The 142,859-nt window shown below is 48.3% G+C and overlaps 2 protein-coding genes, 1 long non-coding RNA gene and 3 pseudogenes across 3 annotated transcripts; 5 read left to right on the forward strand and 1 right to left on the reverse strand.

The window, feature by feature from the left end:
• Positions 1-4,694: 4,694 nt before the first annotated feature.
• On the forward strand, positions 4,695-6,597 carry LOC129651734 (2-hydroxyacyl-CoA lyase 2-like; annotated as a pseudogene).
• Positions 6,598-10,128: 3,531 nt separating this feature from the next.
• Positions 10,129-49,756, forward strand: LOC129651033 (liprin-alpha-1-like). The gene is given in 21 exon segments (XM_055579762.1): positions 10,129-10,144; positions 18,230-18,324; positions 20,770-20,871; positions 21,343-21,511; positions 22,163-22,254; positions 22,605-22,706; positions 22,926-23,147; positions 25,057-25,203; positions 29,647-29,781; positions 30,589-30,663; positions 31,006-31,089; positions 32,824-33,047; positions 34,876-35,107; positions 37,362-37,391; positions 39,274-39,425; positions 40,276-40,469; positions 44,940-44,958; positions 49,275-49,312; positions 49,315-49,355; positions 49,467-49,503; positions 49,506-49,756. Coding segments are annotated over 21 exon segments (2,457 nt in total).
• A 15,175-nt stretch (positions 49,757-64,931) lies between these two features.
• On the reverse strand, positions 64,932-78,535 carry LOC129651735 (rho-related BTB domain-containing protein 2-like; annotated as a pseudogene).
• Positions 78,536-90,527: 11,992 nt separating this feature from the next.
• LOC129651034 (tumor necrosis factor receptor superfamily member 10B-like) lies at positions 90,528-110,942 on the forward strand. Its single transcript, XM_055579763.1, has 6 exons — positions 90,528-90,743; positions 107,286-107,385; positions 109,128-109,239; positions 110,063-110,136; positions 110,224-110,304; positions 110,752-110,942. The coding sequence occupies exons 1-6, from the start codon at positions 90,573-90,575 to the stop codon at positions 110,940-110,942; spliced, it is 729 nt and encodes a 242-aa protein (XP_055435738.1). The 5' UTR covers positions 90,528-90,572.
• Positions 110,943-111,160: 218 nt separating this feature from the next.
• Positions 111,161-115,081, forward strand: LOC129651736 (uncharacterized). The gene is made up of 3 exons (XR_008714289.1): positions 111,161-111,396; positions 112,573-112,639; positions 114,512-115,081. It is a non-coding gene; the product is annotated as an uncharacterized LOC129651736 (long non-coding RNA).
• A 24,648-nt stretch (positions 115,082-139,729) lies between these two features.
• On the forward strand, positions 139,730-141,804 carry LOC129651737 (2-hydroxyacyl-CoA lyase 2-like; annotated as a pseudogene).
• Positions 141,805-142,859: the final 1,055 nt, after the last annotated feature.

Genomic DNA, 142,859 nt, shown 5'->3' on the forward strand with positions numbered 1-142,859 from the left:
ACCTGGATATCATGAGCATATTTGCCAAAAGGGCTTTGTTTTGCAGAAGGCATCTTGAAAGTACCTACACTGTCCTTTCAGATACCCAAAGGCTGTTTGAAATGAAATAAAAAACAAGAATTCTCAAGTTTAGTCTTACAATATGTGGTGAGTTGGAAAAATCCCCTGGAGAAGGGAAACACTACCCACTCCAGTATTATGGCCTAGAGAATTCCCTGGAGTGTATAGTCCATGGGGTGGCAAAGAATCAGACAAAATCGGATGACTGAACACCAACAGCCATGAAGTTTCACCATTTGTGCAACAGAGATACCAACAGTATTTGCTCGACAGTGTGCATTTCAGTTGCTCATTCGTGTCCAACTCTTTGCAGCCCTGTGGACTGTAGCACCAAGGTCCTCTATCCTCTATGGAATTTTTCAGGCAAGAATACTGAAATGGGTTGCCATTTCCTCCTCCAGGGGATCTTGCCCACCCAGGGATTGAACCCAGGTCTCCTGCACTTCCTACATTGGCTGGTGGGTTCTTTTCTGCTGAACCACCTGGGAAACAAGTCAGTACATCACGGGGTATCCTAAAGGACTTAACTTAGAGTCTGGCACTCAGGACATTCTCACTGGTGATGTGAATATTCAGTCATATGTCATTATTGCTCATATGATAATGGAATGGCCATGCTCACAAAGGAGAAAGAATAGCCTTTCCAAGTCCAATTAAATCCTTCACCACACATATCTTCTTTAAAACTTCTGACTTTGAAATAAACATCAAGCTTAAAGACATTGGTTATGGCCACCAGGAAAGATCGAGTTGTACTAATCAGTGACGAGGCTTCTTCCAGTTCCAACACGCATGCGTTGTTTCCCCAGCACCACCCAGCACTTCTGTGACAGCAGCTGGGGGTCCTGCAACTTAACTCAGTGTGGACACTGCCTATCTGGGGGTAGTTCCAGACCGCACAGGTTAAAGGCCCAGCCCTACAAGACCCTCCCCCGACTCCAGCCATCATTTGCAAGCCCAGATTGTCACCTGCGCTCTGACCCAGTGGCTACCTGTTCAGAGATTCTAATGACTTTGGGTTCTATTAATTTGTCGAATGGTCATGGAACTCAGAGAAACATGTTGCCTGGTAGATCACAGCCTTATTGTAAAACGTAATAAACTCAGGAACAGCAGATGGAGGGGGATACACAGGACAAGGTGTGTGTGGGGGAGGCACGGAACTTCACGCTCTCTGAGCCTCACTTTCCCCAAATTTGCATGTGTTCATCAACCCAGAAGCTATCCAGACTCTGGGGGTTTTTATGGAGGAGTCATCACACAAGCACAATTGATTAAATCACTGGCTGTTGGTGATTGCTTCAAGCAGAAGCCCTTCTGGCTTTCCCAGACATAGTGGGCGGGGGCAGGGGAGGGACCGAAAGTTTCAGTCGTCTAACCATGTGCTTAGTTACCCTGGCAAGCAGTGCCCCTCTTTGGAAAGGAGGCACTCTTCGCAAAGTCACCTCATTCACCTAACAAGAGACACCTTGACTGTTCTCCCCACTTAGATAATTCCCAGAGTTTTAGGAGCCCTGTGCCAGGACCGGGGGACAAAGGCCAAAAATGTATTTCTTATTATTAATACAAATCACAAGCTCCCAGTGACCCCAAATGTCAGTGATGATTTGGTTCTGTAGCCTTAAAAGTTTTTCAGCAGTTGATTGGACCTTTTTTAAAAAAAACTTTGGGGCCACATCTCAAGGCATGCGGTGATCTTAGTTCCCCAACCAGGGATTGTACCCACACTCCCTGCATTGGAAGGCAGAGTGTTAACCGCTGGACCACCAGGGAAGTCCCTGATTGGGCCCTTTTTAGGTGAAACTGTTATCGTGGCATAAACTAAATTGTTCAAGATTTTGAAAAGCTGGAGCTGAGCATGAGCCATCTTCTTGTGGTGTCTTCAGATCATTACCGATTTTTCCATGGCCCCTGCAACCCCGAGCTTTCCCCTGAGATGAGTCAGGCCCCAGGAAGCCTGTTGCCTGCCCCTGCTCGAGACCAGAGTCTATTCAGGGGCCGCTGGGCACAGGCAGCGTGCGGGGTGTGTGCAGGTCCACACCAGCCCGATTAGCGGAGAGATGTCCGGGATGACTCGTTCCCAGGTGTGCTCTGATTCCAAGAAGTGAGAGGGTTTGGGGAACAAGATAGCCTCGGAGAGAGCCCAGCCACACGACCTTGCCCACTGTGAAACAAACTTGGGGCTTATGCGTGCTTCCCCAGGGAGAAAGAAATCCATGGGCTCCATTGGATCCTCAAACAATGACCCCCAAAAGATGAAGAGTCTTAAAGTGGGATTTCTCAGCCTTGGCGTTGTTGGCATTTAATATCTTGCAGCATTCATAAATGCAACTGAAAATGTCCCCAGATGTCACCAGTGTCCCCCGGACCCAAACATGAGGGCCGGCTCGACAGGCTGGACCAGGAGCAGGGATGAATGAAACGAAAGTTGCTCAGTCGTGTCTAACTCTTGGTGACCCAAAGGGCTACACAGTCAATGAAATTCTCCAGGCCAGAATACTGGAGTAGGTAGCCTTTCACTTCACCAGGGGATCTTCGCAACGCAGGGATCGAACCCAGGTCTCCTGCATTGCAGGCAGATTCTTTACCCGCTGAGCCCCAAGGGAGGCCCAAGGGAAGCCCAGGAGCAGGGGTAGGGGGATGCAAAAGGACAGTGAAGCAAGAGGAATGGGGGCAGATAAGCAAGTCTGCCCTCCTGAAATGTCTGCTGGCCCGGTCGTCTGCAGTTATGACTGGGCAGGGTGTGGAGGTCACAGGGGCTCAGAGGTGTGTAACCCCCTTTGCTCCCTCTGGGCCAGCAGGTGTGTGAGGCTGAGCCGCTCCGAGGCAACATGGGCTTCGAGCCCCACACAGATGGGGCCCCTGTGTGCAGCGTGAGCCTTTCTCCCGAGTCAGGAGATTTATTGTTGAGAAGACACCCCACGATGACCGGGGGAAGACTGGCCTGGATGAGGTAGCGGTCGATTGGTGGATCTTAGGGACACAGAACATTGAGTGTCCCAGGTGGGGCTTCTGATACCAACGACCACAAACTGGGGTGGCGGGAAGGCTTAAAACAATACTAATTGATTCTCTCCCAGTTCTGGGGGCCAGAAGTCTAAAGTCAAGGGTCAGCAGGACCGGGCCCCCCGACCTGGGCTCTGGAGGAGCATCACTCCCAACTCTTCCAGTTTCTGGGGCTCCAGGTGTTCCTGGGTTTGTGGCCACATCCCCCAACCTCTGCTTCCTCCTCACACGGCCTCCTTGTCTCTGTGTGCCTCTCCTCTTCTTATAAAGACACCCATCATCCTGCATAAGGCCCACCTAATCCACTGTAACCTTATCTAACTTGATTTCATCTGCAAAGACCCCATTTCCAAAAAAAGGCCCCCTGGCAAATATGGGGAGTTGGGATGTGGGTGTCTCTTTTGGAGGGCACCATTCACCCTGCCACAAAGCTGAGCCCTTACACACGAGCGGTTATCCCAGGAGTAGGGGGAGCTCACACGGGACCCCTCAAGTACAGCCATGGGTGGGGGAGACATGGTGCGTGGTTGGAGGGCTGAGCAGGGTAGGTGGTCTGTCGGGGACCAAGCCTTGGCCTGGCTGCCTCAGTGCAGGGTCCCCGGCTGTGCATGGAAGCCCCTGAGGTCATCAAGATGCAGGTTCTGACTTTTAGCAGGTCTAGGAGTGCCCCACAGTGCGCTTCTCACCTGCTCCCAGGGTGTATAAACTGATGACCCTGGTCCATGCTTAGAGGTGCAAGGAGCGTGCAGGCCTGTTTGCCAGGAGCTGTCGGAAACTTCCCCAAGGAAGCCCCCCCCACACTGTCCACGCAAGTCCCCAATCCCCTGTCCAGTGCCCCAGAGGTACCCCAGACAGAGACCTGTACACAACACTGGGTGCCCGGGCCAGGAACCCAGTGGAGGGGGAAGTGGTGGGTCTGGAAGAAATGTGCTCATAACTTTGCGTATAGGACAGATGGAGGCTGAGCCTGGCTGACTGGCTGTGACCACAGGTGATCCACTTGCCCCCCCCCCCACCCTCTGCCAGGCACTGTGGGCCCAGAGGAACTCAGCTTAAAAATTGCTTCCCCACCCACCCACAAGAGGGGCCCTCATTGTCAAATTAGGATCTGACACCTTGATCCAGAAGATGGCCCCGAAGTCAGTTTCATGCATGAAGGTCCAGGAGGGGTGTCATACCAGAGACCCCTGGGGGGCAGACAGGATGGAAATGGTGGGGAAAGGTCCTGGAGGCAGGCGGCCCAGGCCTGCGTTCTGCAGAAGCGCCTCTTCCGCCCATCCCCCACTGCTCTGTCCCTCCGATGGCGGTGGGGTTAGTGGCCAGGGTTCCCAGGAAACGGACAAGAGCAGCTTGTGGGGAATTCCTCTGGAGCCAGCGCCATTTCCTATGGATGAAGGGTAAAGTGCCACGGGGGTAGGAGGAGCATCCTGAAACGATCTGACCTTGACTCAGGGCCTGGGGTCCGGAGTCAGATTGAAGTCCAGGAACTCGCTGCAGCGGGGGGTTCGGCTTCAGGAGAAGGGGCACGCTGACTTGGGGGTGTAGTCGTGGGGTGGTCTCACCACTAGGACGAAGATTCGGGTCCTTGATATCAAAGAGAGGCGGGGCTTCCCGCCGACCCATTGAGAAGCAGGTGTCAGCTCATGGAGACCGCGGCAGCTGCCGCCCCAACTTGGGGCTGCTTCTCCTCTTTCCTGCTCCTGGCCTTTGGGACGCTAGTGGCCGCCTTGCTGGGCGCCGCTCACCGCCTGGGGCTCTTCTATCAGTTGATGCACAAGGTGGACACGGCAAGCATCCGGCATGGTGGGGAGAATGTGGCAGTCGTGCTGAAGGCCCACGGTGTGTGCTTCCTTTTCACGCTGGTCGGCGGGCACATTTCGCCACTGCTGGTGGCCTGTGAGAAGTTGGGCATCCGCGTGGCGGACACCCGCCACGAAGTCACAGCTGTCTTTGCCGCTGATGCTGTAGCCCACCTGACCGGGACGGTGGGCGTGGCAGCAGTGACGGCCGGCCCCGGCCTCACCAACGCAGCGACTGCGGTGAAGAATGCTCGGTAGCCCAGTCCCCAGTCCTGCTCCTGGGTGGTGGGGCCAGCACCCTGCTGCCGAATCAGGGTGCACTCCAGGCAGTTGATCAGATAGCCCTGTTCAGGCCGCTCTGCAAGTTTTGTGCTTCTGTGTGGAGAGTGCGGGATATCATCCCCACTCTGAGCACCGCGATGGCCGCTGCACAGTCGGGCACCGCCGACCCGGTGTTTGTGGAACTGTCTCTGGATGTGCTGTACCCCTACTTCCTCGTTCAGAAGGAGATGGTGCCAGGTAAGCCGCCCAAGGGCCTCATGAGTCGAGCGGTCCACTGGTACTTAGTGAATTCCCTGGCCAACCTCTTTGCAGGAGCTTGGGAGCCTCAGCCTGAGGGGCCTCTGCCCCTGGACATTCCCCAGGCCTCCCCCCAGCAGGTTCAGCAATATGTGGAGATCTTGAGTCGGGCCAAAAGGCCCCTCATGCTAATTGGGAGCCAGGCCCTGCTGCCTTCGACATCCTCAGACAAACTTCGGGTTGCCGTGGAGACCCTGGGCATCCCTTGCTTCCTGGCGGGGATGGCACAGGGACTGCTGGGCCGCAGCCACCCCCTCCACTTCCGGCAGAACCACAGGGCCGCCCTGAAGGCAGACGTGGTTGTCCTGGCAGGAGCAGTGTGTGACTTCCGCCTGTTGTGGGCGTGTCCTCAGCTGCAGCAGCAAACTCATTGTTGTCAACCGTGACCGGAAGGAGATGCTGATCAACTCAGACATTTTCTGGAAGCCCCAAGAGGCTGTGCAGGGAGATGTGGGCTCCTCGTGGTGAAGCTGGTGGAGGGCCTCCAGGGTCGGATGTGGGCCTCAGACTGGGCAGAGGAGCTTCGGCAAACTGACCAACAGAAGGAGCAGAACTTTCGGGAGAAGGCAGTGATGCCCGTAGCCCAGCATCTTAACCCAGTGCGGGTCCTGCAGCTGGTGGAGGACACTCCGCCTGACAACTCCATCCTGGTGGTCGATGGCGGGGACTTTGTGGGCACAGCTGCCTACCTGGTGCAGCCCCGTGGGCCCTTGTGTTGGCTTGATCCTGGGGCCTTTGGGACTCTGGGGGTTGGTGCCGGATTTGCGCTTGGGGCCAAACTGTGTCGGCCGGATGCTGAGGTCTGGTGCCTGTTTGGGGATGGAGCGTTTGGCTATAGCCTAATCAAATTTGACACCTTCGTTGGACACAAGATCCCAGTGATGGCCTTGATAGGAAATGATGCTGGCTGGACCCAGATTTCCAGGGAGCAGGTGCCCTCTCTGGGCAGCAGTGTGGCCTGTAGCCTGGCTTACACTGATTATCACAAGGCAGCCCAGGGACTGGGGGCCCAGGGCTTGCTGCTCTCACGCAAGAGTGAGGATCAGGTGGTCAGGGTGCGTGACGCCCAGCAGCGGTGCCAAGAGAGCCCCCCGGCTGTGGTCAGCATCCTCGTCGGGAGCACGGACTCCGGGATGGCTCCATTGCCATGTAGGGCCTCGTGGGTCAGTGCTCTTGGCTCTCTTCCCACCCCTGGACTGTGCCTAGCTGGCTTGGAGTTTCATCCTTTCCTGCCCTGGGCCTAAGCCATGAGGCCCAGTGACCCTGCAGTCTTCCCTGAGGACAGGGAGGGGCTGGAAGGAGTCAGAGCTAAGAGAGGCTCTGACAGCCCTGGGGAGTCCTTGGGCCTATTTGTGAGCTCACCTGTGTCCTTTCTCCCCTCCTCACTTGTTCAGTCGCTACGTCGTGTCCATCTCTTCGTGACTTCATGGACTGCAGCACGCCAGGCTCCTCCATCCCTCCACTAACTCCCATAGTTTGCTCAAATTCATGTCCATTAAGTCGGTGATGCTATCTAACCACCTCATCCTCTGCTGCCTTCTTCTCCTTTTGCCTTCCGTCTTTCCCAGCAACAGGGTCTTTTCCAATGAATTGGCTCTTTTGCATCAGGTGGCCAAAGTATTGCAGCTTCCTTTCTCACACACTGAATCAACCACGTCTGGTCCATGGGGGCCCAAGTACTCAAAAAAAAAAAAAAAAAAAAAAAAGGAGCAGCTTGTGGGCCAACATGTTTCCTTGTAACTGAAACCCATCAGCATTTTTCAAGTGCAAACTCAAAGCCAGGGCATTTTTATGTCCACTGGTAATTGCCGAAAAGGCCACACAGGAAACTCCCAGCTGTGTACTGGGGCTGTGTACTGGGGGTGACCGAGGTCCACACCTCCCTGATGTTGAACTTGACTCCAGATTTGGCAGAATTGTTAAGGCCGCAGACACGTGAACCCTACATGGTCAGTTTACTTTCAAGCTGCAGTTCAGGGCTCGCCACGGCGCCCCAGGGCTGGCACGCTGTAGTTTCTCCTCATTCCTCCCCGGAGCTGGTGTGGGCCGTGGCGGTATCTGTTTCCCGTCTTCGTGGATCTTGTTTTTTGAAAAGCAAGCGAGCAACTACCTGCTGGAGGATGGGAGCCGCCTCCACACCAGACTCCAGGATGGCTGGTCAGGCGGTGAGGGTACCTGAGCTCCCAGGGAGGCTCAGACCGCGCACAGCCCCTCTGAGGCCACGTGTGTGGGTCCAGACCCAGCCTGGCCACTTCCTGGGGGCTGAGCAGCCTCAGGCAAGTGGCTTCCCCACTTGGGACCTTGGTTTTTCCATCTTAGAATGGAGGGGCTTTCATCTGCTGGGGGTGGGAAGGGTTGCCATGGACATGGAACAAGGTAGAGGGGGATGTTTCTTGCAGTTTCCAGCTGAGGCCTAGTGGGCATGAGCTGGTGTCCGAGACAGTTCCCAGACTTGGCTAAGTGTGGTGATAAGCATGGAGTTGGGGGGCAGGGGTCCCTCCTCATAGCCTGGACATTGGGGTGGGGGTTCTCGACTTGGAGGCACCTCAAGTCTAATTTCAACAACTCCGTATGTAAGGATAATGCAGCAACAGATGTTCTCAGGGACTTGTCAGCCTGGATGCAAAGCCACATCCCCACCCCACCTCTGTGGGCATCCTGACCTGGCCTGTGGTACAGGGGTCAGATCCCTTTACCGAGGGAAGGCACTGAGGCTCTGAGAGGTGGGGCAAGGAGATCAAGGCCACTGGGCCCGACAGGGGCAGAGCCAGCACTTGAACCTGGGTGCTGGGTCCTCGTGTCAAGACTCTTTTCCCTGAACTGTGAGAACTGGACTACAGAGAGGGCTGAGCACCAAATAATTGATGCTTTTGAGCTCTGTTGTTGGAGAAGACTCTTGAGAGTCCCTTGGACTGCAAGGACATCAAACCAGTCAACCCTAAAGGAAATCAACCCTGAATATTCATTGGAAGGACTGATGCTGAACCTGAAGCTCCAATACTTTGGCCCACTGGTGTGAAGAGCTGACTCATTGGAAGGCCTTGATGCTGGGAAAGATCGAGGGCAGGAGGAAAAGGGGGTTTCAGAGGATGAGATGGTTGGATGGCATCACTGAGTCCATGGACATGAGTTTGAGTGAGCTCTGGGAGGTGGTGAAGGACAGGGAAGCCTGGTGTGTTGCAGTCCATGGGGTCTCAAAAGTTGGATGTGACTTAGTGACTGAAAAACAACAAAATGTAGTCTTCAGCCCCCATCTCACTCCTACCCCCAGGCTTAGTGCCTATGCCATGAGCCTCTCCTACAGTGAGGTTTCAGGGGCCATTGTCTAGTCCCGAAGCTATTCATATCTCTATTCATAATTCCACCATTACACATTCATTTCTTTGGCCATAACGTTTTTATGTCTCTTGAGTCTTAAGTGCTGAGGCTTTTATACACCCCACCTGGCTTCCTTTGGGCCTCTCTTGGTTTTGTGGAAGCGTACTTGTTATAAACTGGAGAAGGAAATGGCAAAGTTATAAAGTGAATTCTGGACATGTTTTAAGAGTCTTGTCTTTAAAGTTCCTAAGGATGGCTCTTCCGGGTCCCAGGTAGTCAGGCTGAAATCTGTGCCCCTCTGGTTGTGGTTCTGACGTCCTCCCATGTCTCTAGGTCATTGTGTGCCAGAGTCAGCTCTTTCTGGCTCATGGGGAATTCTGCCAGCTGGGTGTTAACCCTTTGGTACATGAAACAGGCCACGGCAGGAGTATTTACACCACGGAAATTGGCAAATGATGCAGCTACAGATCAGGGTTGGTTTTTCTTCCTGGAGAGCAAGGGGTTGGGCAGGGGGCTGCATACGTTATCAGAATGCCCCTGCTGTGTGGCCACGTGTCTCCTTTTCCTGAAGAGGTCAAGTGTCTTCAAACGTGTCTGTTGTATTTTCGCTCCTCGTTGTGACACTTCTTTATTTCTGCGCATTCTGTTTGGTTCTCTTCCAAGTTGGCTGTGTGATTTTCTTTAATGGTTTCCTGTCCTGTGCAGGACCTTTCTATCTTGAGGTTTATTTCTCTAAATGAGGTGAGCTTAGCTGATTGATTAGATTTATTATCCATCAAATCCTCTCAGAATCCCAAAGCTGAGGGGTCACTTCTGCTGGTTCTCCTCCAGCTGTCTTTCATCCTGGTGTGCCTGATGCTCTTCCACAATGGCCACCACCCTTCCATAACCCGTGGGGCAGTTCCCAAGCCTGGGAAGAAGGTGTCTCTATCCAGAAAGACTTGGCACTTGCATTCTCCACTCATCTGAGGGTGTTATGGATAGGATCACCTTGAACCAAGGTGACATGCCTGAACCCCCTGGGGTCCTCACCTGCTCCTTCTCCTGCTCAGCACCAGAACCACCTTCCTTGTAATTCCCGCGGCTGGAGGAGGGAGGTGGTTTCTGGGTCACCTGAAAGTGTCGTCTCCTGGGAGTCCAGCTCCATGGGGAGGGAGGGGTCTTCTGTTAGACTCTTCCTCTTGGCAGTTGCCCCTCTGGGTCTTCTCAGGTCTTCAGCAACTTAAAGGCGTGACACTTTTTGTTGTTGTTGTTTTCCATGAGAGGGTGGATCTGAGTAACCTACCCACCAATCATCAAAGCAGAACTGTGAACGAATACATGTCTTTTATTCCTTCAACAAGCCAGGCCTTGAGAGCCAGACCCTATGCCGAAGCTGAGGGGTAAGTCCGCCCTAGCCAGTCCTGCAGCCCCAGCTCCCTCAGAGACCGCGTTCTGGGTCCTGGTTTACTGGAGACAGTCGAGGGTACCATGTCCAGGATGTGTAGAAGGCATGCTTATGCCAGCACCCCATGTGACCGCTCCTCCCGGGGGGTGCAGACGTGGTCAGCAGGAACCACGGTGCAGAAATGCCTCCCTGCAGACCCTTGCCCAGGGACTGAGCACTTTGCTGTCGCCTTCGGGAGCTGTCCAGGTGGAGGGCAGGCGTGAGCAAGTCAGGGTCAGCCGCCAGTGGCAGTCCCAGCCTGCCCCCTCTTCCATGAGTATTAAAATGAACTCGAGGATGCTGCCACAGGTTGGGGAAGGACCGCAGGAACATCCTTGGCCAGCACACAGTAGGAGCTCAGCAGGACTGTCCCCCCGGCCCCATGGATCACTCAGCAAATATCATCAATCAAGGCTCCCGTGAGATGACACGTTCAGGTGACCCAGAAAGGGCCCCTGTCTTCCAACTCCGGGAACTGGAAGGAGGGTGGTCCTGGCGCCGATCAGGAGAAGGAGGGGGTGAAGCCCACCCCGTGCCAGACACTCTCCCTCTTGGGGGGCCCGTCGGTCACCTAAGCAGACAGACCCAGCCTGGAACCAGCATTCCAGCTCACACCCATGTGGGACCCCAGTGCCAACAGGAAGAGCAGGCAGGACCCAGGGCTACCAAGAATGCACCCGGTCATTAGGGACTGACCAGGCATCACGTGCCTTGAACACGTCTGGGGAGAACAGAGGAGCCCTGGCATCAGAGGCCCTCCGAGTGGTGGTATTATCATTGGAGCTGAGGAAGCCGAGGGCACAGGGGGGAAGTTGACCAGGCCCCTGTGGTGGTCAGAAGTCCGGCCCAGGCCTCCCACTGGGGCTCCGTGGCTTTCTGGCCCGGCGGTGCTCGGGAGCCGTCCTGTGTGTACCTGCCGTGCACACACGCTCCCCGCAGCTCCTGCTGGACCATGAGCCAGGGACGGGTGTACACACAGGATGCCATGGAGGCTCCCACACCACCCTCGGGCCTGAGATTTGGCACCCATAGTTCCCTGATGGCAGTGACAGGGCCCTCTGTGGTGGGCGGCAGCTGTGGGGTCAGGGTGGGCTGGAGAGGTGTGCTGCCCAGGAGCCCTCTGGGGGCAGCTAGGGACCCCAGGCTCGGCCTCACTGAGGCCAACCTTCCAACAACCTAGGTGGCTGCCCTTCAGCAGAAACGGGTGACCGTGACACACAACACGCCGGCTCAGGCAGCCGTGGGGACGAAGAGGGAGCCTTGGCATCCTCGGCCACCAGGAATCCCCCTCGGGCAAGTTTTTGCTTGTCCTGTGATTCCCTTCATCCTTCTAAAAGGAAAGTGCTGGGAATGACTGTGGTGAGGTCGCTGTTCCGGTGAGTTGAGCTGGGAGCAGAGGTTGAACCCCATCCAGTCTGCCATGGGCAAGCCTTCCCCCTCCCCTCCCCCACCTCGGATGGCACAGTCCTGGTCACTCTTCTGGGCCTTCTTGGCTCTTTAGGAACTTTAAGGTGTGGGGTTTGTTATTTCTTGTCTTTGTCCAGCATTTGGTGGCGGTCCATTGCAAGGGCCCTGACCCTGTCCCCTCCCCGAGCCTCTTGGCTCTCCCCATGCCCACGCCAAGGCTCGAGGCCCCTGCAGTTCTGTGGCCTCCAGACTCCCCACCCAGACTCCCCACCAGGAGTGTGCATCTCAGTAGGGGCGAGGCTGGCACTGAGTGAATCTTCAGTGAGGTTTTTTCCTTAAAAACCATCCTAAGTGACTTTGGCTCCATTGCTTTTTGCCAGAAACCTACAATGATCCCAAGAACTTTGTACACTCCAAGGGTGGTGGTGACTGGATGTGGAGCCCAGCACAGACCCAAGTCAGTCCTGCCCTGAGTCCCACGGCCCGGCCACACCATCCCCCTTCCATGGCCTGGCTTTCTTCTGCCAGGACCTTCAGAATGGTGGAAAGGCAAGTGTGGCCTCAAGCTGGGGGGCCCAGCGTGGGCTCCTAGCCCCTGGGGGTCCCCTTGGGACATCTGGTGGACCATAGTCCCCACTGCCATTGGGCAGCTCTGTCTCGGGAAATGTTGTGTTTCTTTGCTTTTTTGTGTGATGCAGCACCCCAGTTACTCTCGGGGCGATTGGGAAGTCTGCTGGTGTTACAGGCTCCTGCCTTAGATGGGGAACATTATTGCTGCATTGACGCTGCTCACTCCATACTGGGAATCTGTTAAATACAAATGGCAAGGGGAACAAAGAAAAACAGAAAAAGAAAAATGGAGAGTAGCTTGGTTGCTTCAGGTCTCACCTGTGATTAAGAGTGTGTACAGCCTGCACATGAACCCGAGTTCCCACACCTGCCAGCTATAAGGTGCCAGGCCCTGATTTTAGAACCCTAGCTTCACTAAGGAGTCACTGACAGATACAGTTTTTGTGTATTTCAGGTCTACATTGTGATGACTTGATGCCCATAGACATCATGGAATGATTGCCCAACATATGCATCGCCTCACACAGTTAACTCTGTGTGTTTGTGTATGTTTAAAGTTCTTATAATCCATGGAGAAGGCAATGGCACCCCACTCCAGTACTCTTGCCTGGAAAATCTCATGGACGGAGGAGCCTGGTAGGCTGCAGTCCATGGGATCGCTAAGAGTCCGACAGGACTGATCGACTTCACTTTCACTTTTCACTTTCCTGCATTGGAGATGGAAATGGCAACCCACTCCAGTGTTCTTGCCTGGAGAATCCCAGGGACGGGGGAGCCTGGTGGGCTGCCGTCTATGTGGTCACACAGAGTCGGACACGACTGAAGTGACTTAGCAGCAGTAGCAGTATGCTAGTCTTATAAAACAAGGTGGAGAGTGTTCCTTGTTTACCCTGAGAGTTCCTGTGAGCTTGCTGTTTTTGTCCCTAGATTTTTGGAAGAATTGATTGGCAAAACCAGTTGGTTTCATTGTGGGGAGGCTTTTAATTTCAGATTTATTTTTTTTTCATGCAAATAAAATGTTCTGATTTTGTATGTCTTCTTGGGTATATTTAGGTAAAGCATTTCCCCTTTGCTAGGCAGCAGACTCTCCTATTAGTAAGTGAACTGTGGTTCATGATATCTTTCTTATCTGCAAGATGTGTTGTCTCCCCTTTTAAAAATCCTTGATACTGGTGATTTGTGCTTTGTCGCTTTTTCTTAATCAGTCTGTCTAGGGGCTTATCAGTTTTATCAGTCCTTTCAAAGAGCCAACTTTTGGCTTTGTTTTTTAAAAAATTTCATATTTGCTTTATGTTTCCTTATTTTCTACTCCTTTTTCTTCCATCTGCCTTGTGTTTCGTTGGCTATGCTTTTTTTTCTGGTTTCTTGAGGGAGAGGCTCAATTGATTTTAGCCTTCCTTCTTTTCCAGTATATGTGTTTAAGGCTTTAAGTTACCATCTAAACACAGTTCGCTGGGTCCCACAAGCTTGAATAAGCCAAATTTTCATTATCTTTTATGTAAAAGTATTTTCTAATTTACATTGTGTTTTTAAAGATTATTCATGAAATTCTACAAGAAGTATGTCATTTATGTTCCCAATGTTTGGGGAGGTTTTTCTAGTGACCCTTTTTTGATCTCTATGAATTCCATGAAGAGCCCCGTCTTAGTCTTTTGGGGCTACGGTTATAAATACCATAGACTAGCTGATAAACAGAAAGTTGTTTCTTATAGTCCTGGAGGCTGCAGAGTCCCAAGATCACCAGCAGGTGCCACGTCTGGTGAGGCCTGTTTCCTGGTTCCTAGACTGCCTGCTGCTTCTCCCTGTCCTCGCAGCACGGGACCCCATTCCCTCCTGACCTGACCCCTCCCAGAGTCCCTGCCTCCTAGGATCATCACCACGTGCAGGGTGAAATTTGAGGGCACATAAACCATCAGCCCATTGCAATCCGTAAGTATACCCTGCATTCGTTCAGTGCTTTGAAATAATTCGAGCTTTCCTAAGGACCCAATACATATTCATTTTGTTATATGTCCTTGGGCTCTTGAAAATAATATGTATCAGTAGGAATGCAGTGTTACGTGCCTATCAGTTAGATCAGGTTTCTCAATCGTAATTCAGATTTCAGTAGCCATGTTGAATAAAGCAGAAGTAGGCGAAATTACCTGTAATATATTTTATTTTTACACTCTCAACATATGATTATTTCACTGTGTAATCAACATAATAAAACCTAATGAAATATTTTACATTCATTTTTTCATGCTAAGCCTTTCAAATCCAGTGTGTGTTTCATGCTTGCAGCACATCTCATTGTCGAGCCAGTCGCATTTCAGGTACTTCGTGGCTGCAGGTGACTACGTACCGGGGAGCCCAGCTGCATGGGATATGTGCCTTTAATGTCTCCCACTGCAATTATGAACTTGGCTGTCACTCCTTTTCTATTTCTGTCAGTTTTTATGTATTGATATTTTGAGGTTATGTTATTAGGTACATTCAAATTTAGAATCCTCATCTTCTTGGTAGACTGAACTTGTATTAGTATGAGATGCTCCTCTCTATCACTAGTAATGCCTCTTACTTTAGACACTATTTGACGGTGATATTGCCACGTCAGTTTTCTGTCCTTGTTGGCCTGGGTATCTTTTACTTTCACCTGTCTGTGGTCTTCCATCTTAACATGTACCTCTGTGAATAGTGTATAGTTTTCATTTTCCTCAGTTTGACACTTTTTATCCTTTAATGAGAATATTTGCTCTATTTATAGTGTTGATATTTCAGTCTGTAGATGCCATGTGACTGTGTGTCTTCTGTTCGCCCCACCTAGTCTGTGCTCCTTTCTCTTGCCGTCCTTTAGAAGTGTGAGGTGTTTCTCTGGTTCTGTGCTCCTCTGTCAGGTTGTTGGGGGCACATTCGCACACACAGCGCGTGTTTTACATTGAAGTCTAACTTAGCACTTTTACTGCCTCCCTGACACGACTGTTTCCTCCTTGTCACTGCTATCCTTTAAAATTTTAGATATATTTTTGGCGTTATCATCATTGTAGAGTTAATATTTACCCTCACAGTTCCCTCATTGTTGGTCTTTCCTTGTTTTTTATATTTCAGTCAGAGACTACTTTTCTTTCTCCCAAAGCACTGCCTTGATATTTTTTTAGTTCATGCCTGTGGGTGATGAGTTGTCTCATTTCCATTTGCCCTAAAAGTCTTCATTTTGCTTTCACTTTCGAAGAGTGTTTTTGTTGAGTATAGAATTCCAGGTTGGTGGGTATTTCTTATTCAGCATTTTACAGATGCCAGTCCATCATCTTCTGACTTCCTTTGACTTGAAAAGTCAGCTTTCAGTGTTGCTGTGCCATTAAAAGCCACTCCTTTTTTCCTCTGAGCGCTTGAACATTTTCTTCTTCCCTTAGACACCCACAGAGCTGCTGAAACCAATGTGTAGTTTTCATTTTTGAGTCAATGCTCTGATTCTTGAACCAACTCTTGCCACTGTCCCTGTCAGTCAGTTCAGTCGCTCGGTGTCTGACCCACTGCAACCCCACAGACTGCAGCACACCAGGCTTCTCTGTCCATCACCAATACCTGGAGCTTGCTCAAACTCATATCCATCGAGTTGGTGATGCCATCCAACCATCTCATCCTCTGTCGTCCCCTTCTCCTCCTGCCTTCGGTCTTCCCCAACATCAGGATCTTTTCCAATGAGTCGGTTCTTCGCGTCAGGTGGCCAAAGTATTGGAGCTTCATCATCAGTCTTTCCAATGAATATTCAGGACTGATTTGTTTTAGAATTGGCTGGTTGGATCTCCTTGCAGTCCACGGGGCTCTCAAGAGTTTTCTCCAACACCACAGTTCAGAAGCATCGATTCTTTGGCCTTCAGCCTTCTTCATGGGCCAACTCTCACATCCATACATGACTACTGGAAAAACCATAGGTTTGACTAAATGAACCTTTGTCAGCAAAGTAATGTCTCTGCTTTCTAATATGCTGTCTAGGTTTGTGATAGCTTTCCTTCCAAGAAGCAAGCGTCTTTTAATTTCACCATCTGCAGTAATTTTGGAGCCCAAGAAAATAAAGACTGTCACTGTTTCCATTGTTTCCCCATTTATTTGCCAGGAAGTGATGGATCTAGGAGAAAACAATGGCACCCCACTCCAGTACTCTTGCCTGGAAAATCCCATGGATGGAGGAGCCTGGTGGGCTACAGTCCATGGGGTCGCTAAGAGTCGGACACGACTGAACGACTTCACTCTCACTTTTCACTTTCATGCACTGGAGGAGGAAATGGCAACCCACTCCAGTGTTCTTGCCTGGAGAGTCCCAGAGATGGGGAGCCTGGTGGGCTGCCATCTATGGGTCGCACAGAGTCGGGCACGACTGAAGCCACTTGCAGCAGCAGTGGATGGGGCTGGATGCCTGATCTTCATTTTTTGAGTGTTGAGTTTTATGCCAGCTTTTTCACTCTCCTCTTTCACTTTCATTAAGAGGCTCTTTAGTTTCAGCCCCTGGAGGCATTTCTTATTCCCCTTTCTGTCTTTTCTCTACCATGAGGGGCCACATTTTAACAGTGTGGTTTAACAACAGGCTCCTTCGCTATATTCTATACTTTTTTCCCTCATATATATATATATATTTTAACCTATCTGTTCTTCAGTTCACTGATCCTCTCTTCAGCTACGTCCAATTTGATGTTAAGCCCAGAGACTGGGTTCTTAAATTCAGTCACTATTATTTGAAAGTTCTAGAATCGGGTTTGATTCTCAGAAATTTTTCCTTTTGTCAAGTATATTTTTGAACTGGTGAAGTTTGCATCTGATACCTCTAGCATACCTCTGATATGCTGATACACATCTGATACCTCTGGATCGGTTTCAGTTCTTTTTCTCTTGGTCCTGTTTGTTGTTACACCCTTTTTGCTTGTTTTGGTTGCATGTTGGACATTATCTATGGAAAACCCTAGAGTTTCTGGTGATGCTGTCTTCTCCAGAGGTTCCTCTGAGGCAGACCTCTAGTGGGGACAGAGACGTCTGTTCACTCAGGGCCTGAGTGACTTGAGGCTGGGATGTCCTTGTAAGCTGAGTCTCAGCAGCCTTCACCCACCTTCCCCCCGACCGCAGGGAGGAGCCCTCCAGCATGTCCATCTGGAAGCCTGGGATGCCTCCCATGGCCTCTTCTCGGCCAGTCCTGAGGCCCACCATCTGTCTCCCGAGCATCACGAGGTGATTGATACTCAGTGCTCAGCCGGTTTGGGCAGAGTGTTGGGTACGTTTTCTGTGCCTCCCTTTTCTTGGGGAGCTTAGTCTCTAACATCCGGACTGACTTGTCAGGCCTGAGCTCGAATTTTTGTCTTCCCAGCCCAAGGAACCATCCAGAGCTGTGTTAGCCAGTACCCTCTGCTTGACTTTTCCCCTGCCTTTTCTTCCAAGAGTCAGCTTTGTTCAGATGCCGCGAGGGAAGGAGTGGCCCTCTCAGTGTCCAGCTCCCTCACTGGGCTTTTGTTTGAAATCTTGGATTGTGGCTGCCTAAGGACCTCTTTTTAAAGTGTATTTAGCTTCTCTAGCTCTTGGTAGGCTGACCCACAAGCTGCCTGTGTCTGTAACTGGAAGTGGGGAAGCCCTGGGTGTCTTCTCTCATCTGAAGCCACATGTAAAATGCACAGTAATTATATTGATCATCTTTGATACCGGGGAAAACAAGAACCAGAGGTCCATGCTTAGTACCCACGGTTGTGTTTTTGATCAGAATCCCCAGCTTCCCTGGGCTGTGTCAGTGCCACTTCAACTTGGGAAGAAGGTGGAGCAAGCGGCCCATGCGGCCTGGGGACAGAGGAGCCGGTCTGCCCTCTTCCCCTGCCCCTGACGGCCCAGGGCAGGCCTTGTGATGACGGGCTGCTTGTGGTCCAGGAGAAGGCTGAGGAGGCAAGGGTTGCGTGAACTGTATTCTGTGACGTGGTCACATGCGTGTTTCCTTTTTCAGTTTGAAAAAATGACTGCTTTTAGTCTTCCCTCCAGTTTGACTTTAAGGTTGAAAATGAAGATTTTAAAGTTGAGCACAGTGATTTTACAGTCTTTTTGAAAGCAACAGTTGAGGTTTTAAAAAGACATCTCCGAGAACTCCAGCAGATAAAGCGAAAAAAAAGAGAATGTGTTCAGGGTGAACTGCGGGCGGGACCCCAAACTGTACTCTGTCCCTCCCAGAGTCTGTAATTGCTGAGATGGGTGGATAGAGGGTCCCAAGCACCCTGGGGACCGAGGTCCTCAACTGAGAGCTGAGGTCCCAGCTGAGCCAGGAGCAGTGTGGCCTGTGCCCTGGTGAGTGGAGAGCCGCGAGGCTGGGAGTGGGGCCAGGAGAGGGGGTGGGAGACTCGGGCGCGGAGGTAGGGGCAGCACCTGGCTGGGTCTGGGAGGCGCGGGCTGTCACGGCTCGAGGCAGGGACACCCCTGAACCTCCACCGTGCAGCCGCCACGGGGCAGAGTTGTCTGGCATCCCAGGGTCGAAGTTAAGAGGGCGAGTTCACAGCAGATTGACGGAACTCCTGTATCCACTGTGGGTTCATTTTAAGTGCCTGGAGCGAGGTTGGTCAAGCCCTTGCTGAGCTCGAGGGAGGGAGTCAGTCAGGGAGGACCGAGCTCAGGGTGAGAGTGAGGGGCAGCTAGCGCGGTGAGTCCTCCTCACCTGAGTGGGTTCTGGGGGCACCCTTGAGTTCAGGGGTGCCCTTTCAGTAGCCTCACTGGAGACTTGTTTGGGGGGTGAAGGAGGCAGAAGCCCACTTAGAAGACATGCTCATTCCTAGTGCTGGTGGTTTCTGAAGCAGTTTATACTATTTGGTTCGACTGTGAACCAGTATCCTTGCAGGGTTATGTTTGACGGTGGGCCTGAGCTGTGGGCATGGCTTTCCTTCTCCCACACACCACACTCCCCTGACGTCTTTTTGGCAGCCCCTCCCCCCTCTGTGCAGCCCTGATGATGGGCCTGAGCCCAGCCCCCCTGTTGCCATGGAGCCCCTTGTGACTGAGTGGGTTTCAGGTTCTGGGCTCCTGGGAGACATGCTGGAGGCAGAGCCTTCGTGCCATTTCTTCTAGAGACAGCAGTGCTGATGGTCATAGTGTGAGAGCAGTGTGTGTGAGAGTGGTGTGTGAGAGCAGTGTGTGAGAGCGGTGTGTGAGAGCGGTGTGTGTGAGAGTGGTGTGTGAGAGTGATGTGTGAGAGCGGTGTGTGAGAGCGGTGTGTGTGAGAGTGGTGTGTGAGAGTGGTGTCTGAGAGTGGTGAGTGTGAGAGCAGTGGTTGTAGTGTGAATAGCGGTGGCCGTAGTGTGAGATCGGTGGTGATAGCTCCGGTGCTGAGCTATCTAACCGTGAAACAGCAGTTGCCCCCGAGTGGGGGACTGCCCCCATACGCGAGGATGGGTCGCAGAAGGGCCCGCCTATGGGCACTTTTCCAGCGCTGCAACCCCAAGGCAAAAGCCAAGACAAGGAAGACCTCGGCCTCGGCCCAAGTTCTGGAAGCGGAGTGGACTGACGTGAGAACAGCTGGGGGCTGGGCCCGTGGGATTGTCCCTTACCCAGTGAAGCATTGGGGCTGTGTTTCATTTTGTTAGCATGGTTGTGGGCCCTGCCGGGGGTCCCTGCCAGCCAGGGCGTTTTGGTCTTCTGGGCAAGATCGACCCCAGCAGGTTGACCTTGTAAGTGGTTGTGCAGGTGCTGCGTGGAGGATGGCCGGGGGCCCCACCTTCTGAAGGGAAACGCTGGCTGGAGGAGTCACTGGGGCACGTGGATTGAGCTATAGAGTCAGTCCTTGAAGCAGAAAGGCTAAGCCCCTTATCGTCTCCCATCTTACAAAGCACAGAACAGTGTGTCCAGTATTTTAATGATGGCTACCTACTGCTTACATGTATAACATACACCCTCATAGTTCACATGTCTACTACATGCCTCTTACAAGTGTTGGGCAGTGTTCTAGGTGCTGAATGCTCAGTGTGTAGTAGGGGATATGCAGCCCAGGATTTTTTTATGTGTGTGAAGAAAAATAGAAGAATGAAAGATGCCGTGTGGTTCAGTTTGAGCAAGTTCACCACGTAGATGGCACCGTGTGCACGAAAATTGTGATAAAATACATAAAACATGAATTTAACCCTTTAACCAGTTTATTGAATGACTGTGTGACTTCAGTGGGGTCAGGCTAACAGATGGCTGTGGGGTGCCATCAGCCTTTTTCCCAGAGGAACACTCCAAAGCCTGGTGGCCTTGTAGATCTTCCCTTTCTTCTGCCCTGTCCCCAGTGGTTCTAGGTCACTGGTCTGTGTGTCGTTTAAGAACCTCTTTGTCCAGTTTGTTGTTAGGTTTATGTTTAGGAAAGTTTCTCAGACTTCCCTGGGTCTTGAGAAGGCAGGCTTGGATTCCAGGTTCTCCCCTGCCGCGTGCCTGCCAGGTCGAGGTGGAGGCTAAAGGCTGGTCTGAGTTGTGGTGGTCTGTGTGGTCTTGGGGTCAGCGGACCCCTCTTCTCTGGAGGGGCAGGGAGACCCTCTGTGTGGAGGCTGGAGAGACTTGACAGGGTCAGTCTTCAGTCTCGCTCTCTTTTTAATTTGTGTTTGCATTTAGTTACTTACTCATTTAACTGTTTTCTAGGAGTTGGCATCACCTACGGAAGAAGTCAGTGCATGCCAAGAGCAGCTTCTAGCAAGAGGAAAAGAGATTGCCGAGATGAGAGCTGAAAGGAACAACACCAGGGTCAGTAGGGGGATTCTCACGTGTGGACAGTTGCCCCACGGGGGTCACCACTGGGTTCTGTGTTGCTGTCTTTAAACTCTGTCTGGTTTTCAAGTCATTTTTCACATCTTCCCACTGAGCAGACCGGGGTGGATCAGATCGGGGTTCTCATACTTTGCTTCAAATTGATGATGAGAGCTAATATAATTTTAGTACATTTGAGGGGGGAGTTCTCTTAACTTACATTTTTGTCCATGCTACAGTGTGTGTGAGGTCTTAGTTCCCCGACCAGGGATTAAAACTCAGGACCCCTGCAGAAGTGTGGAGTCTTAACTACTAGGCCACTGGGGAAGTCCACTCTAACTTTCGACTGAACTGGCGGGATTGCGACTTGCCTTAGCATGGTTTCGGTGTTAGCATGAGGCTGAGAGGAGTTATCGGCCCTGAATTCAAGTATGAGGTTGAAGGTGTTCCTTTGGCCCCGCCCTGCAGCTGCTGCTGGAGCACCTGGAATGCCTGGTTTCACACTATGTGCCGTCCCTCCGGAGGAAGATGGGCAAGCAGCAGGCGCAGTCCCCGGCCGGCATGAGAAGCGAGGTGGAGGTGCTCACGGCCCTGAAATCACTGTTTGAGTACCACAAGGCCCTGGACGAGAAGGTACCCGCCACCCGGCCGTCCTGGATTTGGACACTTGCTGCCTTGTTAGGTGGATGATGCATGTATTTATGTAACTGGTTGACTTTTGAGCTTCTTGAATTCTTGTAAATACATTTTTTCTGTAAGAAGTCAGAATGTTATATGGTTAAAAAGTGTTGCCTGTGTACATGCTCAGTCATGTCCAAGTCTTTGCGACCCTGTGGACTGTAGCCCACCATGCTCCTCTCTCCCTGGGACTTCCCAGGCAAGAATACTGGAGTGGGTGGCCATCTTCTACTCCAGGGGATCTTCCCGACCCAAGGATAGAACCTGCCCTCTTGCATTGGCAGGCGGATTCTTTACCACTGATCCACCTGGGAAGCCCCAGGTAAAAAGTATTAGTTGGCATAAATGTCTCAAGATTTATTGTATTCTGTATATCAATTTGCAATTAAAAACTAGGTAATAGGATTATTTTAGGAACTTTTTTTTCCCTCTCTAACGTAGAATTTAAAGCTGTTAATAAGCAGATTTTCTTGACGTTAAGATCAATGAGATGTATTAAATGTCTTCTGTTACAGTAGCCGTGTTAAATTAGGGTGAGTGTACACTAAGACGTGCACTAACATATATACACACTTCAACACACAGTGACTCGGCCCCTTTTATTTCAGTTGAGAGCGATTACGAGGAGCACTTGAAAGGTGTAGTTTGTTAGAAGAAGAATTAGGTGCCACACATAAAGAGATAAGTTTGATCAGTCATCGTGTAATTTCCGTGAAGGGTTTGTCATTTGTATCCTTTCATTTAAAAGAAGTATGAAGGCTGTAGTGGACATCAGATGTTATTTATCTTTCTGATTGAGGACCCTCCCACTTGGGTTATTTTAATGACTAGTAACCTAGACTTGTGGCTCAGAGCTGCAGGATCTCTTAAGTACCCCCTTTGTCCAGTAGAAGACAAAATTCTGACTCTAATCACCTGGTTCTCTTTGGGATGGATAGCATCACCATGTATTTTCTTTTTATGCTGTATTTCAGTTTTGAGTTGAGTTTCTCCAAATGGAGTTTTGCTGTCTTGACTTATTTCTTTATTCTGATTCAAACTTTTGGTTTTAGCTGATGATTCTTAAAGAGAAGAAAAACCCGGAAAAGATACTGATGGACGGGGTGCTTGATGTAAATCCCAAGCAAGAAAACATGCCAAGCGCCGATGGAAAGGCAAGTCCCCGGTCCCACTCGATCTGGTTCTCGTCTTACCATCCAGTCTGTGCAGGGCTGTTGGGACCTCTCACCAAAGCACCATGTAGTTCTGTGAGACTGTGGCAGTCGTGTGAGCTCCAGAGCACAGAAGGCAGTTTTGACCTCACCGGTTGCCCGGAAGTGCTGTGTTCCCTGCCTCCCAAAACAAGGCTGTCTAAGGCTTCCTTTCCCCCTTAGAGAACCCGCGACGGCTCTCTGGCTCGGGTGATCCAGCTCCAGGAAATCATAAACAACCAATTGCGGGAGAGCCAGATGAAGGAGCTCCTGAGCCAGATGAAGGAGCTTCTGGCAGCCCTCTCTGCCCAGGTGACAGAGATGGAGGAGGACCTGGACACGGCCAGGAAGGACCTCCTCAAGTCCGAGGAAGTAAACGTGAAACTAGAGCGGGACCTCCGCGAAGTGAGTGACGGTGGACGTGTCTGTTGTCCTGAGGTGGAATGTGGGTCCCTCGTTCTCCCGGTGGTCTCAGCCTGGGGATGGCTGCGTGAGCAAGAGCAGAGCTCTGGCGAGACCGCAACTGGCTGCCTCCCCACCTCTGCGTCGAGGTCTCGGGGTAGAAGAGGCCTGGTCCAGGCGGTCCGTTGGCAGTGGACCAACATAAGGGTAGCCCTAGCGCTGTGCTGCACCCTGGGTGTGGGCTGCTCATTTCTACAAGTTCTAGGGGGCCTAGTGTGTTCCTTTTTAAAAAGTTCATTCATCCATTCATTCATTGATTTGAGTATAGTTGCTTTACACTGCTGTGTCAATTTCTGCTGTACAGCAAAGTGAATCAATCATAAATATACACATATATATACACACACACACACATCTCCTTTTTTAGATTTCCTACCCATTAACTTCACCACAGAGCACTGAGTAGAGTTCCCTGTGCTGTACAGTAGGTCCTTACTCATTGTTGACTTTATGCATAGTATCAGTAGTGTATATGTGTCAACCCCAGTCTCCCAGTTCATCCCCCTACCTGCCTGTTGAATGTATTCCCGATGATGCTGAAATTTCCTTCTGATTCACTCAGGCGAGCCTGGTGACGTCTGTGGAGCCCGTTCTCTCGGAGAGATGGGAGCATGCTGTGTGGGCTCTGCTGAGGCAGCTTGCCTGGCCATCTTCTCTAGTTTCTGAGGTTCCGCTCCTTGAAGGGATGTGTGACAGTGACACGGCGGTCAGACAAGACGAGTGGCATTTGCTCACCCTCAGATCCTCAGGCCCGTGCTGTGTAACCATGTAGAATCATGATGCTTCTGGTGGTCATGTCTGCGGGTATCATGATTTATGAGAAACTACCTAACAGTGATTGTGAAAACAGAAGAGTGTTGGGGGCTCAGGCCTCCTCCTCAGCTTTCCTTTGTACACAGGCAGACAGCCCACCCTGCCCCACCCCTCCACCGTGAGACCGTCTCAGAGAGAACCCCTCCAACATGTTTTCCAGCAGGTGGACTTGTTTAGTAGCTTGGTGTGAGTAATTCTGTGTGAGAACTCAAAACAGAAATATTTGCACATCTTTGTATAACCTGTTCACATTACTCTTTGGCAATAGGAGGAGATTAGGTGGCAGAGTTTAATATGTAGAGAATTCTGGAAAAAGCGTTTTTAGAACCTTTCACTTTTAATGTCAGGACTACATTGGTTACTTAGTGACTACGGAGGGACCTGAAATGGAGTTTGAGCTGGCGGACAGGAGCTGCACCGGCAGCAAGTTCTGGTCCTGGTGTGAGCGTTTCACACATGTGGTGTAACTCTGCTTTAGAAGAACTAGGCTTGAGAAGGCTGCTTCCAGTTGTGTTACACTTTGACTTGTGTTTCCACTCATTGATATTCTTACTTTAATTTTGAGGAAATTGCATGAGATTTTTCCAACTTTACCTGAGGAAATGAACCTCAGAGCTCCCTGTTGGATCTGTTGAAGGTCCCTCCCTGTTCTGGGTCAAGCACGCCTGTATGGTGTAGGAGACAGAGGTCCTCGTTTCATGCCAGATCCCTTCCCTCCTGGAATTCTTGCAATGACAGGGTAGTTTAGTGTACTTTTTGTTTGCTGTTTGGGTTTATTATGTAGAAAAGAAGCTTGGTAAATCGAGTGGCCAGACAGACATTAAGACAGATGGGTGCCATTGTGGCAAATGTGACATCTGAGGTACGCGCGATTTTGCTCACGTCTAAGAAAACTGCCATGTCTAGGAGTTTACTTTTGAGGATGCTAATTTTGTGTTTGATTTGAAACTTAGGATTTAGTCCAGCTTTTTTACTCTTAAGTGTGCTGGAGTATTCCATGATAATGACTTACTTTTCTCCTCTGTAATGCCCGGTGTAGGCCATGGCCCAGAAGGAGGACATGGAGAAGAGAATCACTACACTTGAGAAACGCTACCTCGCCGCACAGCGCAAAGCCTCCTCTGTGCATGACCTTGATGATAAACCTGAAAATGAAATCACAAATAAGGATTCTCTGCATCGACAGGTAATGGCCTTTACTGACCTGTGTCTGACTTTTATAGTAGTGAATACTGAGGAAGGAAGGTAAAGACCTTTTCATGTGACTCCCATGTTGGAAATCAAGTCCCAGTGTAAAGTTCTTATGACCCGAAAATACTGTGCTCGAAAGTGTGGATGTACATCATGATAAATCAACTGTACTGAAAAGAAATACAATGTTTAAAAACTGAGGGTGACTGCAACTTACAGGTTTGAATGGTTTGGGATTTGGTTTAACCATTTTGTGGAATTCCACTCCTGACTCTTTTGTTTTACTTGACTTGAATCTGTTGGCTTGTTAGCATTTTTCCTGAAAGAGCAGAGAGCAGCAGGGAACTTCAGGGCAGCTGGCTGCCTGTTGGGAACTGGGGTCTCTGTGACAAAAGGCAGGGTTAGAGCTCCAGTCTGATTAGGGTGTGTACTTCCTATGGTTTGGTGAGCTTTACTCGCTCCTGTTCCCGTGTGGTCTCAGATAATCAGGACTTACCCAGGAAAACCAAATCTGGCTTCTCCAAAACAAAGTGAGTCAGTCTGGTGTGTGGCAAAGTGTATCATTGGCCCCACCACAAAAATAAAATCCTAGAAAGCCATTGAAATTTATGATGCGAAATGCTAATTAAGAGCATTACGATATACAAAATAATGGCTGTAAAAGGCAGATAAGAAAATACTATGTACCATATGCTGTTGTTTTCTGAGGGTTTTAAAGCATATCATATTGTTTATGTGTGTACATAGAGTAATACCCACACAGAAAGCATAAGAAAACTGCTTAGAAGCAAATGCTAACCTCTCAGGAACCCGAGCGTATAGATAACTTAATTTTTTTTCTTTTTCAAACAAGAATCTAAATGTTCTACATTGAAAGTTTTTCAGAGTAAGAAGATCTGTTAAAAGAATAATCGTGCATTTACAAATATTAGTTGACTGGCATTTCACCAGGCACACTCTGATCAGGTCTGTATTTCAGAGAAGATGAAAGCCGTGTTGTGGCTTACAAGCCCGTGGCCATCTGCGGTCGGTAGGGTTCCCTTCAAATGATGATTCTGGTGATGTTTTAAGAAGGGTCAGTACTGAACCCTTATTCCCTTAACTTGTCAATAAGAATGAATATGCTTGTACAGAAAACTGATCTTCTTTAATATATAAGAACTTTTTTTTTTTAAAGACTTCTTTGTGGACGTTTCAGATCAGATCAGATCAGATCAGTGCTCAGTCGTGTCCAACTCTTTGCGACCCCATGAATCGCAGCACGCCAGGCCTCCCTGTCCATCACCAACTCCCAGAGTTCACTCAGACTCATGTCCATCGAGTCAGTGATGCCATCCAGCCATCTCATCCTCTGTCGTCCCCTTCTCCTCTTGCCCCCAGTCCCTCCCAGCATCAGAGTCTTTTCCAATGAGTCAGCTCTCCGCGTGAGGTGGCCAAAGTACTGGAATTTCAGCTTTAGCATCATTCCTTCCAAAGAAGTCCCAGGGCTAATCTCCTTTAGAATGGACTGGTTGGATCTCCTTGCAGTCCAAGGGACTCTCAAGAGTCTTCTCCAACACCACAGTTCAAAAGCATCAATTCTTTGGCGCTCAGCTTTCTTCACAGTCCAAGTCACATCCATACATGACCACAGGAAAAACCATAGCCTTGACTAGACGGACCTTTGTTGGCAAAGTAATGTCTCTGCTTTTGAATATGCTATCTAGGTTGGTCATAACTTTCCTTCCAAGGAGTAAGCGTCTTTTAATTTCATGGCTGCAGTCACCATCTGCAGTGATTTTGGAGCCCAGAAAAATAAAGTCTGACACTGTTTCCACTGTTTCCCCATCTATCTGCCATGAAGTGATGGGACCAGATGCCATGATCTTCATTTTCTGAATGTTGAGCTTTAAGCCAACTTTTTCACTCTCCACTTTCACCTTCATCAAGAGGCTTTTTAGTTCCTCTTCACTTTCTGCCATAAGGGTGGTGTCATCTGCATATCTGAGGTTATTGATATTTCTCCCGGCAATCTTGATTCCAGCTTGTGTTTCTTCCAGTCCAGCGTTTCTCATGATGTACTCTGCATATAAGTTAAATAAACAGGGTGACAGTATACAGCCTTGATGTACTCCTTTTCCTATTTGGAACCAGTCTGTTGTTCCATGTCCAGTTCTAACTGTTGCTTCCTGACCTGCATACAAATTTCTGAAGAGGCAGATCAGGTGGTCTGGTATTCCCATCTCTTTCAGAATTTTCCACAGTTTATTGTGATCCACACAGTCAAAGCCTTTGGCATAGTTAAAAGAGCAGAAATAGATGTTTTTCTGGAACTCTCTTGCCTTTTCCATGATCCATCGGATGTTGACAATTTGATCTCTGGTTCCTCTGCCTTTTCTAAAACCAGCTTGAACATCAGGAAGTTCACGGTTCACATATTGCTGAAGCCTGGCTTAGGGAATTTTAAGCATTACTTTACTAGCATGTGAGATGAGTGCAATTGTGCGGTAGTTTGAGCTTTCTTTGGCATTGCCTTTCTTTGGGATTGGAATGAAAACTGACCTTTTCCAGTTCTGTGGCCACTGCTGAGTTTTCCAAATTTGCTGGCATATTGAGTGCAGCACTTTCACAGCATCATCTTTCAGGATTTGGAATAGCTCAACTGGAATTCCAGCACCTCCACTAGCTTTGTTCGTAGTGATGCTTTCTCAGGCCCACTTGACTTCACATTCCAGGATGTCTAGCTCTAGGTCAGTGATCACACCATCGTGATTATCTGGGTCATGAAGATCGTTTTTGTACAGTTCTGTGTATTCTTGTCATCTCTTCTTAATATCTTCTGCTTCTGTTAGGTCCATACCATTTCTGTCCTTTATCGAGCCCATCTTTGCATGCAGTGTTCCTTTGGTATCTCTGATTTTCTTGAAGAGATCTCTAGTCTTTCCCATTCTGTTGTTTTCCTCTATTTCTTTGCATTGATCGCTGAAGAAGGCTTTCTTATCTCTTCTTGCTATTCTTTGGAACTCTGCATTCAGATGTTTATATCTTTCCTTTTCTCCTTTGCTTTTCGCTTCTCTCCTTTTCACAGCTATTTGTAAGGCCTCCCCAGACAGCCATTTTGCTTTTTTGCATTTCTTTTCCATGGAGATGGTCTTGATCCCTGTCTCCTGTACAATGTCACGAACCTCATTCCATAGCTCATCAGGCACTTTGTCTATCAGATCTAGGCCCTTAAATCTATTTCTCACTTCCACTGTATAATCATAAGGGATTTGATTTAGGTCATACCTGAATGGTCTAGTGGTTTTCCCTACTTTCTTCAATTTAAGTCTGAATTTGGCAATAAGGAGTTCATGGTCTGAGCCACAGTCAGCTCCTGGTCTTGTTTTTGCTGACTGTATAGAGCTTCTTCATCTTTGGCTGCAAAGAATATAATCAGTCTGATTTTGGTGTTGACCATCTGGTGATGTCCATGTGTAGAGTCTTCTCCTGTGTTGTTGGAAGAGGGTGTTTGTTATGACCAGTGCATTTTCTTGGCAAAACTCTATTAGTCTTTGCCCTGCTTCATTCCGTATTCCAAGGCCAAATTTGCCTGTTACTCCAGGTGTTTCTTGACTTCCTACTTTTGCATTCCAGTCCCCTGTAATGAAAAGGACATCTTTTTTGGGTGTTAGTTCTAAAAGGTCTTGTAGGTTTTCATAGAACCGTTCAACTTCATCTTCTTCAGCGTTACTGGTTGGGGCATAGACTTGGATTACTGTGATACTGAATGGTTTGCCTTGGAAACGAACAGAAATCATTCTGTCGTTTTTGAGATTGCATCCAAGTACTGCATTTCGGACTCTTTTGTTGACCATGATGGCCACTCCATTTCTTCTGAGGGATTCTTGCCCGCAGTAGTAGATATAATGGTCATCTGAGTTAAATTCACCCATTCCAGTCCTTTTCAGTTCGCTGATTCCTAGAATGTCGACATTCACTCTTGCCATCTCTTGTTTGACCACTTCCAATTTGCCTTGATTCATGGACCTGACATTCCAGGTTCCTATGCAATATTGCTCTTTACAGCATCGGAACTTGCTTCTATCACCAGTCCCATCCACAGCTGGATATTCTTTTGGCTTTGGCTCCACCCCTTCATTCTTTCTGGAGTTATTTCTCCACTGATCTCTAGTAGCATATTGGGCACCTTCTGACCTGGGGAGTTTCTCTTTCAGTATCCTATCATTTTGCCTTTTCATACTATTCATGGGGACGTTTAGGAAAAGCAAATACTCTGGCAGGAGGTGTTCTGCCCACTGAGACCAAGCCCAGGAACAGAGAGAAAAATTCCCGTGACGCAGCTTCCGAAACAGAACTAATCCAGTAGACACGTGCATTTAGGTTTTGTCTCAGCTTACTAAAAACGGCAGCGGCTACACCACTTGGCCTGTTTGGATGCTCTGCTCTCCCTTTGTAGGAGGAGGATAAAAACCGACCTTTGCAGGAGCACCTGGAGCTGGAGGAGCAGAAGCTGCAGCAGACGCTGCCCAGGGCGGAGACGCTGCCAGAAGTGGAGGCTGAGCTGGCTCAGCGGGTGGCCGCGCTCTCCAAGGTGCTGCTCTGGGTCCTTGCGGGGCTGGCGCGGGGAGGGCCTGTTCCATGCTGTCCCACCGTGCCCCTCCCCGTGCTGCTCAGTCCACAAAGGAGCGCAGCCACGGGGAGCGTGCTGCCCGGCTGAGATGGGAGCACGCCCTGAGTGTCAGACAGTCCCGGCTCCCGTGTCATCCCTCCGTTAATTTCCCTCCAGTTTTGTCCTGTGTTCTGAGTGTCCCCAGGACGCTTCAGCTCCAAGTCACTGCTGCTCAGAGTTCAGTCAGCACCTCAAAGCCTAGCAGGATAGAGAGCTAGAAAAATCCCATTCTCGTTTAAGAGATGGCCAAAATAGCTCTGTAATGAACAGAGTTTTAAGTCTTGATTCATACATTGTTGAGTAAGTCACAGCGGGGCACGGTGCAGACCCGGGGCCCCACTCCCAGCTTGCAGTCCCCGGGAGCCCACGGGTGAGAGGCCGCGTCCCGGACCCGTGGCGCTGCTGGGGGCATGTTCCCCACAGCCCGCCAGCCACCCCGTCCTTCTGGTGGGAAAGGTGTTGCCCCACACTGCTGGTGGGTACTGGCTGGGCATGGAGAGGTGGGCCTGTGCTGGTGCGGCTGTCCGGAGCGTTGCCCAGAGCTCAGTGAGCGGCTGAGGGGCCTGCCATTCGCGGGAGGCCGGTGGTGCCGGGTGCTCCCAAACCCTCCCAGAGCAGGGTCACTAACAGCCGCCAAGGGGGCACCCTTCTGCCTGTGATCTTCCTCTCAAGGGTTGGTTTCTTCTCTCCCCTGACATCTCTGCTGTCTGTCCCCGGTCGGCCTTGTAGTCTGAACTTTGGTCTTCCGGAAGCTCTGTCACTAAGGAGGCTAAACTGTTGGAACTGACCTCCCAGCTTAGGAAGGTAGAATGTGTGCTCTTGTGCGTCCCGTGCTTGCCACTGCCCTGCCCGCGCTGGCTCGCCACAGGCAGTCTGAGGAGGCTGTGCAGCGGCCGCGGGTGCGGGGCCCGGGGCGGGGGCGAGCACGTCTCCTCTCACGAGCCGGTCACCAGCACCCTCCGTCAGCCACGTGTCACACGCGAAGCTGCGCTGGCTGCGTGAGCAGGCGAGCGGGCGTGCCCCCCGCGAACCCGGAGCCAGTGGTCTGCACAGAGCATAGCCCGCTTGCCACCCCTGCGGTCACAGCCCGCGTGTCATCAGGACAGGGTCGTTGCGAGCGGAGCTGACGCTGTTCTTGGCCGACAGGTGGAAGAGAGACACCGTAACATCAAGGAGAGGCTGCGCCAGATGGAGGCCCAACTGGAGGAGAACAAGAAGGAGCTGCTGTGGGTGCGTGTGCTGATGGGGAGGCCGTGTCTGGGCCAGAGACGTGGCTTGGGCGGGGGCCAGTTCTGCTGTCTCTGCCGCTCAGGTCTCTGCCGTCGAGTGTGTGTGTATAGCCCTGTCTGCTGGTCCAGGCACCCAACCTTGGGAGCAGGGCCAGATGTGGTCACCCGTAGGTGGTGGGCAGGGGCCAGGGGGTCCCCACGTTCAAAGAGGCTGCTTGTTGCTCTGACCAGCCAGGCCAGGGAGCTGCTCGGGATACAGTTGGACCTTACTAGTGCCCCTCAGACAAACCTAAGGGTGACAGCCTGAGGCCTATGGTGCCCAGCTGTGGAGGTGCTTGCCTCGGACATGGCGCTGGAGTCCCACATGCCCAACTGCTGGTCCAGACATGGTGTGTGTGTGTAGGATGGCTGCTCCTAGGCAGGAGGAGAACCATAGTTCTGCTGTGACAGAAGGCCTGTCAGGAAAGGGCGATGGTGGGGGCTCGCATCAGAGAGTCCTGAGAGAGGTTTCCCAGAAGGGTTGGCCACACGGTGATGCAGACCATTCAGGAAATGGAGTGGGGATCCCAGGTCCAGCCTCAAGTGTCAGTACTGTCCCCACCATACCTGTGTTCTTGGGCCTGACTGCAGAGCCTCACACGCGGGCTCCCGGGGGGCTGTGGTTCTGACTCCCATCATGAGACCTGCAGTGAGGCTCCCTCCCTGCTTAGGCAGAGAGGACAAGGTCTCCTGATCGGGGGTGCACTTCCTTACTTTCAGAACTGCTATTCAGAGGCTGTTGCGATTGGGATGCTGTTTATGACTAAGCCAATTCAAAGTCAATTTTTGTTTTGCTTTAAAAATATTTGAATGCCGATGCCTTATTGGGGAAGCCGTGACAGGTTTTATTTCCATGGGCTCAAAAAGGGGTGGCCCAGCCCTGGGGAGGGGTCGTGACAAAGACAGCGGGTGCGGGTACTGGCCACGGGGGACAGGGAGCCGGCAAGCCAGCACCTCGAGGCTGCCCCTTGGTTGCTTTGAGGTCATATCTGGGAAATCAAGGCAGGACGTGGGTGAGAGTGGGGCAGTGGGGGGAGACTTGTGGAGAGAAGGGTGTGAGGTTTGAGAGCGAGAGGGCGGCACGGGGCCCAGCAGGCACTCTCCCGTGCATCTCAGATGACAGAGCCACCCTTGCGGTGTGAGGGGCCATCCCCAGAACAGCCCAAGGGCCTGTGCCCCGAGAGGAGAGCCGCGGGGGGCTGGCCCTCCCATCCCCTGGCTGCCCCTGCTCGCTCCTGTCTGTGCGTGTTCAGACCAGCCTGGGAAATGGAGGGCTGGGAACCCGCGAGGACGGCACTCCCCGGTGAACTAGGACCAGTGATGACCGCTGAGGGGGACCCAGCGGCTGCAGAGCTGAAGGATTTTTTTCTAATTTTCCTTCAGCCTGGCTGACGGAAGCATGAATGTATTTTTTTAATTTTCGGTTTTTGTCTCTGACTCCATCAGCCCACCCTTGTGAATAACCTCATAGGATTGCCTTCTGTCCACACTAAGACCTGAGTGTCACCAGGCCATCTAGGAACTGGATTCTCCTCCTGCCCGTTTCTTCAGTACTGCTCGCTTAAGAGATGGCAGTGTCTCATAAGCATGGCCCATTTGCCCAAAGTCGGGGCTTCCATGTAAAATTGTGTTCAGTTCCTGATAGACTTGAGCTGCCCAGAATGTCGCTGACGAGACGTGGTCCTGTCGTGCCCAGGTGCAGCCCCTGAAGGATCAGGACCGGGAGCACGGGCAGCAAGCCAGCATGCTAGCCAACGTGGCCCAGGCATTCGAGAGTGACGAGGGAGTGTATGACGGCGAGGGTGACGGGGTCACCCTCTTCAGCTCGGCCTCTCTGCTGTCGCCCAGCGGGCAGGCCGATGCCGAGACTCTGGCCGTGTTGATTCAGGAGCAGCTGGACAAGATCAACGAAGAGATCCGGTGGGTGTGCCTGAGCCCAACTCCCCAGAAACTCGGTTCCTCTGAGGAGCTGTCTTCTGCTTAGAGAAGTCTGAGTGTTCCTTAGTAAGAAAACGGACTTCAGGTCTGCTTCCAGAAGTTTCAGTTCTGAGCTTGCCCTTGATTATAGAGCTCAGTCAGCCAGGGCATTCTGTCCACAGTGTGGTGTCGGCACTCTGCGGGGGCGGGTGTTGTGGGGTGTCCCCCTCTCGGCTCTGGGCCCCAAGGTGGGTGAGGTGCCGAGGCGGTGTCTCCTGCGGCCCGTGCATCCTCCGGCACTGAGGGTTCGCCCTCGTGTGTCCCTCGGAGCCTCCCACGTTCTGGTGAAAAGCAACCTGGAACAGAAAAGCTGGGGTTCTGGGGTTGGCAAATTCCCACTCAGATCTGCATTTCCTTTTTAACTTAATACAGTGTGAAGATTGGCTTGTTGTAAGATAGTGATATGTTACTGTATGTTACTCTCAGGACATGTGTTTGAGTTTTTCTCATCTCATCAATATATTTAAAATGTTTTCTTTAGACACAGTCTTGGCAGTTCTAACAGTTACAAAACAGGATAGAACCCAAAGGCCCGCCTTGTGGTGAGCAGGGGGCCTTGGGGTCTGGGTGCAGCCGTGTGGCTGGGGGCCCTGAGGCCTGCCTGGTGCCACACCCACGCACCTGTGCCTCCCGTCCCGAGTCCACGTTCAGAGTGGCCGCAGGCCGGTGACCCTGCACAGGACCTGGCAGAGCTGCTGCTCAGATTGTTCTTGTCCCGTCAGCCCTGGCCGAGGTGCCTGTTTCTGCCGGTCGAGTGCGGGGGGCTCGGGCAAAAGGCAGGGGTGAACGGCACAGCCAGCAAACGCAGATAGTGCCGCCTGCACTTTTGATGCCGAGACAGACTGCCTTATGGGCCGTGTTTGAGCCACAGACAAGCTCAGAAAGACTGTCTTTCCCCATCCCCATAGGAAATTTGGAACGGTTATGTATTAATATTTTTGTTTTTACAGCAAGTGGTCAGGTAAAAGTGATTTTTTCTTATGCAACAAGTTGACTTGATGTAAAAGGTAAATTCTGTCTATCAGCTTGTCAACAGTGAAAAACTTTCAAGATGTATAAGTAGAAGTGAAACTGAAGAGTTTACTACCTGTAAGGATCTTGTATTTTAATTTGAAAACCATTTTATTTGCATAATCATGTATTTAACCTGTATATAAAATCATCCACGACACATTAGGGGAGAAGAGCAGTAACTGTGAATTCTAGGTTAATGCAGCACATTGACATGAATCCAGAAACTCACACAAAGCTGATGGAGAACTTCATCAAGTGATGCGTTTGTACATATACAACCTTAAAAAAAAATTAAAAGATCAACTCAGCCCTTCATCTGGTCTGGAGACTCGTGATTAGAAACTCCAGCTTACTCGTGAATCGCTGTTTTGGTTATACAGAGTTCCCGATTCCCAATGGAAAAGACCTGAAGCACTGACGTGCATCTCTGCCCTGAGAGCAGGGAAGGTAAAGGTTGTCAATTCAGGTGTCTTCTGACACAGAGAGAGTCACCACCCAGACCCCATCAGAATGTTAGATAGAGTAAATAAGTCAAATCAAACGTGAATGATCGGGGGCCACTTTGTAAGACTCAATGATAAGTTATTCTAAGTTTGAGAATATTCCAAAGAGGGAGAGTTGAACCTTTTTGCTGAGATGTTAATTGAGCAACTGTTCCTGGAATTTGCTAATCGTGACACAGAATGCAAGCCCAAATTTGTTGTCCAGACACATTCCTCTGCTGACAAAGGCAGGTAATGCTTTTATTCTATTTTAGGTTGATCCAAGAAAAGAAGGAGAACACAGAGCAGCGGGCCAAGGGGATTGAGAGCAGGGTGGGCAAGGGGAGCTCAAGCAACCTTCGTCGTTTGAAATCCTTGAATTCCCTCAACCTGAATCCCGCCTCCTCGCATGCCGGCTCCTGCACGCGCATCAGAGGGCGCTCCAAGCCCCGAAGGAGGCGGCACAGCCCTGCACGGAAGGTAGACAAGCAGGGCATCATGACTCTGGTATGTGTCGGCCTCCTCCATGCCGCGTCCCTCCCCGAGCACACTATTTTTCTTTTCTTTGTTTGTTTTTTCTCTTTTTACCCAGAAGAAAATCAGGTACATTTGCTACGCTCAGAGGTCTAAGATTTTTAAAACTGCCTAGTCTTTCATCGGGCTTCCCTAGTGGCTCAGACGGTAAAGCATCTGTCTGCAATGCAGGAGACCCGGGTATGATCCCTGGGTTGGGAAGATCCCCTGGAGAAGGAAATGGCAGCCCACTCCAGTATCCTTGCCTGGAAAATCCCATGGACCACGGAGCCTGGTAGGCCACTGTCCATGGGGTCGCCAAGAGTTGGACACAACTGAGCAAGATCATTCCATAATCGCACAGCGACAAATTAGTCTTGATATTTGGACCACCGGCTTAGCACGTCATCATGAACTCAGCCAGAGCCTGCCTCTGTAACGCTGGGCCTGGCCTGTGCTGGGCACAGCAGCTGCAGGAAGTTGCTGTTCTCAGGGAGCAGACCGCTTCGTGAGAGTAACCGTAGGCAGCTCTCACGGCGTGTGGAAACCGGGCAGCACATTTCCCACTGGGGATGCCTGGCTGCAGGGTGCAGGGCGTGCGGCGGGAACCAAACCAGGAATCTAAACTGGTCTGCTTGCTGATGGGCCTGGCCGTGCGCTCAGGCCAGCTCTGCGTGTGAAACCAGGTTAAAAGCCCGGTGCCCCAGGGCCCCAGGGAAGAGGTCGGGCTTCTTCACTCTTCCGAGTCTGAAAACGGGATGACGACCTAGGGCTTTTGGTGACAGAGTGTGCAGCTCTGAAGCACGTGTCCCAGCTTTCTTCCCTGCTTGCTTAGGTTTTGTGAGTGCATCGCTGTTTACCCATGAAATCAGGTTCACAACACTCTGCTTTGTCACTGCACTTGTATTGTCCCTTTTTTGGTGTTCCACCCACTTCATGTTAGCTGCATTGTTAGTCAGCATATCATTAAATTAAGTGTGAATCATTGTAGCGGCATGTGAAGTGGTAACTAGTCCATTGTGTGGTCTTTGGAGACACTGTTTTTCTAATTTGCATCATTGGCTAATTCGTTGATATTTAAAATTCTTTGACGATTTCTCTGTGGTTTCATGCTTGATTTCCTTCCGAGTATTTGTAAAAGAACAGTTGTGTATATTTTGTCCTGTTGTTGGAGTTCTCTGACGGTGCGTCTGCTTTCATCATTGGTTTTGATTTCCTGGCTCATCCTGTTGTCTGCTTAGTGGTTGTCAATTCAGAGCGCAGCTTCCCACCACTGCCCCCCCTCGCCCCCGAGGCTGTAGTTCACCCATCCATCTCCCCTTCCCCGTCCTCCCACCTGTTCAGGTCATAGCAGTGCTGTGGGTGCACTTAGTCGGGTTTGTGCTTTGTCTTCATGTCTCATTAAATGGTGTTTTTCCCCCAGAGCAGTAAGTTTGAATTAGCCTATCACTATGTACTTAGAAGCGTAATGTAGATGGATCCTCAACTACATATCATGTGTAATTCATAAATGAGATTATCCTTACCTATAGAAATGATCTTCTTAAGTGTAGAATTAATGGACTTTTGACACAATATCCTTTCTATGTTGGTGCTTGTATTTAAGACTATAAATCTCATCAGCTTTTGCACAGTTAATGTCTCTACTAGACTCTTTAAAAAACTATCTTCTATGGTGAATAAAATGTAAAGACTGCACCTGCTATTATGCTAGCTTCCATTCTTACATATTTTCACAGGGAACCTGCTTTAATACATTTATTTTGAGAAATTTTAAATCAAATTCTAGGTAAGCATTTTACATTAATATCCAATAGGTGGTTAGATTTGTTCAGTGTTAAAATAGGTATTATGGTAACTTCCTCATCAGTTAAATCACTATTTTAAAGTATAACATCTTTTTTATTAAGAGAAACTAACATATAGAGAAGTTTGGCTGAGAAGAGACAACTGTTAAGGCCCTTTATTGTAGAGAATGCTGTGCTTTAATAAATCATGATGTTGTAATAGAATTGTATCTTCCTGAGTAATAATTTATAGTGTTTAGTAAATCTTGAATAGCTTATTTAATTTCTGTGGTCAAAAAAAATGTTCTGTTTCCAGTTACACGTTCTCTAAATCGTCATCTCACTTCTATGTTTGCCATCATTTTTGCTATACTGTGTTTGTCTATGCTGATTCTTGAAGTTTTAGCTTCAAAGTCACAATAAATCTGGTTTCTCTTCCTTTCTTTGCATGCATCTATCAGCCTAGTGATTTAAGGAAGCATTGTTGAAAGGTAAACTATTTAGTAATTTAGCATGCCTTTGTTTTTCTGTGAAGTATTAGAGAGTCCTTATCATTTTATGTGAATGAACACTGTGTGGTTATGTACTGGTGAAAAATTGACATTTTAATGGAAGTAATGAAACTCACCCACCACTTAAAATATGTTGATGGTTCTGTTGGAAATAGGTCATTCGTTGGGACGATTGTAACAGTTTGCCTATATCCCACTTGTTTGCCTTCTAATCATCTCATGCTTATTTATAGTAGATATAGTATTATTTATTACTTTTAAAATTTTCTTTACTTATTTTTTTAGCTATGCTGCACAGCTTATGGGATCTTAGTTCCCCAACCAGGGATCAGACCGGTGTCCCGGCAGTGAAAATGCCAAGTCCTAATGTCTGGACTACCATGGAATCTCCGCTTAGAGTTTTTTTTTAAAACAAATGACTGACTCAGAGCCATAGATGTTAGATTTGGAGGAAGCCAATTTAATGATGGTGGGTAGCAGTGTGCAGGAGACTCTGTGCGCCAGGCACCGTGTCAAATGCTTTCCGAGTCTGTCATGTAATCCCGCAGACACCCAGGTGAGGTCCAGGCTGCTGTTATCCCCATTCAGCAGACATGGACACTGAGGCTTCGAGAGGCCGGGCACCGTGCCCAGGCTCGCACACCCAGTAGCAACTGTATAAGTGAGACCTGTCTGGACCCCGAAGGGGTTAATCTGTTCCCCACACTGTTGCCACCACTGTCTTTCCTGTCTTCAGACCCAGGACCAGCAGAAAAGCTGGGAGTCCAGGCGAGATCATTTTTTTAATTAGTTTATTTTTTAATTGAAGGGTAATTGCTTTACAGAACTTTGTTCTTTTCTGTCAAACCTCAACATGAACCATCCATAGGTACAGATACATCCCTTCCCTTTTGAACCTCCCTCCCATCTCCCTCCCCATCCCACCCCTCTAGGTTGAAACCAATCAGTTCTTAGTGAAGACCTAGGACGGAGGAGCCTGGTAGGCTGCAGTCCATGGGGTCGCTACGAGCCGGACACGACTGAGCGATTTCACTTTCACTTTTCACTTTCATGCATTGCAGAAGGAAATGGCAACCCACTCCAGTGTTCTTGCCTGGAGAATCCCAGGGACGGGGGAGCCTGGTGGGCTGCCGTCTATGGGGTCACACAGAGTCGGACACGACTGAAGTGACTTAGCAGCAGCAGTTTACTTTATGTAAACCGCAGTGAGCAAATTATACTCAAACTGCAAGCACTTCAGTGTGTAGCCCCCAGTCTGTATGTTACTGAGAAATACAAGCCAGACACATGGTGCTCGCATGGAGGGGTTAGGTACCTTTTCTGTACTTCACTTGCTGTCATGGGTTCAGTAACCTGCATCATCACTAAACATGATCTTGGGTGGTGGTACAAGCTGTTTCCTTTTCTTCTTCAAACAGAAAGGTCTGGACGGCTTTGCTGAGAGGTTTCTTACTCTTGCTAGTAGTGCTCCTGAGCAGCATCTGGCGATGAACACAGTCCTTTCATCAGGGCAGTTCATGCCATGCAGGGTTCACAGTGCTGGCGTGGCTCCGCTGTCCTGCCTGTCGGGGCCATCTGGTCGCTGGATGCAAAGGAGGGCGGAGCCTGGCTGCAGGGAGGCTCCTGGCCAGGATCTCTGCACTCAGTAGGGTGCTCTCGCTGCCCCATGGCCCTGCTTCTCTTGAACAAGACAGTCCTTTAAGATGGCATTAAGCTAGAACAACACATTTTTTTGTACTTGGCGGATAGCATCGCTAATATGTTTTCAAATAAGTTTCTGGTTATAATGTAAAGCCTGTGTGATTGCCTTTTTTGACACAGTCTATCGTTAGCCAGTTTTACACTTACCTCACTCCCTCAGCTGCCACCTATACCAGAAGAGGTACAAGATGACAAGACCGCCATCAAATGTGAAGCCTCGACCCCCGCCTTGCTGCGGTTCCTTCGGCTAGACCGGCTGGACAGGGGGTCACCGCACAGAGCCAGCTACGAGGACATCAGGGACGCCCGCAAGTAAGGGGCCTGTGCGCCTCGTCGTTAGTCTCAGGAGCCCTGCGCCTCTTGTCTTCAAAGAGTTGCAAGGATGATTGTAAAGGAATCCCACTGGATTCGGTGCCTGTGTTTAGTGGTGAACTTCAGGTGCCGGGGTAGAAGAGTTCAGTGACCTCAGTGATTTTAAAAAACATCCGTCTCTATGTGTTGACTCCTGTGGGAGATTTCTTCCTGCTCTTGCTAGAGGTCTGCCCAGTCTGGGACGCGTTCCTGATGGTTATGGCTCCGTGCCTCTCGGATTTGTTCTTGAGGGTCCCTCCCTTTTTCTCAGGGGTCTCCTCTCAGGAGACTGTCTGTCACCTCCTGTGACTGACCCTGTCCTCATTCAGACCCCCACCTGCTGAGCTCCCGTCGTGAGCCAGGCAGCACTCGATGGAGGGCACATGTGGTCACCTGACCTGCAGCCCTGCGCACGGTGACCGTCACTCTCCTGCCACGGCCGGGGATGGTCACCCTGTGAGAGGCGGGGGGAACTGCCCAGAGCAGGGGAGCTCGCCTTCTCTGGGAGGGTCGTCACCTGCCAAGCAACGACCCTGAGGGAGGGTTGGAGGGCCCTCTGCACCAGCTCGTCTGGAGTGAAGCCCTCCTCAGGGGAGAGCTCCAGGCAGAGAATCTCAGCTTCCCAGGGCCGTTGTTTGTGGCCGGAAGCCTGCATTGCTCGTGTGGAGTGTGGTTGGTGAAGCAGACTCCACTGTCTGCTGTGAGGTTGAGGCACGGGTGTTGCTGGGTGGCCAGTTCTATCAGTAGGTCTTGTGGAGGGGTGTGTGTTTGCACAAGGGCACCGGTTAAAGGTTGTTTTCTCTCCCCAAAGCTCGACAGGCTCTCAAGACAGCCCTGGGGGCAACCCCAGCAGCAGCCAGGACTCGCTGCAGAAAGCCCCAAAGAAGAAGGGCATCAAGTCCTCCATCGGTCGTTTGTTTGGCAAGAAGGAGAAGGGCCGGCCTGGACACCCCGGCAAGGAGGCGCTAGGACCAGGTGGGTGCCTCACCGTTCAGAGGGAGGAGGGTCTGCATGCATGTCTCTTCTGTGTCTCCCCCACTGTCCCCATGAGGCTCCTGTCACTCACGCTGGGTGTCCTCCTGGGAGGAGCAGAGGAGGCGTCTGTCTTCTTTAGGGTCCGAGATGATTGGATCAGTTGATGAATGGATGTGTGGATGGATGGAAGAATTAAGAGTTAAAGGATGGGTGGATTAGTGAGTGGATGGATGGATGAACAGATGGCTAGCCAGATGGGTGGATGAACAGAGCATGGAATGAATATTGCAGATGTTTATACTGCAGTGCTAGAAACATACTCTACGAAATGGATTGAGTAGGAGCTGGGCAATGAGTGTTTCCTGCAGAACAGTGACAAGTGTTTGGAAACGGTCTAAGGGCTCATCAGTGAGGGGTGAGGTAAAATCTGTGGACACCCCACAAGGAACAGCACCCTCTTCTTCCTGCCACTTTCCCCATCCCCAGGAGCTCATCATGGGTTCTGCCCATGCCCCCTACTCCATCCCACAGCCACACAGGTCCTCCTGGCATCTCCTCATCACACAGTGTTATCAGGCCCCCATCTCACTCGGCTTCATCTCCTGAAGGACAGGGTATGTTCCTGCCTCTTCAGCCAGAGATTTGTTGAGTGTCTTGTTTGTGCTGGGTGTGGGATGTATAGGGGTAAGTAAAACAGATATGGTCTGGAGCACAGTTAAGTGAGAAGAGAGAAAAAGCAGATTATTAAATGCTCTCCTTATTATTAATAAATATGACGCTGAGATGGATGGTGCATTGATTATATACCAGATGCTGTGTGTGCCCCTTACCAAACAGGTGCTGCCACCTCCCTATTTACAGAGGAGGAGACAGTGATGGTCATGCGGTTAGGGAGTGGTGAGGGCAGGTTCACACCCATGCAGTGTGACCATGCACTTTGCCGAGCCCCAGCCACCTCTCTGGTGGATGCAACAGGAATGAGATGGTTCTATGGCATCACTGATTCGATGGACATGAGTTTGAGCAAACTCCAGGAGATAGTAAATTACAGGAAAGCCTGGAGTGCTGCAGTCCGCGGAGTGGCAAAGAGTCGGACACAACTGAGCGACTGAACTAAAACCTGAGTGTGTGCTGAACTGCTTCAGTCGTGTCTGACTCTCTGTGACCCCAGGGACTGTAGCCCACTAGCTCCTCTGTCTATGGGATTCTCCAGGCAAGAAGACGAGTGGGTTGCCATGCCCTCCTCCAGGGGAATCAAACCCCATCTCTTGTTATCTCTTGCAGTGGCAGGCAGGATCTTTACCACTAGAACCACCTGGAAAGCCCCAGTGAACGCTGACAACTAGGAAATGCAGAAAATAAGGGCTGCTCCTAAGTTAGAAGAGCAGCAAGCACAGATTGTAAAGAGGAAAACACACGATGACCGACAACAGTGCTGACAGAAACAAGCAGGGATGCGTTCACCCACATCAAGAAAATGCGCCCTTTGGAAGAGGAGCCCTTGGAGGACAGTTGGAACCGGAATGGAACCGGAATGAAAACCGAGGCCATGGTCAGCAGAGCCCACTCACACGGCCCGAGTGAGCTTTCTGCGTCCCCAGAGCTGCTGGTGGTAACATCTGGGTGCTGAGGCCGGGCAACGTCCCCGAGTGAGCTAAGGCATCCCTGCTCTCCTTCCAGTGCTGCTGCGGGGCCCTCTGTGGGCGGCCACCCTCATCCCCTGCTCTGCCACCCGCTGGGGCCCGACTGTTCCCCTGGGATCCTTTCAGCCCTTGAGCTTGTGTGTTCCCAGCCCTCTGCCACACCAGACCGGGACTCAACTCAGGACTTGGGCTTGAGATATCGAGGAGACCGTGAATCTGGAAGGACACAGCCCTGGGGCCCTCGAGTGACCACGTGAGAGAGCTGGAGAGCAAAGCCCCCTCGGGGAGGAAGCAGAGCTTTGAAACGTGCCCACACCCACCGCTGCTTCCGGCACAAGTGCCTCTTCTTTGCCTCTCCTTGGCCTGAAACAGACCCCAGCTGCTACTGTTGTTCCGCAGGTGATTCCTAAAGATGCACCTCCTGCAAGAGCTATCGTCCTGCTGCTCTGGGGCTGCCTAAGTGTGCTCAGGAGTGTCAGACAAGTGGGGCTACCACGCCTGATGCTGGGGAAGGGCCTGATGCTGGGGGAGTGCCTGATGCTGGACTAGGGCCTGATATTGGGGGAGGGCCTGTTGCTGGACTAGGGTCTGGTGCTGGGGGAAGGTCTGATGCTGGACTAGGGCCTGATGCTGGAGGAGGGCCTGATGGCGGACTAGGGTCTGATGGTTGGGGAAGGTCTGGAGCTGGACTAAGGCCTGATGCTGGGGGAGGGTGTGATGCTGGAGGAGGTCCTGATGCTGGGGGAGGCCCTGATGCTGGGGGAGGCCCTGATGCTGGAGGAGGACCTGATGCTGGAGGAGGGCCCTGATGCTGGGGCAGGAACATCTGATGCTGGACTAGGGTCTGATGCTGGGGGAGGTCCTGATCCTGGACTAGGGCCTGATGCTGGGGGCAAACGTCTGATGCTGGTGGGAGGTGTGATGATGGTGTGCAGCCTGCTCCCAGATGTACGCAGAGTTGATTATAAATATGAGAAATCTTTTTTTCATACTTTCCTGACCGCCTTGCTATGTTCTTTTTTTCTGAAGCATAATTGCTGTGCAATATCAATTTGATTTCTGCCATACATCAACATGAATTAGCCATAGGTGTACATATATCCCCTCCCTCTTGAATCTCCCTCCCACCTCCCTTTGCTACATTCTTGTTTCTATGGATATATGAATAATAAAGACTGTTGACTAAAATAACATAAAAAGCTCCCACACACAAGCATGCACACGCACACTCCCTAGTGCATCATTCGGGTCCGCGTCAGGGTTGCCCTCGGCCACCCCGCCCTGGGATCCACGGTGAGCCTTGACACCTGCACTTTGTTCCCACCCTCGGCCCGCTGCCCACGCCTCAGCAGCAGAGGGGCCCTGTCCCCACAGATGCTGAAGTGATGAAGCCTCTTGTCTCCGGAGCCAAGGGTACGAACACCTAGTCGGTCGTCCTTTGGGGACACCTATACTTCCGCCTTCTAGCCTTTCCATTGTATCCATCCGTTTCTCTTAACAGAATGTCCGTGTGATGACACGGGCTCCCATTACCAGCTCTGGTCTGTTCTCAGACCAGAGATTACAGAGATTACTGTTACAGCTTACCCTCGGCACTCTCTATTGGCAGCGGGAAATTTTGCTCCAGTACTTTATTGAAGCAGTGAGTGCAGTGAAGTCGCTCAGTCGTGTCCGACTCTTTGCCACCCCGTGGACTGTAGCCCGCCAGGCTCCTCTGTCCATGGGATTCTCCAGACAAGAATGCTGGAGTGGGTTGCCATTTCCTTCTTTAGGGGATCTTCCCAACCCAGGGATCGAACACGGGTCCCCGGCATTGCAGGCAGACGCTTCATCCTCTGAGCCACCAGGGAAGCTCTGACTTTATTGAAAGAAAGCAATAAATAATACTGTGATAAAAAATAGTTCAAAAGTAGACTGGACATACTTTGTCACATATTCAGGAAGATCACAAAAGATTAATAGAAAAACAGAATGGTAACAATGAATTGTACAAGGAAATTAAAGGCAGAACCCACATGTAGAGAGACATGCTGTCTCTGTCTACCGAGATATCAGCTGCATAAGGCAGCATCATCTGAACGCATCTCTTACTAGCTTTTTTAATGTGCTGCCGAAAAAGTAAAAGTTACCTTTGCTACTTAAACTATCCAAAATGGCTATGTCATCAAAATCTAAAAATGTACCCCTAGGTCCATTCTTTAAACATGTTTACAAACAGATGTAAAAAGATGATTTACATAAGAAAAATAAGGCCTTTGTCAGAGCTGCACTCTGCTGTCTGTCTGTCTGGGATGTGGCGCCCTCAGTGTTCAGCTCGATGGCTCCGCAGCGGGTGCAGGGCACCGCGGTTGGTCCTCGAAGAGTCTCACTGGAGGCGAGGGATCCAGGTCCACAGAGACTAGGTTACAGGAGAGATTTTCATAGTCTTCTTCTAGTCATCCTTTCAGCCCAAATTTCATTAGAAGCTCACATTTAACACCCAGTACTTTGAAATCGCTTCACACTGCAGACAAAAAGCATGTCTTCCTAGAAAAAAAAGTACAGTTTAAGTCAGTCGTTAAAATACAACAATTGGTTGAAATTAAGTTCGCTCATTTCAGAGTGATTGTTGGACAGCTTGGTTACATTCTGGAAGGATAATGCACACCGCGTCATGATGATTTTACAATCGCAGTAAAACCCCTTCTCTCATGGTTTAACATTTAAAAATTAAACAAGAATAATTACAATAAATGCATCATTTACAAAAGCCCTATATTTGTTCATAGGATTTATACAGACAAGCATTACAGTACATTCATTTGAAAGACTAAAATCAGGTATCAGAACATGAACTGATCTGAAAGGAGATTCATAGCCCGGATATACAAGAAAAAGTAAGTATATAAATGAAGTCATAAGTTTACATAAATATAAGAAACATTAAATTTTAAAATATTTTCTCTGTGGTATTCATGAATTTTTCACTAATTAAAAACTCTGTAATAAAATATCTTAGGGTCCATATAACAAGTATTCACAGATTAAAGATTGCATTGAGTTCAAAATGTAGTCTTTGTCGTATTCTGGACGCTGTATAATCGCCTGCAGAATTAGTGCAGGTAAACTGGAAACAAACAGACGAGTCAGTCCAGGGACGGCGGCTGGTGCCGGAGCCCCTGCCCCTTCAGACACCCCACCCCCACCCCATTCTGGGCTTCAGCTGCTTTGAGAATCCAGAGAAACACGAAGGACCAAGCAGATCAAGGAGAGAACTCTGTGGCTGACTTTATTCTGACATATAGCTAAAAGCCGCTGGTAAAAAAACTTAAAACTCAATCCAGCTTTCCAGCTGAGCCGTGAACAGGACAGAGCAGACAGCCTCGTGCTCTCAGAGCGGCTGGAGCAGGGCTGGGCTCCCGGGCTGGACCCACCAGAGGACCACCCAGAGCAGCACCTGCAAGGGACGGTGGCCCCTCAGCGGCAGCCGACCCCCAAGTGCTGGTGCACTTCAGTGTTAAACACTGGCCTCCGGACGGAGAGGCCCAGGGCAGGGCAGCCTCGTGAACCCTGATGCTCTGGGCCCTGTTCCCTCTGAGAACGTGCACGCAGGGCGTGGCCAGCAGCACTGCCGCTGTGGGAGGGACACCCGTGTGCATGGACGCGAGGGAGACTCGGGCCGTGCTCTGACTACTCCGGCGGCAGCCAGGTGCCAAGGTCATGTTCTCTGCTGCTGAGGGCTCTCCCGGGCTGACCTCCGGAGACCCGCCGACCCTCCAGTCCTAGGGTGTCGCCTCCATGCCCTTGCGGGACCAGGCCAGCCTGTACTCACCCCGAAACTCAGCAGGAGTAAGTCCTGACTGTAGCAGAATCCAGCCTCTGCGTTCCCGCCACGCTTCCTGGTCCCAAGAGTGCGGGAGGAAGCGTGCAAACACAGACTGCGGGTAATCGTGGAACATCACATGGGGCACAAGGACACTCACACTCACACCCGCAGCAGCGCCCACTCCTACTGAGGGTCTGGGGAAACTTTTAGAGGGTGGATGAGGCAGAGAGAGCGAGCCTGGGGGCTGTCACATGGGGGTCCCTGCCACCTGGGGGGGCGGGGTGGTCACACTAGATCAGCACCGGCACATTCGATGACAGAAACGCCGTCATGGGGACAGCTACTCCACGTGACCAGCTAGCTGCCAGTCTCTCCTGAGACCTCCAGATTCACAGAGCTCCAGATTCACATATTCGACACAGTCTATTGTTACCCAGTTTTACACTTACCTCATTCCCTCAGCTGCCAGCTTTACGGGAAGAGGTACGAGATGACAAGACCACCATCAAATGTGAAACCTTGACCCCCACCTCTCTGCGGTCCCTTCGGCTGGACCGGCTGCAGACGGGGTGCTGTGCACGGCCAGCCACGGGGACCTGAGGGACGCCCGCAAGTAAGGAGCCTGTGCGCCTCGTCGTCAGTTTCAGGAGCCCTGTGCCTCTTGAAAGTGATGGTAGGATAATTTTAAAGGAATCCCAGTGGATTTGGTGCCTGTGTCTAGGGGTGTGTGTGTGCGTGTGTGTGTTTTCTGGTAGGCAGGTTTCTCTGGATCTGGTGTTAAGGTGGATGTCTAACTCTGTGTGTGTGTGCGCACATGCACAAGTGGGTTGTTCTTTGCTCTGTTGCTACACGTGGCAAACTCTAGGAGGTTCTGGTGGCTTCATAGGGAACAATTCAAAGTACGAAGATTTTCTGACCACAGAGGATAATCTTAGTTCTGTCAGTCAACCAGAGACAACATTGACTCAGGGAAAATGCCTTATCTATAAAACGTGAAAAAATGTTTTAGTATTCCAGAAAAAAAATCACTTGAATATAGTTTAACATTTTTGGCATTATAGATGTGAGAATCAGTTTGTTTCTCAAAACTATTTTCTTTCTATTAAGCCCAATTTGTCTCAAAGTTATTCTTTTAATTGCTAAATGTACACAGCCAACGCATCCACTTTCAGAGCATTTTTGAGGGTTGGTGAATCTCAGATTTTCACGTTGTGTGGAAACTCGCAGGGAGAGCACTGCGGGCTCACCAGGTGCTGGACACGCTCCGTGAGGAAGGGAGGCCGAGGCCGCGGGACCGTCCGCATCCCTGTTGGTCATCGCAGTGTCCCGGGCGTGCGGGGACTCCCCTCAGGCATCACGTACCTCCTGCTCCAAATGCTGTCTTTCCTCTTCCCCGTGGTGGACACTGTCACGCGCCAGCTCCAGGGGAAGCCGAGTCAGCAGGTGTGCTGAGCTGTGTGTGTCCTGAAGCCTCCCCGTGGGGCTCGTCCCCAGCTCCAGGCTCTGAGCTGAGCAGCGCTGCAGGAGTGGGGCATGGTGTTGGTGAAGGGGAGCCCAGCGAACCCTCGTAGGAGGTGCTGGGCTGTGTGGACGGTCAGTCTCTGAAAACAAGGCCACACCTGTTGTCTGGGTGGTGCCACGTGTGTAGCATTTGATGGGAAGAAGCTCACACAGCCATCTTGTTAGGAAAGACAGCTTGACCGTGGTGCTCATGTCCTGCTTTAAAGTGCCCGTTGTCATCCACAGATGGTGTGGCTTTCTCTCGGGCGTGTCTGTTCCCCATAGAATTCACGGTATTTCCGAATGTCTTTCTCCTGTGACTCTAACTTTAAGGCAAGGAAGCATGCCACGTCAGTTGACTGCTAAGCAAGTGTTTTGACGAATTGTACTTGGGGTCTCAAATTTGACCCTCGAGGGGGCAGAGGAGGTCTGAGCTAAGTAGCCCCGCAGGGTGGCCCGAGCAGGGTCACCACAGCGTTCCACAGAGCAGGTAGCCCCCCAGGCTCGTCTCTGAAGCTGTCTCTGTAAAGCTAGGTTTCAGCTGAGAGTGAGCCGGTGACAGCAGAGTGATGCAATATCCTATAGCCGAGGAAGGAAATAAACCCCAGCAGAAGCCAAGCGAGTCTTCCATTTGCTTCTGGATGGTGGTTGTGGTTGGGACGCAAACTCCAGGCACGTGATACATGCCTTGTTCCCCTGGGATATGGGAATTTAAAAAGTTTGCCTTTTTTAAAAACTCTCCCTGAGCTATTAAGGGGCTTCCCTGGTAGCTCAGACGGTAAAGCATCTGCCTTCACCGATGTGGCAAACCTGGGTTTGATCCCTGGGAGATCCAAGATCCCCTGGAGAAGGAAATGGTAACTAACCCACTCTAGTACTCTTGCCTGGAAAATTCCATGGGTGGAGGAGCCTGCTAGGCTACAGTCCATGGGGTTGCAAAAAGTTGGGCAGGACTGAGTGAATTCACTTTCACTTTCACTTCTTGAGCTATTAAGATACCTGTTGTGTTTTCTGGTATAATTATTCCTAGAAAACAGAATATTTACTATTCTAGGAAACTTAAGGTTGACTTAAAGGAATAGTTACTTGAAATTTGATGTGAACCATTTCGAGCTTTAACCACACATAGACTTCACAATCTTAAGTAAAGTCTAATGCCATTTGAGTGTATTGAAAAGCCACTGTGTATCTTTAGGGAATTCCCTAGCAGTCCAATAGCTAGGACTCTGCACTTCCACTGCATGGGGCCTGGGGTTTGATCCCTGGTTGGAGAACTAGGGTCCCACAAGCCACGCAGGGGCCTAGTCAAAAAAGAATGACCAGTATCTTAATTTAGCACATAGCTAATTGGCTGAACAGCAGTGTAGGATAGAAACAGCCCCCATCCACCCCTCTCCTTGCTTGCTGTGTTAGAGTGTTCTGTGTTGAAAGTCTGCACTGCTCTTTGTGTGTCTGGTGTGAAATGCTGTGCATCCCTGAAGCTCTCTCAGGGACAGGTTCCTCTGCTCAGACCCCGGTGTGGTTTCTTCTTCTATGTATCTGTCCTCACTGTTTAGAAAGGGAAGAGTGGATGTTTTTCCTTGACTACCCTCCTCCCTTGGATGTGCAGACTTCTGAATCCTTTAAGGTTGGCAATAACTCTTTCATCGGGAAGGATGTGATTCTATAAGGAATTGCGGGGACTCATTCAGCATTTCATGACTCAGGGTTCTTTGTAATATGTCTGAACTCTCATTAAGTAGATGGCTTAGAAGATTAAAGGAAAATGATGAGATGCATACTATTTCACTTTTGCAAATTTATAAAGAGAATAAATACTTAGGTTAACTTGTTTTATACCCGTGTGTAGTAGTGATTCTTGAATTTTGAATGTTTCGTTACTTGTAGGCATGAGTTGCTGGAGGAAGCCTGGAGACAAGGCGTGCCTTCTCACAGTGGGACGGGCCAACTGTTGTGGTCTGGCTGGAGGTGTGTATGCGCCCCCCCACCCCCACCCGCACCCGCACCCCCGTCCTGGGCCCCGTGTGTCAGTCCCTCCACGGCCATGTATAACCTCTTGCCTCCTGTCTCCAGTCCCAGTTCTGAGTCGGGATGCCAGCCTGGTACGTGGCTGCTTGCGAGCCAACGTGAAGAGCGGCGTCATCGTGCCTCCCCTTTTGGACACGGAGATCCAGCGTGAGATCGGCATCAGCAACCCGCTGCACCTGCTGAAGCTGCGGCTGGCGATCCAGGAGATCATGTCCCTGACCGGCCCCTCCGCCCCTCCCACGTCCAGAACGGTGCACCTCCCTCCTTCCGTAGGGAGAGTTCGCGCCCCGTTTGTGTCGCTTCCGGGGTTCTCTATACAGATGTCCACTGTTCCAGATTAAATAAGGTTCTAGCATTCAAAACCATGACAGCTTTTCATTTGCGGCAGTTGTGTTGTTAAGATAGATGATTCAATACTTCAGACAGATCATCTTTGTAACAGATGGGCTGCAGCGGCAGTGTAATAGAGAAACGGGAGCTTTTGAAAACATGAAAAAGGGACTTCTGCAAACGTGAAAATTGTAAAAAAAAAAAAAAAAAAAGGAAGTTTTTGAAAATGTATCAAAAGAAATGTAAATATAAATGTCAAGAAAGTGAAAGAGAAAAGGCTTAGCCCCCAGGCTGCATTGTTTTTCCCTCATTTGACTTGTCAGGCCTGTCCTCTTCAGCAGATTCCTTTTCAGGAGCTGTAGACCCTGGGCTCTCAGGGTTTAAGAGTCCGTACATCCGCCAGGTCACACCAAGTCGTATCGTGCTCATCCAAGTTTCCTCCACGTGGGAAGACCTTGAAAGTCCTGTAAGAGGGTCCTCCTAGTTGGAAAAATGAAAACGAATCTGGTGGAAACGTGGATTGTTGCCAGGAGATCAGGGCCGGCCAGCTCCTCATTTCTCGAGTGCAGACTCAGGACACAGCTCAGTCCCCACGCTTGGTGTGTCCACTCTGGAGAGGAACCCTGGTGAGGAGACGTGACCTCCCAGAGGTACCTGCCCTGAGGAGCAGGTGGAGCCTGACTCAGGCTCATGGTTATTTTACACAAAAAGCGTGAAGGCTTTCTCGTCCGTTTGTCTTCCTTGTTTCTAAGTGTGAGCGTGAGGGTGGTCAATCACCCCGCGCTGATGCGCTTGTTCCTAGCGTGTCTGCTCTGCTCTCTGTGCCCGAGGGTTCACCAGAGCCACCTTTTTAGAAATGAAGGTGCTGAGGGTTCCCCGGAGGTTTTATTAAAGTATCTCAGTAAAGGGAGCCTCTTATGAGTTGAGTTTAACAGGTGGTGAACTCAAGCAGCACCCCCGTGAGGATGGGGTTGGGGGTGGGGCATGCGAAGAATCCTGATGAGCTCCTGGGGATGGGGAAGGTGGCAGGAAGGAGGGGGAGGGCTGTTCCTTGTGGGGTATCCACAGATTGTACCTCCCCGCTCACTGATGAGCACTTAGGCCGTTTCCAAACACTTGTCACTGTTCTGGGGAAAACAATTATTGCCCAGCTCCTACTCAATTTTGTAGAGTATGTTTCTAGAATTGGAGTGTAAACATCTGCTTTATTCATTCCATCCTCCGTTCATCCACCCTTCCAGCCAGCCAGCCATCTGTTCATCTATCCATCCACTCACTAATCCATCCATCCATCCACTCAGTAATTCATCCATCCATCCATCCACCCATCCATGCATCCACCTGTCCATCCAGTCAGCCAGTCATCTGTCCAGCCATCTATCTACTCACTACTCCATTCATCCACTCCTCCATCCGTCTTCCATCTGTCTATCAATCCATCCATCTATCCAACCACCCATCCATCCATCCACCCATCAACTCATTAATCCATCCAATCATCTGTTCATTTATCCATTTATCTGTTCATTTATCCATCCATCCATCTATACAAACTTCCTCCCTCCCTCCCCCAATCCTTTCCTTCCATCCTTCGTTCCTCAGTAGAACTTTACGATTTTGTGCATATTGGTATTTTATTCCTCTTAAGTTTAATCATAGAGTATTTCTATTTCTCCCAGCACCTTGCTTTTTTGGATTGCATCCTTTCTCCGCTGCAGTTTCCAGCAGGTACACTGATTCTTTTGCCAACAATAACTCTGGAGAGTTGTTAGCATCTGACTCCCTGACAGAGCTGTTCTATTATCACCATGTTTCAGCTGATACTTTTGAGTTTTTCAGGTAGGCCATCATATCATCTTCAACCAGTGGCTATTTTATTTCCCTCTTTCAGCAACTACAATTATTATTGACTTTTCTTGTCTGATAGCACATTCTAGAACTTTCAGAGCATTGATAATTTGCAGAGGTGATCACAACATCCTTGACTTGTCCCTGACTTTAATGAGACCACTAGTAACACATCACTATTCAGTGCGATTTTGGCCCTTGGCTTGAAATAGATCTTTCTAACTCTGTTTCAAAGCTGTCTTTTTTGCTTTTAAAGAGTTTTTAGCAGGAAGATGTTCAGTTCTATCCAGTGAAGTGGGAGACAGAGGATGAGATGGTCAGGTTGCATCACAGACTCAATGGACATGAGTTTGAGCAAACTCCAGGAGATAGTGAAGGACAGGGAAGCCTGGGGTGCTGCAGTTCATGGGGTTGCAAAGAGTAAGACACGACTTAGCAACAGAACAACAATAACAACAGCGGGAAGATGTTGCGTTCTATCCAATCTCTTCTTCAGCTTCAAGTCAAGAAGACCACACATGGAGGGGATTGTAGGAGGCCATGATTCTCCTGCCCTGGCCTGTAACTGCCCCCTTTGCCACATTACTTCGCAACATTTCCTGTAAAGAGGCATGGCATATTTCTACAGCTTCTGGGCTGGCCTTGTGACTTGGCTTGGCCAACAGAAAGAGGCAAAGTGACAAGCTTCCAGGGCCTTGAGAGCATTGCTCTCTGGCCACTTCCCTGTGAACTAGCCCAGGCCAGCCTGCTGGAGGACAAGACTCCCATCATTATCCCTGCCAACAGCCAGCTTGTCCATCATGAACCATGGCTACCCTTGAGCAGCCAACCTCAGCTAACCCACCAGCCGACTGTGGACGCAGGAGTGTCCCCACTGGAGATCGACCACACATCAGGCCCCCATCAGCCCCCCGACCCACAGCCTGATGAGAGAGAATGTGTGGCTGTTTGCAGCCACTAAGTTCTGGGTGGTTCACTGTGCAACAGTAGATAACCCACAATGGCTGTTCTCTTTGGGCCTGTTGAACATGAACTGTTATTTACGGTTGTGTCCTGGAAATCATAGAATGAGCCTGTACGTGTGATTGGGCCCAATTTTTTGACATCCTGCCGAGTTGCCCAAAACTCAGAAATGTGACCAGGCACTCTTTATCAGAATTGGCTGAGACTTTATCAAATCGAAGGCTCCATTTGTCTTATTGCTTCAAAAAATGATGCTACTGGGATTTCCCTGATGCTCCAGTGGCTAAGACCCCATGCTCCCAATGCAAAGGGCCTGGGATTGATCCCTGCTCAGGGAATTAGATCCCACGTGCCACGACTAAAGATCCCACGTGCTGCAACTAAAAGATCCAGCGCGATGCAGCTAAGACCCAGCGTGGCCAAATAAGTAACTATTTAAAAACTGGTGCTAAGACCCAGCATGGCCAAATTAGTAAATATTTAAAAACTGGTGCTGGAGCCAACTTGTGGGAGAGGATGTGGTATGCTCCCTGGGTTGCCCAGGATGCTGGGTTCCAGGTGTGCGATGCTTAGAGGAGAATGAGTGTGATCTCCAGAGTGAGGACACGGTGGCCGACACCCAGAGGTCTTAGGCCCTGTAGACACAGCCAGCTGAGGCCACTTTCTGACTGGGGAGGAGGGAGGGGGGCTAGCGACAGTTGGTACCGTCCCGTAGTCCGTCACAAAGTCTAAGCCGAAAGAAGCTCCCAGAATACTGCTGTCCCTGGGGTTTTGCTGAGGTGGTTTTAAATTATGTCCTCAAGTTTTGGGGTGTTCCTCTGCTCAGAAGGGAACCCAATCTCCCTCCCCTTAAGTATGGACTGAGCTTAGTGACTCGCTTCTAATGAATAGAATAAGGTAGAAATGACAGCATGTAACTACTGAAAAGAGGGCCGTCAGAGGCATTTCAGACTCTTCCTCACTCTCTCTCGGACTTCCTGCCTTGGGCGAAGCCAGCCTCCATGTTGTGAGGACGCTCAAGCAGCCTGAGGAGAGGTCTGTGTGGGGAGGAGCTGAGGCTCGGCCAACAGCCCTGTGAGTGTGCCATCTTGCAGGCTGATCCTCCAGCCCCAGAACGACCTTCAGAAACCTGCAGCCCTCCATGACATCTTGACGATAACCTCATGAGGGACTCCCAAGCCAGAATCGCACAGCTAAGCCATTTCTGAATTTCTGACCCCACCGAAAGAACCTGAGATAATCAATACACGTTATTTTAAGCCACTAGGATCTGAGGTTGTTTGTTACACAGTGCAAGCTAACTAATATACTTCTTATGGTGGCTCTGGGTGGTCAGTTCATCCATGTCAACTTGTTCTCTTTCATGGACTCAAGGCTCTGGCACAGTTTTCTCTGCTCTAAGATCCCACTAGCATAGACCTCTTAGTTTACTGGATACCCTACTTAAAACATATGCCAACTCTTTGCTTGATAAAGAGTGAGTTTTGGTGTCTGAGACTGGTGTTGTACCTGAGAAGCAGGTCTCTGACCAAGGCTCTTTTACGACCTCTGCAAGAGAAGACCCCGGAAGCTGCCTGACATCTGTCCTAACCGCCCTGCCGTTGGTCTCTCACCCTTGTGTAGGGTTTGGCAGCAAGCTCAACACAGGATACCCCGTGTAGACAGAAGCCATGTCATGCATAATTCCATGGTGGGATTACATGGTTGGTGAGAATGCGGAGGTAGATTGAAGCAGGGGTGGGTACCAGCACTGCCCTCTCCTGATGTCTTCAAACCATCTTGTGGGAGCTTCACACATGGGCCAGAGACAGGCACACACGATACCTTTTTGGTAATGAAGCACTTGCACGTGGCCAGCACCCAGGAGCCCCCTTCCTGATCCCCAAGGGTAAGCCACCACCCCGATTCTTGTCTGCTCACAACGCTTCACTCACCTATTTCACTCACCTGTCCATCTGGACACCAAACTTGCCTCCAAACCCCCATACGGAGTCAACCTGAAAGCAGTGCTTGGAGAGCTTTGACTGGTGTTCATGGCCGACAGCTGACTGGAACAGGGGCAAAAGTGAAGCATCAGATGCCACCAGCATTGCCACACTGGACCCGCCCCCCAACCCTGAGGCAGCCTGCACTTCTGCTCAGTGTGGGTGATGCAAACAAAATCACTCAACGTGGAAGCCGGCCCAGAGGGAGGTAACTCCAGGAGGCATCGCAACACCAGGGCCCCCTAGTCAGGTGTTCCTGAACCCTCTCCACACCAGGCTCCCCAGAAGTCTCCCAAGAACCCCAGCCATAGAGAGCCTTCTGAGGTGCCTGAGCATGAAGAAACAGGAGGCCAGCCCCCAACCAGAACCACAGAGCCAGCAGCCTGCCAACGACTCCTAAGCCCACTTCCAGGAAGACTGCTGGCAGTGATCACCCTCTTCAGGTGGGACACTGTCAAAGCACGTGACCCAGGAATCAGGGCACAAACTGGAACACGGATGACATGCTTCAGGCACACCCCACGTTCAGGGTCAACACCTGCCACACAGCCAGCCCGCCCAGGTGTGCAGTGGGGCCTGCAACTGCCTCATCAGACCCCAGTCAGGAAGTGGGTCTGGTGATTTCCCAAGCCCACATGCTGACTGAGCAGTCCACCCCAAGCTTTGCGCTGTGTGGTCAGCAAGCCATGGCCCATGCCCACCTCCAGCACCGAGATTCTTTGTAAATAAAGCTTTCTGGAACATACATATGTTTCTGAACAGTTGTTCGTTTACAGAAAATCGATGCCTAACTTTGTGTCAAGACACTACAGCTAGTTCAGGAGCCACCCGAGACCCTGTGGTGGCCAGGAAGCTAAAAATATTTACACCCCGAACCCTGAGTGGCCCCGTGCTGCTCTAGTTGCCCAGGCCCGACCCTTAGAGGAAGGCACCAGGCTCCCTCGGCAGAATGGAGAGTGGTCATGGACCTCTCTGTGCACACTGAGGACACAGGACAGATGACTGACGCATGACCCAATGCCAGGCGAGGAGGCGGCTCGTCCAAAGCCTAGTTCCTACTTAGGGGGTCACCCCCACCTTGGCTCCCTCCTACAATAAAGTAAGGGGCCTGCCGGCCCACTACCAACTCCTCTCCCACTTGTTTATCTGGAACTTCAGCGGCAGCTTAGGGTCCAACCCCCACAGGGTCATCACCACTTCTGACAACTCTGCAGGCAGCTCAGGGAGCGCGTTCTTCCACAGCCGGGGAGCAAAGCAGGTTTTACTTTCCAGTCTGGAGCTGTTACTTTCTTTCCCTCCCAGGCTGGATCCAATGCCCACAGTTAACAGCCAATCCAGAGCACCACGACCTCCAAAAACCTGTGGCAGAGACCACCCATCTGCAGCTTCAGGGGTCTCACACGGAAAACATCAACAAGGGAACATGGAGGCAGCAGCACCCAAAGGATCCCCCAGCATGACTCTTCATCACTAAGAAGTCAGAGCAAACTCTTCCAAAAATGTGGCCAGAGTGAAAGCTTAGCGATTCTCCCAACTTTCTGATCAAAACAGCTTTCTCCCCCAGATTGGCCTTGGTCTTACACTGACGAGACTCTATTTCTTATTAGACAGTCAGCACCAGGCAGAGCACTGCAGGAAGCAGGGATGACACTCTGGTCGTGGGGGGCGCCCCTCTCTCAAGCAGGCGCTGGGCTACGAGTGAAAAGCCCTGTCATTCTGGGTTGAGTCTGATCTGGGCACAAGGGGGACGGAGTGGAATTACAGAGGAACCCGACCCCAGCTGATACCTCAGCACAGAGTAAAGGCAGACATCTCAAGTTACCCAGCCTGGGAAACTCGCACCCACTTCACTGCAGACGCAGCACACCTGCTCCAGTCTACTGTCCTCTCTGCACGGCAGACACAGCCCCCAGCTGACTCAGCCTGGGAGGCCTAATAATAGCCATATGGGAAGCTTAAATAGACCCAGGAAATGAAAAATGTCTCCATAAAATCAAGATCGATGACCACTGAACAAACTCTGTGTTAGACAACACATGTAAGACACAGTATGGAAAAGAAAAAGACTTCGGAAGTAAAAAATGGGAAGGGAGAATGAGAAAGCTATTATATTGACAGAATTGTCTGGTCAGAATACAAGCAGTCTACAAAACGAAAATAAAATAGAAGGTAATGCACAGTTGGAAGACATCATCGACTCAACGGGCATGAGTCTGAGGAAACTCCAGGAGATACTGAAGGACAGAGAAGCCTGGTGTGCTGCAGTACACGGGGTCACAAAGAGTTGCCCACGGCTGAGCGACTGAACAACAGCAACAACAATACCTGCTGGTGTCAAGTGAGTAGGAGAGATAATAGCTGTTGTCTGTGTGTGTGTATGTGTGTGTGTTAGTCGCTCAGTCGTGTCCAACTCTTTGTGACTCCATGGACTGTAGCCCACCAGGCTCCTCTGTCCATGAGATTTCCTAGGCAAGAGTACTGGAGTGGGTAGCATATACTTGTATGAGTCATACATGTATGTGTATTGTCTACTGGGTAAATGCTTCAAAGTGAAATTGTTGTGTCAGTGGGTTAGAGAATTTTATACTTTTGCTCAGATAATGATAAAGCCCTCAAAAAAAAGAAAAAAAGGCTGGACCATTTTAACTCACACTAAGAGTAAACATTCAGAAAACTAAGATCATGGCATCTGGTCCCATCACTTCATGGCAAATAGATGGGGAAACAGTGGAAACAGTGAAAGACTTTATTTTTTTTTACTCCAAAATCACTGCAGATGGTGACTGCAGCCATGAAAATTAAAAGACGCTTACTTCTTGGAAGGAAAGTTATGACCAAACTAGACAGCATATTAAAACGCAGAGACGTTACTTTGTCAACAAAGGTCCATCTAGTTAAGGCTATTGTATTTCCAGTAGTCATGTACGGATGTGAGAGTTGGACTATAAAGAAAGCTGAGCACTGAAGAATTGATGCTTTTAAACTGTGGAGTTGGAGAAGACTCTTGAGAGTCCCTTGGACTGCAAGGAGATCCAACCACTCCATCCTAAAGGAGATCAGTCCTGAGTGTTCATTGGAAGGACTGATGCTGAAGCTGAAACTCCAATACTTCGGCCACCTGATGTGAAGAGCTGACTCATTTGCAAAGACCCTGATGCTGGGAAAGATTGAGGGCAGGAGGAAAAGGGGATGACAGAGAATGAGATGGTTGGATGGCATCACTGACTCAGTGGACATGAGTTTGAGTAAACTCTGGGAGTTGGTGATGGACAGAGAAGCCTGGCATGCTGTGGTTCATGGGGTCGCAAAGAGTTGGACACGAGTGAGCAAGTGAACTGAACTGAAGAGTAAACAAGTTTCCCTGTCTCCCTACACCCTCGCCACATTGAACTTAAATCCTTTGCTAGTCTAAGAAGTAAAAATGGGGCACCACAGTATTGTGGTTTAATTTCCATTCACATCACAGGAAAGGTTCTTGTGCCTTTCCTTTTCATGTACAATGTGGGCTTGTCAAGGTGTCAGGATAGGAAAAGGGAAGAGCTTGTTGTTTTAGTCGCTAATTCATGTCCAACTCTTTGTGACCCCATGGACTGTAGCCCACCAGGCTCCTCTGTCCATGGGATTTCCCAGTCATGAATACTGGAATGGGTTGCCATTTCCTCCTCCAGGGGATCTTCCCAACCCAGGAATCAAACCCGGGTCCCCTGCCCTGCAGGCAGATTCTTTACTGTCTGAGCCACCAGGGAAGCTCAATTCCATCCATAACTCCCCCTTAGTTTGCCTTCAGTGGTGTTGTCCAAACCAAGGAAGACATTTGATAGCTTCCACATCTCTCATTCCTTCCTTTTTCACCACAGTCCGTATGGGACTCATAGCATGCTTAGGAAGAAATATAAATATTGCACATACAGGGGCAAAAAGTCAGAGGCTGTATCTATAAATCTGTCAAATTAAAGGATAGATCTTGGGTCTAAAAAAAATTAAGTGCTATTGTGATCACATAACTGGAGGGAGAAGATTAGACTTTCACATAACCTGTCAGAAGCCTGTGGGTCTCCAGTGGAAAACCCCAGGTATTATAAAAAGATTATTTTTTCTATGCTTCTACCACTTCTAAGTTGATCCAAAAAAGCAGGTATGATGGGTATTGTAATTTTTTCCCACTGATCTATATCCTTGCACAAACAATTATTTTCAATTCGTCCCTTGAACCAAAGCAAAAGTTCTTGGGCTTTTCCCTCCTTTTGTGCATCTCCACTCTGCCACAAGGAATTCATATCAGCTGTCTTTTTAAATGGCACCCCACTCCAGTACTCTTGCCTGGAAAATCCCGTGGACGGAGGAGCCTGGTAGGCTGCAGTCCATGAGGTCACTAAGAGTCAGACACGACTGAGCAACTTCACTTTGACTTTTCACTTTCATGCATTGGAGAAGGAAATGGCAACCCACTCCAGTATTCTTGCCTAGAGAATCCCATGGACGGAGGAGCCTGGTGGGCTGCCATCTATGGGGTTGCACAGAGTCGGACACTACTGAAGCGACTTAGCAGCAGCAGTCTTTTTAAAACGTCGATCGATTTTTCCTTTGTGAACAAGTCTGTTCATATTATTACCTTTCCCAAGAAAGAAATAGACAATTGGTTGCTTTGTACGATACATATGCTTATATTGTCCCTGAAAGAATTTTCCAGTGACTAAACATACTTTTCCATTACTTTAGAATCTTGACCTGGCTATTGGTTTTCAAACCAGAATAAAAGGGAAGCTAGGAAATAAGTTTTGTAATATTGACAAGTCATTCCTACTTATTGTAAGACTTCTCGAAGCTGATCTCGAAGTTTTGGTAAGAGATTCCAAGAGTCCAGAAAACTTATCTGCTTTTAAAACTTCTGGGATTCTCCAATACAGCTCTACTTGAAGTGGCAAACTAAGCTGTGGTCAAACTCCCTTGTTCTGTAAGTCCTCTGAGGGACCAACTATATATTCATACTTCTTAAAATACCGAGCCACGTTTCTCTGAGGCTTGGCCTCTTCATTTTGCTTAATATTGTTCCTGGGTTTTAGAAGGAAAAAGTAATCATCAAAAAAAAAAAAAAAAAAAAATCAAAGGGCTTTTTCAACGAGTTTATCCAGTAGTGAGACAAAAAGCTTTTCCTGTAAGATCGAGAATAAGACCAGGATGCACTGTTTTACTACTTCTCTTCAATATCTTATTGGCAATTCTATGCACTTTATTTTGGCTATTATGACATCAGCTCCACCTCAGATCATCAGGCATTAGATCCTGGAGGTTGGGGAGCCCTGCTCTAGGGGGTGTTCCCTCTGTTGTTGGGGGTGGGCTCTGTAGGCGGTGTCACAGGCCTGGTTGCTGGGGCCTACCCTGTGTGGAGGCTGCCAGCGGTTCATTAGTGGTGCCTGGTCCCAAGGAAGCTGGCTGCAGAGCCCCATGGGACCTGGAGCTAGTGCTGGCTCACTGGTGGGCATGGCCAGGGTCCAGAAAACTCCAGGGCTGTTGCCCATCCACTGGTGGGTGAAGCCAGGTTCTGGGGTTAGTGCCAGATGACTGGCAGGCAGAGCCATGCCCTGGAGTCTGGCTACAGGGCCCAGGTATCCCGAGTTGGGGTCAGATCACTGGTGCAGGGTGGGGGTAGGGGGTAGTTCCTGACACAGTTGGGGATCGAATCTGGCATGTCCTGAAGCTTGTATTGGCCTGCTAACAGGCAGGGTTGGGGCCCAGTTGGTCCTAGGACAGGGTGTCACCTGCTGTGTACAGGTTGCATCCACAGTCTGCAGGACTGTGGTTTTCTTGCATTCTGCCCCTTGGTGGCTGAGGCTGTCCGGAGGCTAGTGAAGGTTTCCTGGAGGGCAGGGCCCTTACCTGCCCACTGGCGGGGGAAGCTGGGTCTTGGCCCACTGGTGGGCAGTGCCATGTCTAGAGGCATGCCTAGAGGTGGCGGTGGGCTCAGGACTGTCTTTACTCAGCTGTCTGATGATGGGTGGGACTGTTAGTTGTTTGGCCTGAAGCATCCCAGCACTGTGGACAGTGACTGCAATCATGAAATTAAAAGACACTTGCAGTTTGGAAGAAAAGCTGTGACAAACCTAGACAGTGTGTTAAAAAGCAGAGTCATTACTTTCCGACAAAGGTCTGTATCGTCAAAGCTATAATTTTTCCAGTAGTCATGAATAGATGTGAGTTCAACCAAAAAGAAGGCTGAGAATTGAGGCTTTTGAACTGTGGTGCTGGAGAAGACTCTTGAGAGTCTCTTGGGCAGCAAGGAGATCAAACCAGTCAATCCTAAAGTAAATCAACCCTGAATATTCATTGGAAGGACTGATGCTGAAGCTGAAGCTCCAATACTTTGGCCACCCGATGCAAGAGCTGACTTATTGGAAAAGACCCTAATGCTAGGAAAGATTGAGTGCAGGAGGAGAAGAGGGCAACAGAGAGTGAAATGGTTGGATGGCATCATTGACTCAGTGGACATGAATTTGAACAAATTCTGGGAGATAGTGAAGGACACAGAAGCCTGGCATGCTACAGTCCATTCGCATGCTGCAAAGTGTTAGACATGGCACCCCACTCCAGTACTCTTGCCTGGAAAATCCCATGGATGGAGGAGTCTTGTGCGCTGAAGTCCATGGGGTCGCGAAAAGTCAGACACGACTGAGCGACTTCACTTTCACTTTTCACTTTCATGCATTGGAGAAAGAAATGGCAACCCACTCCAGTGTTCTTGCCTGGAGAATCCCAAGGACGGGGGAGCCTGGTGGGCTGCAGTCTATGAGGTCGCACATAGTCGGACACTACTGAAGCGACTTAGCAGTAGCAGCAAGCGTTAAACATGACTTAGCAACTAAACAACAATAACCACATCCCAGCAGTGGTGCCTACAGGCTGTTGGGTGGGGCTGATCAATCCCACCCAACTCATTAGCTACTGGGGCTAATGAGCTAGGGGGAAGATCCCACAATAGTGCCTATAAGCACCCGTGTCCACCAACAGAAGAAGTTTCCAAGTATGGCTGTTACTGTTCAGTCGCTAAGTTGTGTCCAACTCTTTGTGACCCCATAGACTAGCCTGCCAGGCTCCTCTGTCAATCCCCTTTATGGATCACAGTCTTGTCATGGCAAAGGGGCTTGCATAATTCAATGAAGCTATGAGCTATGCTATGCAGTGCCACCCAAGATGGGTGGGTCACGGTGAAGAGTTCTGATAAAACATGGTTCACTGGAAAAGGAAATGGCAACCCACTCCAGTATTCTTGCCATGAGAATCCCATGGACAGTGTGAAAAGTACAGCTGTTACCAGTGTCTATACCCACAGCCTGAGCCACACCCACCCACTGCCCCTCTGGGACCCTCTTTAAGACCAGCAGGCAGCTCTAACCCAGCTTTCCATCAAGTGACCACTTTTGCCCTAGGTCCCAGTGCATGTGTGTGCTCTTGAAGACTGAAGTGTCTGTTTCCTCCAGTCCTGTGGGACACGCAAAATTAGGACCCTGCTTGCCTTCAAAGCCAAAGGCTCTGGGGGTTCATCTTGCTGATGCAGGATCCCTGGGCTGGAGAGCCCACCTGGGGCTCAGAACTCTCTGGTGGAAAAACCCTGCAATATAATTCCCTACTTTGTGGGTTGTCCACCCAGGAGTATGGTACTTGATGATAGTGTGAGTCTGCCCACTCCAACCATCTCAGTGTGGTTCCTGCTTTATGTCTTTAGTTGTAGAAGATCTATGCTGGTGGGTTCCTGTCTTTTTTATCAGTGCTTGCTCTGCAAATAGTTGTAATTTGGGCTGCCCGTGAGAGGACCCAAGCTCAGGGTCTTTCTGCTCTGCCATCTTGCCCTGTCTGTATTGTGATCTGGTTTTCAGAATAAACACATGCAAGCGGGCCTCTCCTGGTGTCTCCTCCCCTTCTCTGGCTCCTCCTCCATTTGCCCTCCCAGTTCTTGGTGGGAGGTCTCCTTGCTTGAGTACTCTTAGTGTGGAAGATGCACTGCAGCACCCTCAGCTCAGGGAGGGCAGATCACTTCCTCTTACTGTAAAAAATACTTTGTAAGCACTTCAGCCCTCCTTCCAGCACACCTATCTCTATAGTATTCCAGTCATGGCAGGATGATGTTATGAAAGTAGTACTCCTCAGTTTATCTTTTCCATCTCAAAACTTTGTGTGCCCAAGACTGGCATGGCTGGACCCAAACTAGAATTGGCTGAGTATTTAGGGACATTCAGGGTATGGTGCTCCAGTGGAGTTTGGTAGGGGTCCTACCTCAGTGGCCTTGGTGCAATAGCCCTTTCCTCTTCCCTTTCAGAGGTCCTGCCCTACTGCCCCTCTGTTCCCCGGAAGTCACGTGTTTCTTGCTTTTGTTGTTCCTTTTGTGGAGGACACTCTGCCTTCATCTTCAGAGGGAGATAGAAATGAATTCTTCTCAATCAAGTGTCAGGTCACTTATCCCTTTCTCAGAGGACTTCCTTAGTGCCCACCTAAAGTATTAGCCTTGTCAGTGTTCATCATGTTTATTTAAGGTAAGCTTGGTGAGAGCATGAAGTTGCCTTGTTTTATATCCAATCCAAAGAGCACCTGACCCAAGATAGGCACTTAATTTTTTCACTAGTGGTGGTTTATCTTTTTACTCTTCTCTCCGTTGGAAGTTCTTATTTTAGAAGAGTTTGTTGGAAATATCAAACAGTACAAGAAAGGCCATTAGGTACAAAATCCTCATGTGTTTATGAATTCATGACCAAATTAAATATGCAATTTTATATAAAAAGAGGCATGTGTGTGTTTTTCTCCCCCATCCTCCCATTCTCCTCTAGAGTTCTGAGTGATACGGGTGCAGGTGTGTGTGTTCTTCCTCCTTCCTTCTTGCTTTTATGCCTCAGGCTCAAGCTTGCCCTGTATGAATGTGTCTCCCGCTCTGACTCAAGATTTCTGGGCACCAGGTTCCTGGGGGACTGGAATTCAGCCCCTCCTCCATCCCTCTCCTCCCTGCCCTTCCCCTGACTGGGCTGGCCCAGGTCCCTCACAGCCTCCCCAGGTGGTATCTCTTGAGTCCCACCTGGGCTTGCTGGGCTCCTGGAGGTATGGACTGGCTCTGACGGAGCTATTGGGAAGGGGTGCCGAGACCCTGCCTGCCGGGATCCTGCTGTGGCCTCTCACTTGTGAGCCTCCTGCCACTCCTGAGCCACCTTTCCTTTCTGTCCCTGCTGGCCTTTCTGCATCCTCATCTTTGGGCCAGACGACTCAGGCCTGCAAGCTCATGGAGACCTAATTCCCCTGCCGTTGGATTTCAGGTCCTGGCTCTCCCATCCCCCTAGAGTTCTTGAGAGGCCCCCAAGGCCGCTCCTACACCCTTTCCAGAGTGAAGGGGCTGGTGCAGAGCAGCACACCCCACCTCGGAGGCTCCCCTTCTGTCCCTTTCACCTCAGCTTCAGCCTGAGCTCAGCAGAAGTGAGCTGACCAGCCAGTAGAGGGCAGCACATGTCTGGTTTCCAAGCCTGCCACCTGGAGAACTTGGAGGGGAGGCAGCCATGGCCTTGAGGTCTAGGGCTCAGACACCAAGGGTCACAGTCATTCAAGACCCACTTGACCGGCCACCTCCTGCTCCTTCTCTTGACAAGGCCTTGACCTCAAATCTCTAGGTCTTGGCACCACAAAATTGATGCAGAGGTTCCATTTTGGGGGGGTTTGCTCTGTGCCAGATTATTGGAGGTGGAGCCCCCCACACCGGGCCCTGGGACCAAAACCCAGTTCCTCTCCCTAAAGCATCTTTCTTAGATGAGATGACTCCTGAGTGCTGAGGACAGGAGCTCAGTCTCTCTGGCTCCACCTTCATCAGAGGGACCCTGTGTTCTGACTCTAACAAGGGTGTGTGGAGTGAGATACAAATCAGAATCAGAAAAGGGGGACAGGGTCAGTTGTGGCCCAGCTTTCCCCCATGGGGCTGCAAGATACTGTCTTAATCCTCCACCATCCTCCAGTCTCCTCCCTCCTCTTCTCTGGACTGACCTTGGTTTTGCTCCTGTTCAATTCCCCTATTCTTCCCTGTTATCACCAACCAGCACTGGGTAAGGTCACGTACTTCATTATGATCCTTCTTTACAAAGACTCCTATCCTCCATGTCAGTGCCCTTTGCCCTGACCTTTGACCCCTACCGCATCCCACCCCTTCAACACGGTCATATCCTATGGAGTTACCTGCTGAAGTTGACAACAGACTGATTCTCACGATGGGTCCAACACCATGGTGATTCCCGAGCCCACCCTCCCCGCCCCTGCAACCTCATCCCCAGCATGCTGAAGGCCTGCACCGTGCCCTCCAGAGTCAGTCAGTGGGGCCAGGACGTCCTCGGTCACAGCCGGTAACACTGCTTTCCTGAAAAGCATCGGAGTCAATTCTCCCACCTCGACCATTGCCTCATCCACATGGGGTCCCCTGCTTGGCTTTATAAGAATGAGAGCCATCCAGGGTCTTTTTCTGCTTTTCTTCTTTTGAGGGGACAGAGGCCACAATGTTTTTGTCGGTAGTGATTTTGTTCATTGTCTGCGTGTTTTTGCAAAATTTACCCTCTCCCCATTAGAAGCTGTGCTGGCCAGCAGCGGGGGGAGGAGCCCAAAGGAGCATGGGATTGCTGTACTCAGGTCCCATCACCCTCTACTTTCTCTCCCCCTGTTCCAGTGTTTCCTTTTGTTTCCATCTCCAAACCTGAGCGGTAAAGGATGGGGGAAAGAGAAGTTTCTCATTGCACCAAGAAGCACTGCTTCCAGGGCTGAAGCTCTGAAAAACCTCTGCCACCTTCTCAGGCCTGGTTGCCCACAGCCCCGGAAGCAATGCTGGCAGAGGGCAAGCCTTCTGCTTGCGGCTTCTGGCAGCTGCACCACAGAGGTGGAAGCCTGGAGTTGGGCTCTGAAGGCTTAATTTCTGCCCTGACTTTTCCAGTGAGGGTTTGAGTAGGCTCCACGTGGAAAGGCCCACAAAGCCTCTATAACCCTTCAAGTCCATAAATGGAGACGTGGGGCCAACAGAGGTAGGACCCTGCCTGCCCACTGCTGCTCCCTGGGAGGGGGCCGCCTGCGCAGACCAGGACACACAGCTTCCCAGCAGGAGAGTTTCCCCTTTGATGCTAGGGTTCTGCGACCCACAGACAAGATGCCACAGTCCTCAGCTCTCTCCCCGATGCCCGCCTCCAAGAGTTGTCTCCCGGCCAGCCATGGAATCAGGACCTCTGCACAGGGCCACTGCTCTGGTCCACGAGGCCAGGCTCCCTCCTCTCTGTGCTGAGCTATGTTGGCTGGTGAGGGCAGCTCCACGCAAAGGGTCCTGGTTATGCGAGTCCTCTGTCCCTGGGAGGTGGAAGGGGCGATGCGGAGGAGCAGAGGGGCAAAGACAAGTGGGGACAACAGCAGCAGGGTCAGAAGAGGGTGGCAGCATCTCAGACCACAGCCGAGGAGGAGGATGGGGACGCCGAGGAGGCGGCCGAAGAGGACGCAGAGGATGGACTATTCCAGAACAGCCAGCGCCGCTTGGGCTGCCGCTTCAGGTGCAGATAGTCCTCCTTCTCACGCTCCTTCCAGGCCCGCTGGTAGTGGTCTTCCTCCTTCAGGTACCAGACGGGTGGCCACCGGTGTTTCTCGAAATACTGCTGGTTTTCTGGGGCAGAACAGCAGTAGAGCTGGGTGAGGAAGACGCAGGAGGAGGGGCAGAGGGGCTCCCACCCCTGCCCCGCTGCCATGGAACATGCCTCTGGTCCTCCTAGGCCCACATGCCAACCCCTGGGGACCAGAAGCGGAAGCCCTGCCTTCACTGAGCGCCCAAAGAGAGTCAGTTGCCCAAGGAGTGGAGCCGACAGTCCACACTGGGGAAAGGCATTTCCACTTGCGTTTTTCTTCAAAGGCAGAGGGAAGATCCTATCAAGGCTTGGAGAATAAAGCAGGCTGCAACAACGGATGAGGGAGAAACGGTGAGAAGAGCTGTGGGCAAGAAGATGCTCAGCCTGGCTGGGCCAACAGCAGGTGCAGCTGGCAGAGATGAGGTTCTGAGAGGGGAGGTGTGGGGGGTGGGGGTATGCAGGAGGTCAGATGGGAGGGAAGGCTAGGCTGAGGGGTTTGGACTTCTTCTAGAAGGTGTGGGGGCTCCACGAAAGTTTGGGGCCAGGGAAGTGAGGCAGTTGGAGCTGTGCTTTAGAAAGAAAATGCTAGAAGGGTGACGAGGAGAGAGCAGGAGTGGGAGACCTGGTAGAGCACTAGTGGGGAGTAGGGTCACAGCAGAGCAGACGGTGCCCAGTGAAGAAACTGGGGGAGGCCAGCCACACCTCTCCCTGGATCCCATGAATCCTGGACCCCTGGCTTCCTGTCAGGCCCCAGGACCTGAGACATCAATTAAGCAGAGACCAAGCTGCAGGGACCCCAGAGGATGCCCAGATCTGTGTTGTCCAAGCTGTGACTTGTGCCCATTCCTAGGTTATGAAATTAATGTCATGAGTCGTGAACAGTATTAAAAACAACTGATGAATTTTTCAATATGTGTACTAGGTCACAAGATACAATGTAATTCTTGATAACCTAGAGGGGTGGGATGTGGGGATGGGAGGGAGGCTCAAGAGGCAGGGGATATATGTATAATTATGGCTGATTTGCATTGTTGTTTGGCAGAAACCAACCAACATTGTAAAAATTAACAAACAAACAAAAATGTTTTTCTTAATGTGGAGTTTGGTCCACAAACATCTAAAAAATACCACCTCTAGTCTGACTGTACCTGTGAAAAGCAGGAGCTCAGAGGGGCAGAGTGAATTGCCCAAGGTCTCTGGTGGGCCGGGGCGGGGGGGCCGCCCTCCACACCAGTGCTTTTTCCAGGACCCCCTCCGCTGGGCTGGGTGCATGTTTGCAGGCTACTCCCCACCCACAGGGGTCTTTGGCAGCCTCTGGGCGCCCTGGGTCAGAGGCTTGGACCCAAGGAGAGGGAGATGACAAATGCCGCTGGGGATGCTCACCTGGGGACATGGCCTTCATGTCTCGGGGGAACTTGCGACACACATTGTTGTAGTTGGTGCAGATGTGGTGAAGACACCAGTCAGCCGACTGGTACGCACAGTGGAACTGGGAACAGACAGGAGCATGTCTGTGCTGGGACCTCTGGGCCAAGGTCTGCACACAGATGTCTACTTTTGCCTTCAGAGCCAGAGCTTTGGCGCAGGTGGGCAAAGGCCCTGAGTCACAAAGAACCCACCTCGAGAGGCAAGGCCACACAAAACCATGACGGAATGACATGGATTTGCTCCTTGGCCCCACCACCACCACCACCTCACCTGTGACCTGCCCCCAGCAGCCCCAGAAACCCACAGTCCTATGAGGTAGCCTCTTACTGGGTCTGCCCTCCTCAGATCTGACCCCTCATCCTCCATGCTGGACCAGAGCAGCCTGCATTAAGGTGCTGACAACCGGGCTTAGAGAGCTGGCCTCCCAGGCATATCTGCCATATTTTAACTTCATAAACTAATCTTTAGAATGTTTGGCACCCTGAGGATTCGTAGGGGAGATTTTGCTTGCCTGTTTTGGGTGGCTCAGACAGTAAAGAATCTGCCCACAATGCAGGACACCTGGGTTCAATCCCTGGGTCAGCAGGATCCCCTTGAGGAGGAAATGGCAACCCACTTCAGTATTCTTGCCTGGAGAATCCCATAGACAGAGGAGCCTGGCAGGCTAAAGTGCACGGGGTCGCAGAGAGCCAGACATGACTGAGCAACTGACACTATCACTTGGGAAATTGGAGGAAGGAAGTCCATCTTAGATGGAGAGTCCCCAGTGTGCCTTAAATGACCCCAGCAGGCAGCAACCACGTCTATACAGGGCTCTGGTTTCCCTCTCCGGCCCAACGGTTGCCTGAAGTCTCCGTCCCTTCCTGCCACAGCCAGCCTCTTCTCTTGGCATGTTGGGGTGAATCCTCTGGCCTGCAGGATAAGATGGGTCTGCCCCCTGGGGGAACCAAGTCTGTCAATGGGTTCCCTTCCTACCCACCACCTCCCGAACCCTCCCCATTTGCTGCCAACAGGCAGAGCCCAGAGCTGAGAATGTTGGAGAGATTCCTTCCCTGCCATCCTACCTGAGCCAGTTCCAGGAACACAAGGACGTCCCCGTCGATGTCCACCATCATCTGAGTTGCTTCCATCAGCCCAGTCACTGTGTACTGCTCTGTGACACACACACAGCCAGGAATGGGCTGAAGAACCACAGGAGTGGACAGGCACTTGTTTATCCCCGCCCCGACCCCAGCAGGGGCCCACAGCAGGACAAAGAGAGGTCCAGGGCAAGTCTCAACAGGCCAGGAAAGGCCACAGGAGATTTAAGTCGGCTCCTACCAGTGAGAAAACCAGGATTGGAGCAAGACTTTCCCACTGGAGAGGAGGTGGGAAGTGAAGGCAGAGACTAGAATAACCTATGAAGTTTTTTAAGCTACATATGTTGCAGCAAGGAGTTATACAGGTGGGGTGAAAGCCCCCACCCCTGAGAATCAGCCACTGATACTGATGGGAGGGGGTATTAAATCTCAAATTTGCTGAGAACTATAGATTAGAACTAAGGATTAAATCAAGTTGTTCATTTTAATTTAAATTTTGTAACAAATTGTGTACTAACCTTGCATTTTATGTTAAGACCTTTCTAGGGAAGAAGTAAACACTTTGAGTTCTGAATTTTAACTGTATCAGTATAAACTGATAAAGTATTTTATCTTTAAAAGTAGTATCTCTCAGCTGAGTCCATGGAAAAAGACCCAGAAAGAACAGCCATCCCAATAGCAAAAGCATTGCTAATGCAAATACTGTAGCCTTGAAATCCCATTTCCAACTACAGGAAGCCAAGACTTCCTAGAGAAATGGCTGATACCGGGTATGGGGCAGGAAATGTACACAATGAACCTGGCACATCTTGTCATTCCAGAGCATCGAAAGCTCCTCTAGAGACTCTGCAGCCAACTCGAGAAGACTTCTACAGGTTAAAGGAACAGCAGAGTATCTGAGTTTCCATAAAGCTAATTGCAATGATTTAAAACCGATAGCTGGAATCAAGATTGCCGGGAGAAACATCAGTAACCTCAGATATGCAGAGGACACCATCTTTATGGCAGAAAGCAAAGAACTAAAGAACCTCTTGATGAAAGTGAAAGAGGAGAGTGAAAAAGTTGGCTTAAAACTCAACATTCAGAAAACTAAGATCATGGCATCCGGTCCCATGACTTCATGGCAAATAGATGGGGAAACAATGGAAATACTGAGAGACTTTATTTTGGGGGGCTCCAAAATCACTGCAGATGGTGACTGATGCCGTGAAATTAAAAGATGCTTGCTCCTTGAAAGAAAAGCTATGACCAACCTAGACAGCATATTAAAAAGCAGAGACATTACTCTACCAACAAAAGTCCATCTAGTCAAAGCTATGGTTTTTCCAGTAGTCATGTATGGATGTGAGAGCTGGACTATAAAGAAGGCTGAGTGCTAAAGAATTGATGCTTTTGAATTGTGGTGTTAGAGAAGACTCTTGAGAGTCCCCTGGACTGCAAGGAGATCCAACCAGTCAATCTTAAAGGAAATCAGTCCTGAATATTCATTGGAAGGACGGATGCTGAACCTGAGACTCCAATACTTTGGCCACTTGATGTGAAGAACCCACTCATTTGAAAAGATCCTGATGCTGGGAAAGATTGAAGGCAGGAGAAGGCGACGACAGAGGATGAGATGGGTGGATGGCATCACTGACGTGATGGACATGAGTTTGAGTAGGCTTCAGGAGTTGGTGATGGACAGGGATGCCTGGCATGTTGCAGTCCATGGGGTCACAAAGAGTCGAACACGACTGAGCAAGTGACCTGAACTAAAAACCAATAGAGTATGTTCAAGTCCAAAAATTCATAATCACATGTAATATTAATAACAAAAAATCAACTGGTCACTCTCAAAGGATGATAGGAAACAAATGTGTGTCTTGAAAACTGGTAAACAGGGACTTCCCTGATGGTCCAGTGGCTAAAACTCTACACTTCCAATGCAGGGGACCCAGGTTCAACCCCTGGTAAGGGAGCTAGATCCCACATGCCACAACTAAAGATCCTTCATGCCACCACTAAGACTCCACTGCAGCCAAATAAGTACATGAATATGAGAGAAAAGAAAAACAACTGGTAAATTAAAATGCCACATATTCACCTGCCTTTCCTACATGAACTATTCTACTGGGAAATCAAACTATAGGTGAGGGAAAGTTTCCCTCCTTTGGAAAGTATTCTAACAGATTAAAAAAGAAAAAAAAAAAGACCTGGAATATTACCATTTCACAACACTTAATAAATAAATGGATCCAGGCAATAAAACTCAAAGGCTGCTAACACCACAAAAAGAGAGAAAAGCAGATGATCTATGTTTCTTGATGAAAAGCAGAAACAGCCTACAAAATGTAGTCTCACCAAAAGAAGACTGGATCTAATCTAGCCTCTAGACCTGAAGGCCAGTTGATAGGAAGGAAACATGGTGGATACAGAAAGGCGATCAGTAAATAAATCTAGGTTCCCTGGATCAGAGGGTTTTTCCAACATATCGCAAGGGAAATTTCTGTTTTTGTTTTTAACAGACAAGGTACTTACAGATTAAAAAAAACCTTAAAAGATATACAAAAAATAAAATCATGCTATAGTGTTTCAGGATGCACACTTGGATGACATAACTATGAAGAAGAGTAAGGAAAAGCGCTCATCAAATCTTAGCGCAATAGGCAGAACGGTTACTCTGGGGTGGGGAGGGCCTATGGTTGAGAGGGACAGACTGGGGGCTCCGGTGTGGCGAGCAAGGGCCACTTTGGTTTGTAATAATTTATTAAGATGAACACATATTACATGTTTTGTGCAATATTTAACATTTTAAAAATTAAGCTTAAACTAATAACTTCATAGTAAGCTTATATCACAAAACATGTCACTTATTATACAACATTTGGCATTTTCCACTGTTCCTTGACAAGGTACATAGAAACGTATTTTTTAAAGATGATTTTTAGCGATTATGAAGCAATTCAAAGGAAAGGCCATTCAATGTTATTTTCTATAAGCCTTTCCATGCAGCAGTGAGAGGTAACATTTTTAATGGCTACCTTGCAAAATCCATCCACGTGTGCTTAACCAGTGTGCCTGTTTGACTTGTTTCTGATTGCTTGCTATGATGAAACAAACTTAAAGAAACACCTGAATATATTTTTTTTTCATTTGGGCCATTTCTTTGCAGCAAGTCTTTCAAAAGTTATTTAGTCTAAGAGTTTAGACTGTTTTCTGTGTTCTGGGAATGCTGTACCACTTTTTCAAATTGTTGCAGCTGTGATCTTATTTATTTTTTATTTACTTATTGGTGGCATCACTCAGCATGCGGGATCTTAGTTCTCTTACCAGGGATCGAACCCGTGCCCCCTTCAGTGGAAGTGCAGCCTTAACCACCAGACCACCAGGGAATTCTGCAGTTGAAATCTCTAGAAACCTCTTACTCCCTGCCCTAAAGCCCTCGGTGTCCCCTGGCCTGCCTCTGCAGGCTCAGCTCTTAATATTTGATTCTGGTCTATCATTTCCACCTCTTCCAGGGACCAGGCGCCACTTTTCAACTCATTTATCATCATAGGATTGCTGCTTCCCTCATAGCCAAGTCCCAATCTTGATCATCTGCCAAGGGCCACAGCAGGTCTAACACCAGGTCCTTCCCTGAACCTCAGCTCAGTATCTGAGGCTTTGCTCTCTGCCGCCGACCCACCCAAGGACATTAACCTGGACATCAATGCCAGTACAGGTACCAACACCAACATCAATGGAACGCACATGCTGACTCCAGCTCAGGAGCTCCACCTGTCGGCGGGCACCAAGGGCTCCAGACGGCTTCTCATCTGCACTGCACCATCTCTCCTCCTGCCCTGGCACCCCAAGCGCTGCTCCTTGTCTCCCTCCTGCCCCAGTCCCTGCTCCACCCAAGCCTCTGGGGTTGGTCCATCCTGAAACCTGAGCTCTAGCTCACAGGATCTTCCAGGAATCAAAGAATTAGGAGTGACCAACAATTAGGTCAATGTTTACTGTGTTTCTAGAAGAAGAAAGAGAAAGGGAAGGTGGAAGAGAAGAAGGAAATGAGAAAGGGGAAGAAAAAGGAAAGGCAGAAGGAGGAGATGCAAGGGTAGGAATGAGGAATGGTGTTCTGTTCTTTTTGGCTTCTTAAGCTTGCCTGAGTGTGGCCAAGCTGAGAACCTCGAGCCCTGGCATCTACTGGTGCCCACTTGCTGCACCGCAATAACCTCTAGAGAGACCTATAAGGTGACCCCACCAAGCATCCCTCTCACACATCTCTTTACATCCACGTCCTCACCGCAACCCCAATATGCACAGATGTATCTCACGCTATGTTAACATATCCCCTTGGTGCTGGTGGCCTGTCCCCTAGGAGGAGAGAGGTGAGAGAAGAAATCATGACTCCCAGGGGATCCCCTGACTCCTCCTCCTCCTCCCTGGAGGCTCCTCCCCTGGGCTTAACTACCTGTGAGGGTGACCAAGTGCGGCAGGCAGAGGCGGTTGGCCAGGATGATGAGTTTCATCTCGTCCAGGTCGGGGCTGGAGGTGAACATGCCAGTGCACAGGTACTCCAGCATGGCCCACATGCAGCTTTTGCTTGTTTAAGGAAATACCACCTGTGAATGGGAAGGAATGGAGCAGGCTGCAGCAAGGTCCAGCTTTAGGGAAAGAGCAGCAGTTCCGAAGAACTCAGAAGGCTCTGGCCTGGACAGTTGGTCTCCCATAGACAGGCTGCCACCCCTCTGCGGTCCCTGGACCTGCTCAGAACCCCTCCTTCCCTAAAGGCTAATCTCCCACACCAACAGCCTGCAATGAACCCATCTGCTAAGCACCTGTGAGCAGGGCTCCAACAGCTTTTAAAAGGACCTGGACTCGCGTTAGCATCTTTCTGGTTTGGAGGAACCATGAAGGAGTCCTTCTGGTCACCTGCACCCAGCCCCACTCTATCCTTCGGGGAGCAGTGCAAGTGGGATGTGGATGAATGGAGCGAACACCAGCTGGTCTCTCTGGGCTGCTCAAAGCTACAGCTCTGTGCCTCTGGGATCTCTCCAGAGCGGGACCAACACAAAAACTGCTTTCTCATCAGCCGCCAGCCTCTCCAGGCTGCACTGGGAATTGGCTGGAACTTTACAGATGCTTCTGTGGCTCTGAAGAGTTCCCATCTCACACTTTGCACATCTCAACCCACTCATGCTTCAGGGAGCAGAGGCAACTCAAACCTCGAACTCTCCTCTTCACCTCCCAGAAGGACTCCCTTTCCAGTGTGTGCTAAGTCGCTTAAGTCATGTCCGACTCTGTGTGACCCTATGGACTGTAGCCCGCCAGGCTCCTCTGTCCACAGGAATCTCCAGGTAAGAATACTGGAAAAGGGTGCCCTTCCCTCCTCCAAAGGATCTTCCAGACCCAGAAATCTTAGGAAATCCCTTCTCAGGGTTATAGGATGCTATGCGCTAACATTCTTTGTTCAGCTTTTCATTCAAGTGTTTGCTGAGCACTGACTAAGGGACCAGAGCTGAGAAGGGTACTCAGCAGAAATAAAAGACCTCATCCCCATACTCAAGGGAAACCTCAGATCAGCTGGAGAAACTTGGTGTGGACCCTTGGAACTTTAAGTAGATTCACAAAGTAGGACACTGTTAACTACAAGGCTGAGGGATGGACAGTCAGTGTCACAGTTCAGAGAAGGGCAGAAAGGAGATCAGACTTGAACTCCAGTCTTGATTTGGCTAGAACTCCCACTGACTCCTGATGTTTCCTCTTAGTAATTTTCTACCCACTGACTCCCACCCTACACCTTGACTATAAACCCCACTTGATCATGCTCAATTAAGAATTAAAACCACTTCTATACTGAGGTCTCTCTTCCTCTATTGCAATAGTTTCTGAATAAAAATCTGTTCTTACTGCTTTAAGAAAAAAGTTTTTTCTCAACTATAGAGCTAGGATGTGACCATAATGGTCCATCTTGGTATATTGCAAAGTCCATGACTATAGGAGCCATCTCATAAACTTCTCTTGGGCCCATCACTTGGTGGTTTGTACAGAGTCAAGGCTGAAGGAAGTACTGTGAAGTAACAGATGCCTCAGATGGAAAGGGAGTAAACCTCTCTCCCTCCCAGCCGTTTCCATCCTAGCCTTACCTCCCTGGTGGAACTCTCCACAAGTGGCCCCCCAAACATGGCAGCCATCTAGTCACAGCTAGAAATCAACAGGGGCTTGTGGGCGCTGATGGTGCCATCATCCAGAATGAAGGTCACATCTGTTGAGTGAGAGAAGATGCATCACGTGAGGATGGGGTGAAAGAATATGGGACAACCAGCCCCACGGGTCGACACTGCTCCCAGATGACTGCTTCCTCCTGAAGCCACACTCTGTGAGCACCACATGACCACAATCTCAAGCTGGGGGCTCTAGGTTTCAGGAGCAGAGCCGCAGTATCTCCAGGACATCAGTGGCTGAGATGACTCAGAATGCTACTCGGACCAACCCAGATTCTGCAGAAAGAGCCTGGAGGGAAGTCCCCTGCCTTTGGGACACCAGCTCCTAAGCCTGTTTCATACCTGAGAAGGTGCCTTTGGCCAAGCACTCCTTAGCCCGGTTGGTCTGGCGGACATGGAAGGCCTTGGTGATCTCCTGGTTCATGAAGGCCTCGTTGTTGAGGATGTTGGCCACCATCAAGTGCAGATCAAAGACCTCAAGCAGCTCAGCGATGTGGGCGATGTGCATGAGGTCTTGCTCATTCTCGTCCAGCTCCCCTGTGTACAGGTACTTGAGAACAGCCCGGAACGGCCCTGGCTGGATGGAGTTGTCCATTTTCACCACCACCATCAGCCAGGATTTATAAGTCAGTGGGTCTTCTGTCATCTCTTCCTGGATGCTCACAAAGGCTCGGCTCCAGGAAGACAGCACTCGACCCCGCCCAGGCAGGTACCCTGTCCCATTGCCCCGTAAGATCCCGTCGCTCGTGGATGCCCGGAGCCCAACAGGCCCAGAGCCCCCGCCCTCCTCCACGCTCTCACACACGTCAAAGCTGGCTGCCCGGAGCAGGAAGTCCCGGCCATGGTGGTGGTGGTGGTGGTGGTGGTGTTGATCAGGGTGACCCCGGTGGTCCTCTGAGCGGGGACCCCCTGACTCCGAGGGTCCCCCAGCTCCCCCTCACTCAGGTCCATGAGGAACAGGTCGTAGAACTTGGAGGAGGATGTGGAGAGGTAGATCTTGTGGGCGAAGATGCGCACCCGCTCCTGAGGCACAAGGATGACATCTGCACACAGCGGGTCCTCCAGGAGGTGGGCAGCGCACTCCTCGCTGCTGGAGGGGGGGTCGGGCACCACAATGAGCAGGGGCGGCGGCTTGGGGGGCAGGAAAGGTGCCTGTAGCAGGGGCTCCTGCACATTGCGGAGGTGGGACTTCCAGAACTGCAGGTTCCGGCGGGAGATAAGCGCTGCCCGGATGGCCGTTGTCGAAGACATCCTTGATACCGAACTGCGCCCACACTCGTCTCGTAGTAGGGGATACCCAGCTCCTTGGCCACCTCTCGGCCCTTCTCTGGGGGAAGGATCTCATTGGGGTTCATGGGCCTGGCACGTTCAAGAAGGGAAGCCAAATTCATGTCGGTGGTGGAGGGCTGGGGGGCAGGGAGATGCATTCCCCCGATCCTGTGTGTTTTTCTCCTGACTGGGGGCGTCCCTGCTGAGGATCTGGGTCTAAGCCCCGTTCCTGCCCTGCTCATTTCCACTCCCTTTCTCCTCTGTTTGGCCAGATCCTACCATTCTTTCAAGGCTGACTTCTAAGCCCTTCTTCTTCCAGGTAGCCCTCCATGGTAGGTAGGCCTCTATGGCAGGCCTGGGTGATCTCCCCGGCTCAGAGTAGTGGGAGGGCTGACTGCCTCTCTGGCAATTAGCATGCTGGTTTTTAACATATTCACCTATCCAGTTCGTCTCCCAGCAAGATTATAAGCTCCTTTCATACAAAGATTACCTCTCCTTCTCCTTCTATCCTCATGATGCTTAGCCCAGTATTGCCCACTCAGTGTGTAATAGATGGATGGATGGATGAAAGAATGATCATTCTAACTGGCCCCCTATGTGAATCTGCTTCAAATGGAGGGAGAGAAGTGAGGCTCTGTGCATTCTCTCAGGGCTGAGCAGAGAGTTGAGAGACACACAACCTCCCTCCACCCCCTCTTCCCCTTCCCCATCTGCCACCTTTCCCTCCCTAGGCACCAGGACTCCCTACCTAGCCAGGGTCTCCTGGCCCTATTGACAGCATCCAGGTCAGCGTAACGCAGGTCCAGCTGGCAGCCCACCAAGATGACAGGTGCTCGGGGGCAGAAGTGCTTGATTTCTGGGTACCACGTGGTCTTGACATGGTGGAGGGAGTTGGGGTTGGCAACGGAGAAGCACAGAACCACCACATCAGATCTGGGGGTGGGAGAGAGTGAGGTTATAGGCAAAAAAAGCTAGTGATAGGTTCCCTGCTGCTGGAACAAGGGAGAACACATACCCAACGGCACCCCTACACTGCAGCCCCACAACTGTCATATGGATCGGCTCACGTGATCTTCCCCAAAACATGTAATCATAGCACCTCCTATTTCTATACCCCCAAGTTAGCACTTGAGAGCTTTCAAAGACTCTTGGGTTGACCTCACAGCTCTCTTGAGATTTAGACATGACCACTTTTACCATCTCATCTGAGAAAACTCATCTCAGAACAGCCTTCCTAATTGCTCAAAGTCCCAGTGTTACTGGTTAACAGGGGAGAACTGAAACCTGGCCTCCTGATTGCAAAGCCGGCTCCCTGCCCAACCCGGGCTGCCTTCCCGTCAAGGGTCTCCCAAGGCTGTTTTCTCCACTCCTTCCTCCCAGTTTCACAGAGTGAAATTCCTTTAACTCAGTTTCACAGAGTGTCCTCATACCTCGGGGAAAAACCCCACCCACTTGGCTCCCTGCAGGCAGCGGGGGCCTTCCCTACCTCCCATAAGCAAAGTGCTGGTCTTTGTGGTGGTCTCCGAAGGTATCCCAGAGGTGGAGAGACACGCTCACATTGTCCACCACGTCTCGGGAATGTTCTAGCATCTGGTGGGGATGGGAGGGGGCGGGGTGGGACAGGGAGGGGGGGGAGCGAAGGCAATGGTTCCTGGGGACCCTGCATGCCAACTTGGGGTGGGGTTAGCTCACTCCTGGGTCCCACAGCATGGGGGCTGGAGGGACAACTAGTGTCTCCCTCTGTGTGTCCTAGAACACCTGAGTCCCCTAACAAGAGCTGGCCAGGACAGAAGAGACTCCAGAGGGCAGACAGTCACGGGAGTGATGCGATCTCCCAAGGAGCCCATCCTTGTTCCCAGCTGTACCTGCCATCAGATGTTTCCCAGCCTTGGGTCTTTGGGTATCATTAGCCAGCTGTTTCTTTTCTCCTGGCAGCTCTCATCTCTCCAAAGCACCACCCCTTTCCCAGCTCCAGGGCTTCCCATTACTGGGGTCTATGTTACACAAGATGCCCCAGGCTTCTGCTCAGACAAACACAAAAGGCTGGGGACTCCTCCCCTGGAGTGGGCTCCCTTCAGGCCTCTCCCAAGGATCTGTGCTCTTCAGCTGCCTCTACTCAACCTTTAAAGGGCTTCCGTGAGCTCAGCATAAGGCCCCTCTGGAGAGATCCCTGGGGAAGAAGCCCAGATGAGTGAGGCCATAGACTTGCAACCTTACCTCTTGGCATACCCGATACTGGTCAATGGCCCAAACTGTGGGCACGTGGGTAGCAAGCAACTGGTACTGGGTGAGGGTGGCATTGCAGGCCCAGGCACAGATAAGCCTGGTCTTGCCCACAGCATTGTCCCCCACCACCACACACTTGATGGTCTCTACGTTTGGCCTTTCATAATCCATGTCAGAATCCATTAATTGGGACCTGAGGGAGAGAAGAGAAGCAGTCAAGACAACTTCGCACACCAGCCCCTGAGGGACAGGGCCAGGGCCAGCAGCTCTTCTCTGCCGGGGCTGCCCCCTCTCTGAGCATTTGAGCAGAGAGCAGGACAAGGGAGTGGGTAGCTTTCCGGGCACAGGCTCCACATGGGCCCGAGGAAACAGGAGTCCCTTCAGGCTGAGAGGCACAGCTCCACTGGGTGAATCTCTGGTCTTCCTCCTGGTGTCTCCATCCTCCAGCAGCAGGGCTTCTGGTTGGGGAATGCCAGAGAGAGATCCCAAGGCGGAGTCTGCTCGGGGGCTGGTCCCCACTCTCCTGGGAAGAGAGGTGTCTGCCTAGGCAGCTCATTTATCATCTGCTCTCCTCCTCCAGCTTTGTCTTAATTTTATTTCCTCTTCAGGTCCCATTCCAGCTCATGTCTACACCCCTTCCCCACAGTATATGGTGATGTATTTTATAACTTAGAAAAATTCTGTATCCCTAAAACACGTAGTGTTTCTTTTGTGGGAAAAATATTTATGAATGAGATTGTATGATATTGTGGCAGGAGGTTGGGTGGAGGACAGTAGAGAAGTATCAGTGAGTATAAATTTCATATTTTGTACCCAGCACATAGCTCAACACTTAGATATTATTCCATTAAAAAAGAAAGAAAGAAATCACCTAGACTTGCATTCTGGTTTCATGTCTATTGGTAAAGAGCTGCAGGCACTCAGAGAGGCAGGTTTCCTCTCAGATTCCTCCTCTGTGCAGTAAAGGTTTCTACATTATGATCTTGAGTTTTTTTCCTAGCTCCTGCTTTCTGATTTTAAATGTAGTATCTCCTGTAAATGTGTGATTGCAGAAATCCTCTGGTTCTGGGGAGTCTGAAGAACAGAGTATCACCTAAACATCAGTGTGTCATGGCTGTGCTATTTCTATACCGATGCCCCAATATGTTTTTGGCCAGATACTGAAGCAGCCTAACTTCAGCCATAAAGTACAAACATTGCAGATATTTCAAACTCTGCAATGCCTCTATGATGCACAATGCCCCATGTCATTTCTCCTGCTTATTGACAATGCCTCATCATTGTTGTATAAATATGCATACCTTGTTGCATTCCCCATTTATTTCTAGTTCTCATTCCTATGATTTACAGCCATTAGGACTTGGCAAAAAGAGTAATGAGAAGGAAAATACATTATTCTTAGCTTGTGAGATTTACTAAAAGATGCTTACTCCTTGGAAGGAAAGTTATGACCAACCTAGACAGCGTATTAAAAAGCAGAGACATTACTTTGCCAACAAAGGTCCGTCGAGTCAAGGCTATGGTTATTCCAGTGTGCGAGTTGGACTATAAAGAAAGCTGAGCGCCGAAGAATTGATGCTTTGAACTGTGGTGTTGGAGAAGACTCTTGAGAGTCCCATGGACTGCAAGGGGATCCAACCAATCTATCCTAAAGGAGATCAATCCTGGGTGTTCATTGGAAGGACTGATATTGAAGCTGAAACTCCAATACTTTGGCCACCTGATGCGAAGAACTGACTCATCTGAAAAGACCCTGATGCTTGGAAAGATCGAGGGCAGGAGGAGAAGGGGACAACAGAGGATGAGATGGTTGGATGGCATCACCGACTCAATGGACATGGGTTTGGGTGGACTCCGGCAGTTGGTGATGGACAGGGAGGCCTGGTGTGCTGAAGTTCATGGGGTCACAAAGAGTCAGACACAACTGAGCAACTGAACCGAACTGAACTGAACTGTGAGGTTTACAGAGGGAGAAGGCAGGCTTGTTAATATTCTGTTCAGGCACTGCTGTATTACGGGAGACTTTCCCAATCTCTTTCTTTCCTCTTCCTTCCTTCATGCTCTAGGCTGGATTAGGTGCCGCTCCTTATCCTTCTGTAATCCTGTGTTCCTATCATTTATTGTGCCAGATTGTTTGCTTTCATTTACTTTATTATTATTGGCTGCACTAGATCTCTGTTGTTGGGCGGGTGGGAGGTTTTCTGTCCTTATAGCAAGTGGGGGCTACTCTGCGTTGCAGTGCATGAGCGTCTCACTGCGGTTAGGTGGCATCTCTGTTGCAGGGCACAGGCTCTAGGGGCATGGGCTTCAGTAGTTGCAGCTCCTGGGCTCTAGAGTGTAGGCGAAGTAGTTGTGGCACACGGGTTTAGTTGCTTAGAGGCACTTAGGATCTTCCCAGACCAGGGATCAAACTCATGTCCCCTGCATTGGCAGGTGGATTCTTATCCACTGTACCACCAGCAAAGTCCCCCATGTTGTTTTCTAAGTTTCTGTTTTTGTGCCTGTATCTCTGACTAGCTGAAGTGCCCTCCTGTTACGGACTGTGTTGTTAATTATGTGTGTTTCTAGCACAGTGCCTGGCATATCCGGAGGACTTTGTTGAATGAATAAATGAATGAATTTAATTGACCAAACTCTGAATAAAGAAACACGTCTCCCTGCAAGAGTACATGGCCTTTATGATCAGCCGCGAGACCGAGAACGTCAAGTCCAGCGAGGAGATTGAGAGTGCCTTCCGGGCCCTGAGCTCCGAAGGGAAGCCTTATGTGACCAAGGAGGAGCTGTACCAGAACCTGACTCGGGAACAAGCCGACTACTGCGTCTCCCACATGAAGCCCTACGTGGATGGCAAGGGCCGCGAACTCCCCACTGCTTTTGACTACGTCGAGTTTACCCGCTCGCTCTTCGTGAACTGATCCTCTGCTCCTAGGTTAGCCTGGCCCACACTGCTTGCCCTACCGTCGCCTTGCTGCATGTCAACTCCTCTCTGTGCTCTTAAGAAAAATACTCCAGACAGTGTTGCTCTCCAGTGTAACCTTAACTTGCTTAGCTTGGTTTAAGATTTAGTAGAAAACGGTGCTTCAGTAACCGGCTTTAGGTCCAGTTGCCATTGCCATGTTGCTGTGGGGACCCAATTCCTGTCTCAAGGCCGGCTGCCCCATTCCGACTACAGAAAAATCTGAGCAGCCAGCTAGTTCCCCTCTTGTTCGCCCTCCCTCAGTTTTCATGTAAAAGACAAATAAATGACTTGACTCCCCCCCCAAAAAAAAAAAAAATAAAGAAAGAAACAATTTAATCAAATTGTTATCCTTTATTGCATAACAATATTTACCTGAATACAATGTATTAATACAATAGTTGAATCTTTGATCTGTTCGAATGACTGTTTGTTTCTTAGCTGTTTGGGGCCGAAATACCTCTAAATTTAATTGCCTCCATGTTCAGACCGAGGAGTTTGAGCAAAGAACAGGTGTGGGAAATCCCTTTTCTTTCTTCAAAGCACCCAGACCACAGAGGCTGTTGCTCTCTACCTATTAACAGCCACGACTCTTTAGAATGACTCAGTGACCATTTGTGATTCTGTTCAATTTTACTCCAAAGAATTGATCCCTGTTTATTTTTTTAATATTTATTTATTTGGCAGTGTTGGGTCTGAGCTGTGGCATGCAGGATCTTTTGTTGTGGCACCTGGGCTCAGTAGTTGAGCTTAGTCACATGTGGGATCTTAGTTCTTTGATCAAGGATGAAACCCATATCCCCTGCATTGGAAGGCAGATTCTTAACCACTGGATCACCAGGCAATCCAAATGTATCACTTTTTCATCTCACTGTCTTCTCTTCCACTCTTTCCTTCTAAATTGTTCTATATTTCCAGTCCAGCATAAAAGTAACTTGGAAGCCATCATTTTGTCCTAACAAAGATCTGAAAAACCAATAAATGAACAACTCTTAGACCCATCAGAGAACTGAGGTCAAAGGGCAAACTTCTATCACCAAAACTGGGGAAACAGATAAGCTACAGAGAATCACACTTACCAGAGCAGACACCTGCAAGAGAAATCCTCCTTTGAAACCAGTATCAAAGTATCAAAAAACTATATGTGGATAAGTCTGAAAATTAAAAACACCAAAAAGGCCAGTCTTAGAAGGAATCCCTCGAAGTGAGGAGTTTTACTTCCAGGAGCTCTGCCAGGTTCTCACAGTGAAGATTAAAAAAAAATCCTGTTGCTTCCCGAAGGGAGGAGGGGGACACTAGCAATTTGAAACAGGGTTTAGGAGAAACTTTTTTTTGGTGTTCCTTGGAAGGAATGATGCTAAAGCTGAAACTCCAGTACTTTGGCCACTTCATGCAAAGAGTCGACTCATTGGAAAAGACTCTGATGCTGGGAGGGATTGGGGGCAGGAGGAGAAGGGGATGACAGAGGATGAGATGGCTGGATGGCATCACCAACTCGATGGACATGAGTTTAGGTGAACTCCGCGAGTTGGTGATGGACAGGGAGGCCTGGCGTGCTGCGATTCATGGGTTGGCAGAGTCGGACATGGCTGAGTGACTGAACTGAACTGAACTGTGGTTTTATTAACCATTCAAGTACAATAGGATCTGGGAGTGTTAGTCTCAATTGTATCCGACACTTTGTGACCCCCATGGTCTGTAGCCCACCAGGCTCCTCTGTCCATGGGATTTCCCAGCAAGAATAATGGATTAGTTTGCCATGCCCTCCTCCAGGGATTCTTCCTGACCTGGGGATCGAAACTGGGTTTCCCGCATTGCTGGCAGATATTTTACCGTCAAAGCCACCAGGGAAGTAGCATCCAGGAAGATGTGGGCAAAATCAGGATTTCAAAGTTTCAGCATCTTAACAGTATGAAGGAAGTCCCTACATACGCTCCTCAAAAATGCTTTTCTGCATCTTTTGATGTGAGCAAACCATTTTCTTCTTTAGCTTGTTGATGTGGTGGATTATGCTGAATGATTTTCCGATATTAAACCAGTCTTGCATACCTGGGGTACATCCCACTTGGTCATGGTGTATAATTCTTCTTATGCTTGATTAGATGTGCTAATGTTTTGTTGAGGATTTTTGCATGGACATTTGAAAGATATTAGTCTGTAGTTGTCTTTTCTTGTCATGTCTTTCGTTTTGATATTAGGGTAATGCAGGCCTCATAGAATGAGTTAGGAAATATTCCCTCTGCTTCTATTTTCTGGAAGAGACTGGAAAATTGGTAGAATTTCTTCTTTAAATGTTTGGTATAACTCACCAGTGAACCCATCTGGGCCTGGTACTTTCTGTTTGGGTATTTTATTCATTACTGATTTGATTTCTTTAACAGATATAGGCCTATTCAGATTGTCTATTTCTTCTTGTTTAAGTTTTGGTAGATTTCCAATCTACCAAATGGAAATGGTCCATTTTATCAGGGTTATCAAATTCATAGACATAGTAGTAGTTCATAATATTACTTGAGTATTCTGTCAACATCCCTGGGATTAGTTGTTATGGTCTCTGCTTCTTCCTTGAAATTTGTCATTTCTCTCTCTCTCTCCACCACCTCCCCCCACTTCTCTCTATCCCATGAACCTCATGGGAGATTTCTCAGTTTTACTGATCTTTTCAAACATCCAGCTTTGGTCTGGTTGATATTCTTTATTGATTTCCTGTTTTCAGTTGTGTTGATTTTTGCTCTGGTTTTTATTTGTTCTTTTCTTTCTCTTCCTTTGAATTTAACTTGCTCTTCTTTTTGCTAGTTTTCTAAGATGAAATCTTAGACTGTTGATTTTAGATCTTCCTTCCTTTCTCACCTGTGCATTCATTGCTACAAAGTTGCCTCCATGCACTGCTTGTGCTGCAGCCCACAAAGTTTAATACATTTTATTTTTACTTCCATTTAGTTCAAAATATTCCATTTCTCTAAATCCTTTTTCATGTGACCATGTGTGATTGAGAAATTATTATTTAATTTCCAATATTTTAGGATTTTCCAGTTGTTTCTGTTATCGATTTCTATAGTTTTATTCCATTGTGGTTTGAGAGCAGACATTGTAAGATTTTTATTCTTTAAAACTTGGTAAGGAGTGTTTTATGGCCCAGATGTGATCTATCTTGGTGAATATTCCATGTCAGCTTGAAAAGAACATGTATTCTGTTGGTTTTGGATGAAGTAGACTATAGATGTCACAGATGCAGTTGACTGATGGTGTTGTTGAGCTCAACTAGGATCTTACTGATTTTCTGCTTGATGGATCTATCTGTTACTGATGGAGGCTATCGAAGTCTTTAGCTGTAATAGAGGATTCTTTTATTTCTCCTTGCCTTTCTATCAAGTTTTGCTTCATGTATATTTTGACACTCTGTTGTTAGGTGCATTCACATTAAAGATTGTTATGTCTTTGGAAAAATTATGCAGAATTGACTTTTTTTTTTTTCATTGCATGTTGCCCCTCTGTAATCCTGATAATTTTCCTTACTCTGAAGTCTGCTTTGTCTGAAATTAATATAAGCATCCCACCTTTCTAGTTTTAGTGTTAGCATATTTTTCTCTACACTTTTACTGCTTGTCTGTATCTCCATTGCCTTTTTTTCCCCCAAACATCATGCAGTTGAGTGTTGTTTGTTTTTATCCACTTTGACAGTCCCTGCCTTTCAGTTGGGGTATTTCGACCACTGATGTTTTAATTATTATGTATATAGTTGAGTTATAAATCTAAAATATTTGTTACTGTTCTGTATTCATTGCCTTGTTGTTTGTTTCTTGTATTGACTTCCACTTTTTCTGGCTTCTGTGGGTTTAATTGAACACTTTATGTGATTTCATTTTTAACCTCTGTTGGCATATAAGTTTTACTTCTTCTTTTTCTTTTTGTACTTTCTAAGTAGCTGTCCTTTGGTTTACAAAGGGCAACCAAGCCTGTGCACCAAAACTACTGAGCCCACCTGCTGCAACTAAGACAGTGCAGCCACATACACAAATAACAAGAACTTAAAAATAAAACTAATCCAAGTCCTTTTTCTAATAACACTATCACTTCACAGGCAGTACAGGTACTCAACAGCAATGTCATCCCAATCCCTCCCTCCCATCCTTCATAATACTGCTTTCATTCATTTCACTTATCAAGAAGTTATCATCACTACATACATTTTGGCTAGTATCATTTGGAACAAATTATTATCTGTGGCATCAAATGGGCTTCTCTGTGGCTCAGACGGTAAAGACACCTGCAATGTAGGAGACCTGGGTTTGATTCCTGGGTTGGGAAGATTCCCTGGATACGGGAACGGCTACCCACTCCAGTATTCTTGCCTGGAGAATTCCATGGACAGAGGAGCCCTGGTGGGCTACAGTCCATGGGGTCACAGAGAGTCATACACAACTGAGTGACTTCACTCCAGAGTTTTTGTTGGACCAAACGAGAATAAGTAATCTTAGAATGTCATTTGTCTCTAATCTGGATTAAATAGTCAAACTTCATAGCAATATAATTAATATAGTTTTCACTGAAGAATCAGAAAGTGGTTTGTGGATATATTTACTAGTGGATAAGCTCCAGGATGACATTCTGGCTGTCCAGAGTCTAAAGAGTTACTGGTTCATAGTCGGTGTTCAATAAAGAACTGTTGAATATATAGACCTTCTTTCAAAAAAATAAGTACAAGATTTTAATTTGCCTTTTTAAAAAATTTGTCTTATTTTATTCCTTCTCTAAAGCTATTTTCTTTATGCAAATCTTAGTGTTTGACCTCTATCATTTCCTTTCTTTCTGGAAAAAAAAAAAAAAAAAACACCTTCCTAAAAGCATATCTTGCAAGGCCCAAGTTTCCTCAATTTTTGTTTGTCTGAGAAAGTTGTTACTTCTCTTTTACTTCTGAAGAACAATTTTCTTCCACAAAGAACCCTGGGTTGGTGGGATTTTCTTTCCTTTCACACTTTAAGTATTTTACCTCACTTTCTTCTTGGTTTTTTTTTTTTTTTTTTTTTTACAATTCTTATTCTTCATCCTCTGCAGGAAAAATGCTTTTTCCTTCAGGATTTTTCTTTTTTAGAATTGAAATTCAGTTTATTCACAATCAATCATGAAACCATATAATTAAAAAAATATTTTAATTGGAGTATAATTGCTTTACGATGTTGTTAGTTTCTGCTGTACAACATCTTGAATCAGCTATCTATATATATGCATATATCCCCTCCCTCTTGAGCCTCAGGCCTCTTTTAAGATTCTCTTTTTTTTCTTTGGTATTTTGTAGCTTGGGTATGAGATGCCTATGCATAAATTTTTTTTTAACATTTTTCCTGCTTGGTGTTCTGCTTGTTTCCTACATATGTGGTTTGATGTCTATCATTTATTTTTGAAAATATGAAGTCATTATTTCCTCGAATACTTCTTTTTCTTCTCTTTTCCTTTTCTTTCTGGTATTCCCCTTATGTTTATGTTACTTCCTTTTTAAATTGTCCCACAGTTCTTGAATATTCTGTTCTGCTCTTTTAATTCTTGTTTTCCCCTTTGTACTTAGGTTTCTAAGTTTCTGTTGACATTGATTCAAGCTCACTGATGCTTCCCCTTCCGCTGATTCTATTCATGAGCGCATGAAAAGCATCCTTTTTTTCTGTTACATTGTGGGGGTTTTTGTTACTAGAATTTCTTTTGAATTTTTTTCCTGAAGTGTCCATCTCCCTGCTTACATTTCCTATCTGTTCTTGCATGCTGCCCACTTTTCTATTAGAATCATTAGCATATTATGCCTAGTTGTTTTAAATTCCCGATGTGATAATTCCAACATCTCCACCATATCTGTGTCTCATTCTGGTGCTGGCTCTATCTCTTAAACCTCAATGAGTGTTTTTGGCTTTGGTCTTTTAGGATGCCATATAATTTTCTGCTTAAAGTTAGACATAATGTAACTGGTAAGGGAACTGAGCTAAGTAGGTGTTTAGGGTGAGGTTTTATTTATTTTTGTGATAGCGGTTGCTGTCAGAGACTAAAATTCCCTTGTTGTGCTTGTTTATCTATTCTCTGTTGTCTTTGGGTTTCCCTTTAGACTTCTTTGTCAATAAAGTATAATACCTTCTCTGTCGACTTTCCTGGTGGTTCAGACAGTAAAGAATCTGCCTGCAATGCAGGAGACCCAGGTTCAGTCCCTGGGTTGGGAAGATCCCCTACAGAAGGAAATGGCAACCCACTCCAGTATGTTTGTTCGGAGAATCCCATGGACAGAGGGATTTTAACATTTTCTGCTACCGATACTTCCCATTACATATCTCTTCCTTCCGGGTAAAGTTTATATCTTTTTACTGGTTCTCACCTCTAATTCATAATAGAATCTCTTTTGGGGAGCTTTAAAATATATGTTTGGCCTGTAGAAAAGTATTAAAATGAACAAAGTTAGGATATCTCAGCACAGAAGTGATAACTATAAAACAAGAACCAAAAGGAAATTTTAGAACTGAAAATCCCATTATCTGAAATTAAAAATTCACTTGAATGTTATTAACAGAGTTTGAACACTGCAGAAGACATAATGAGTGAACTTGAAGAGAGATTTGATAGATCTAAAGAGCATTCAATCTGAAGAGCAGAGGTTAAAAAAAAACTGAAAGAAAACAAGGAACAGAGTCTTGGTGACCTTCGGGACAACACCATGGAATATGTTTGGGATCGAAGACTGAAAAGAAATAACTGAACAAATGAGAAAAAAAATGGCCGTAATTTTCTCAACTGTAGTACAAAACACCAATTTACAAATTCAAAAAGCTTAGAAAGCCCCAAAGAAAGATAAATATAAAGAAAACACCACCTGGGCACATCATAGTAACAAAGAGAAAATTTTGTGCATAAAAAAATTTTTTTTTGCATTCAAAAGACCAATGAATGACCTGACGTAAACAATGGAGCTAAGAATTAAAGTGGTGAAAGAAACCTGTTGACTCATTACTCATTTATACCCAGTGAAAATATTGTTAAAAAAACAAAGGCAAAATGAAAAAATTGTGGCAAATCATATATTCCGAATAAAGCTACAACAATGAATGTAACTAGAATAAACATGTCATTTATAAGGCTAAGATTCTCCAACTGGAAAAAAGCAAGCTGAAATTATAAGCTGTCTAAAACATGCTCAGTCAGTCACGTCCCACTCTTTGGGACCCATGGACTGAAAAGAAAAACCAATAATCTCAACCATTGCACTGAAAGTAACATCAAAAACATTTGGGAATGCATTTACAAAAGATGTATACAATCTGTACACAGAAAGCTTCCAAATGTTGTCAAGATTAAGTAAGAAAGGTCTAATATAAAACAATCTCATTGATTGCAAGACTCAATATTGTTAAAATGTTAATTCTTGTCAATCATCACTTTCAATGCAATATGGATTAAAATCCCAGCAGGACTTTTTAAATTATTTTATATAAAACATATCGAAACGCAAACAATTTCAGAGGAAAAAGAGAACAATTGGAGGACTTAAACTACCTGATTTCAACACTCACTATAAAGCTATGGTAATCAAGGCAACAGGCTTCCCAGGAGGCTTACTGGTGAAGAATCCGCCTGCCAGTGCAGGAGCAGCAGGAGACGCGGCTCCATCCCTGTGTCAGAAAATCTTTTAGAGAAGCAAATGGCAACCCACTCCCGTATTCTTGCCTGGGAAATTCCACAGCCAGAGGAGTCTGGAGGACTCCAGTCCATGGGGTCGCTAAGAGTGGACCACGACTGAGCACACACACACACACAATCAAGTAACGTGGTATTGGCACAGGACAGAAAATGAATAGACCCATGGAACACAATATAGAGTCCAGAAATGGAACATACAGATGGTCAATTGAATTTCAACAAAGGCAGAAATATTATTCAATGGGAAAAGAAAGTGTTTTCAATAAATGGTATTGGAACCGCTGGATAAACATATGGAGGAAAAAGGAATTTTAATTCCTACCACACCGGCCTCACAAAACGGATACAAAAGGGTGGAGCTGGAGGCTCCCGGTTCGTGTCTCCCCTGCCCAGTCCCCAGCCCACAGTCGCCCTAGCCTTGTAGGACCTAGGCTTGAGCCGCTTACCCAATACTGGACTCCCCACAACCTAAGTCCAGCAGAGCGCAGATGTTTCGGGACAGCTGGACGCGCCTGACCCACGTGGGGACCTCCTCCTCCTCCTGGCCCGTTTGGTTTCATATGCCAATTAGCGTCCAGCAGTTCTGTTTCCCAAAGGCTTTAAAGAATCTACGGGGAAGAAAAATTTCCAAGAAAGGCTGAATGGAGTGGATTCCTCTAGCTTGCCTGACTGCAAGAGCAGTAGGGTCGAGAGGAGATGGTATGAAGTCCTGCGTGTGAAAGGCAGACGTTGACCCTGGCATTACTGCAACGCACAGGTAGTGATGGAGGACATCCGAAGCCTATTTGTGACCTGAATTCAGACCCACCGATGGCCGTCTCTGTGACCTTCATTCTGTCCACCCACCTGTTCACTGAGTATCTACTCCAGTCAGGCACCTGGCTACTAAGATGCTAAGAGCAAACCTCTGATTCAACAACTTTCCCCTGGGACAGAGCTGCCATGTGACTCTGGAGACAGTGATACCCCTCCCTTGCACCCACACTGTCAATGAGCCTGGGAGGAGCAGAAGCTGAGAGCGGTAGTCAGAGGACCAGAGGTAGCTCAGGAGGGTCGTTGCCCCTGAGAAGGGATCCGGTTCAAGAAGAACCTTTAATGCCAACTCTGCGTGCTTCGGCCTTCCCAGGTGGCTCCCTGGTAAAGAATCCGTCTGCCAATGCAAGAGATGCAGGACAGGAGAGTTCCATCCCTGGATCGGGAAGATCCCTGGAGGAGGAAATGGCAACCTACTCCAGTATTCTTGTCTAGGAAAGCCCATGGACAGAGAAGGCTGGTGGGCCGCAGTCCATGGGGTCAGCAAAGTGTGGAACACGACTGAGCGACTGAGCACGCACAGGCTGCGTTCAACTCGCCGTCTAGAGAGAGAGACGGAGATTCTTATTTTTCCGGCACATCCTGAGTAAGACAAGGCGGGGCCACCTCTGCCTGCTTTCTCTGAAAGCGTGAGTACAGTGCGCGGGAGCGGCGGTATACAGAGGAGCTCCGCGGCGGCATACAGAGGAGCTCCGCGGCGGCATACAGAGGAGCTCTGCGGCGGCATACAGAGGAGCTCCGACATCTGGCCATCAGAGGCGGGTTTCCAAGTTCCACGGACGACCGTGAAGATTCCTCATGACTGTGCCTGCCATCAACCTGCGGGGACCTCGACAGCGAACGCTGCCCGACCGCAAGCGGCAGCGGGGACGGAAGGCACCGGCCTCCTCGAGCGCCGGTGCAGGGCGCCCCGGTGGCCCCAAACTTCGGTTCGGGTACCTCGTCTTCGTCATGGGTGTCGTGTTGTGGGTGAGTACCACCGCGGGTACCACTCCGGAACGCGCGCCGGGTGGCCGGTAAATGGCGGCGGGAAAAGACCCGGCGGTGTGCATGCCCGGGTCAGCTGCGGCCGGGGCATATCCGAGCGAGATCTACCGTGGGCTGCATGCGGGGAAGGAGCAGGTTCAGGGCCTGGCGGGACCGACCCGGGCCCAGAGGGAGAAGAGCCTGTGTTCTCCGTCCCGGTCCTAGGCTTGTCTGGCTGTCCCAGAAGTAAATTCCAAAGGAAAAAGAATGGAAAACTCTTTTGCAAGCTTCTCCGCTCCCCTTCCTTCCCCTCTCCTCCCTCCCGTGTCCCTTCTTCTTTTTCCTCTCCCCTCCTCTTTTTTGTTGAGATTCTAGAATATGCTCATCGCATCTATTCTTCCCCTCGATTTGTACAGAAAAGTAGCTTTCCCACCCTCCCTTGCATTCAGCACCCCTTCTGGGCTGCTGTCAGTCATTTTGCAAATTCCTTCCACTTTCTTCCGCAGCAACCCACAGGGCTTACAGGGTAAATCCCCAGTCATCAGGCGACTAGCCTCAGGGGCTCTGTCTAGTTTAGGAGGAAAGGGTCTGAAGATGTTCTTTTGATTTCTGTTTTGAGTCTGAAACAGGTGTGGCATGCATCCTGAAAAAACTATTTAATGGCTGCCCTGAACTCCAGGCGGAAGGGTCTACTGTTAACCTAGCTGTCTTTTTACTTGTAAAAACAACCCCACAGCCACACAAATCTTAGAAGAAACAGGTCTCAGAGCACAGGAAGACCTTGAGAACAAGTCTGACACTATGGCTTTGTCACAGCTGATGAGGTTTAGAGTAAAAGAGAAACCCTGTATGATGTTACTTACACGTTACTTACACTTGCACGTGCAATAGAAAAATTACAACAAACTAGTGAGTAACACACAAAAAAGAAGCAGACTCAGGGATACAGAGAAAACCTGGTGGTTACCAGTGAGGAGAGGGAAGCAGGGAGGGGCAAGATAGGGATGAGGGGAAAAGAAGAGTTATTGTGAGATTATATGAAATCCTGTGTGTGAATCGCTTGAAAATTGTAAAGCACTATAGAATTTAAAGAATCTTTTGTTCAAAAAAAACCAAAACAAAACAAACAAAAAAACGAAACGGTGCAGCTTTTAGGGCCCATTTGTCCCCAGGGAGGAAAGAGTAGTGTTGTTTTGGGTGACCTATCAAGGGATAGTGAAAATCAAGCTCGACCCTAAAACAGTTACATCAGCTCCGGGAAGTCACATGGGAACACAGCAAGGTCCAACTAGACTCTGCAAACCCAGCTAACAGTATTGCATCACTTGCGGGAAGTAAGTGGTAAGAAGCACGAAAGGAAATCCCCACTCGGGACTCAGCTCTAACTTCACCAGCTTGGTAGCTGTGGACAAATTGCTGAGCCGAACTGAAGACACTTCCACGACCCATCCTCCGTTCTCAGTTCCTTTCTTTCAATTGGCCAAGGCTCAAAGGCTGCAGGAATCTTAGTTCCCAACCTAGGATCCAGCCTTGACCCCCGCAGTGAAAGTGCGGCACCCTAACCACTGGACCGCCAGGGAAGTTCTCTCGTTTCCCTCTCTCTTTTGTCCCACGCTGCTGCTCCACCGCAGCCCTCCTGTCTCCCTCCTCTCTCTCTCTCTCTCTCACACCCCCAACCCACTCTCCACACACACACACCACAAGTCTGTGAGTGGCAAAGTCTCACATCTCCACCGCACCTGGTGCACCCCAGTGTTTGTCTCTCAAACAGCCCGAAATGGACATTACACACCAGGAAGCCTGCTCCTCCTCCATCCCAGCCCCACCCCCCCACCCCCCACTCCCGTTACTTTGACTTCGTTCTTGTCTGTGATCCTGGCACTGTGGGACTTTTCCCTCCATGTCCACACCTGTTCTCTGCCACTGGGAGTCTTGTCCCATCTGCCTTGCAGCCCTTCCAGGCTCTTTTCACCTTGGTGACTTTACGGGAATCGCTGTCTTTGCCTCAGGTTCCTGTGGCCAGAACTGCCCTGAGGAAAGCAAGGACCTCGCCTTGTCCCCAGTGCCCCACAGCCCCTGCACAGGGCTACTCAGCAGGCTGCAGACAGGACTCCCCCTGAATGCGTGGGTGGTGTGGGTTCTAAGATGCCTGCACTAATGTTAGTGTTGTGTCCTGCTCTGAGGGGCATGGAGGGTATTGATCTGGGTGGTGGGAAATGTGACCGGCAAGCTGGGGACAGAATAGAGATAACTGAATGTCAATGTTGAAGGATTGCCCAGGTCCATAGAAGACTATTTCAAGTTTTCATCTGATTACATTGCTAGTCAAGAATGATCTCTAGAAAAGGACTCCAAAATTTGAATATTAAGCGACATCCTTCAAATCATTATGGTTCTTAGATGAAATCAAAAGAATATTTTTTTTGAATTTAAAAACAAATAGTAATGAATACATACTAAGTGGAAACTTGTGAAAAGCTGCTAACACAGTGCTTAAACTGCAGTTTTCAATTAAAGTGTGCTACCGCTGCTGCTGCTGCTAAGTCGCTTCAGTCATGTCCGACTCTGTGCGACTCCATAGACGGCAGCCCACCAGGCTCCCCCATCCCTGGGATTCTCCAGGCAAGAACCCTGGAGTGGGTTGCCATTTCCTTCTCCAATGCATGAAAGTGAAAAGTGAAAGTGAAGTCACTCAGTCGTGTCCGACTCTTTAGTGACCCCATGGACTGCAGCCTACCAGGCTCCTCCGTCCATGGGATTTTCCAGGCAAGAGTACTGGAGTGGGGTGCCATCACCTTCTCGAAATTAAAGTGTGAGTGCATGCTAAGTCACTTCAGTTGTGTCCTAGCCTTTGTAACCCTATGGACTGTAGCTCGCCGTGCTCCTCTGTCCAAGGGATTCTCCAGGCAAGAATGGAGTGGGTTGTTGTGTCCTCCCCCTGGGAATCTTCCCGACCCAGGAACTGAACCCACATCTCTTTAAGTCTCTTGCATTGGCAGGTGGGTTCTTTACCACTGGTGCCACCTGGGAAGCTCTTCCAATTAAAGATGTTCTATTAAAAAGAATAGCGGGTTGGGAGAAGTGGGGAGTAAAATTTTTTTAAAGTAAAGAAAAAAAAGCGACCTGAAGATTCACATTTTTAAATCACCATAAAATAAGTGTAAATTAAACTCAGAAGAATAGGGAAAAAATAATAATATGAGTAGAAATCAATGAAATAGAATACAAATAATGAAAGGAATTGACAAAACAAGTGTTGATTCTCTGAAATGATTAACAAAATTAACAAACCAAATTTTAAAAGAAAAAAGGCCAAAAAAACAAAAAATACCAATATCAACAATTAACGATAAGATATTATAACAAACTCTGCAGCCATAGAAAGGACAATAAGGGGAACTTAGGAATAATTTAATGTCAAATAAATTTGACAACTTGAATAAAATGGACAAAGTCCTTGAGAATACTACTTAGCAAAACAGATACAAGATGAAAAGAAAATCTGATTAATCCTATATCTTTTTATGAATTAGAATTCATCACTTAAAATCTTACAGCAATGAAAACTGCAGGCCCATGTAGTTTCATTGAGGAATTCTATAAATATTCATAGAAAAAATAATATCAGTCTTATACAAATTCTTTCAGAAAATATGAACAGGCAACAGTTCTTCACTGTTTTATAAAGCCAGCACAACCCTGGTATCTAAAACTTACAATGACATTACCAAAAAAAAAAAAAATACTGACTAACATCTATTATACACGCAAAAATCCTTCATTAAGGAACTTCCCTGGTGGTCCAGTGGTTAAGACTCTCCCTTTCCAATACAGGGCTTCCCTGGTGACTCAGATGGTAAAGAATCTGCCTGCAGTGGGGGAGACCCAGAGTTGATCCCTGGGTTGGGAAGATCCCTTGGAGAAGGGAATGGGTACCCACTCCATTATTCTTGCCTGGAAAATTCCATGGACAGGGGAGCCTGGCTGGCTACAGTCCATGGGATCGCAAAGCTGGACACAGCTGAGCGACTAACACTTTCACTTGCATAGTTTGAAAGCAAGAAGTAAGATGCCACCAGCCTTCCTCATCTTTTCTAAAAAATTACTTTGGCTCTTCAGAGTCTTTTATGGTTCTGTAAAAAGTTTAATTCTTTGTCCTATTTCTGTGAAAAGTGCCATTGAAATTTTGATAAAAATTGCATCGAATCTATAGATTTCTATGGGTATATGGACATTTACAAATATTGATTATTCAAATCCATAAGCATGGACTGTTTTTCCATTTATTTGTGCAGTTTTCAATGTACAGGTCTTTGACCTCCTTGGCTAAATTTATTCAACTTATTCATAGGAATTTTATTTTTTTGATGCCACTGTAAATTAGATTGTTTTCTTATTTCTCTTTCTGCTGGTTTGTTATTCATGTAAAGAAATGCACCATATGTTTTCATATTGATGTTTATATCCTGTAACTATACTGGCTTCATTTATTAGTCTTAAGAGGTTTTTTTTCAATGGAGTGTTTAGCATTTTCTATACATAATATCATGTCACCTGCAAAATGGGACACTTTTAGTTCCTCCTTTCCAAGTTGGATGCTTTTTATTTCTTTTTCTTACCTAATCGCTCTGGCTGGGACTTCTAATACTATGTTAAATAAAGATGACAAAAGTGAGTGTCTTTATCTTGTTCCTGATCTTAGAGGAGATAATTTCAGTTTTTCACTATGGAATGTGGTGTTTGCTGTGGCCTTGTCACATAGGGTTTTATTTGTTGAGGTGTATTTCCTCTATGTCTGCTTTGTTGAGAGTTTTATCATAAATCAATATTGAATTTGTCAAATGCTTTTTTTGTACCCATTGAGATGATCATATGATTTTTGTTCTTCATTTTACTAATGTGGTATATCACATTGACTGTGATTTTTTTTTTTTGATTTGTAAATTTTGAACCATAGTTTGCATCCTTAGAATAAATCCCACTGATTATGTTGTGTGGTCCTTTTAATGTATTGTTGAATTCAGCTTTCTAAAATTTTGTTGATGACTTTTGCATTTGTGTTCATCAAGAATATTGGCCTGTAAATTTCTTTGTGTGTGTATGTGGCTGACTTCCAGTCAACCTGAATCTAGGCACTGAGATCTTCCCCTTTGGGATAGTGTTACTGCAAGTGTGTGTGTGGGTCTGGCTGCTCTCTGCCCAAAAGCCAATAAGCAGGCCACGTTGGGGGTAAGGAAAGTTTGCTTTATTTCAGATGCTTACAACTGGGGGGCGAGAGTGGTGAACATCTCTCCGAAGGCCGACTCCCCGCCCCCACCGGCAACCTGTGGGCAAGAGCTTTTATAGACAGAAGTGAGGAGGGATCCACATACAGAAACAGCAGAGTCAGCTCTGATAGTCATCTTCAAATTGATCATCGGTGGTCTGACCAGCATCATCTTGATTGTTTTAGGTACAGTTCCAGGGTCCATTTGTTTCCATTTCTCTGAGGCCAGTTCTTGGAATTGTGGCAGCTCATATCCTGGGCACAGTCTGGTCATCATGTAGTTAACTTACCCACTTGGGGTTTCAGTATCTGTAAGACAGCTCACCATGAAGATGCTCAACATCACTCATTATCAGAGAAATGCAAATCAAAACCACAGTGAGGTACCATCTCACACAGATCACAATGGCTGCTATCAAAAAGTCCACAAACAGTAAATGCTGGAGAGGGTGTGGAGAAAAGGGAACCCTCTTATACTGTTGGTGGGAATGCAAACTAGTACAGCCACTATGGAGAACAGGGTGGAGATTCCTTTAAAAACTGGAAATCGAACTGCCATATGACCCAGCAATCCCACTGCTGGGCATACACACCAAGGAAACCAGAATTGAAATAAACATGTGTACTCGAATGTTCATCGCAGCACGGTTTACAATAGCTAGGTCATGGAAGCAACCTAGATGTCCATCAGCAGATGAATGGATAAGAAAGCTGTGGTACACAATGGAATCTTACTCAGCTATTAAAAAGAGTGCATTTGAATCAGTTCTAATGAGGTGGATGAAACTGGATCCTATTATACAGAGTGAAGTAAGTCAGAAAGAAAAACACCAGTACAGTATACTAATGCATGTATATGGAATTTAGAAAGATGGTAACGATAGCCTGTATGGGAGACAGCAAAAGAGACACAGATATAAAGAACAGACTTTTGGACTCTGTGGGAGAAGATGAGGGTGGGATGATTTGAGAGAATAGCATTGAAACATGTATATTATCATAGTTAACTAGATCTCCAGTCTCGGTTCGATGCATGAGACAGGGTGCTCAGGGCCGGTGCACTGGGATGACCCCGAGAGATGGGATGGGGAAGGAGGTGAGAGGGGGTTCAGGATGAGGAACACATGTACACCCACGGCTGATTCATGTCAATGTATGGCAAAAACCACTACAATATTGTAATTAGCCTCCAATTAAATTAATTAAAAAAAAAAAAGACAGCTCACAAGATATGGCTCAGAATATTATCTATAGCCCTTGAGAAAGAAAGAAAGATCCTTGACTAAGCTTAATGACTACATTATTATTGTTTGGTCTCCTTTGACTATTTTCTTTAGTTTCTGCATTTCTCACTTCTTTGATGAAACTTATTCTTGGACTGAAGTTTTCCATAGACAAGAGGCAGGCAAAGGACATAGTCGGGGGAGGGGCAAGGACCATAGTGTCCTGCTCCGTTGCAATAGGACAGGTCTTGGCACATGCTCAACTACTGGGAACTCTTAAAAAATATAGTAGGCTGCTTCAACAATCCCAAGAGTTTGAGAGATGACTAAGAGCAGGCTGAATGAAAAATTCATTTCTTACACAAGGCAACTCCTTCAAGACTGGGAGAGAGGGGGTTTCATCTACTGTATAGAAAGAAACACAGAGATCAAGCAAAATGAAGAAACAGAGAAACCTGTTCCAAGTCACTAAATGCGATAAAGCCTTAGGAAGAAGCCTTAATGAAATGGAGATAAATAATTTAGTTGATAAAGAGTTCAAAATAATGGTCATAAAGAAGCTTGCTGAACTGGGGAGAAGAATGGATGAACACGGTGAGAACTTCAACAAAGAGATGGGAAATATAAGAAATTGTCAAATAGAAGCCACAGAGCTGAAACATACAATAACTGACCTGAAAAACAATAGAAGGGTTCAGCAGCAGACTAGGTAAAGTAAAGAAAGGATCAGTCATCTCAAAGACAAAGCAGTGGAAACTTCCCTGGTGGCCCAGGGGTTAAGACTGCAGCTTACAATGAAGGGGAAAGTGAAAGTGAAAGTCGCTCAGTCCTGTCTGACTATTTGCGACCCAATGGACTGTGTGGATCACGATAAACTGTGGAAAATTCTGAAAGAGATGGGACTACCAGACCACCTGACCTGCCTCTTGAGAAACTGTATGCAGGTCAGGAAGCAACAGTTAGAACTGGACATGGAACAACAGACTGGTTCCAAATAGGAAAAGAGTAAGTCAAGGCTGTATATTGTCACCCTGCTTATTTAACTTCTATGCAGAGTACATCATGAGAAAAGCTGGGCTGGAAGAAGCACAAGCTGGCATCAAGATTGCCTGGAGAAATATCAATAACCTCAGATATGCAGATGACACCACCCTTATGGCAGAAAGTGAAGAGGAACGAAGAAGCCTCTTGATAAAAGTGAAAGAGGAGAGTGAAAAAGTTGGCTTAAAGCTCAACATTCAGAAAGCGAAGATCATGGCATCTGGTCCCATCACTTCATGGGAAATAGATGGGGAAACAGTGTCAGACTTTATTTTTTGGGGCTCCAAAATCACTGCAGATGGTGATTGCAGCCATGAAATTAAAAGACACTTACTCCTTGGAAGGAAAGTTATGACCAACCTAGATAGCATATTGAAAAGCGGAGACATTACTTAGCCAACAAAGTCCGTCTAGTCAAGGCTATGGTTTTTCCAGTAGTCATGTATGGATGTGAGAGTTGGACTGTGAAGAAAGCTGAGCACCAAAGAATTGATGCCTTTGAACTGTGGTGTCGGAGAAGACTCTTAAGAGTCCCATGGACTGCAAGGAGATCCAACCAGTCCATCCTAAAGGAGATCAGTCCTGGGTGTTCTTGGGAAGGACTGATGCTAAAGCTGAATCTCCAGTACTTTGGCCACCTCATGCGAAGATTTGACTCATTGGAAAAGACTCTGATGCTGGGAGGTATTGGGGGCAGGAGGAGAAGGGGATGAGATGGCTGGATGGCATCACTGACTCCATGGACATGAGTTTGAGTGAACTCCGGGAGTTGGTGATGGACAGGGAGGCCTGGCGTGTTGCAATACATGGGATCGCAAAGAGTTGGACACAACTGAGCGACTGAACTGAACTGGACTATACAGTCCATGAAATTCTCCAGGCCAGAATGCTGGAATGGGTAGCCGTTCCCTTCTCCAGGGGATTCTCTCAACCCAAGGATCAAACCCAGGTCTCCCGCATTGCAGGCGGATCCTTTACCAGATGAGCCATCAGGAAAGCCCAAGATTATTGGAGTGGGTAGCCTATCCCTTCTCTAGCAGATCTTCCCGACCCAGAAATTGAACTGAGGTCCCCTGCGCTGCAAGTGGATTCTTTACCAGCTGAGCTACCAGAAAGCAATGCAGAAGATGTAGGTTCAGTCCCTGGTCAGGAAACTGAGGTCCCATATGCCACAGTGCAACTAAGCGCACGCTGCGACTGCTGAGCTCACACACCACAACCTGAGAGTCCATGCACTGCAACAAAAGAGCCACGTGACAAAACTAAGACCTGATGCAACCAAATAAATAGACAAATATATATTTTTCAAAATGTTTTAAAAAAAGACAAAGCAGTGGAACTTGCCCAGTCAGAACATCAGAGAAGAAAAAGAATGAAATCAAGTGAAGATAGCTTCAGGAACTTATGGGACAACATTAAAGGACATTATAGGGCAATACTACATTATAGGGCTCCAAAGGAGAACTAGAAAGGGGCAGAAAACTTATTTGATTAAATAATGGCTGAAAACTTACCTAATGTGGGGAAGGAATCAGACATCTAGATACAGGAAGCTCAGAAAGTTCCAAATAAGGGCCTTAAAGAGATCATTGCTGCTACTGCTGCTGCTGCCTTAAAGAGATCCTTACTAAGACACATTATAATTAAAATGTCAAAAGTTAAAGATAATGGAGAGAATATTAAAAACAGCAAGAGAAAAACAACTTGTTACATACAAGGGAACCCCCATAAGGCTATCAACAGACTTTTCAGCACAAAAATTGCAAGTCAGAAGGGAGTGGCACAATATATTCAAAATGCTAAAAGGAAAAAAACCTCTAACCAGTAATACTCTACATGGCAAAGTGATTATTCATTAATCGAAGAGAGAGAAACAGTTTTCCAGACAGCTGGCCCTAAAGAATGGTCAAGAGTGGTAAAGAACTCGCCTGCCAATTCAGGAGACTCGGGAGATGCAGGTTCCATCCCTGGGTGGGGAAGATCCTCTGGAGGAGGACATGGCAACTCACTCCAGTGTTCTCTCCTGGAAAATTCCACGGGCAGAGGAGCCTGGTGGGCTCCAAAAAGTCGCACATGACTGAGCACATTATGGTTATGGTTACCAAACAAAAGCTAAAGGAGTTAATCACTAAACTGGCCTTAAAACAGATGTTAAAAAAATTTTTTTTAAGCTGAAAATAAAAGCCATTAAATAATAACAAGAACAGATAAGAAAGAATAAATCTCACTGGAAGGTAAATATTTAGTAACAGTACTGGTTTGATTACTTATAAAGCTAATATGAAGCTTAAAGACAAAAGCAGTAAAAATAACTATGATTACAATAATTAACAAAGGAATATTCAAGAAGAAAAGATGTGAAAAGTGACATCAAAAATGTACAATGTTGGGGGTAGGAGACTAAAAATGATGAGCTTTAGCATGGGATCGCACTTGTTATCAACTTAAAATAGACTGTTATAGATATAAGTTGTCATATGTAGGGCTTCCTGGGTAGCTCAGCTGGTAAAGACTCCCCTGCAATGCAGGAGACTCCGATTCAATTCCTGGGTTGGGAGGTTCCCCTGGAGAAGGGACAGGCTACCCACTTCAGTATTCTTGGGCTTCACGAAACAAACCCTATAGTTAATACACAAAAGATCAATGTCTTTTAAAACCTGAGGATAGTTCCTTAACATTTGATCCTGTAATCTGATTTTTTGTTTGTTTGCACTATGTATAATACTTATTTGTAAAAGTGTGTGTGTGAGTGTGTGTATGTGTGTGTGAACTGCTTGAGGAGGGAGAGGGAGTCTCCTCATGGGCCAGGGTACCTGATTCTTGGTCCACACACTTGACATTGCTCCGGGGGTATAGGCCATGGCCACGAGCTTCCTCTCAGGGCACCTGGGTACAGACACAGGGATGACGTAGAAGACCCATCAGGGACAGCTGGCTGGATGAGGAGAAGGAAGGGGCAACCTCCTGTCCCAGGTCTCCTGACAAGACAGTGGAGAGGGGACAGGCTCCTGCTGTCTGCAGGTCAGGATCCCTTCACTCCCCCTCATTGGGCGGGAAGAGGATCCAGGCTTGTGCCCTGCAGCCCCCAGGCTCCTGCTGAGTGTTCAGAGCTGTCCTTGCAGGGCCTCTGCAAGGCCCACCCTGGCCTCCCTGGGCTGCAGGGGGAGTCCTGTGAGGGGAGGCCTCATCTAGGTCAAGGGTCACAAGGGTGTGGGCACAAGCTGAGCTTCATGCTTCAGTCAAGCTTTAAATACGAGGCCCTCTCGTCCTCCACCTGTTGACTCTTCCTGCCAACCTCAGCCAACACTGGAGTGTCAGAGGACTGCGAATTACTATTGACCTTCAAGTCCCTAAATAGGAAAGATTCAGGTGTTACTGGGGAACAGGGCTGGGTGTGAGGCCAGTCAAGTTGGCTCAGGGTTTTATGGGAACCTTGAAGGAGCACACTCGTGGCCTCATTATGACTTCTGTCTGCTGTCAGCACCTTTGGTCTTTCTAGGCCCCTTCTTGCTTACAAAAACAATTAAAGATTATATTTAGGACTCAATAGGTATAAAGATGAATATACCTGAGACTGAACTCTATGCAAATAGTTTTGTATGATTTCAAGATTTTTTTAAAAATTGGAGTATAATTGCTTTACAATATTGTATTATTTTCTGCTGTACAATAAAATGAATCAGCTATATGTATACACATAGCCCTCCCTCTTGGACCTCCCCAATCCTCTAGGTCATCACAGAGAATGAAGCTGAATTCCCTGTGGTATACAGCAGGTTCCCACTAGTTACTTATTTAACACGTGGTGGTGTATATATGTCAATCCCAATCTCCCAGTTCATCCCATCCCTCCGTACCCCACCTCCGCCTCCGTCCCGTGTCCAGATGTGTGTCCTCTACATCTGTGTCTCTCTTCCTGCCCTGCAATAGGTTCATCTGTACCATTTCTCTAGATTCTACAAATATACTGAAAAATTTTTCGTGGGCCACTGATGGGATCATGGGCTCTAACCTGCAGCCTGCTGTGCCCAGTGGAGAAGCTAGCTTGGCCTAAGGGGAAATGTGTTGAAGAGGTGTGGGGATGGACACTGCAAGGGGCAGTGTGGGGCCACACAGTCGGATGAGGAGGGGCCTCTGCAGCCTCAGAAGACCCCACCAGCATGGGAAAGCCTGGGGGCGGTTGGGGCTCTATAGGAAGAGGGGAGAAAATGGGGTACAGGGAAGCTCAGGAGTTTCCCTGGTGGCTCAGATGGTAAACAGTCTGTCTGCCACCCGGGAGACCCAGGTTTCATCCCTGGGTCGGGAAAATCCCCTGAGAAGGGAATGATCCCCTGATCCCCTGGAGAAGGCAGTGGCTACCCACTCCAGTATTCTTGCCTGGAGAATCCCATGGATAGAGGATCCTGGCAGGCTACAGTCCATGGGGTCGCAAACAGTTGGACATGACTTAGTGACTAAACAACAACAATCAATATAAAACATTGCTGGGCTTTTTTTCTTAAATACTGTCTTTGAAATTCAGAATGTATTTTTCACTTGCAACACATCTTGATTCAGAGAAGCTGTTTGAAGTGCTCCATTCCCATAAGGACCTGGTGATTACTCTATTGAACAGCACCACCTGGGCCTCTAGAACTTAGAGAAGGAAGTCCTAATTCTGGTTCTCAAGGAGCTCCTAGTCATTAAGAGACACAAAGAGGCACAGAAAAAATACAGTGATGAGGGAAGAGCCTTCAAACAAAGCTCATGCCATTGGGCCCTGGCGGGAAGACAAGAGGAAAAATGGGTCCGACCTGTAGCGAGTCAAACAGTGACCCACAGGAAGGGGCTCTGTGATCTGGAACTGAGCTGAAGACGTGGAAGAGCTGTCACAACCCGGGACCCCATGGCCCTAGGCTTGACCTTCACCTCCCGGGCTCTCCTCCTTCAGATGACCTCAGTCTTCCTTGCAGGATCTGTCTCTCTCATCTAATTCATATTTATTAATAATGAAGGATGCTCTTAAAAAAACCCAACCTTTAAAACCTTTCCTTAATAATGTGTTATGGTGATGGCACTTCCTATTAATGATAAAAAATTCACTCTTCAATAATGATGATACAGCAACTAGGATGCCTTCTGAAAAAGAATGATGTTTCTTCCTTATGCTCTTCTTATTGGATAATTAAAAGTAGGTGGATCAATGAATGAATTGTAATATATGAAACCAGAAGAGTACTGCAAAAATATGAGAAAAAATGTCTTACCACTTTGGAGAGGGGAAGTTCTTCAGTATGAAAACAAATTATAAAACTTGCCCAAAGCTATATAAAAATTAAGAAGAAAGCCAAAGGGAAGAAATCATGACAAAGATAAAAACAAACTAGAAAAAAAGTACTCAGAACACAAATCACACTTAGAAATGTAATTTCCTTAATCTGTAAGGATTCATAATAAACTGAAAGAAGATCAACGGGAAAATAGTCGACTTGAACAACATTATAAAACAATTAGACCAACAGACATCTATTGAATACTCCAGTCAATAACAAAATACATTCTTCTCAAGTGTGCATGGAACATTCTCCAGAATAAACCATATACTAGCTCATAAAACAAATATCAATATATTTAAAAGGAGAGCCATAATAGAACACATACCCTCCCACCACAATGGAATGAAATTAGAAATCACGAACAGGAAGGAATTGGGGAACTTCACAGCTATGATCAAATTTAAACAACACACTTTCAAATAACCAATTAGTCAAAGAAGATATCAAAAAAGAAATTGTAAAATCTTTTAAGATGAATGAAACTGAAGATACCGTATACCAACACTTATGGGATATAGCTAAAGCAGCTGAAAACTTAGAAAGAAATTTATGCCTATAAATGACTGCATTCAGGAAGAAGAAAAATCTCAAATCAATAACCTAATACTATACAGTGAGACACTAGAAAATGAAGAACATACTAAAGGTAAACAGAGGAAGGAAGTAGTACAGATTAGAACAGAAAGTAATGAAACTAAAGCTAGAAAAACAACAGAGTCCATGCTGATGAGCGTGTGATGGACCTCGTGGGGCCCTGGCCCTTCTGCTTGCCCAGGACTGCAGTAGAAACTGGAAAAGGCTGTTCTGGTTTGATCTTCTGCCCCAAGAGGAAGTGGTGAAGGAGGGAGATCAGGTTCATGGAGGGGAAGGGAGCCAGCTGTGGTAGACTGGTTGCTCTAAGAGATGTTGTGTTACTTATTACCTGTCTTGTTTTCACTAGCTGTCAATAAATTCCTGAAACCTCAAGCAGGCATCACAGAGCGGGTGCTCCTATGGTTGTTGTATGATTGAATAAAGGCTGCATGTATTCCACTGTGTGGTGGTTATAATATTTAGTAATAATCCTCCTAAAACTAAACATTTCTGATTTTTTTCAAAAGTATTACATTGTATATATTTGAAAATAAAACCATATATGTTTTCTGATGACGTTAGTAGGTGACTTTCTAGAAGAGTAGAATCTGGGTCAACCCACCAAGCATATTTTGTACTTGTAAATATACAAGTGTATTTTTACTGTAACCCATCTACACACACACACTTGGGCACAGGTGCATCCAGCTTTGGTTCCTGGAATTCAGTAGTTTTGATCTGATGTTGTGGGTCGGTCTTTGTTTTATTTTTCCTAACTGAAAAAATATTTCATATGATCCATTTATTTATTTACATTTTTGGCTGCAGTAGGTCTTCATTGCTGCACGTGGACTTGTTCTAGTTGCAGAGAGCAGGGGCTGCTCTTCAGTGCAGTGCCCAGGTTTCTCATTGCAGTGGCTTCATAAATAGATCTTTAAAAACTATGCCAGAAACATCACATAAAGTAACTCTCCTCTAATTAAAAATTTAAAACACACACACACACACACACACACAGACACACACACCCCAGTGTACAGGAGAAAAACTATACGAACAGCTTAACAGATGCAGAAAAAGAATTTGAACTGACACTTAACCCCCTGTAATGAAAAGGGGAAAGTGTTAGTTGCTCAATCGTGTCCCAACAATTTGCAACCCCATGGACTGTAGCCTGCCAGGCTCCTCTGTCCATGGAATTCTCTAGGCAAGAATACTGGAGTGGATTGCCATTCCCTTCTCCAGGGCATCTTCCTGACACAGGGATTGAACCTGGGTCTCCTGCGTTGCAGGCAGATTCTTTACTGTCAGAAAAGGGACCTTCCTCCATATGATGAAGGCCACTCCCTCTTGGGGTCACATTAGAGATTAGGATAACTGAGGAAGGGGCATGAGAGAATGTTTTGAAGCAAGCTAATTTCCATGATCTAGATAGAGGGTTTGGATTTCCCAACTGTATGCATTGAAAAAAAACCAAAAAACTCTTTGAATGGTTCCTGTAAGATTGTGCACGTCTTTCTTTGGAAATCTTAACATTGACGTAAACTGTAAAGAAATATTGAGCTTGAGTTACTGACATAATGCTGATGTATTAAGAGTTGCAGATATGAATTTCATCATAAAAATAAGACAGGAGAATGGACAGAGGGGGATGGATAGAGAAAGAAATATGTGATACACCTAAGTTACAGAACTTAGGTGGTGAGCATGTAAGAGTTTAATGAATGAATCTTAGAACTTTGTTGGATGTTTGAAACTGTTCGTAACAAAACATTGAGGGAGAGAGTCTGTGAGAGGAGAACCAGGGAAGAAAGGAAGGCATAGGATTGTGAGGGCAGGGAAGGGAGAGTCCACCAATTTGGGGTGACTCGGAGGAGGCCCAGACTGGGGAAAGGATGATTAGGGGACACATATGAGCTTAGCTGTCCCCAAATATTTAACTGATGGCATTTTATCTTGTTTAGATGCAGGCAGTTGAACTGGGCTCAACATAAGCTGTTTCCATTTTCACTTTGTTTTTCTTTCTTTTTTTTCCTCTTCATGTCATTTTCTACTTTAAATCACTCCCAGATTAAAGTTACAAAACTATACAAAACCCTTTGTTTCCTGTATCATCTGAAACATAGCTGCTGACATGACAGATCCCATGACTGGACAGTTGAATGTGTATTTCCCACAAATGAGGGCAGTCTCCCCACAAATGACAAGACAATCCTGAACGTCAGAACACTATAATCAACACATTAATCCTGGTGGAATCCTCAGACTCCAGTGATTTCAGACTGGCCCCATTCTGTCATTTTTAGCACAGAGACTTGGCTAAAAACCCTATATTGCAATTTCTTCTTTCTCCATGTGATTCTGGTATTTTGTGGAACACTGACAGCTGCCTTTTGGGGACCGCTTGTTGGATTAAAGCCATAAGTCCATTACTCAATATGTGATTCTATATCCTGATTATGAAAAATTGTATTAATGGCAGAACCCTCATTTGTGAAAATGTGTGTGTGTGTGTGTGTGTGTGTGTGCACGCACTGTGAGAAAGAAAGAGAGAGCCTGAGAGTATTCACACGTGGTCAAATAGAAGAAGTCAAGACACAAACTAATGGATGTTTTCTCTAATCAAGGGGATCTCTATGGTTTCTGTATCCTTATAAAAAAAATTTTCCTTGCCCATACTTTCTGGGCTTCCCAGGTGGTGCTAGTGGTAAAGAACCAGCCTGCCAACACAGGAGATGCAAGAGACTGAAGTTTGATCCCTGGGTCGGGAAGATCCCCTGGAGGAGGAAATGGCAGCTCACTCCAAAATTCCTGCTGGGAGAATCCCATGGACAGAGGAGCCTGATGGGCTACAGTCCATGGGGTTGCAAAGAGTTGGACGTATCTGAGCACATACTTTCTGGAATAAACATTTTAAGAGGAAAAAATACAGGGGAAAAAACTTAAGTGTAAGTTACTTGCTAGCACAAAAGGCCAAAGAACAAACATGAATGAGAGTTGAGAGCTGGGAAGAAAGGTCCCAGTTCTGTTTCATTTTGCAGGTAGTGGTCAAGGAAATGTGGGGTGGATCCTAGAAGGGGTGAGAGTGTGGAAGCCACTCATGCCTGTCCCTTCTTTGTCCCCATAGGTCAAAGCTGCTTCAGCCATATCTGTAAGGAAGGATGAAATTCACCAGCAGTCATCAGCCCCACTGGAACGGAGCCCCCAGCAGAAGTTATGTCCACCAGGTAGATTCTAAGACTGGTCTCCAACCCTTGTCTTCATGTCTGTATATTTATTTTTGGCTGTGCTGAGGCTGTGTTGCTGCACGGGCTCTCTCTAGTTGTGGAGAGCGGGGCCTGCTCTCCAGTTGCGGTACTTGAGCTTCTCCCTGGGGGGCTTCTCCTGTTGCAGAGCACAGACTCTCGGGTGCACGGGCTGCAGTGGTTTCAGCCTGTGTGCTCAGTGGTGGTGGCTCCCGAGCTGTAGAGTGCAGGCTCAGTGTTTGTGACTCGTGGGCTTAGCTGCTCTGCAGCATGTGCGATCTTCTCAGACCAGGGATCGAACCCATGTATTCTGCATAGGCAGGGAGATTCTTTACCACTGAGCCACCAGGGAAGCTCCTGACCTTTCTTTTTACTGTTTAATGTGCCAGCTATGAGTGTGACTTGGATGTGTGGCTTGTAATATATTTCTGTTGGCAGTACTGGTCTAGGGTATGTGTTAGATGAAGAATCAAAAGATGAAAGCCCAGTTGAGGAGAGTTCCCCTTGTGGATTCCACAGATGGCCAAAAGAGGCCTCCGCAGCCACACGGCCAGCCTCAGGGAATCCTGTGGGGATTTTCTCACCAGCTTTTCCCTTCCTTCCCAGGATTCTATATGGAAGAAGCCATTGGAGGTTGTGCCCCATGCACCAATGGGATTACACCAATCATTCAAACACCCTCCCTTCTTGCTTACCTTGCACGACTTGCAAATCAGGTACAGAGCCTGTGGTCCCGCATGCCTGCAGTTAGGGTGCTGGGTGATGAGATGGGATTTAAATGGGACGAGGAGTCAGAGACCTGATTTCCAGCCCAGCTAGGTCTTCATCCTGTCTTAGGTCAGTAAAATAATGAAAACAGAAGTTACTTGCATAACGCATTTCAACTGGTAGGGAAGTCTTTCAGAACATCAGCTGGAAAGAGGAGAATAACGTGTCCCTTGATGGAGGGGGCTGGATGGTAACAGTGCAGAAGGCCTGGGGGAGTGGGGCAGGGCTGGGTTTGAGCTGTGTGATGTGTCTGATCCTGGGCCAGGCTCCTGCGGGCGCCACGCCCTCTACTCTGGGGTCTCAGCCTCTTTCAGCCTTCATGACCTGAGGTCCCTCTGCCTCTCCAGCAGGGCATCACCCGTTGGGACATCAACCAAGGGTTCCTCTCCATCCACAGCATCTCAGATTACACCTCACCCCAGCCCACTTCTTGCTCCTTATTTGTGATCTAAAACATTTTGCTTCCTAACCCTGATGCAATCTGTAATGATGCACAGTGCCTTTTGTATGCCTCGGTTGGTGACACGTGAACAGTGGCTGTTCTATGGATGGTGTATGTGTGTTGCCACAGAAAATGCCCCCAAAATTACTTTAAAAAAAAGATTAACTCATTTATTTTTGGCTGTTCTGGGTCTTTGTTGCGGAACAAGGGCTTTCTCTAGTTGTGGTGAGGGGGGCTGCTCCTTGTTGCTTCTCATCGTGGTGCACAGGCCCTAGAGCACAGGATCAGTAGTTGTGGCACACGGGCTTAGCTGCCCCGCAACATGTGGGGTCTTCCCAGACCAGGGATGGAACCTGTGTCCCCTGCTTTAACAGGCGGATTCTTAGCCACTGGACCACCCAGCAAGCCCTCCGAATTACTTCTTGAACTGAGTGGATGGAGATCTGGGTGGTGAAGAAGGCTTGAGAGACATACGAGGGAAACACACCCTCAAAACCTTATCTTTGGTCTCTAGGAGAAGAAGAAAAAAATGGCTGCACCCCGACCAAGGACACTGAGTGTCAGTGCAAACCTGGCACTTTCCGTGGAGAAGATGCACCTGAATTCTGTCAAAAATGCAGCACCGGGTGAGACACAGGAGCCTAGGGGGGCTTCCAACCCACAGGAGACCCGAGTTTCCTTGTACCCATTTCTCTCTCCTGCTTCCGTGAAGCCCCTCCCACCTCCCAGAGCTCCCTTGTGCCTGTGGGGTCTCCTGAGCCTGCAGCAGTGCTCCCTACCACCACTGTTTGTCCTGCACGGCTTTCCCGGTGGCCCCTTCCCACGTCTCCTCGGGAGGGGCCTAGAAAGACCGAAGTGCTGACAGCAGACAGAAGTCATGAGGAGACCATGAGTGCGCTCCTTCAAGGTTCCTATAAAACCGGAGCCAACTCGACAGGCCTCACACCCAGCCCCTTGTTCCCCAGTAGCACCTGAATCTTTCCTATTTGGGGACTCGGTGGCCAATAGTAATTCACTATCCTCTGATGCTCCAGTGTTGGCTGAGATTGGTAGGAAGAGTCAACAGGTGGATGAGAGGGCCTCGTGTTCAACTTTGACTGGAGAATGAGTCAAACTTGTGCCCACACCCTTCTGACCCTTGAGCTGGACGAGGCACCCCCCCCTCACAGAGCTCCCCATACAGCCCAGGGAGGCCAGGCGGGCCTTGAAGAGGAAGCCCAGCTCCTGAAGGACAGCTCTGAACACTCAGTAGGAGCCTGGGGGCCGCAGTACACAATCTTGGATCCTTCTCCCACCCAGGGAGGGGGAGTGAGGGGACCCTCCCCTGCAGACAGCAAGAGCCTGTCTCCCCTCCACAGTCTTATTAGGGGACCCAGGACAGGAAGCTTCCCCCTCTTTCTCCTCATCCAGCCAGCTGTCCCTGATGGGTCCCCCTGTGTCTGTACCCAGGTGCCCTGATGGGAAGGTGATGGTCATGGACTGTACCCCCTGGAGCAACATCAAGTGTGTGGACCAAGAATCAGGTACCCTGCCCCGTGGGGAGGCCCCAGGTCCTGGAGAGCTAGCAACCATGAGCCAGAGACTACCCATCACTCCCTCTCCCTCCTCAGGCCCTTCAAGGCTGATGATTGGAATAATTGTAACTGGAATCATTTTCCTAATTGGATGTGTGGTATGGTGCCGCTTTAAAAGTAAGGTTCTAGAAGGGAAGGAGGAGGTGCTGGCTCCCTCCTCCATCTCCCCAATCCTCCTGTTCTTCCTGGCTTGTCTCTGATCTTGTTCCCCAGGAAACCCCTCCTCCTCCCACCTCACCTGGTCCTACAAAACTGATCACATCGGGCCCCCAACTCAGCTGACGGTCCCCTCTTCCCCCTGGCCAAGTCTGGTGGGAGGAGGCAGGAGAAGAGGGTGGTTCAGTAGCACTGCACAGAGATTTTACATAGGTTTCATTTTACTTCATTTTCTCCCTTCTCTTCTCGTCCCTGAGGGTTCTCCAGATTCAGAATGTCCCACTTGCAGTCACAGGCCCGGGGCTCTTTGTTCAGTGTCTGAGCCCCCAACCTGCACCCTGTCCCTAGAAAGGGAGGTGCGGCAAGAGCGCACTCCCCACCACTCAGTGGATGTCTCTTCTCTTCTAGGTCCCTTTAATGAGTGCTGGCACAAGGTGATCGGTTTCTCCAGCATCTGGCGGCCTCAGACCCTCAGTAACTGCATCACAACACAGCCCAGGGTGGACACGGTCCCCGGTGTGTCCTATGCTGTTGTCCCTGACTCTCTCAACTGGCCTGGGGGCTCTAGGCTGAATGTAGAAGGGAGACTGGCCTGCTGAGAGCTGTCCTAAGGCTGGTTGGCAGCGCTGGCCCTGTCCTTACTGTTTGAGACACCCTCATTCTGTAGCCCTGGGGCGTGGGGGCTGTCAGGCAGGGGTGCTCAGTTCCCCTTAGCATCACACCAGAGTCTGGGTGCCATCAGCAGAGCCCAGATGTGCTGAGTCTGTGCCCACTTGGGGGGCACAGCACAGGTGTAGGTGGGAAGGCAGAACCTACTGCGTCCCCTCAGAAGCTGTAGGGGTTTGTGGGTTTGTGACTCGTAGATCAGTGCCTTGCTTTTTCAAGGCCCTTTTCTGGCACTTATGTCCCCCAGGAAGGTCTGGGGCTCTGGACCATGCACACAACAACAGGCTGACCAATGGAGATTGACTTTCCATTCTGGTCCCTTGGCAGAAAAAGAAGCTGCAGGAAACAACGCCCAGTCCCGAGATGCAGCAAGCAGACTGCCTGTTGGTGAGTGTGGGGCTCTGGCCCTTCTGCTTGCTTGGGTCTGTGGTAGAGACAGGGAGAGGCAGTGGGTCAGGTCTCCTCTTCTCTGGGGAGGTGGTGATGGAGGGAGACCGGGGCATGGTGGGAAGGGAGCCCACCCCCTGCTCTGGAGAGAGACCAGGGCATGGAGGGGAAGGGAGCCCCAACCCCTGTTCTGGTCCACTGGCAGCTCTGATGCTACTTCTCATCTGTCTTGTCACCACATCCCTCGTCTAGAACAGGGCAGGCGAAGGGTAATCACTCCTCCCATGACTGACTCAGTGATGGAGTCAGAGCTACATAATATTTTTCTGTGTGACTGTTACATACTTTTAAGCCATTCCTCATCATAGTGGGAATTTCACATTTATTTCAAAAGTATTGTTAAGTTGAATCTACTTGAAGTAAAATTTCTTTGTCAACATATAGAAGTATTTTCACTATGTATATGTGTGTGTGTATATATATATATATGAGGAGGGCATGGCAACCCACTCCAGTATTCTTGCCTGGAGAATCCCCATGGACAGAGGAGCCCAGCAGGCTACAGTCCATGGGGTCGCAAAGAGTCAGACATGACTGAGTGACTAAACATATGTATATTATTTATGTATACACACACACACATACAGAGACGTTTACAGTTTGGGGTCATATCATTTCAATAGTTTTGAGGTTTTTGAGTATTACCTTAATTTATAAATTAATCTAGGAGGAAGAGATCTTTTAGCTCTTCTATATCTTTCTTATGAAAAGAGTTAGCATTTTAAGAGTTTTATAATACCTCAACTCCATGTGTGTTTTTCTTCAGTAAATTGCTCATTTCTTGTTGAGGCTGTACCTTTGTATTACAATGTTCTATAACCTTATGAGTGTATCCAACTCATAATTCATTATAGAATTTATTGTCATAATTTTTAACAGTCATCCATCCACACATTCACATTTAAGTACTATTGTTGAACCATTAGAGTTTTATAAGAATACAATCGTATATAAAATAACGACTCTTTTGTCCGCTCCCTTCAGAGATCCTGCATTGGTTTTGATTTGCTTACGGCTGCATCTGCCAGAATTTCAGAACAAGGTTTACTAGGCTCAGTTCTGTAACCTAGGATCCCCGGTTAAGACCAAGGCTGCTCTCTCCATTGTGTTTTACAGAAACCAGCAGCACCTGAAGGATCTCAGAGGAGAAGATGGCTGCTGGTTCCAACAGACACCACTGAAAGTGAGTGTTTTTTTCCTGGGCAGGGGATCAGGAGTGGAGGGAGGAGGGACAGTGTCCTAATTTCTGTCTCCATAGCGGTTAGGGCAACTCAGAAAGGGGATGGCTTGTCCCTGAACCATCAGGACTCTAATTCCCTCCCTGCCCCCTCCTCTTTTTCCCACCCTGAACCCCTCTGTCCTCTAACAGTGGCCCCTAACACCTCCCTGTCCTTCCCTCCTCCACCATCCTCTCTCCTCCCTGGTTGCTCAGGGCCAGGTTGACCCACTCTGAGACATCTGAGAGGTTGTGCTGTCCAGCCGGGCACCCCCTGGCCCAGGGAGGCTGTGGAGCGCCTATCCATGCATGCTAAGTCTCTTTAATCATGTCCAACTCTTTGCAACCCCATGGACTGTAGCCTGCCAGGCTCCTTAGTCCATGGGATTCTCCAGGCAAGAATACTGGAGTGGGTTACCATGCCCTCCTCCAGGGATCATTCCAACCCAGGGATCGAACCCACCTCTTACATCTCCTGCATTAGCAAGCAGGTTCTTTACCACTGGTGCCACCTGGGAAGCCCTGTGGAGCACCTGAACTGTGGCTAAACCTGATAAGCTGTAGTATATAACTCGATACTGTAGTTCAAGGAGTTGGTAGAAAAAAAGACTGTAATTTGTCTTGTTAACAGGTTTTTTTTTTTTGGTATATTCATTACATGTTGAGGGGCTTCCCTGGTGGCTCAGATGGTAAAGAGTTCGCCTGTAATGCAGGAGAACAGGGTTCAGTCCCTGGGTCAGGAAGATCCCCTGGAGAAGGGAATGGCAACCCACTCCAGTATTCTTGCCTGGAGGATCTCATGGACAGAGGAGCCTGACAGGCTACAGTCCATGAAGTCACAAAGAGTCAGACACACAACTGAGCAGCTAACACTACATATTGCAGTGAAAAAAATTCTTAACTTACTTTTAATTGGAGGATAATTGCTTCACAATGTTGTGCTTCTTTCTGCTGTACAGCAACACGAACCAGCCATAGGTACACATATATCCCCTCCCTCTTGAGCCTCCTTCCAACACCCCCATCCCACCTCCCTTAGAGCACCGGATTGAGCTCTCTGTGTTATAAAGCCACATCCCATTAGCTATCTATATTACATATTGAAATGAACTTTTTTAGAATACTTTGAGTTAGTACCATATTTTATGAAAACTAGTATTGTTATTTTTCATGTTTTCAGTGTAACTGTTAGAGAATATAAACTTGTGTTGGGTGCCCTCCTTATGTACTGTGGATGGTGGTGTGCACAGCATTTCACACACACAGCGTTGAATCTGCAGCACAGTCCATGAGGCGGGTGGTGTTTGCTCCATTTTAAGGTTAAATTCTTGCTCAGAGTCTGTCCCCATCCAGCTCCACCGCAGTGTCAGGCAGTGAGGCCGAGCGGGGTGTGAGGCCGGAGACCTTCCTCCCTCCAGGCCTTTGCTTTGTCCCCAGTGCAGAGGTGGCAGCCAGGGGGCCTCACCCTCCTGAGAAAGGCAGGTGCCCTCCTCTGAGGTCTGTTGCCCCTCGCTGTCCCACCCTCTATCTCCTATCACAGATGCCTTTTCCCTCTGTGACAGCAGTCTCCTCTTCCAGATGGGCCCTCATCCCCTGCTTGAGGCAGGACTCACTGCTGACCTGGACTGCCCCCAACTGCGCTGGGTGCTGGTGAAGTCCAAGCCCAGTGCCTGTGTGGCTTGTTTGCTGCTGGGAAGCAGGTCGGGGCGCAGAGCAGCAGGCTTACCAGCAGGGGGAGCTCCTCAGGTTCCCATCCTGAAGTCTAGGCCTGAATTGAGGGTCCTTGGCCTTTGTGAAAGCCTGTTCCAACTCTGTCTCTGTGACTTTCCCCCAACCTAGGCCTGAAGCTATGCTTTGCAGCTATCTTTTCCTTCTGTGATTCGCTCCTGAGGCAGTTGGGCCTCACATGAAATGAGATCCTTGTGACCAGAGAATAGGCCTGGGTCTCTCCGGATGCCTTGTGTGAAATGCTGCCAGTCACCAAGAAGGGACAGGGGACCTCAGTCAACACCCTGATGGATGCCTTGGAAATGCTGGGGCAAAGGTTGACAAAAGAGACAATTCAAGAGCGCCTGCTGAACTCAGGAAAGTATTAACATGTTTATGAAGAAATGGAGACAGGCTCTGCTGTGCCCTTAGCGTTTGAGGGCTTCAATCTTTCATTTCAGGACACACTCCTAATAGACTTCTAGTTTTTATTTGTATTTGTTTGAAATTTGTCATTCATGTTAGTATGTATGCATTTAATGATGTAACTTATAATGAAGATGTTAGTCACTGAGTCATGTCCAACTCTTTGCGACCCTATGGACTGTCGCCCACCAGGCTCTTTTGTCCATGGGGTTTCTCCAGGCAAGAGTACTGCAGTGGGTTGCCGTTTCCTTCTCCAGGGGATCTTCCCTACCCAGGGATGGAACCTAGGTCTCCTGCACTGCAGGCAGAGTCCTTACCGACTGAGCCACCAGGGAGGCCCCGTAACTTGTAATATACATGATTAAAGTGCAAACATCTTGTATGTCTTGGTACTTTTATGTTTGTGCATATATTTATATGTGTAGAAAAACATTTTGCAAATATAATTTCTAGGTTTATGTGGGCTACCTGGTTGAGTACTGGCAATCCAAAGCAATTAGAAATACAAAAGGAGGGCATTCCCTGGCTGTTCAGTGGTTAGGACTCTGCGCTGAGAGCCCTGAGTTGAATCCCTGGTGAGAAAGTAAGATCCCACAAGCCATGAGGCAAAAAAAAAGTAAGATCCCACGAGCCATGAGGCAAAAACAAACAAACAAAAACCTACAAAACAACAACAACAATAAAGGAGAGCAAGCCCACTGCTGGGGGAATTTGACCACTTTGGGATTGCCTGGCGACTTCTTTAGGGTCCAGGCTTTAAACATGTCAACTTTATAGTTGGGTGAATATTTGTATTTTTCCTAGGGAGATGTTAACAAGTGAGCAGAGAGGGAGGGGAAGTGGCACCCCCGTGCTGTGTCTGGTGACCGTGAACTGGGCTGTCATTCCCCGGGCTTCCTCCTGCTCATCTGGGAGGTTAGGGTGGGACGTGGGTTAGATATGAGTGTCAGATAGTTTCTGTGTCACATCTGCTCTTATCAGTGACCTTCATTGCATCTGGGCTCAAGGAACAGAGGACAAGGATCTGCCATAGTTTTTGGGAGGAAGAATGGACGGGCTCCTGGGTTATGTTCAGTGTTGGCTTGCTCCGCACTAGATGGGCCCCCCTTGATACTGGTGCTCTGAGCCCAGAATTGCCTTTTTGTGTTTGAATTGGCTGATTAAGAATCTCAGCCCCTCTGTAAGCTTTGACCTTCTGCAGAAAAGACACAGAAATGCTGATTCTTAAATACTGTGAGAACTGACCTAAAATTCCTGCTATATTAGGGTGGTTTTTTTTTTAATTAAAAAAATTTTTTTTTTACCTTCTGCTAAACCCTTCTCCGTAGTATTCCAATCACTGCAGGATAATTTAATGGCAGAAGCAATTCTCAGGGAGGTTTTTGGTCTAGTCCATCTCAAGGTTTGTATGTTGTCTTCCCTAAGGTTGATGTGACTGGTGTGGTCAAAACTGGAAATGCCTAAAATTTAGGTACAAATGGATACAGTGTGTGGAGTTCACTTGTGTTTTGAGAAGGGCCGACCCCTGTGGTCTTGGTGCTACATCCCTCTGGCCCTGATGTCCCTCCCTCTCCTGGAAGTCAGGTATTTCCTGTCTTTGCTGTTCCTTCTGTGCAGGACACTCTGCCTTCATCCCCAGAAGGAGATAGAAATGAATTCTTGGGACTTCCCTGGTGGTTCAGTGGTTAAGACTCTGCACTCCCAATGCAAGGAGCCCGAGTTCAGTCTCTGGTTGGGGAACTGAGATCCCACATACCACAACTAAGCATGTGCTCCGCAACTGAGCCCATGTGCTGTAGAGCCTGCACATCACAGCTAGAGGAGCCTGTGTGCTGCAGTGAAGAGTCTGCACAGCTAAAATAAATAAGATACAATAAAATTTGAAACTGTCACCTATATGTTACAAAAAGCATGTGCATTTGTAAAACAGTTTAAAAAATACATAGTCAAGTGTCAGGTCACTTGTCCCTTTCTCAGAAGACTTCCTTGAGTGCCCATCTGGAGTATCAGCCTTGTCAGTATTTGTCATGTGTATTCATTTGTACCCATTTATTGTGTGTTTTACTAATGAGAACCTTCAAGAAACGTGAAACTTGACTCCTTTGTTGCTTCCCGGTGGGTGCTTAGTCGCTCAGTCGTGTCTGACTCTTTGCGACCCCGTGAACTAAGCCTGCCAGACTCCTCTGTCCATGCGATTCTCCAGGCAAGAATACTGGAGTGAGTTGCCATTTCCTACTCCAGGGGATCTTCCCGATCCAGGGATCGAACCCGCGTGTCCTGTGTCTCCGGCACTGCAGGCGAGTTCTTTGTCTGCTGAGCCATCCGGGAAGCATTACTGCTTTATGCCAGTGCAAATGTGACAATTTAAAGTTTTACTTGAAGACTGGATGCCTGTTCAGGTTTCTCCTCAGTAATGAATTTGTGACCAATTTTAATATGTTATGTCCACGTGTACACCCGTGGTGGATTCATGTTGATGTATGGCAAAACCAATACAATATTGTAAAGTAATTAGCCTCTAATTAAAATAAATTTAAATTAAAAAATAAAAAAGCAACCATAATACTATATCTCATCTAAAAATTGGATAATTAAAATTCATTAAATATAAAAAAATTAATAAACATGCAATGTCATATACAAATAATTTTATGTAAATGTGCAATTTTATGATTTTGAACCAAATTGAATATTCAGTGTTATATACAAATTTTGCAATTTTCTATAAACATGCAATTTAAAGAATTTGTGGCCAAATTAAATATGCAATGTTATATACAAATTTTATAATTTTATATAAATAAGCAATTGGATGAATTTGTGACCAAATTACATGGCAGTTACATAAACATTTTGCAATTTTATATAAATATGCAATTTTATGACTGTGACTAAATTAAATATGTGATGTTATATACAAATATTATAATTTTATATATAGTTTTATACATTTTGACAAATGTGGAATGTTATAAAAAGTATAAAAACTATCAAACTGTTATGAAATATACAATTTTATGAATTTGTGACCAAATTAAATATGTAATTTTATATAAAAAGAGGCATGTGTGTGTTTTTTCCCCATCCTCTGGTTCTCTGGAGCAGTTCTGAGTGAAGGGTACAGGGGTGTGTTCTTGCTGTGTGACCCACTCCTTCCTTCTCCCTTTATGCCTCAGGCTCATCTTGCATGGGTGTGTCTCCTGCTCTGACTCAAGATTTCCAGATGCCAGATTCCTGGGGGACCTGAACACAGCCCCTCGTCTGTCACCTCCTCCCCGCTTTTCCCCTGGGAGAGAGGCCCCAGCCTGGTCAGGCTCCTGCACAGCCTCCCCACTGTGGTGTCTCTTGAGTCCTGTCTGGGCCTGCTGGGCTCCCTGGAGGTGCAGACTGGCTCTGACAGAGCTGTTGGGAAGGGCTGGTGGGGCCCTGCTTGCTGGGGTTCTTCAGTGGCCCCTCACTTGTGAGCCTCCTGCCACTCTGGGGCCACCTTCCCCTTCTGTCCCTGCTGTCCTTTCTGCATCCTCATCACAGTGGGTCTGGTGGCTCAGCCCTGCAACCTCATGGAGACACAACTCCCTTCCCCTGGACCTTAGGGTAGGATCCCCCACCCACCTAGATTTCCTGGGGGAGCCCCGTGGTCCCAGCCCTGTCCCCTTTCCCAGAGCAAAGGTGCTCGAGCAGAGCTGCACACCCCCTGACTGCCCCCACTCCTGCCTGTGAACATATTACATCAGGAATGGGAAGAAAAATATTTTAGATCACAAATCAGGAGGAAGAGGTGAATTTATAATTACTTGAAAATAAATTCTTGAGAAGCAGTGTTGCCTGTGTGAGACCCCTATATCAGATCACCTAAGTTGTCCTTGAATGGAGAAGACTGACTGGGCCTCCATTTGTTTTTGTGTCTGTTAACACTTTATGAGAAGCTGAGGGATGGCGGGGGGTTGGGGGCGGGGTGAGGGTGTTAGGGGCAATATTATATAATCAACAGACTTGAGCTTCCCTGGTGGCTAACATGATAAAGAGTCTGCCTGCAATACAGGAGCCACAGGTCCAATCCCGGGGTCTGGAAGATCTCCTGGAGAAGGAAATGGCAACCCACTCCAGTATTCTTGACTGGAGAATCCCATGGACAGAAGAGCCTGGCAAGTCCCAGTCCATGGGGTCACAAGAAGTCGGACATGACTGAGCGACTAACATTTCACATATGGGATGCATCTGAGCAGTTTTACAGGATAGGTAAGAGCACGTATTAGTGGAAATGAACCTAAAACATAGAGTTTTAACACTACAGCCTTATTGTTGTTGTTCAGTCACTCAGTCATGTCCGACTCTGTGACCCCATGGACTGCAGCATGCGAGACTTCCCTGTCCTTCACCATCTCGCAGAGTTTGCTCTAACTTATGTCCACTGAGTCGGTGATGCCATCCAACCATCTCATCCTGTCGACCACTTCTTTTCATGCCTTCAATCTTTCCCAGAATCAGAGTCTTTTCAAGTGTCTTTTCAAGCTTTTGCCATCAGGTGGCCAAGTATTGGAGCTTTAGCTTCAGCATCAGTCCTTCCAATGAATATTCAGGGTTGGTTTCCTTCAAGATTGACTGGTTTGATCTCCTTGCTGTTGAAGGGACTCTCCTGAGTCTTCTCCAACACCACGGTTAAACAAGCATCAGTTCTTCGGTGCTCAGCCTACTTTATGATCCTGCTTTCACGTCCGTACATGACTACTGGGAATACTATAGCGCTGACCAGACGGGTCTTTGTCGGCAAAGTGATGTCTCTGTTTTCTAAAACGGCGTCTAGGTTTGTCACAGCCTTTATTACATCACCATTTCTAATGGTTCAGTGTAGGTTGGTTCTCTGATAGTGAGTCTCACCAGACTGGGGCTGTGGTCCCTTCAAGGCCTGAATGGAAAAGGACGTGCTTCCAAGCTTACACATGAGGTGGGGCTGGATTCAGTTCTTGGGGGCAGTTGGCAGGAGGCTGTCCTTTGTCCTTGTGATGTGGGCCTCTCCATTTACTGTTTAGTCGTCACTCAGGCGTGTCAGACTCTTTGAAACCCCGTGGACTGTAGCCTACCAGGCACCTATGTCCGTGGAATTCTCCAGGCAAGAATAGTGGAGTGGGTTGCTATTTCTTTCTCCAGCAGATTTTCCCAACCCAAGGATCAAACCCAAGTCTCCTGCATTGGCAGGCGGATTCTTCACGGCTGAGCCACCAGGGAAGCCCAGTCCTCTCCATGTGTGTGTGTGTACATGCCAAGTCGCTTCAGCTGTGTCAGACCCTTTGCGACCCTATACCAGGCTCCCTCTGTCCATGGGACTCTCCAGGCAAGAATGCCGGAGTGGATTGCCATGCCTTCCTCCAGGGGATCTTTCTGATTCAGGGACTGAACTGGCATCTCTTAGGTCTCTAGCAATGACAAGCAGGTTGGTTACCCCCAATGCCACCAGGGAAGCCCAGGCCTCTCCACAGGGCTGAGCAAAACATGGCAGCTTGTTTCAACAGAGAAAGTGAGCAATGCGGTGGGGATGGGTGGGGTGTGGGAGCTGGGGAGGAGTCACCATCCTTTTAGCCTGATCTTGAGACATCCCACTGCTTCTGTTGATCCATTTCTCGGTATTTTATCTGAAAATCTGACAGCTCTGAGACCCTACTTGTGAGTTAGTGAGTTACCTTACCACATTATTTATGTGAGTCTTTATGAGTGTGCATGTTCACCTGGGTAGTGTGTATATACCAGTATACAAGTGCATATGGATGCATACAAACATATGTGCTAGCCAACTGTGCACATACCATCCCGTCGTGAGATCTCTGGATCAAGGATCAGACTGTTTCGTTGCCAAGTACACTTAGCCCTGGTTCCCCAAGCGGGAGAGGGCAGAGGCACGTGTACCTGTGTGTGCAGTGGGGTTTATGCATCAATTCCAGGTTATGAAACTCAGAGCTTAAATAGATGGCTGACACATCAACTCCTGCTCTCCTCCTCAGTAAGAAATATCCTGTATTTTCTTCTGGAATAGAAACAAAGTCTCTTTTGGAGGAAAGAAGCCTAGAATGTGAGTACACGGCCCTGATCGGCAGGGGACAACCTCTAGTCCCTACAGGGCAATAGCCAACCTCTCCCTTCTAAGGCCTGTCAACCATTTGTGCTTGCTGCATGCTAAGTCGCTTCAGTCATGTGTAACTCTTTGCAACCTTATGGCCCTTAGCCCACCAGGCTTCTTTGTTCATGGGCTTCGCCAGGCAAGAATACTGGAGTGGGTTGTCATGCTCTCTTCCAGAGGATCTTCTTGGCCCAGAGATGAAATCAGCATCTCTTAGGTCTCCTGCATTGACAGGGAGGGTTCTTTACCACTAGCACCACCTGAAAAGCCCTGTTAACCAAACAGCCTTTAAGCAAAGTTGCCCACAATCTTTGCTCAAAAAACTTAAACTTTAAGCAAACCTGAAAAATGTCATGTCCATTTTATAAATTGAAGATAATAGGATTAAATGCCGGAAATTTGTCCCCAGTAGTAAAGATAAGCAGGGTGCACACAGTCTCTCTGCCTGGATGTTAAACATTCACTCTATGGGATTTCATTAAATACATATAAACTTTTAAAGATTTTTTGACATCCCCCAATAGTTTGAGTTGGACAAATAGAAAATACAAAACTCAGTTTTTGGAATAGATTTCCACAAGAACATGAAGTGACTTTTCACCCATCCCTTTCCTGGGTCCTGAGTCATCTTGGCCTGTTTTTTCTTGACTCCTCAGACTCAGGTTTTACCATGTCTCAGCACTTGACTGCTCTTCCTCTGGTTTCTTTTCTTTTCTGTCCCCTCGGGCACACCTCATGCTCTCCCTGCTGAATCACAGCAACAGGCCTCCGGCTTTGACAGCTGTCTCTGTCCTCCATTATGCTACGATCCCACAGGAGTCTGGAATCTTCCTGATGCAAACCACTTCCCAGGATTTCCACCCCTCCCTCCCTGGAGAGTGTCCAGACAATGTCTTATTAAGCGCTTGGCTTTTGCTCCATCCTCTGAGTTGCTGAAACCATTTCCACACTAATGAGGATTTTAGTCTACCTATTAGCCTTGTTAAATAATCATGGATTATAGAGACATTTGGGCTTCCCCGCTGGCTCAGATGGTGAGGAATCTGCCTGCAGTGCAGGAGACCTGGGTTCAATCCCTGGGTTGGGAAGATCCCCTGGAGAAGGGAATGGCAACCCATTCCAATGTTCTTGTCTGGAGAATCCCCTGGACAGAGGAGCCTGGCAAGCTACAGTTGGTGGGTTGCAAAGAGTTGGACACAACTGAGTGACTAAGACACATATAGACATTTATGTGACAAAATGTTTTTGTAGTATTCTTCAAATGTCAAAAACTTCAAAAGAATTAAAATGTTCCCAATGGGATTCTGGTTAAGTTACTGGTGTTAGACCCATACAGTATGTTAGGGAGTTATCAAAAGTAACATAGCAAAATAATTAATGAAATGAAAAAATGTTGGAAAAAAGTGTTTAAAAATGTTAAGAGGAAAAAACAAGATTATTAATAGTATTTACCTGTGGTGGTTGTAAGGCAGTTGCACAAATTCTTTGATCTTTTTCTTTCAAGATATATAGCTGAACATGTGGTGCAATTAGTGACTCATCTGTAATCATCAGGACATGGCAGAGGTGGCTATACATGACCAGCTGCTAGAACTGGGCTCTCCCTTCCAGATCGAAGGGCCAGCAACAAGCCAGCACAGCAAACAGGTCCTCAGGACAGCGCAGTAACCGTCTTTTAGGGCCCGCTGCCATGTCAAAGGGGTCCATGTCCACGTAGGGCATTTGGCCCTGAGTCAAAAGCTAGCTCCCACAGCATCACTCTGAAGGCCCACAGGTCACTGGCACTGGAGAACTAATTATTAACCAGACTTTCAAGAGCCATCCACCAAATCCGCCTGTTTTCATTGTCCCCCAGGCAATGACATAGTCCACGGGGAACAAGTCTCTGCAGACAGCATTGTCTGCGATCTTAACTTGAAGTGTATCCTCAGCGATACAGGTCCTAACAGCCACATCTTGGTGGATGACTTCCCTACTGGACAGACAGCTCATTCCTCAGGCAATCTGAACAGTCATGTGAACCAAGTCTTGTTGAGAAACCGCCTGTGGATTATGGGCCTCTACTAATTGGCACTGCCGTAAAATCAATCTAAGATTCCCCCAGTTCATGTAAGCCAATATCCCCATGGGCTTTTCTCCTTCTATACACACCCTGGTGATAGGAAGAAGATTTCTGTGATGAAGACCTCATAGCTTACAACTCTCAGCATCATTGTCACCTGAATTTCAGAAGCTTGATCTTTAACTGTTTTTACAAATACTTGCTTTTCTTTATTTGGATGTTTTTCTTTTTTTCCTTTAGCCACAGACTATTGTTTGAATATTTGCAACTATTATTCTATACACTCTTAATTTCTTCCAAAACTCTATGCTCCATATTGCTAGGTCACTTCGCTCTCCATTTTATTCTACATTTCCATCAAGCAGTGTTTCCCCAAATCACAATCTGCTGATTTTGTATTGTTGTTGTTCAGTTGCTAAGTTGTGTCTGTCCTTTTGTGATGCCATGGACTATAGGCCACCAGGCTCCTCTGTCCATGAGATTTCCCAGGCACGAACACTGGAGTGGGCTGCCATTCCTTCTCCATATTTGGATCTTTTTCATCTACTAAAACCCCATGGAAAATATGCTCAAAAGTACCTTATCGAAGTTCATCTTTTAGAATTTTCCTCTCCCTGGATATTGCAATACCCTTCACCTTAGCGTTGGCCTCCAAAAGAGTGACACTTCTCAGGTCATTCTTCTGTCTTTTGAAGACAGAACCCTTCTTGAGTGAAAATAAAAACAAAAAACCAAACTCTGTTGCTATGTCAGATAGGATATTATCAACATAGTTCAGAAGTGACAATGCAAAGCAATTTTTTCAACAAAAGCATGTTTATTATGCAATCTGAGACAAAGTGCAATCAGGAGGGAGCCTGATTATACTTGAAAAGAAAATGCACTCAGGAATGAGTCTGGAAACAGAAGCAGCTTTGGTATTTGTTGGACTGTCATCCTCAGCCACTTTTGCCAAAACACGCAGAATGAATGGGTCTGGTGCCCTGTGTGCTGGGCTGCAGGCCCAATTTCTTAACACAGGGCAGATTAACTGGGCCAACCACCCCTGTGCTCAGTGGGCAAAGCTGATCGCTCTCCTGTCCTCGTGGGGCCAGCGGGAGGGACTGACTGAAGACAAAGCGCCGTGGGTTACACTTCAGAGGGGTGTGCTGCAGGAGGAGGGTGCCGGTTTTACTGATTGCAGCCCCATCCACTTCTTCCATCTTCCTGGCTTCCTCCAGTTCTCCTGGATTTCACACCAATTAACCTCAACTTCGGCCCCTTACCTAGATTTCTCAAGAATTTGATCTGCCTATAAATAGGAGGAGGAAATAAATAAATAAGAAAACCTTTGTGCTGTGCTCAAAGACTCTGCATAACCATCCTGCTTTTAAAAAACAGAGTATAGCACCAGAACACTACATCTTATTCCCTTTCATTTCCTTTTATAATAGTTGAAAATAACATGAGGTGCTTTGGCCGAAAGTCAAGCTTGTTCTAGACCCGTGACTACCCTATAAAGCCACAATTACACAAAGGCTCTGCAGAGCTCCACCTTCTCACCCCACAAAAGAAACCCCAGTTCCTAGCTAGAGACCTAGGCCAGGATGCATTTCTTGGTCAGCCTGCTCTCCTACCTTCTTCTAAGCAAAAGCAGGAAATCTGGAAATGAGTTTTCTAAAATAAAGCAAGGCACGTTCAGGAGATGGTTAAAATGGCAATAATTTCATCCTAATTATTTTTCTAGATCATTTGAGGTGCTGGAGAAGACTCATGAGAGTCCTTTGGACAACAAGCATTTTGGCCAACTGATGGGAAGAACTGACTCATTGGAAAAGACCCTGATACTGGGAAAGATTGAGGGCAGGAGGAGAAGGGAGTGACAGAGCATGAGATGCTTGGATGGCATCACTGACTCAGTGGACATGAGTTTGGGCAGACTCTGAGAGATAGTAAAGGACAGGGAAGCCTGGCATGCTGCGGTGCATGGGGTAACAGAGTCGGACACAACTGAGTGATGGAACAACAGCAACAAATGAGGATTAAGGTCATGGACATTGGATGCTCAGTGTATGGGACCATTGAATAAATTCACTCTGTTACTGTTGAATCACTGTGATTACTGCAGATGTAGAAACTGGCTGGAATTCCCCTTTCAAAAAAAATTTTTTTTTCTTTAGGACTTCCATGTTGGGCCTGTGGTTAAGCATCCACCTGCCAATGCAGGGGAGACAGGTTCCGTCCTTGGTCCAGGGATATCCCACATGCCATGGGGCAGCTAAGCCGGTGTGCCATAACTACTGAAGCCCACACGCTCTGCAGCCCATGCTCCAAAACAAGAGAATCCACATCAATGAGAAGCCCATGCAGTATATCTAGAGAAAGCCTGAGCATAGCAATAAGATCCAGTGCAGCCAAAAATAAATCAATACGTGAAAAAATAAAAAAAGATTAGTTCATGTTTAAAAAAAAATTAGCATTGTTCAAGGAAATGCTTGCTTACAAGCATTTGGTTTGCTGGGAGAAATAATTACACTAAAGTAAATTTAATCATATTAAAAAGACCTCTCTTATAAACAGGGTCAAACATTGTATATTTTAAAATAATATTTATTATATGTTTTGTTAGACATATTTGCTGCAGAAGATTAAAATGATACATATATATAGAACCCTCACTGTTTTTCCATCATCTAGATATAGCACACTCAGCACATTGGGTTGAGTTCAGTTCAGTTCAGCCACTCAGTCATGTCCGACTCTTTGCGACCCCATGAATCGCAGCACGCCAGACCTCCCTGTCCATCACCAACTCCGCTAGTTCACCCAAACTCATGTCCATTGAGTCCGTGATGCCATCCAGCCATCTCATCCTCTGTCGTCCCCTTCTCCTCTTGCCCCAATCCCTCCCAGCCTCAGAGTCTTTTACAGTGGGTCAACTCTTCGCATGAGGTGGCCAAAATATTGGAGTTTCAGCTTCAGCATCAGTCCCTCCAATGAACACCCAGGACTGACCTCCTTTAGGATGGATCTCCTTGAAGCCCAAGGGACTCTCAAGAGTCTTCTCCAACACCACAGTTTAAAAGCATCAATTCTTCAGCGCTCAGCTTTCTTCACAGTCCAATTCTCACATCCATACATGACCACTAAAAAAACCATAGCCTTGACTAGATGGACCTTTGTTGGCAAAGTAATGTCTCTGCTTTTCAATATGCTATCTAGGTTGGTCATAACTTTCCTTCCAAGGAGTAAGCGTCTTTTAATTTCATGGCTTCAGTCACCATCTGCAGTGATTTTGGAGCCCCCAAAAATAAAGTCTGACACTGTTTCCACTGTTTCCCCATCTATCTGCCATGAAGTGATGGGACCGGATGCCATGATCTTCGTTTTCTGAATGTTGAGCTTTAAGCCAACTTTTTCACTCTCCTCTTTCACTTTCATCAAGAGGCTTTTTAGTTCCTCTGCTCTTTCTGCCATAAGGGTGGTGTCATCTATATATCTGAGGTTATTCATATTTCTCGCGCCAATCTTGATTCCAGCTTGTGCTTCTTCCAGCCCAGCTTTTCTCATGATGTACTCTGCATAGAAGTTAAATAAGCAGGGTGACAATATACAGCCTCGACGTATTCCTTTTCCTATTTAGAACCAGTCTGTTGTTCCATGTCCAGCTGTAACTGTTGCTTCCTGACCTGCATATAGGTTTCTCAAGAGGCAGATCAGGTGGTTTGGTATTCCCATATCTTTCAGAATTTTCCACAGTTTATCATGGTCCACACAGCCAAAGGCTTTGGCATAGTCAATGAAGCAGAAATAGATGTTTTTCTGGAACTCTCTTGCTTTTTTGATGATCCAGCGGATGTTGACAATTTGATCTCTGGTTCCTCTGCTTTTTCAAAAACCAGCTTGAACATCTGGAAATTCACGGTTCATGTACTGCTGAAGCCTGGCTTGGAGAATTTTGAGCATTACTTTACTAGCATGTGAGATGAATACAATTGTGCGGTAGTTTGAGCATTCTTTGGCATTGCCTTTCTTTGGGATTGGAATGAAAACTGACCTTTTCCAGTCCTGTGGCCACTGCTGAGTTTTCCAAATTTGCTGGCATATTGAGTGCAGCACTTTCACAGCATCATCTTTCAGGATTTGAAATAGCTCAACTGGAATTCCATCACCTCCACTAGCTTTGTTTGTAGTGATGCTTTCTAAGGCCCACTTGACTTCACATTCCAGGATGTCTGGCTCTAGTGAATGATCACACCATTGTGATTATCTGAGTCGTGAAGCTCTTTTTTGTACAGTTCTTCTGTGTGTTCTTGCCACCTCTTCTTAATATCTTCTGCTTCTGTTAGGTCCATGCCATTTCTGTCCTTTATCGAGCCCATTTTGCATGAAATATTCCCTTGGGATCTCTAATTTTCTTGAAGAGACCTCTAGTCTTTCCCATTCTATTGTTTTCCTCTATTTCTTTGCATTGATCGCTGAGGAAGGCTTTTTTATCTCTCCTTGCTATTCTTTGGAACTCTGCATTCAGATGCTTATATCTTTCCTTGCAGATGATGATTGCAGGAATGAAATGAAAAGACGCTTACTCCTTGGAAGGAAAGTTATGACCAACCTAGACAGCATATTAAAAAAGCAGAGACATTCCTTTGTCAACAAAGGTCTGTCTAGTCAAGGCTATGGTTTTTCTAGTAGTCATGTATGAATGTAAGAGTCGGACTATAAAAAGAAGCTGAGCACAGAATTGATGCTTTTGAACTGTGGTGTTGGAGAAGACTCTTGAGAGTCCCTTGAACTGCAAGAGATCCAACCAGTCCATCCTAAAGGAAATCAGTCCTGGGTGTGAAGGACTGATGTTGAAACTGAAACTCCAATATTTTGGCCATGTGATTCGAAGAGCTGACTCATTTGAAAAGACCCTGATGTTGGGAAAGATTAAAGGTAGGAGAAGGGGATGACAGAGGATGAGATGGTTAGATGGCATCACCAACTCAATGGACATGAGTTTGGGTAAACTCCCGGAGTTAGTGATGGACAGGGAGGTCTGGCGTGCTGTGGTTCATGGGGTTGCATAGAGTCAGACACCACTGAGCCAGTGAAATGAACTCAACTGAACTGAATAGATACACAGATGTAGAGGAAGGACTCGTGAACTCAGCTGGAGAAGGAGAGGGTGGGACGAATTGAGAGAGTAGCATTGAAACATAGGCACTACCATATGCAAAATAGCTAGCTAGTGGGAAGTTGCTATATAATACAGGGAGCCCAGCATGGAGCTCTGTGACGATCTAGAGGGTGGGATAGCGGGAAGTGGGAGGCAGGCTCACCAAAGAGTGGGTAATATCCTTATGGCTTATTTGTGTTGTTGTATGAGGAAAACCAACCAAACATTGTAAAGTAGTTATTCTTTGATTAAAAATAAATACAATCTGAAAACTATCATTCAACACATCTGTACTGTCATCTAAAGCTATATGGGATCATTTTCTATTCCTAGTTATTTTTCCACTATAAGTGCTTAGAAATGTCATTAAAGGTTTTGAAAATATGATTTTAATAGCCACAAAGTATTGTTTAAGATATCATACATAAATAATGAAATTTCAGTCTCCACATAGAAACGTAATACCAAAAAAGGTTTCCATTGTAAACTAAAGCTTGCATTTTAATTCAGCTTAATGAGAATTCCTCTGAAGATCTAAAATTCTTATGAAAAGTAAATTATGTGGAGTCCTTCTTGCTTTCATCTGTTATGCCTTATTGTCATTTATTTCTAAGGACTCTTGGACTTTTGACATTTTGCCTTTGACTGTAATTTTTGACTGAGATAAAATCTTAAATTTAGATATTAAGAATGTCAAGAAGCAGTCTTGTAAGTGTGAATCACTCAGTCATGTCCAGTTATTTGTGACCCATGGACTGTAGCCCACCAGGTCCATTGTCCAGAGAATTTTCCAGGCAAGAATATTGGAGTGGGTAGCCATTCCTTTCTTGAGGGGATCTTCCTGGCCTAGGGGTCAAATCCAGGTCTCCTGGATTGCAGGCAGATTCTTTACTATATGAACCACCAGAGAACCCTGACCCTGGTGGACATGGATGTAAAAATCCTCAAAAGAATATTAGCAAACCAAATTGATGAATATATTAAAAGAATCATACACTATGATCAAATGTAAGTCATTCCGTGCCTTCAAGCATGATTTATTATCTGTACATCAATCACTGTGATACACAATATGAGCAAAATTAAGAATAAAATCCCATGATCTTCGCAATAATTGCAGAAAAAGCTTTCGACAAAGGGTAACATCAATTTTGATACAATCTCTCAATACAGTGGTTATACATAGAACATACTAAAGGGTATATAAGACAAGCCCACAGCTAACATCCAGCTCAGTGGCAAAGAGGTGAAAAGTGAAAGTGAAGTCCATCGGTTGTGCCCGACTCTTGGCGACCCCCCTACCAGGGATTTTCCAGGCAAGAGTACTGGAGTGAGTTGCCACTTCCTTCTCCAGGGGATCTTCCCAACCCAGGGATCGAACCTGGGTCTCCCACATTGTAGGCAGACGCTTTACCATCTGAGCCAACAGGGATTTTCCTAAAAGATTAGGAAAGAACAAGCATGTCCACTCTCCCCAGTCTTGTTCAACATAGTAGTGGAAGTGTCCTACCCAGAGTAACTAGGCGAGAAAAGGAAATTAAAGGCATCCCCATTGGAGCAGATGAAGTTACACTGTCACTATTCGATTACGACAGGATTTATATGAAACCCTAAAAACTCCACCAGTAACAACTATTAAAACTAGTAAACTCAGCAATATAGCAAGATATGAACCATCAGAGAGAGAACAAAACAGTCCCATATACAAATGCATCCAAAAAAAAAAAAAAAATACCTGAAATAAATTTAACCGAGGGGCAGAAACACCTGTACAGTTATGGGCTCCAAGACATAGAGTCTGGGTTCAAATCCCAGCTCACCTACTGACCTGCAGAGTGACCCAGGGCAAACTGCACCATGATCTGAGGCTCAACATATTCAACTGTAAAATGGACACAAACCCAGTATCTCCTTCCAGGGCTGTGAAACTCCAAGGAGATGCTTATTTAGGCCTGGGGGTTAGAGTGTCTCCAGGAGTCTCTCCTTGTATGAAACTCCTCTAGAACGGGGCTCTCCTGATCCGGTGGGTGAGGGTTAAGGGTAGAGCCTGGGAACCAAACGGGACTGGACAAGGACGAGTACAAAAAGTACTAGTTCTGTGTCAATGAGGGAAGCCACCTCCTTTCCAGATATCAGAGTGGGGCCTGCACCGAGGGCCCGGTGGATGCACAATCAGAAGTGATAACTCCGAACCCCCCACAGCAGGGATGGAGCCTTCCTGGCAAGAACCTTCTCTCTGGTCCAGGCTCCAGTGTGATGTGGTGCTGCTCCCTGAGTTCTCCATGTCTCCACCAGGCAAAAAGCTCTCAGGAGCTGGAGGTCTATTAAACTACAGGTGCCTGAGTGTCAGAATGACACAAGGACTAACAACATTGAAAATTAGCTATATAAAAAAAAAATGACAGAAGTACAGATGAGGCAGGGGATGAGAAGCAGAAGGATTGACTACCTCTCAAGCCTTTAGCAGAAATATCTCCACACCATCTCAGCAGAGCCCACAGGAGGAAAATATAATGGAAAAGCAGGCTATGCATATATCTCTACACTGCTGGACCCAGAGACCCAAGTCCCAATCCACCAACATCGTTTTCCGTATCCAGACACCGAGAGGAAGAAACACAGACCTTGCCTTAGGAAGTCTCAGCCGGACTTAATATTGGGGTTGCTGAGCCTAGTTACATGGTCACTATGGACTCAGACCCTCCTCCATGCTCACATCCTCTGTTCTCACAGAAACATACACGGTTCACTACAGAGAACCCTCTGAGGGTACTTGTGTATACTAGAAACTGGCAATGGTGAAATGCAAAGAGAAGACACAGAAATGGAAACATGTCTCTGGGGTGCTCTACAAATTAAAAAAATTCTGAAGTTCTTGATACTTGGCATTTAAAAAAAAGCTTCTTAATATGTAAACCCAGAAAGGACATTTCCAGGAGAAAGGACAAAGGAATCGTCCCATTGGGACAATTTGGTATCCATATGGAAAAGTAAGTTGGATCCCTACCTCACAAAACACCACCAAACCAATTAGACACATACTAAGAACCAACATGGCATCTGGTCCCATTACTTGATGGGAAATAGATGGGGAAACACTGTCAGACTTTATTTTTGGGGGCTCCAAAATCACTGCAGATGGTGATTGCAGCCATGAAATTAAAAGACGCTTACTCCTTGGAAGAAAAGTTATGACCAACCTAGATAGTATATTGGAGAAGGCAATGGCACCCAACTCCAGTACTCTTGCCTGGAAAATCCCATGGATGGAGGAGCCTGGTAGGCTGCAGTCCTTGGGGTTGCTAAGAGTTGGACATGACTGAGCGAATTCACTTTCACTTTTCACGTTCATGCATTGGAGAAAGAAATGGCAACCCACTCCAGTGTTCTTCCCTGGAGAATCCCAGGAACTGGGGAGCCTGGTGGGCTGCCATCTATGGGGTTGCACAGAGTCGGACACGACTGAAGCGACTTAGCAGCAGCAGCAGCAGATAGCATATTAGAAAAGCAGAGACGTTACTTAGCCAACAAAGTTCGTCTAGTCAAGGCTATGGTTTTTCTAGTGGTCATGTATGGATGTGAGAGTTGGACTGTAAAGAAAGTTGAGCGCCGAAGAATTGATGCTTTTGAACTGTGGTGTTGGAGAAGACTCTTGAGAGTCCCTTGGACTGCAAGGAGATCCAACCAGTCCATTCTAAAGGAGATCAGCCCTGGGATTTCTTTGGAAGGAATGATGCTAAAGCTGAAACTCCAGTACTTTGGCCACCTCATGCAAAGAGTTGACGCATTAGAAAAGACCCTGATGCTGGGAGGGATTGGGGGCAGGAAGAGAATGGGATGACAGAGGATGAGATGGCTGGATGGCATCATGGACTCGATGGATGTGAGTTTGAGTGAACTCCGGGAGATGGTGATGGACGGGGAGGCCTGGCGTGCTGTGATTCATGGGGTCGCAAAGAGTCGGACACGACTGGGTGACTGAACTGAACTGAAGAACCAACAATTGAAAGAAATTTTACAAAATTTCGAACAATTTTTGATGAAGGAATATCTTTTCTTTAAGTTGAGATATTGTTGATTTACAATAATTTGTTTGTTTAAGGTGTACAGCAAAGTGATTCACTGATTTAGCCTCTCAGGTGCTTCCTTGGACAAAATTCATTCCCTTTGGGAGGCCCGTGGGCCATGTCCCCCACTCACAACAGCTAAGAATCCTGAATACGCAAAGCAGCCTGTGGTGGTGCTTGTGGGGGTTTTTAGAATGAATAAATTATTCTACCATGACAGAAGAAACAAGGCCAGAGGTTAAGAGAGGATCTCCAAACCTATCTTCCAACAGGAGGACCTGCTCCCTTGAATGTGGGTGCGTGAAACAGCACTTGGGAAGGTTAGAGGTGTGTCATGAGTATTGTGCCTGCAGAGGACAAAGTGGTGTGGAGAGAGGATGAGCAGGCACGTCCCAGGACACTGAGCACATGGACACAGTGACTGGACTCTCAGCTCTGCTCTGGGGGTATCGCATTGTCTCCACCGCGGACACAGGGGCAGCACCTCACACGTGTCCTGGAGAGTATGGGCCCATGACCTGGCCCTGGCCAATCGGTGTGTTCTCTCCCCCCTGGCCACCGTGATTGGCTCAGGACTGGTGCGATGACCAATCGGGGCCCAGGGCCGGGCCTCACGCTGGAATCAAGGGAAGAGGAGCTGGCCTTCTGCCAGAAGGGGTGGGGCTGGGTGAGGTCAGGCTACAGCAGTGGGAGGGGCGTGAGGTCAGCCTGGGGCGGTTGGTGGCCTTCCTGAGCCCCTCAGGGTAGAGCTGCTGGCCTGAGAACGAGGCCGCTGCTGAGCCCAGCGGTTGAGAGCGCCGGTTCCTGCTGTGGTCCCGGAGCTCCACCTGAAACCGGAGGGAAGCCTTCTGCCTGTGAGTCTTCTCCTGCTTGTCTGTCAGCTTGTTTGAACCACGCTGGGTTTTCTGTCCAGCTGGCTAAGTGGAGACCCTGGAAATGCAACTGTGTGGGTTTTGGCTGGCTTCAGAGAAGAAATGCCAGATGACACTTGGAGACTCCAGTTTAATCTGGATTCAGGTCATATGTCTTGAAAGTGAAGTGCAAGTCCCTCATTCGTGGAAGATTCTTGTGACCCCATAGGCTATAGAGTTCATGGAATTCTCCAGGCCAGAATACTGGCGTGGGTAGCCTTTCCCTTCTCCAGGGGATCTTCCCAGTCCAGGGATTGAACCCAGGTCTCCCACATTGCAGGCAGATTCTTTACCAGCTGAGCCACAAGAAAAGCCAGAATACGGGAGTGGGTAGCCTGTCCCTTCTGCAGTGGATCAGGATTCCCAACCCAGGAATCAGACCGGGGACTCCTGCATGGCAGGAGGAGTCTTTACCAGCTGAGCTATCAGGGAAGCCCAGTATCTCTTAAGGCCAGCTATTCACTGATATCTCTTAAGGCGAGCTATTAATTGTAGGATTACCCTAATTAGTCTTCACAGGATTAAGGTAGCAACCTGCTAAGGTAGCAATCGATGTCTTTTTTCTAGAGGACAAAACTGGGGCTCAAAGAAGGGGGTAACAGGTAACACAGCTACAGCAAGGAAGTGTGTACCTAGACAAAATCCCCAGATCCTGCTGTTAGAACTCAGGGAAGCCATATGGTGTGGCTTGACAGGGGCTAAGGCACCCAGCCCACACTGGATACTGTGGGGACCTGATTTGCTGACTGCCTTCTGGCAGCTCTGAGACTCACAAAAGCAATTTGCACTGAAGAGAGGAAGGACACCTCCCTTCATCCACCCCACCACACCCTCCAGGTACTCCCACACCCTGCCCCCTTTCTCTTGCTTTGTGAGGGAATAAGAGTCACACTCATGTGACCACATTGGCTGTCCACTGTGCACGAGCTACCAACTGGAGCTGCTACAGGAGAGGCCACGAGCCTTTGCCCCTGAGTACCTCTCTTTCCTTTGCAGTGTGGGGGCCCTCCTCCACACCTGCACACCAGAGGCCTCTTCTGAGACATGTAGGGCCCCTCCCTCAGTTTGTAACAGGTTCCATCCATCGCTGTCCTTTCAATGCCTCCCTTGAAACTCAGCTCATGAGCTCCTTTGTTTATATCACGGCCCACCTGGCTGCCACAGGAGGGACAGAGCTGACAATGAATCCAAAGCTCAGATCTCACAGCCGGGAATCTGTGCATAAAGGACCTGATTATTCACACTGTAGAGGCTGTAGTAGGTTCCAGGGATCCGTAACCAGGGCTTGGGCCAAAGTGACTCCACAGCCGTTTTAATGCCTGGGGAGGGTTCTGGCTATACTTGGGGTGTGGTGAATCTCCTGAGGTTCTGAAGGCCCCCTGTGTGCAGGTTCATGGTGCAGAGAGAAGAGAAGGCAGAGTCCTTCCCTGGAGGTGGTCACAGCTCATGGACGAGCCAGACAGGCAGGCAGGGCACGATAGCGCCTGAGCTGCCTTCATGAGTGAATGCTGTGGGGGCAGAGGAAGAGCATCAGGTCTGCTGTCTTATGTGGTGCCCAGGGCAGGTTGTCACCAGAGTAAACACTATGGTGATGACCATCACTCCTGTCTGCAAAGGGTTTACATTGGTGTGTGTCTACATCTGAGCAGTCAGGCCATCTCTAAACTACACTGGCCATGGGCATTTCCTCTCCTTAGAACTTGATATGTTTCATCTCTTCCTTACTGAACATTCATTGCCAAGAGGGTTTTTGGGCCACAAAGATGTTGGGTTTTTCTCTAACTTTGTCTCATGAGGAATGCTTTTCCAGTTGTTGGTGTGGTTTGTTTCTCCAGCTGTCTTTCCTGGCTTATTTTGTGAATTTGTTTCTGCCAGAGGAAGAGCTTAGGATCTGCCTTCTGGCTGAGATGTGACACAACAGCAACACTTACCTGGATATCATGAGCATATTTGCCAAAAGGGCTTTGTTTTGCAGAAGACATCTTGAAAGTACCTACACTGTCCTTTCAGATACCCAAAGGCTGTTTGAAATGAAATAAAAAACAAGAATTCTCAAGTTTAGTCTTACAATATGTGGTGAGTCGGAAAAATCCCCTGGAGAAGGGAAACACTACCCACTCCAGTATTATGGCCTAGAGAATTCCCTGGAGTGTATAGTCCATGGGGTGGCAAAGAATCAGACAAAATCGGATGACTGAACACCAACAGCCATGAAGTTTCACCATTTGTGCAACAGAGATACCAACAGTATTTGCTCGACAGTGTGCATGTTCAGTTGCTCATTCGTGTCCAACTCTTTGCAGCCCTGTGGACTGTAGCACCAAGGTCCTCTATCCTCTATGGAATTTTTCAGGCAAGAATACTGAAATGGGTTGCCATTTCCTCCTCCAGGGGATCTTGCCCACCCAGGGATTGAACCCAGGTCTCCTGCACTTCCTACATTGGCTGGTGGGTTCTTTTCTGCTGAACCACCTGGGAAACAAGTCAGTACATCACGGGGTATCCTGAAGGACTTAACTTAGAGTCTGGCACTCAGGACATTCTCACTGGTGATGTGAATATTCAGTCATATGTCATTATTGCTCATATGATAATGGAATGGCCATGCTCACAAAGGAGAAAGAATAGCCTTTCCAAGTCCAATTAAATCCTTCACCACACATATCTTCTTTAAAACTTCTGACTTTGAAATAAACATCAAGCTTAAAGACATTGGTTATGGCCACCAGGAAAGATCGAGTTGTACTAATCAGTGACGAGGCTTCTTCCAGTTCCAACATGCATGCGTTGTTTCCCCAGCACCACCCAGCACTTCTGTGACAGCAGCTGGGGGTCCTGCAACTTAACTCAGTGTGGACACTGCCTATCTGGGGGTAGTTCCAGACCGCACAGGTTAAAGGCCCAGCCCTACAAGACCCTCCCCCGACTCCAGCCATCATTTGCAAGCCCAGATTGTCACCTGCGCTCTGACCCAGTGGCTACCTGTTCAGAGATTCTAATGACTTTGGGTTCTATTAATTTGTCGAATGGTCATGGAACTCAGAGAAACATGTTGCCTGGTAGATCACAGCCTTATTGTAAAACGTAATAAACTCAGGAACAGCAGATGGAGGGGGATACACAGGACAAGGTGTGTGTGGGGGAGGCACGGAACTTCACGCTCTCTGAGCCTCACTTTCCCCAAATTTGCATGTGTTCATCAACCCAGAAGCTATCCAGACTCTGGGGGTTTTTATGGAGGAGTCATCACACAAGCACAATTGATTAAATCACTGGCTGTTGGTGATTGCTTCAAGCAGAAGCCCTTCTGGCTTTCCCAGACATAGTGGGCGGGGGCAGGGGAGGGACCGAAAGTTTCAGTCGTCTAACCATGTGCTTAGTTACCCTGGCAAGCAGTGCCCCTCTTTGGAAAGGAGGCACTCTTTGAAAAGTCACCTCATTCACCTAACAAGAGACACCTTGACTGTTCTCCCCACTTAGATAATTCCCAGAGTTTTAGGAGCCCTGTGCCAGGACCGGGGGACAAAGGCCAAAAATGTATTTCTTATTATTAATACAAATCACAAGCTCCCAGTGACCCCAAATTTCAGTGATGATTTGGTTCTGTAGCCTTAAAAGTTTTTCAGCGGTTGATTGGACCTTTTTTAAAAAAAACTTTGGGGCCACATCTCAAGGCATGCGGTGATCTTAGTTCCCCAACCAGGGATTGTACCCACACTCCCTGCATTGGAAGGCAGAGTGTTAACCGCTGGACCACCAGGGAAGTCCCTGATTGGGCCCTTTTTAGGTGAAACTGTTATCGTGGCATAAACTAAATTGTTCAAGATTTTGAAAAGCTGGAGCTGAGCATGAGCCATCTTCTTGTGGTGTCTTCAGATCATTACCGATTTTTCCATGGCCCCTGCAACCCCAAGCTTTCCCCTGAGATGAGTCAGGCCCCAGGAAGCCTGTTGCCTGCCCCTGCTCGAGACCAGAGTCTATTCAGGGGCCGCTGGGCACAGGCAGCGTGCGGGGTGTGTGCAGGTCCACACCAGCCCGATTAGCGGAGAGATGTCCGGGATGACTCGTTCCCAGGTGTGCTCTGATTCCAAGAAGTGAGAGGGTTTGGGGAACAAGATAGCCTCGGAGAGAGCCCAGCCACACGACCTTGCCCACTGTGAAACAAACTTGGGGCTTATGTGTGCTTCCCCAGGGAGAAAGAAATCCATGGGCTCCATTGGATCCTCAAACAATGACCCCCAAAAGATGAAGAGTCTTAAAGTGGGATTTCTCAGCCTTGGCGTTGTTGGCATTTAATATCTTGCAGCATTCATAAATGCAACTGAAAATGTCCCCAGATGTCACCAGTGTCCCCCGGACCCAAACATGAGGGCCGGCTCGACAGGCTGGACCAGGAGCAGGGATGAATGAAACGAAAGTTGCTCAGTCGTGTCTAACTCTTGGTGACCCAAAGGGCTACACAGTCAATGAAATTCTCCAGGCCAGAATACTGGAGTAGGTAGCCTTTCACTTCACCAGGGGATCTTCGCAATGCAGGGATCGAACCCAGGTCTCCTGCATTGCAGGCAGATTCTTTACCCGCTGAGCCCCAAGGGAGGCCCAAGGGAAGCCCAGGAGCAGGGGTAGGGGGATGCAAAAGGACAGTGAAGCAAGAGGAATGGGGGCAGATAAGCAAGTCTGCCCTCCTGAAATGTCTGCTGGCCCGGTCGTCTGCAGTTATGACTGGGACTGGGCAGGGTGTGGAGGTCACAGGGGCTCAGAGGTCTGTGACCCCCTTTGCTCCCTCTGGGCCAGCAGGTGTGTGAGGCTGAGCCGCTCCGAGGCAACATGGGCTTCGAGCCCCACACAGATGGGGCCCCTGTGTGCAGCGTGAGCCTTTCTCCCGAGTCAGGAGATTTATTGTTGAGAAGACACCCCACGATGACCGGGGGAAGACTGGCCTGGATGAGGTAGCGGTCGATTGGTGGATCTTAGGGACACAGAACATTGAGTGTCCCAGGTGGGGCTTCTGATACCAACGACCACAAACTGGGGTGGCGGGAAGGCTTAAAACAATACTAATTGATTCTCTCCCAGTTCTGGGGACCAGAAGTCTAAAGTCAAGGGTCAGCAGGACCGGGCCCCCCGACCTGGGCTCTGGAGGAGCATCACTCCCAACTCTTCCAGTTTCTGGGGCTCCAGGTGTTCCTGGGTTTGTGGCCACATCCCCCAACCTCTGCTTCCTCCTCACACGGCCTCCTTGTCTCTGTGTGCCTCTCCTCTTCTTATAAAGACACCCATCATCCTGCATAAGGCCCACCTAATCCACTGTAACCTTATCTAACTTGATTTCATCTGCAAAGACCCCATTTCCAAAAAAAGGCCCCCTGGCAAATATGGGGAGTTGGGATGTGGGTGTCTCTTTTGGAGGGCACCATTCACCCTGCCACAAAGCTGAGCCCTTACACACGAGCGGTTATCCCAGGAGTAGGGGGAGCTCACACGGGACCCCTCGAGTACAGCCATAGGTGGGGGAGACATGGTGCATGGTTGGAGGGCTGAGCAGGGTAGGTGGTCTGTCGGGGACCAAGCCTTGGCCTGGCTGCCTCAGTGCAGGGTCCCCGGCTGTGCATGGAAGCCCCTGAGGTCATCAAGATGCAGGTTCTGACTTTTAGCAGGTCTAGGAGTGCCCCACAGTGCGCTTCTCACCTGCTCCCAGGGTGTATAAACTGATGACCCTGGTCCATGCTTAGAGGTGCAAGGAGCGTGCAGGCCTGTTTGCCAGGAGCTGTCGGAAACTTCCCCAAGGAAGCCCCCCCCACACTGTCCACGCAAGTCCCCAATCCCCTGTCCAGTGCCCCAGAGGTACCCCAGACAGAGACCTGTACACAACACTGGGTGCCCGGGCCAGGAACCCAGTGGAGGGGGAAGTGGTGGGTCTGGAAGAAATGTGCTCATAACTTTGCGTATAGGACAGATGGAGGCTGAGCCTGGCTGACTGGCTGTGACCACAGGTGATCCACTTGCCCCCCCCCCACCCTCTGCCAGGCACTGTGGGCCCAGAGGAACTCAGCTTAAAAATTGCTTCCCCACCCACCCACAAGAGGGGCCCTCATTGTCAAATTAGGATCTGACACCTTGATCCAGAAGATGGCCCCGAAGTCAGTTTCATGCATGAAGGTCCAGGAGGGGTGTCATACCAGAGACCCCTGGGGGGCAGACAGGATGGAAATGGTGGGGAAAGGTCCTGGAGGCAGGCGGCCCAGGCCTGCGTTCTGCAGAAGCGCCTCTTCCGCCCATCCCCCACTGCTCTGTCCCTCCGATGGCGGTGGGGTTAGTGGCCAGGGTTCCCAGGAAACGGACAAGAGCAGCTTGTGGGGAATTCCTCTGGAGCCAGCGCCATTTCCTATGGATGAAGGGTAAAGTGCCACGGGGGTAGGAGGAGCATCCTGAAACGATCTGACCTTGACTCAGGGCCTGGGGTCCGGAGTCAGATTGAAGTCCAGGCACTCGCTGCAGCGGAGGGTTCGGCTTCAGGAGAAGGGGCACGCTGACTTGGGGGTGTAGTCGTGGGGTGGTCTCACCACTAGGACGAAGATTTGGGTCCTTGATATCAAAGAGAGGCGGGGCTTCCCGCCGACCCATTGAGAAGCAGGTGTCAGCTCATGGAGACCGCGGCAGCTGCCGCCCCAACTTGGGGCTGCTTCTCCTCTTTCCTGCTCCTGGCCTTCGGGACGCTAGTGGCCGCCTTGCTGGGCGCCGCTCACCGCCTGGGGCTCTTCTATCAGTTGATGCACAAGGTGGACACGGCAAGCATCCGGCATGGTGGGGAGAATGTGGCAGCCGTGCTGAAGGCCCACGGTGTGTGCTTCCTTTTCACGCTGGTCGGCGGGCACATTTCGCCACTGCTGGTGGCCTGTGAGAAGTTGGGCATCCGCGTGGCGGACACCCGCCACGAAGTCACAGCTGTCTTTGCCGCGGATGCTGTAGCCCACCTGACCAGGGCGGTGGGCGTGGCAGCAGTGACGGCCGGCCCCGGCCTCACCAACGCAGCGACTGCGGTGAAGAATGCTCGGTAGCCCAGTCCCCAGTCCTGCTCCTGGGTGGTGGGGCCAGCACCCTGCTGCCGAATCAGGGTGCACTCCAGGCAGTTGATCAGATAGCCCTGTTCAGGCCGCTCTGCAAGTTTTGTGCTTCTGTGTGGAGAGTGCGGGATATCATCCCCACCCTGAGCACCGCGATGGCCGCTGCACAGTCGGGCACCGCCGACCCGGTGTTTGTGGAACTGTCTCTGGATGTGCTGTACCCCTACTTCCTCGTTCAGAAAGAGATGGTGCCAGGTAAGCCGCCCAAGGGCCTCATGAGTCGAGCGGTCCACTGGTACTTAGCGAATTCCCTGGCCAACCTCTTTGCAGGAGCTTGGGAGCCTCAGCCTGAGGGGCCTCTGCCCCTGGACATTCCCCAGGCCTCCCCCCAGCAGGTTCAGCAATATGTGGAGATCTTGAGTCGGGCCAAAAGGCCCCTCATGCTAATTGGGAGCCAGGCCCTGCTGCCTTCGACATCCTCAGACAAACTTCGGGTTGCCGTGGAGACCCTGGGCATCCCTTGCTTCCTGGCGGGGATGGCACAGGGACTGCTGGGCCGCAGCCACCCCCTCCACTTCCGGCAGAACCACAGGGCCGCCCTGAAGGCAGACGTGGTTGTCCTGGCAGGAGCAGTGTGTGACTTCCGCCTGTTGTGGGCGTGTCCTCAGCTGCAGCAGCAAACTCATTGTTGTCAACCGTGACCGGAAGGAGATGCTGATCAACTCAGACATTTTCTGGAAGCCCCAAGAGGCTGTGCAGGGAGATGTGGGCTCCTCGTGGTGAAGCTGGTGGAGGGCCTCCAGGGTCGGATGTGGGCCTCAGACTGGGCAGAGGAGCTTCGGCAAACTGACCAACAGAAGGAGCAGAACTTTCGGGAGAAGGCAGTGATGCCCGTAGCCCAGCATCTTAACCCGGTGCGGGTACTGCAGCTGGTGGAGGACACTCTGCCTGACAACTCCATCCTGGTGGTCGATGGCGGGGACTTTGTGGGCACAGCTGCCTACCTGGTGCAGCCCCGTGGGCCCTTGTGTTGGCTTGATCCTGGGGCCTTCGGGACTCTGGGGGTTGGTGCCGGATTTGCGCTTGGGGCCAAACTGTGTCGGCCGGATGCTGAGGTCTGGTGCCTGTTTGGGGATGGAGCGTTTGGCTATAGCCTAATCAAATTTGACACCTTCGTTGGACACAAGATCCCAGTGATGGCCTTGATAGGAAATGATGCTGGCTGGACCCAGATTTCCAGGGAGCAGGTGCCCTCTCTGGGCAGCAGTGTGGCCTGTAGCCTGGCTTACACTGATTATCACAAGGCAGCCCAGGGACTGGGGGCCCAGGGCTTGCTGCTCTCACGCAAGAGTGAGGATCAGGTGGTCAGGGTGCGTGACGCCCAGCAGCGGTGCCAAGAGAGCCCCCCGGCTGTGGTCAGCATCCTCGTCGGGAGCACGGACTCCGGGATGGCTCCATTGCCATGTAGGGCCTCGTGGGTCAGTGCTCTTGGCTCTCTTCCCACCCCTGGACTGTGCCTAGCTGGCTTGGAGTTTCATCCTTGCCTGCCCTGGGCCTAAGCCATGAGGCCCAGTGACCCTGCAGTCTTCCCTGAGGACAGGGAGGGGCTGGAAGGAGTCAGAGCTAAGAGAGGCTCTGACAGCCCTGGGGAGTCCTTGGGCCTATTTGTGAGCTCACCTGTGTCCTTTCTGCCCTCCTCACTTGTTCAGTCGCTACGTCGAGTCCATCTCTTCGTGACTTCATGGACTGCAGCACGCCAGGCTCCTCCATCCCTCCACTAACTCCCATAGTTTGCTCAAATTCATGTCCATTAAGTCGGTGATGCTATCTAACCACCTCATCCTCTGCTGCCTTCTTCTCCTTTTGCCTTCCGTCTTTCCCAGCAACAGGGTCTTTTCCAATGAATTGGCTCTTTTGAATCAGGTGGCCAAAGTATTGCAGCTTCCTTTCTCACACACTGAATCAACCACGTCTGGTCCATGGGGGCCGAAGTACTCAAAAAAAAAAAAAAAAAGGAGCAGCTTGTGGGCCAACATGTTTCCTTGTAACTGAAACCCATCAGCATTTTTCAAGTGCAAACTCAAAGCCAGGGCATTTTTATGTCCACTGGTAATTGCCGAAAAGGCCACACAGGAAACTCCCAGCTGTGTACTGGGGCTGTGTACTGGGGGTGACCGAGGTCCACACCTCCCTGATGTTGAACTTGACTCCAGATTTGGCAGAATTGTTAAGGCCGCAGACACGTGAACCCTACATGGTCAGTTTACTTTCAAGCTGCAGTTCAGGGCTCGCCACGGCGCCCCAGGGCTGGCACGCTGTAGTTTCTCCTCATTCCTCCCCGGAGCTGGTGTGGGCCGTGGCGGTATCTGTTTCCCGTCTTCGTGGATATTGTTTTTTGAAAAGCAAGCGAGCAACTACCTGCTGGAGGATGGGAGCCGCCTCCACACCAGACTCCAGGATGGCTGGTCAGGCGGTGAGGGTACCTGAGCTCCCAGGGAGGCTCAGACCGCGCACAGCCCCTCTGAGGCCACGTGTGTGGGTCCAGACCCAGCCTGGCCACTTCCTGGGGGCTGAGCAGCCTCAGGCAAGTGGCTTCCCCACTTGGGACCTTGGTTTTTCCATCTTACAATGGAGGGGCTTTCATCTGCTGGGGGTGGGAAGGGTTGCCATGGACATGGAACAAGGTAGAGGGGGA

Source organism: Bubalus kerabau, chromosome 4 (assembly GCF_029407905.1).
Source record: "Bubalus kerabau isolate K-KA32 ecotype Philippines breed swamp buffalo chromosome 4, PCC_UOA_SB_1v2, whole genome shotgun sequence".
Taxonomy (NCBI): Eukaryota; Metazoa; Chordata; class Mammalia; order Artiodactyla; family Bovidae; genus Bubalus; species Bubalus kerabau.

Coding starts and splice junctions, on each gene's coding strand:
- LOC129651034 (XM_055579763.1), top strand. CDS start 90,573: ATGACTGTGCCTGCCATCAACCTGCGGGGACCTCGACAGCGAACGCTG. Junction 90,744..107,285: donor TCATGGGTGTCGTGTTGTGG/GTGAGTACCACC, acceptor TTGTCCCCATAG/GTCAAAGCTGCTTCAGCCAT. Junction 110,305..110,751: donor GGTATGGTGCCGCTTTAAAA/GTAAGGTTCTAG, acceptor CTTCTCTTCTAG/GTCCCTTTAATGAGTGCTGG.